We start from the raw sequence: 125,638 nt of genomic DNA, 5'->3' as shown, positions 1-125,638 counted from the left end.
GCTCTGTGGGATCTCGCCAGCCCCCTGAGCCTTACAGCACGTTCAGAAGCCCCGTGTTGATGTGGGCGTTTCCTTCTTCACCGGCGTGTTTTCTGGGACCTGCCACTTTACTCCTGTGTCCCCAGCTTCTAGGAAGAGGTCTGAAACATCAGCTGCTCTCAAGAAGTAGATATTGAAAAGGGAATGACTGCTTGAGCTTTACCTTCCACTCTCTAAACGTGGGTTTCAGATTGAATAGGGGGATCAGATGAGGTTTACAAAGCCATTACCTTCTCTTCCAAGGTGAGGACCCGAGTGACTGTTAGCTGTCTGTACTGAATTAGGGAAGAAGAAATGCGCTGGCGGAAGCACAGTGACCAAAAGTTACTGGTATATTTGGGATATGGGGAGATCTTTAATGCATCTGGGGAAGAATGGAAGGCCAGGGCCATCCTGAAGTCACCTGTGATTTTCCCCCTAGAGATGAGTACAGTTAACATTTTGGTATATTTCTAACCAAGTGACATGACCAGGTTGGTTTGGGTTCTTAGAAAGTAACCTGGGAGCTGGATGGAGGAGGGAACAGAAAGGGGACCCGGCAGTGGCAGAGAAGGATGCTGGAGGTTTACTGCAGGGAAAAGATGGTGGGGGAGTGACACAGGAGGGAGGAACCAGGTTCCATTGCTCAGGACACCTGAGTGGACTTCAGTGGGGTGGGTCCACAGGGCAGATGGTATTGGGGCTGTGACCTTGTTCATTACTGTACTCCTGGAGCTTGCCTACACCTGACACAGCGGAGGGACTGAGGAAATACCTGTTGACTGAGTCTTCTATGTCACATTACACCACTTAGGACCCCATACTCCTTAGGTGACATGGTCCTGGTTGGAGGACCATCTCTTGCTCTGCCCTCAGCCCTGCTGGAGGCTCGCTGCTCCCTTAGCCCGTGATGCCTGGTGAAGACTCTGTCTTTGCTCAGGCTCGTTCCCATGGCTTCACTCATTCATTCCCCCACACCTGCTGCCTGCCAGGTGCTGCGCCGGAGGCTGGGGAAGAACTGCAAAGGACACAGACAGAGCCGCTGTTCTCTCAGGACTTACCTGAGATACCTGGAACTCCTCATCCAAAGCCACATCCAAGCTCCAACATCTCCTTTCTTTTTTGATTGACATATATACACTAATATGTATAAAATAGATAACTAATAAGAACGTGCTGTATAAAAAAATAAATAAAATACAAAAAAAATTTTTTTTGGCTGCGCTGTGTGGCATGCATGATCTTAGTTCCCTGACCAGGGATCAAACCCATGCCCCGTGCAGTGGAAGTGCAGAGTCTTAACCACTCTTTTTTTTTTTTTTTTTTTTTTTTTAAACCAAAATACAGAATCATTTCTTAATAGTATTTCTTTTTTTTTTTTTTTTTTTTTTTTTCACACACACACACACTGTATTTTATTTTTACAAGAGATAAATCGACTGACACCAAGCATTGTACATGGATGACCACAACAAAAGCAACAATGATTGCAATTACCAAACATGAAACACACTCATACTATGTCATAGTATTGACATTCAGTCCAGTAATCCTCCACTGTAACAGCTCCTTTACTTTGCAGTGAAAATTGATTTGTATATTCTTTGCCTCTGAGTCCTTGTGGAATTTTTTTTTTTTTTTTAAATTCAGACAGAAAGTCACAAAAATTATACTCATCCTCATCAGTTCACTCAGTCCCATGTAATTAATTTTTTTTTTCATCTTGATCTTTTGTTAGCACTTTTATGAGTTCATCAGTTTTTCATTAGAGTTCTGAAAATGCTTATTCATTCAGTTCAGCAGTACAGTCCGTTACCAGAAACCTGTACTTGTCAGAGTCTTTTCCATGTATTTCTTGAAGATGAAACCCTTTTATAGGAACATATTTGCAAAATCATCAGAGTACACCCAGAACTGTCTGTAAATGACAAAAGACTTAAAAATGACCACGGTTAAAGATTTGATGACAGTTCATAATAATGCAGTTGACAAGAAAATTAGTTATTTCTGAGATATACATTTTAAAGTAATAAATAGGATTATTACTTATAACATTATACCAGAACATATAAGATTTTTAGAAATTTCATGTAATGTCTGAAACATTTATATTAACATATTTCCATACATATTTCCATACAAGTACAAATATAAGATTTTTAGAAATTTCATGTAATGTCTGAAACATTTATATTAACATATTTCCATACATATTTCCATACAAATACAAATATGATTTTTAGAAATTTCATGTAATGTCTGAAACATTTATATTAACATATTTCCATACATATTTCCATACAAATACAAATATAAGATTTTTAGAAATTTCATGTAATGTCTGAAACATTTATATTAACATGTTTCCATACAAATAACCCAATGAAAGTTTAGTATTAGTTGTTTTGTTTGTTTTTTTATACTGCAGGCTCTTATTAGGCATCAGTTTTATACACATCAGTGTATACATGTCAATCCCAATCGCCCAATTCAGCACACCACCATCCCCACCCCACCGCAGTTTTCCCCCCTTGGTGTCCATATGTCCATTCTCTACATCTGTGTCTCAACTTCTGCCCTGCAAACTGGCTCATCTGTACCATTTTTCTAGGTTCCGCATACATGCATTAATATACGATATTTGTTTTTCTCTTTCTGACTTACTTCACTCTGTATGACAGTCTCTAGATCCATCCACGTCTCAACAAATGACTCAATTTCGTTCCTTTTTATGGCTGAGTAATATTCCATTGTATATATGTACCACAACTTCTTTATCCATTCGTCTGTTGATGGGCATTTAGGTTGCTTCCATGACCTGGCTATTGTAAATAGTGCTGCAATGAACATTCGGGTGCATGTGTCTTTTTGAATTACGGTTTTCTCTGGGTATATGCCCAGTAGTGGGATTGCTGGGTCATATGGTAATTCTATTTTTAGTTTTTTAAGGAACCTCCATATTGTTCTCCATAGTGGCTGTATCAATTTACATTCCCACCAACAGTGCAAGAGGGTTCCCTTTTCACCACACCCTCTCCAGCATTTGTTGTTTGTAGATTTTCTGATGATGCCCATTCTAACAGGAGTGAGGTGATACCTCATTGTAGTTTTGATTTGCATTTCTCTAATAATTAGTGATGTTGAGCATCTTTTCATGTGCTTCGTGGCCGTCTGTATGTCTTCTTTGGAGAAATGTCTATTTAGGTCTTCTGCCCATTTTTGGATTGGGGTGTTTGTTTCTTTGATATTGAGCTGAATGAGCTGTTTATATATTTTGGAGATTAATCCTTTGTCCGTTGATTCATTTGCAAATATTTTCTCCCATTCTGAGGGTTGTCTTTTCGTCTTGTTTATGGTTTCCTTTGCTGTGCAAAAGCTTTGAAGTTTCATTAGGTCCCACTTGTTTATTTTTGTTTTTATTTCCATTACTCTAGGAGGTGGATCAAAAAAGATCTTGCTGTGATTTATGTCAAAGAGTGTTCTTCCTATGTTTTCCTCTAAGAGTTTTATAGTGTCCAGTCTTATATTTAGGTCTCTAATCCATTTTGAGTTTATTTTTGTGTATGGTGTTAGGGAGTATTCTAATTTCATTCTTTTACATGTAGCTGTCCAGTTTTCCCAGCACCACTTATTGAAGAGACTGTCTTTTCTCCATTGTATATCTTTGCCTCCTTTGTCATAGATTAGTTGACCATAGGTGCGTGGGTTAATCTCTGGGCTTTCTATCTTGTTCCATTGATCTATGTTTCTGTTTTTGTGCCAGTACCATATTGTCTTGATTACTGTAGCTTTGTAGTATAGTCTGAAGTCAGGGAGTCTGATTCCTCCAGCTCCATTTTTTTGCCTCAAGACTGCTTTGCCTATTCGGGGTCTTTTGTGTCTCCATACAAATTTTAAGATGATTTGTTCTAGCTCCGTAAAAAATGCCATTGGTAATTTGATAGGGATTGCATTGAATCTGTAGATTGCTTTGGGTAGTATACTCATTTTCACAATGTTGATTCTTCCAATCCAAGAACATGGTATATCTCTCCATCTGTTGGTATCATCTTTAATTTCTTTCATCAGTGTCTTATAGTTTTCTGCATACAGGTCTTTTGTCTCCCTAGGTAGGTTTATTCCTAGGTATTTTATTCTTTTTGTTGCAATGGTAAATGGGAGTGTTTCCATAATTTCTCTTTCAGATTTTTCATCATTAGTGTATAGGAATGCAAGAGATTTCTGTGCATTAATTTTGTATCCTGCAACTTTACCATATTCATTAATTAGCTCTAGCAGTTTTCTGGTGGCAGTTTTAGGATTCTCTATGTATAGTATCATGTCATCCGCAAACAGTGACAGTTTTACTTCTTCTTTTCCAATTTGTATTCCTTTTATTTCTTTTTCTTCTCTGATTGCCGTGGCTAGGACTTCCAAAACTATGTTGAATAATAGTGGTGAGAGTGGACATCCTTGTCTCGTTCCTGATCTTAGAGGAAATGCTTTCAGTTTTTCACCATTGAGAATGATGTTTGCTGTGGGTTTGTCATATATGGCCTTTATTATGTTGAGGTAGGTTCCCTCTATGCCCACTTTCTGGAGAGTTTTTATCAGAAATGGGTGTTGAATTTTGTCAAAAGCTTTTTCTGCATCTATTGAGATGATCATATGGTTTTTATTCTTCAATTTGTTAATATGGTGTATCACATTGATTGATTTGCGTATATTGAAGAATCCTTGCATCCCTGGGATAAATCCCACTTGATCGTGGTGTATGATCCTTTTAATGTGTTGTTGGATTCTGTTTGCTAGTATTTTGTTGAGGATTTTTGCATCTATATTCATCAGTGATATTGGTCTGTAATTTTCTTTTTTTGTAGTGTCTTTGTCTGGTTTTGGTATCAGGGTGATGGTGGCCTCATAGAATGAGTTTGGGAGTGTTCCTTCCTCTGCAATTTTTTGGAAGAGTTTGAGAAGGATGGGTGTTAGCTCTTCTCTAAATGTTTGATAGAATTCACCTGTGAAGCCATCTGGTCCTGGACTTTTGTTTGTTGGAAGATTTTTAATCACAGTTTCAATTTCATTACTTGTGATTGGTCTGTTCATATTTTCTATTTCTTCCTGGTTCAGTCTTGGAAGGTTATACCTTTCTAAGAATTTGTCCATTTCTTCCAGGTTGTCCATTTTATTGGCATAAAGTTGCTTGTAGTAGTCTCTTAGGATGCTTTGTATTTCTGCAGTGTCTGTTGTAACTTCTCCTTTTTCATTTCTGATTTTATTGATTTGAGTCCTCTCCCTCTTTTTCTTGATGAGTCTGGCTAATGGTTTATCAATTTTGTTTATCTTCTCAAAGAACCAACTTTTAGTTTTATTGATCTTTGCTATTGTTTTCTTTGTTTCTATTTCATTTATTTCTGCTCTGATCTTTATGATTTCTTTCCTTCTGCTAACTTTGGGTTTTGTTTGTTCTTCTTTCTCTAGTTTCTTTAAGTGTAAGGTTAGATTGTTTACTTGAGCTTTTTCTTGTTTCTTTAGGTAGGCTTGTATAGCTATAAACTTCCCTCTTAGAACTGCTTTTGCTGCATCCCATAGGTTTTGGGTCGTCGTGTTTTCATTGTCATTTGTCTCTAGGTATTTTTTGATTTCCTCTTTGATTTCTTCAGTGATCTCTTGGTTATTTAGTAACGTATTGTTTAGCCTCCATGTGTTTGTCCTTTTTACGTTTTTTTCCCTGTAATTCATTTCTAATCTCATAGCGTTGTGGTCAGAAAAGATGCTTGATATGATTTCAATTTTCTTAAATTTACTGAGGCTTGATTTGTGACCCAAGATGTGATCTATCTTGGAGAATGTTCCGTGCGCACTTGAGAAGAACGTGTAATCTGCTGTTTTTGGATGGAATGTCCGATATATATCAATTAAATCTATCTGGTCTATTGTGTCATTTAAAGCTTCTGTTTCCTTATTTATTTTCATTTTGGATGATCTGTCCATTGGTGTAAGTGAGGTGTTAAAGTCCCCCACTATTATTGTGTTACTGTCGATTTCCTCTTTTATAGCTGTTAGCAGTTGCCTTATGTATTGAGGTGCTCCTATGTTGGGTGCATATATATTTATAATTGTTATATCTTCTTCTTGGATTGATCCCTGGATCATTATGTAGTGTCCTTCCTTGTCTCTTGTAACATTCTTTAATTTAAAGTCTATTTTATCTGATATGAGTATAGCTACTCCAGCTTTCTTTTGATTTCCATTTGCATGGAATATCTTTTTCCATCCCATCACTTTCAGTCTGTATGTGTCCCTAGGTCTAAAGTGGGTCTCTTGTAGACAGCATATATATGGGTCTTGTTTTTGTATCCATTCAGCCAGTCTATGTCTTTTGGTTGGGGCATTTAATCCATTCACGTTTAAGGTAATTATCGATATGTATGTTCCTATGACCATTTTCTTAATTGTTTTGTGTTTGTTTTTGTAGGTCCTTTTCTTCTCTTGTGTTTCCCACTTAGAGAAGTTCCTTTAGCATTTGTTGTAGAGCTGGTTTGGTGGTGCTGAATTCTCTTAGCTTTTGCTTGTCTGTAAAGCTTTTGATTTCTCCATCAAATCTAAATGAGATCCTTGCCGGGTAGAGTAATCTTGGTTGTAGGTTCTTCCCTTTCATCACTTTAAGTATATCATGCCACTCCCTTCTGGCTTGCAGAGTTTCTGCTGAGAAATCAGCTGTTAACCTTATGGGAGTTCCCTTGTATGTTATTTGTCGTTTTTCCCTTGCTGCTTTCAATAACTTTTCTTTGTCTTTAATTTTTGCCACTTTGATTACTATGTGTCTCGGCGTGTTTCTCCTTGGGTTTATCCTGTATGGGACTCTCTGCGCTTCCTGGACTTGGGTGGCTATTTCCTTTCCCATGTTAGGGAAGTTTTCGACTATAATCTCTTCAAATATTTTCTCTGGTCCTTTCTCTCTCTCTTCTCCTTCTGGGACCCCTATAATGCGAATGTTGTTGCGTTTAATGTTATCCCAGAGGTCTCTTAGGCTGTCTTCATTTCTTTTCATTCTTTTTTCTTTAGTCTGTTCCGCAGCAGTGAATTCCATCATTCTGTCTTCCAGGTCACTTATCCGTTCTTCTGCCTCAGTTATTCTGCTATTGATTCCTTCTAGTGTAGTTTTCATTTCAGTTATTGTATTGGTCATCTCTGTTTGTTTGTTCTTTAATTCTTCTAGGTCTTTGTTAATCATTTCTTGCATCTTCTCAATCTTTGCCTCCATTCTTATTCCAAGGTCCTGGATCATCTTCACTATCATTATTCTGAATTCTTTTTCTGGAAGGTTGCCTATCTCCACTTCATTTAGTTGTTTTTCTGGGGTTTTTTCTTGTTCCTTCATCTGGTACATAGCCCTCTGCCTTTTCATCTTCTCTATCTTTCTGTAACTCTTAACCACTCTTAACCCATCTCCATTCTGGAGGAAGTCTTCCCAACTCTCCAAGGCTGCTCCTTACTTTCCTCACTGGTCTTCCTCAGAACATCAAGCGACTCTTTCTTCTAGCACTTGAATTCTTCTGTGCTGATCTGATGATGTGAGGAGGGCAGGAACTGACCTTGTCTTGCTCATCTTTCCGCCCTCACTGGGGACTGAATGTGCCCCTGCTTCAATCATAATGAGAGCGTCTGGCTGAATGTGGGGACTGAGTCCAGGTCCCAGCCCCCTCCTCACCATCCCAGTTGGGTTTTGTACAGAGACAGGGGACTGACTGCCTCAGGGACTGACTGGAGGTATTTCTGAATAGTTCGGTCCCTACACAGTGTTCTCAGACACTAGGGTGAATTCTGTCTCCCATCTCTCCCCCATCAACCACCCACATCTGGGGAAGGCCAACCTTTTGGGAATCATCAGAACCAACGTTGCTGGCCCTCAGGTGGTCCCATGATGTCATGACCTCCTGAACCACCATCCGCATGCTTCCTCCTTCTTTGGTGATGTGCTCTACAACTGTCTGCTTCTCCCTTTGGAATCAGTTCTTGCCTTTAAATGGAAATATGATACCTGCATTGTCAGGGTGGGGGCAGTCCATGTAAAGATGTATCTCAGGGCTTGACACACAGGCAATCATTAAGTGGTCCTCCAGCTCCTCTCCCCAAAGGCCTGGGTCTGGAATGAATGGGGCAGCAGCTCCTGCTGGGGCGTGGGGAGGTGGGCAAGGACATTAGGCAGCTTTGTGGCTGTCATCTGTTCTTGGGGTGCCCTTTGAGGGCTGCAGAAACCTGCAAGACCCCATCCATCAGGCTGAGCCATGGGCTTACCAAGGAGCTGTGGCTTTCTATTTGCTCTGGACTCTCAGCCTCTCCTGCGTGGTAGTCCACGAACTTGCTTCTACCTAGAAGACTGTATTGTGCCACCAGCACTACCTAGCCCCTCCCATGTGGCCCTTTTCTTATTCCAGGTGATTAGACTACCCACAAGGGGTTACTTCAGAGAAGCCGCATCAGAAGTCTGATGTCGCGGGCAAGAGAATCAATATATTCATCTCCAAGCCTGGTACTGAGGCTCTTCACAAAGATACAGATGCCCTTCAGGAAGGGTCCATGAATACGTGAAGGCAGCCTCGGTGGGGGGCACCACACAGGGGACCCCACGTGGACTTTCCACTCCCGACACAGTGTTCCTTTTGTTTGGGGCCTCATTAGGCAAGCCTGTGAGCCGGCTGGGGGAAGCAGTTAACGGGCATCTCTGGAGGAGTCATCCAGGCTGGAGGGTGACTCAGAGCTGCTCTGGTAGGGCCCTCTGAAGGACAGTCACACGGGCCGTGAGCTGACTCAGTCAGGTCCATTGAGAAAGCCTTCCATGTGGATCAAACATCATTCACTCGTGTTCCAGCCTTGCTCTTCCAATTAACAGAGGATGGAAAAACCTCCCTTGGATTACAGCTGGAGAAAGGCTAGGGAGAATCACAGCCACTCACAAGGATGGCTTGAAAGGCAGTGGACAGAACATGGAGCCAAAATCATGCCCAGAGGGGAGCTGGCTGAGGTCAGGGTCTCCACCACGCCTGGGAGGTTAGTGGTTTGTCTCCAGTGGCCTGCAGGCCTTTGTCTCTTTCCTCTCTCAGCATCTCAAAGCAGAAAATTGGACTGATCCTTCACCCAACCCAATCTTGTCATTCTAAATGCCTCTTCTCTCCCAGGATACCACCACTTCATGTCTCTTGGAGTTAAAACTTTGGAATCATGTTGGATTTTTAAATTTATCTTATCCTTCATCTCTGATTGATTCTATCCCTATCCCCCTTCCACATCTTTGCTGACTCCATGATGGTCTGTACCTGGTTCACCTTGCCACACCTGTGGGTGACTTGCAGTAAATCATCTTCTGAACTTGAGGTCTCCAGGGTGGGGTGCATGAGACAATACACTGGGGTGCAGGAGAAACATACTAGAACTTCCATTAATATGTATTTTAAACTAAAAATAAGAATGTTATAGATCAAATGTTGATGTATGATCTATAGCCTCACTTTAAGTGGTCACAGGTCATGTCATAATGATACACAAGGTATTCCTGCTAATGGCATTCTCTCTCATTAGACCATTTTCAGAATATTTTGATGTATTTTCATGAACAAGAAATGGATTTATGGGTTACATAATCTAGTTTTAACTAAAACTCAAAGAGTAGATAAATGGCTTCAAAGGATTTAAAAGATTCTCAAGAAAATATTTCCCCCAAATCACAGACAAACAAGAGAATGAGAGACCTATTTCTAACTCAGGAGGAACTCTTCATTGGTCTCAATATCAGGTTATTAGATATGATGAGAACAATGAATAATCATCCCAAACAATTTGAAACACAAATTTACATTTCCTATTATTAATGATTAACCTCATATTTAGTGGATATTGTGCCCTGATATAACAGATGAAAATAGATTATGAACATAATTTACACATAAATAAATATATAAAATTTGGGGTGTATTTTAAAATATTTGGTGATTGAGTTCATGATAAAAAAAAGTCTGGTTTCTAGATCAATAATTCTTAAATTTCGGGGGATTGTGAACTCCTTTGAAAATCTGATAAAGGCTGGATTCCTCTCACCCACCAAAAAAAAAAAGAAGGAAGAAAGTAAAGGACACCTAAACAGGAAATTGAGTACAATTTTAAAGGGTGATACTTTGAAGTCCATCCATGGGCCATCAGAGCTCCCATTCTGTGCTGTCCCTATTTGAGCCTTCCTAACTACCAAAGCCAGAATAACCTTCCGAAGTACACTTCCATCACGTTGCACACTCCAAACTTCAGAATGGCTCCATCGTAGCCTTTGCAGTAATTCTGGAGATTCCCAATAGGTGTCAAATGTGTTACTGGTAATTCATGACTAGTGATAGTTAAAATGCTGAATTTTCTGAAATTATTGGCGGTAAGTGTTATTACCATAATAATTTTACATCCACTGAGTGCTACCGAGTGGCAAGAATTTTGCACAGTTGAGGTGCTTTGGCAGGAGGATGTCACATTCAGGATAATTACATGCCATGCTGGTCTCCAGGGAGAAAAGCTGAGAGTGGCTGTCCTCTTGCACACAGAACCAGCTCCTTAGCCAACACCTTCAGGCAGCTCTCTGCAGCACTCTTGGGATAGCGTTCCTGAGCCCCAAACCCAGGATTGTCTTTTCATCCCCCAAGAGAGCCTTATTCAGGGTCATGGGTCCACGGGTGTTTAGAAAATGTTCGTGGCTTGACTGAATAAAGAGCCCTTTCACATGGTGCTATATAAAATAGGACGTGAAGACCAAGTTTCTTTTTATTTGTGCAAGAGAAATGCTACAAATACTCACTGACTGGCAGTGATACCAATTTTCTCCTCACATGGGATTTATTAACTATTAATTCAATTGGTTTTAAAAATAAGGACTTTTCACTTCTAGTGATGGAAAGGAAGCTTACCTCAAACTAATCCTCCTGTCAATAATAATTATAAACCTCAAACAAAATATAAAGGTACCCACTGAAGAGTAATCAAAGCAGATAGAGACTGGAGTGGCTACAACCTTTGAATTAAGGGAAGTAAAAGGTGACATCCGCTTCCCCAGAGGATATTCTCCAGTCCTCAAGGTGCACTGGGAATAGAATTCAAGAGTTATTGGATTGGGAATAGATGTTAGGGTCTGAGACTACAAGTACAGCTGGCAATTTAGTGAGGAAATCCCAGAAAAAGGGATGCAGTGAGGGTTAAGCCTCAAGATCTGCATACTAACTTATGTAGAAGCCATGGCTGAGTCCTGAACAATGCGTGTGTGGAGTGAAACTCCAGGAAATTCACATGGAAGCTGGAAGCCTGGAAGAACTAAGCAGAGATTTCAGCAGCTGTCCCATGCTAGGAAGACAAAGTTAGGAATTCAAGTCCTATCAAGTTAGAGGGCTTGGCAAACACCTTGAGCCTTTCATGGAAACCACAGAGGGACCATGCCTTACTAGTAAGATGACATTAGAGGACTAAGGGCTATGACAGGAAAATCAAAATACACATGCTGTAGCAAAGCCTAGAACCAAGTCTCTACAAGATCAAGGTGCTATGAAGGGTTGAGGTAACTTCCCTCCCTGATAGAACCAAATTCAGCACTCTTCAAAAGAAGGCAATAGAATCCAGAGTCTCTGAAATGTAATGCCCTCTATGTCCAGTATACAATGAAGAATTACTAGACAAAAGAAGAATCGAGAAAATGAGGCTCACAGTCAAGAAAAAAATAATCAGTTGGAAAAGATTCACAGATGACCTCGATGTGGAAATTAGCAGAGGAGTACTATAAAATAACTATGAGAAAGATGGATATAATGGAAGAAGACATAGGGAATTTAAGGAAAGATTTGGGGACTCTAAAAATGAACCAAATGGAAATTGTAGAACTGAAAAATACAATGCTTTCCAATTTAAAAAATCTTTGAATAGTATTAGCAATAGATTGGATAATGTAGAAGAAAGGATCAGTGAACCTGAGGAATGGTCAGTAAAATTACCCAAACTGAAGGACAGAGAGAAAAAGACATTAAAAAAAACAGGTTACAGGGATTCAGGCTACCACAGTGGTCACTTGATTTCAACAAGGCACCAAGAAAATTCAGCAAAGAAAGGAAAATCTTTTTTTGGTAAGTGGAGCCAAAACCGCTGGATATCTATAGAGAAAATAAAGTTTGACCCTTAACTATCACCTCACACAATAATTAAATCATGAAATATTTTCGACCTAAACTTAAAAGCTAAAGCTGTAAAATTTCTAGAAGAAAAATCTAGGAGAATGTTTTTGAAAACTTGGGGTAGGCAAAGATTTCCTGGACAGTTTTTAAACAGCACTAATCATCAAATCCAAAATTGATAAATTGGATTTTGTCACAATTAAAAATTTCTGCTTATATAAAAACTTCAGTAAGAAAATGAAAACACAAGCCACAGACTGGGAGAAAATATCCTCAGTATGTAAATGTGACAAAGCACTTCTATCCAGAATGTAGAAAGACTTCCTACAAATCAATAGGAAAAGGATAAAGAAGTCATTTAAATAACAGGCAAGAGCTTTGAATACTTAAACAGACACTTTATATAAGAAGATATACAGAGAGTGTGGAGAAAAGGGAACCCTCTTACACTGTTCGTGGGAATGTAAATTTGTGCAGCCACTGTGGAGAGCAGTATGGAGGCTCCTTTAAAAAATTAAAAATAGAGTTACCATATGATCCAGCAATCCCACTCCTGGGCATATATTCCAGAAAAGATGAAAACTCTAATTTGAAAAGATACATGCACCCCTGTGTTCATAGCAGCACTATTTACAATAGCCAAGACATGGAAGCAACCTAAATGTCTATCGACAGATGAATGGATAAAGAAGATGTGGTATATATATACCATGGAATATTACTCAGCCATAAAAAGGAATGAAATAATACCATTTGCAGCAACTTGGATGGATCTAGAGATTATCATACTAAGTGAAGTAAGTCAGAGAAATACAAATACCATACGATACCACTTATATGTGGAATCTTAAAAAATGATACAAATGAACTTATTTATGACACAGAAACAGACTCACAAACATAGAAAACAAATTTATGGTTACTGAAAGGGAAAGGGAAGTAGAGGGATAAATTAGGAGTTTGGGATTAATAGATACACACTACTATATATAAAATAAATAAACAACAAGCACCTACTGTATGGTACAGGGAACTATATTCAATATCTTGTAATAACCTATAATGGAAAAGAATTGGAAAAAGAATATATATATGTATATGTATAACTGAATTACTTTGCTGTACACCTGAAACTAACACAACACTGTAAATTATTGTTTGTTTAAAAAAAAAAAGAGAAGATATACAAATGACCAAAAAGTACAGGAAAAGTGTTGAACATGCTTATCATGCAAAATGAAACCACAGTGAGATACCACTTCACATCCGCTGGAATGTCTACCATTGGAAAGACTGACAAGACCACATGTGGGTGAGAATGTCAAGCAACTGGGACTCTCACTCGTTGCCGGTGGGAGTATGAAATTGTATCGCTGCTCTGGAATGCTGTTTGGAAGTTTCTTAGAAACATAACTTACCCTGTAACCCGGTCATTCAAGTCATTGGTATTTACCCAAGAGACATGAAAACATGTCCACAAAAAGACATGCACAAGAATGCTCATAATAGCCCAAAGCTGAAAACAACCCAATGTCCATCAACAGGTGAACAGATAAGCAAATTATAGTTATAGATGTACTACTACTCAGCAATATAAACTAACAAACCCCTAATACAGGCAACAATGTGGATGAAGTTCCAAAACATGATGTTGAGTGAAAGAAGCGAGACACAAAAAAGTGTATATTGAATGGTTCTCTTTATATGAAATTCTGGAACAGGCAACACTGAGCTATGGTGATAGAAATTAGAATAGCGGTTGCCTTTGCAGGGTGAGTGGATTGACTACAAAGGAGCACAAGGAAACTTTTTGGGGTGATGGAAATATTCTATATCTTCAGTGAGGTGTTTGCTGCATAGAGAGACGAACTGTCCAGTTTTATCTGGAGATAAGGGGCTTCCTGAGACGTGGGACTTTCAGATTTCAAACAGGGATAGTCCCAGGAAAACTGGAACCAGTTGGTCACCTTACATATGTGCATGTAAGCATTTGTCACAACTCGTAGAATTTTTGCATGCATGTCCAAGAGCATGCACACTTAAAATTTGTGCATCTTATTATGTGTTGATTATACAATTTAAAAAAAAGAGTATTTAAAGAAATGATGATGGGAAAACAACCAAACCAATGAAAACATAAGCAGGCAACAGAAGAGAGCATTTGTCCTTTAGGCATCGTATTAAACTCATGGTTTTAATGTAATGACTTTTGGAAAGACCATAACCTAACACATCGCTGACTACCCGTCACTGACTACACATCACTTCCTCCAGGATGTGGAGATGCTGGATAAAAAGAGATGCTGTGAAGGGATATTTGGTGTCAGCCTATTTGACACCTGTCTCCTGGGAGGGTTTAGGAGGTTGGGGTGGTTCCATCTATTTCTCCCCTATTACTTGTTGTGGGGTCTCAGATACCCACTGGCGTGCTGTTTTCCTGCAGAAGGACCACAGGTAACATCAGGACATGGAAACAAAAAGGTGATTTTCTCACAGGCCAGTTCGGCTCACTGTGGCAGCTGTGAAAGGAATCGTGAAGCTCACTCCTTTTTTTCCTCTCCTGCCCATTCATCCCATTTCCCGTGGTCCTTTCTCCCTGTGAGCTTTTCTGTTCTCGTGGTCACTGAGCATCTATAACCTGGAGGGCAGAGCCATGGAATCCCAGGCTGTGTTTGATCTGCCCTGTTTTCTGTTTGGTACCGCACAGGTGATCATAGTCGTGGGCTGGTACCTGTGCAGTGTTTGACAGCTTGTATACATCTGTACCTCTGGTGAGGCCTTTGTTTTCTCCTGCTTTGCAGGCAAGCCTAATTATTTTTTAACTGAAGTATAGTTGATTTACAATATTATATTAGTTTCAGGTGTACAACATAGTGATTCAATATTTTTATAGATTGTACTCCATTTAAAGTTATTATAACGAATTGGCTACATGCTCCATGCTGTACAATATATCCTTGTAGCTTATTTATTGGGGAGGCATCTTGAGTAGGAAGTCACCGAGTTTCTCCACTACGTACATGGACCAGTTAGTGACTGTAGCTTTTCCCCTTGAGGAATCGCTGTATTTACGAGCAAAACAGCATCCTTTATCAACTACTCAACTCCAGTCCTCCAAAGCGGAAATTGAGCACAGATGTTTCAGATCTTTTTCATTATTATAGGAAGATGTTCGCCATATTTTTGGCAGTAGCTTTTAAGAGTACACTGTATGCTGGCTTTGCCAATTTTTAAATAGGACAAACATTTCACCAAGTTTTGGTTATACTGAATAGTGCTCTGAAGACTTTATTGTGAGGAATTCACTGGAAATTTCTCTATATGAAGATAACGCCGAACAATTGAAAACACTCCGGAGGGTCCCGAGCTTTACCTCGTTTTACTCTCCGCCATAACAGCGCTCAAGGGTTCTGGGCCAAGATGAAGCTCTCTGTGCCGGCACCCGGGCTATTTTAGGAACATAAGAGAAAAATAGTTTACCACTTACTCATTTGCAGTCTGCGCTCAAGTTAAGTTCTTTATATCTTTCTAACCCAGACAGAGAACAGTTCATAAAATTTGCTACAAGCAGTTTGTAAAATTTAGCTTTGCCTCAAGCAGAGCAAAGGTTATATGGTTTTCTTCTTAGGAAATTTTTTTCTTTTTTTCTCACAGTAAAATCTAATCACAATGCAAGTTAGCCTCTCTGGGATGATTAAATGAAATCACAACCCTGCAAAGTGCCTGGCAGAGTCCCGCAGGCTGGAAATGTACATCAGGGCACCTACTGTGTGCAGTAGAGAGAGGCCGGAGAAAGAGGGGGATGAGCAAGACCCCCATTCCTGTCTCCATTTGTCTCAAGGAGGCAAAAGGAGGGATAAAGTCGCTTTGCTCCAACGGAGCACCTCGCTGGGAAAATCAGGAAGGAGCACTTGCTTTGTGGATGGATAGGATTTATTCCCACAGGAAGAAGCTGTATCCAGGGGAAGCCCAGGCAGGGAGGCTGTGAGCTGCATCCTTGCTTTTACACGGGCCTCGCGGGCCATGGTTTCACTGCCTGAAGGGGAAAATTTTGTGTGAAACCTCGAAGGATAGCAGGATGCACTATCCCCAAATACGCCTTTTTGGCTTGAGGCTTGTTCTGAGCTGATTATTTTGAGAAACAGCAGACAGAGGGAAAGCTCAGCAAACAGAGTAGAAGTTGCCCTTTTGTAAGTGAAATCTACACGCGTAAAGGGTACCTCCACGTACAAGGGGGTCTCCCTCCCTGTACCAGGAATAGAGGGTGACTCTGAATCACAGGAAACTCTCATCCACGGCAAAGGCACCGCTTAGAGCTGCATAACCACCTCACCTGTTTACCTGCTCACCTCCCGTATGAACCTCCCACCTTTCCTCTTTTGTCATTAGCTGAAGATGGTATTTGAGCCGGTGGCTGAGGCCCCCTGAAGAGTTACTCATTTTTTCCCTGGGGATCTCCCACGTATACATGAGGTAAACGTGTTAATAAACTTCTATTTGTTTTTCTCTTGTTACTGTTTTACTTTAGGGCTCTCAGCCAAGAACTCAGAAGGGTGAAGGGAAAATTGTTTTTTCTGCCCTGCGACCATCTCTGTCTCTCTCCAGGGACCCCCGCCTTGTTACTCTGAGAAGGGGACTCGGGATCCTTGCTCAGCACCAGACCTTAGCTGTTGACCAAAGCCGCTGGCTGCCCTGATGGGACAGAGAGGAGAAGCCAGCTCCCCAGAAGGAAGGCGTCTGGCCATGGGGAGGAGGGGCAGGGCCAGAGGAGGCAGGGACAGGGCTGAGGGTTGGGTCGGGGCCAATCGCTGAAGGAGGGAAGGTCTCCAGAACAGGGCCAGATAAGGGGACAAAGACGTGGCCGTGCGAAGCCGAGAGGACAAAGAAGAGACCAGCAGGGCCACGTGTCCACAGATCTGCTTGTGTGAGCATGAGTGTGTGTGTGTGTGAGTGTGTAAGGTACATCATTAACTTCCCACTTCCCAGTCTTGAGCAAGAACTTGCTTTTGTCTTTCTGGGTAGACTGGGGGGGAAACCATCCATTCAAATTATTTCAAATTATCAAAATGTATTCCATATTCAAATTATTTCATTTCCTAAAAGAAATGGGGCATTCATTCATTCATTTATTCATTCATTCACATGGCCCTTTAATTCTGTGCTTGGCCTTGCTTCAGGTGGGAAGCCTGACTTTTGTGTTTTCGTGGTTTTCATTTACCCACCATTCACTCCATCACTCACCAATTGGATAAGTATTTATTGAATGTCCCCTGGGAACAAGGCAAGCGGGAACCCTCCATCCTTTGGTGGAGCCCAGGGTGAGGCAGAGCCTTTTCCGGTGTCCTTGAGAGACCCCCTTTCTCACTCTCGGTCACAGCGTTTCCTGTGGTTATCAGGGTTTCCACAGCTACCATTCCTGGTGGAAAGAACTGTCTGCTGTGGGGTCTCACCGCAGCCTCTGCTCTCCGTCCTGCCTCCTGGGAAGGTGTCGTCCACACTCTGCCATGTTCTGGGGAGACTAACCATGTCCTCAGGCCGCAGTATTTAGGGAGAAGAATCCTTCACAGCAAACCTGGAGAGGAAGAAAGAGAAACGCAGTCGGATCAGACATCTGCCTTCCCCTGCCTGACTTTCCGTGTTGGCATCTGTTCCAATGTATCTGCTGCACTTTTCTTGGGGGGGGCGGGGTGGGGTGGTGGGGGGGTGGGCACTGCGTGCTTTTGATGATTCTGATTACCTTTTATACTCTTGGGGGCCTTACCCATCTATTCTTTTTTTTAAAATCTTTATTAGAGTATAATTGCTTTACAATGTTGTGTTAGTTTCTGCTGTATAACAAAGTGAATCAGCTATATGTGTACATATATCCCCATATCCCCTCCCTCTTGCGTCTCCCTCCCACCCTCCCTATCCCACCCTCTAGGTGCTCATAAAGCACCGAACTGATCTCCCTGTGCTATGCGGCTGCTTCCCACTAGCTCTCTGTTTTACATTTGGTAGTGTCTATATGCCCATGCCACTCTCTCACTTCGTCCCAGCTTCCCCTTCCCCCTCCCCGTGTCCTCAAGGACCTAGGGGCAGGACAGGAATACCCGTCTATTCTTATTGCAACATTTATTGTACTGCTGACATGAATAATTTACTTTTGATATTGTTGTTGAACTTTGTGAAGTTTTCTTTGGCCTCCTCAGTACACAGGAAGCTCCCTGAGGGTATTTCTAGGTGGCCCTGTAGGTTTCTGACACAGTTCTGGGGACTCGGGAAGGTTTTTGATAAGCACTGAATGAAAGATAAGTTTTGAGATCTACTGTGGAAGAGAAGAGATGTGTCCACTCCACGCCGCGTTGGTCGGACTGCTCTCGGGAGTTTGGTCTAGTTCAGGAAGTAAACTTGAGTGGCACACAGGCAAAGCGTCCAGAGGGCAACTGGGAGAACGTAGTGATGGGAGGCAGCTGAGCAGAGTGGACTGTCCGGGGTGAGCGGGCCGAGGAGCAGGGATGGGTGCAACGCAGTGGAAGGAAGGACCTCTTCAGCATCAGGCCCCAAGCGAGGACAGGGACGCCTTGGCCAGCACGGAGAGCCTCCGAAGGACGCCTCTCCCCGCGCCGAGGAGGGGCTGGTATCAGACTGGGCGAGTTTTCCCCCACGTGTGTTTCCTGGACCACTAATTCCAGGGCATGGTAATAGGTGCTCCATGAAAAATGTGTTTGGGCTCCAGTAAATGTGGGAAATGCTGATTTAAACAAAGTTGAACAGGTTGCAATACAGGGGCTTCTTCTCGGGGTCTTCTGTGTACAGATGGGCATTGAGTCTCCGAGAAGGGATTGCAAGGAATAGTCATTCCAAACCCACCTGGCCTTGGGCCCTTGCCCTGGAGACACATCACAGGTCTAGAATTCACAGAGCCCACTTTGAGGATAACAGAGTACACTCTGACAAGACCAAGGCCAAGGGCTCTTCCAGTTGCGAGTTTGCAACAGAGAGGTTCGTCCACTGAGCTGGGTGCCTCACTGGAGCTTTCTGTGGCTGTCTCCATCCATTCGGGCTGTAAGAGAACACCACAGACCGGGCGACTTATAAACAACCGCCATTTATTTCTCACTGTCCTGGAGGCTGGGAAGTCCAAGATCATGGTGCTGGTGGGTTTAGTGGCTGGTGGGGTCTGCTTCCTGGTTCAAAGACCGTCATCTTCTCACTGTGTCCTCACAGCGTGGAGGGGATGGGAGCTCTCTCTGGGGTCTCTTTTATAAGGACACGAATCCTCTACCCTCATGACCTAATCCCTTCCCAAAGGCCCCACCGCCCAATACCATCACCCTGGGGATTAGGTCTCAGCACATGAATTTTTCACAGGTACAGATACTTAGTCCATAGCAGTGGCTTTCTGAACAGGCTCGGGCATCTTTCCTCTCTGGAATCAGGATGCATTTTAGGTACCCCTGCCCTGAGGAGTTGAAACACTACGGGACCAGATGTGTTGTTGTGCTCTGGAGCTTGTAGGCCATGTGTGGCAGTTTAACGGTAATTATTAATGTGACAGCCATCACTCTGCAGCGGACCCGTCCTCCTCGTGAGGTCCCCTTCTGCTCAGAGCTTCCTCCTTCCACCATGTTTGTTCACGGTCCCCCACACTCACCCACCTCCTCCAGCTTCCTCAACCGTTGATGGGCTCTGGGTGACCATGTGGGACTTTGGGAAGAGGAGGGGGAGGGACTGACGGTCAGGCAGGGCTGGTCCCTTGTCAAGTCCAGAACCGCGGGCTGCTGCGAGTGCAGACAAGAGATGGGGGACGCAGAGAGGACCCCCTGGGGGTGACACCTCTTCACTTACTGGTTCCAGGCCTGGCTGCCCTCCGCTTCCATGAACAACCTCAGTAGATATCTAATAAAATCCCTTTTACTCCAGCAAGCTTGAATTGGTTTGGTAACTTGCAACCAAAAAAACTGTTTTCAAAATCCCCTTTCGGGACTTCCCTGGTGGCACAGTGGTTAAGAATCCGCCTGCCAATGCAGGGGACACGGCTTCGAGCCCTGGTCTGGGAAGATCCCACATGCTGTGGAGCAGCTAAGCCCGTGAGCCACAACTACTGAGCCTGCGCTCTAGAGCCTGCGAGCCGCAACTACTGAGCCTGTGTGCCACAACTACTGAAGCCCGCACGCCTAGAGCCCGTGCTCTACAACAAGAGAAGCCACCGCAATGAGAAACCCGCGCACTGCAACGAAGAGTAGCCCCCGCTCGCCACAACTAGAGAAAGCCCGCGCGCAGCAACAAAGACCCAACGCAGACAAAAATAATAAATAAATAAAATAAAATAAATTTATTAAAAAAAAAGAAATATAAAAAAAAATCCCATTTTGAGTGCATTTTTTAGGCTCTGTGCTGGGTCTTATCCATACCTGATATTTCAGTACTCACAACTTCCTGTGGCTAAGGCCTAACTTTATTCTTTTTTTTTTTTTAAAGAATAAGCACTTTAATTAATTAATTTATTTATTTATGGTTGCAGCGCACGGCATGTGGGATCTTAGTTCCCCGACCAGGGTTTGAAATCTTGCCCCCTGCATTGGAAGCAAGGTCACACACCAGCAAAGGTCAGAGCAGTCTCCAACCCCAGTCTGTCAGACACCAAGGCCATGCCCTGAGCCTCTCTCTGTGCTTGCCGAGCTGTACTTTTCTCTCCGCAGTGGGGAGGGCCAGGTGGAGGCCAGGTAGGCCCTAGACTGGCCTCTACCGGGGGTGGTTGCAGCTTCAGGGGTGAGAGGTGAGAGCCCCACTGCTCCGAGGGTTCCCCTGTCCGCAGAGCGGGTGGAGGGAGCTGGGCGGCCGTGAGGAGCCCAGCCTCTGTTGGAGGCTGGGGAGGTGATCTCCAGGTGAGGACTCCTGCCTGGCGCCTGGTGCCTGCCGCCCTGTCACCCACGGGGCTTTGCGGCACCAGCTCAGCCTCTACCCCCGCCTGCCACCCCACGTTCAGCCAGCAGGGCAGGGACTCTGTGTTGCCAATTCTTCAGCTGTTAAGAGTGACGAAGATGTCAGTGGCAGGGAATGCTGGCCACACAGCAGATCTCATGGGAGCAGGACTGAAGTGATTCAGGGCTCTCTGCAGTTCCAGGAACCAAATTATAATCTGCCACCTCTCTGGAGTGCCACGCTGTCACAACTCCACTGCCCTCTTCCTTCTCTCCGACTGCCTTCTTGGTTTCTGCTGTTGTGGCCAAATGCTTAACCAGAGACTAAACTGTCTTAGTCACTTGGAGCTAACAAGTGACACAGTGAGTGTGCATTCGTGTTACCAGCATTACCTCTGCTGGGTAAACTTTGCGCACAGCCTCTGTCACCTGGGGCCCAGGTGGGGGTGTAACGGGGGGCTAGCATCACGGAGTGTGACCTGTGCAGACACGCAGGGCTGTGCTCCGGAAGACTCCAGGATTGGCCTGAGGTTCTGTGTTGGGCTATTAACCTCCCAAAGGGCACGGGTTGGGCTAAGCTCTGTACTGGTGTCCTGGGGCTGATGTAACAAACCTCCACAGACTGGAGGGCTTAAAACAACAGAAATTTGTGGTCTCACAGTCCTGGAGGCTTGGAAGTCAAGGTGTGGGTAGGGTTGGTTCCTTCTGGAAGCTCTGAGGACAATCTGTTCCATGCCACTCTCCTGGCTTCCGGTGGTTACTGGCAATCCTTGATGTTCCTTGGACACGAATTTGGGGGACACTCTTCAACGCGGTGCAGTCGTCTGGAGTCCAAAGGCCTCCTCTTGATTCAGGAACCCCCAAAGGACCAGGCCTGGGGCAAATGCCCGAGTTGCTTTTCACAGAGACAGACCTACACAAAAGCATGTTGGTTGACCTTCTCATGAGTATTTATGACGTCCAAGGTGGTATGAGTTGAATTGTGTCCCTTGAGAATTGATATGTTGAAGTCCTAAGCCCCAGCGCCTCAAAATGTGACCTTATTTGGAGAGAGGGTCTTTACAGAGGTCATCAGGTTGCAGTGAGTTCGTTAGGGTGGGCCATGGGCCCATATGACAGGTTTCCTTATCAAAGGAGAAGCTTGGACACAGACACACAATCACGGGGAGAAGGTCTCCTGAGGATGGAGCCAGAGATGGAGGTGATGCTTCTATAACACAAGCCAAAGAATGGCGAAGGTTGCAGCATGCCCCCCGAGGCAGGGGAGAGGCCTGAAACAGCTTCCTTCTCTCAGCCTCAGAGGGAACCGACCGGCCGACACAATGGTTGGGTGGGCAAAGTGCTATTTCTCCACTGTTTATGGGAGATGCGTTTTCCCGATGTTTGGATCTTCCTTTACTCCTTCCTGGCTGCCTCTGGACATGACCAAGAGCATCCTGGCTGAGTCCCCCTTGCCTCGCCCGCTCGCTTGCCCCGGCTGAGAACGTGGGCACAGCAGCCTGTGGCCTCTGCTGTTGGTCTCGCCACCCAAGGCTCCTCAGGAGTGGAACGTGGCCCCTCCAATGAGCCTCTGAGCTTGGGAGGGTCAGGGGTGGGTGGGTGCTGGAGAAGGTCTGTTCCTGAGCCTCTTCCTCAGGGAGGTCAGCCAGGGAATCTCAGTAAGAGCCGAGGAACCACCGGAAAAGGAAAGGAAACCCAACAGCCTGGGGCTCAGACAGCCCTTAGATATACGGAGCTCACGTCTCACACGTGTATCTAAATCAGGCTGAATCCCTGCCCCTCCTCCACCTCGCTACACTGTCAGCTTTGCGTTTTCCCAAGGCTGCCTCGTGTGCATCACAGCCGGCTGGGCAGGAGTGTGAGTAATTTTACTGTCAGCAGGAAGTGTAGCTAAAATCAGCCGATGAGCTAAAGAACTGAATCATTTCCTCGATTCTGCCCTCCGGGTCCTAGGTGCTTTCTGCGTGTGGGGAAGCAGCTGAGTCAAAGGCTGTATTACTGTCCAGCCCATAGGTACATATTCCCAGTTTACCCTCCAGAAAAACGTACGTTCTCAGTGGCAGTTTCTGGAAGTGTCTCGACTCTCCTTCAGTGAAGGAGTCTGTGTATGGAACCAGTCCCCCAACTGATAAATAGGTGTTGAACCTACGTAAGTCCCAGCACCCCATGGCCCAATCACAGCTTGGTAAACAAATACAATCCAACAACTAAAGGTAATTAAAAAAGTGATTCCAGGGGGAATTCCAGTTCTAGTAACCGTGCAGGAGCTTGTACTGGACTAATCTCCCCACAGAGGACAATGATAAACTCTGGATAAAATGTAAAACACTGTTTCAGGACACTGGAGAGTGATGTGAGAAGCAAAAACTGGAGGGGATTTGACCCTTGAAAGAAGGGAACTGATCTGGATGAGATCCATGTGCATGGGATGTTCCTCAGAGGCGGGGCCCTTCCTGGTCTGCTCAGGGAGGGGCAGCTAGAACTTACAGGTCTGAGAAGTTGGAGGATGGAGTTTGGCTGCCTGAGTGGCTGGAAAATGAGAGGTGAAATCTTGGTTTACTGAGAGTTTTTGTCCTGAATGGGAGTTGGATTTTGTAAATGCTTTTTCTGCATCTACTGATATGATCATGTGATTTTTCTTTTTTAGCGTCTTGATGTGATGGATTGCATTAACTGATTCTTGAATGTTGGACCAGCCTTGCACACCTGGGATAAATCCCACTTGGTCGTGGTGTATAATTCTTTTTATCATTGTTGGATTTGATTTGAGAATATTTTGTTGAGGATTTTTGCATCTATGTTCAGAAGAGATATTGGTCTGTAGTTTTCTTGTAATATCTTTGGTTTTGGTATTAGGATAATGCTGGCCTCATAGGATGAATTAGGAAGTACTTCCTCTGATTCTATCCTCTGAAAGAGATTGTAGAGAATTGGTATAATTTCTTCCTTAAATGCTTGGTAGAATTTACAAGTGAACGCATCTGGGCCTGGAGCTTTCTGTTTTGCAAGATTATTAATTATTGATTCAACTTCTTTATAATAACTATAGGCCTATTTAGATTGTTTATTTCTTCTTGTGTGAGTTTTGGCACACTGGGTCTTTCAAGGACTTGGTCCATTTCATCTATGTTACCAAATTTGTGGGCATAGAGTTGTTCATAGCACTCTTTTATTATCCTTAAATATCCATGGGATCTGAGTGATGTCCCCTCTTTCATTTCCAATATTAGTGACTTATTTATTCTTCCCATTTTTCTCAGCCTGGCTAGAGGCTTTTGGTTTCTTTGACTTTTTTCTATTGATTTCTTATTTTCAATTTCATTGATTTCTGCTCTCATTCTTATTATTTCTTCTGCTAACTTTGTATTCAATTTGCTCTTCTTTTTCTAGTCTCTAAGGTGGAAACTTAGATTATCGATTTTCGATCTTCTTTTCTAATATATGCATTCAATGCTATAAATTTCCCTCTAAGCACTGCTTTCGCTGCGCCCCACAATTTTGATAAGCTGTGTTTTCATTTTCATCTTGTTAAATATCTTTTGAAATTTCTCTTGTGATTTCTTCTTTGACTCATGTGTTATTTAGCAGTGTGTTGTTTAATCTCTATGAATTTGGAGGTTTTCCAGTTATTGATTTCTATTTTAATTCCACTGTGGTCTGAGAGCAGACACTGTATGAATTCTATTATTTTAAATTTGTTAAGGTGTGTTTTATGACCCAGAACGTGGTCTATCTCAGTGAACATTCCATGTGAGCTTGAGAAACATGTGTATTCTGCTGTTGTTGGATGCAGAGGTGAAATCTTAAAAAGAAGGGAGGGCCCAAATATTGCATATTAATGCTCCTCAAATCCTTAACTGACCCCTCAAGAGCTCATACACAGGTGAGGCTTCAAGAAACCCAGAGGAAAGCAATGCCTGTAAGGTTTAAAGAGCTGAGCAGAGATTTCAGCTGCTGCCCCCTTGCTGCACGGGAGAGTGAGTTTGGAGTTTAAGTTCTGCAGAGTAGAGGGGCCTGGTGGACCCCTCAGACTTTCCACTGAAACCCCAGAAGGGCCTCAGCTTAGGAACGAAGACTATGTGCCAGGAATAAGATTCATCCTAGGATTAAAGGCAAACCAAGCTCCCCAACAAGGTGTAAAGCAAAGTTTCCACAAGTTCAAGATGATCCACAGTAATTTAACTGGCTTCTAGAATCAGCTCAACACTTTTCAAAGGAAAAGAATCCAGAATCTCAGCAACACATCATTCACAATATCTGATACACTATAACAATTCCCAGACATATGCAGAATCAGGAAAATGTGACCCACGGTCAAGAAAAACACAAAACAACCAATCAGTAGGAAAAGACCCACAAACTAACCAGATGTTGGAATTAGTAGATAAGGAGTCTAAAATACTATGGTGAACACTGTAAAGAATCTGTAGGGAAGGAGGCATATAGCGAGCGAAGAAGTGGCGAATTTCAGGAGAGATTTAGAGATTCTAGAAAAGAACCAAATGGAAACCATACAACTGAAAAATACAATCTAATGTACTTAAAAAACCAGTAAAGAAGATAGAATAGAATACTAATAGTACTTGATTAAGTCAAAAGGAGAAGGACAGAGGAACAAAGAACAGAAGGGAACAAACAGAAAACAAACAGCAAGATGGCAGACTTAAGCAGAACCCTGTCAATAATTATATTAAAGGTAGACAGACCAGACGCTAAATTGGAAGGCAGGCAGGATCACAAAGTTAATACTCAACTCTGTATACTGTTTATAAGAGATGTCCATTAAGCATGAAGACAGGCTGAAAATCAAAGTATGGAAAAGATATATTGGCTCACTTTGCCCTGCAGGGGTGGGGGGGGTCCCTACCCCTTTCCTTCCTTGCCAGTCCCATGCCTCACTATCCACTCTCCCAAGTCAGCCCCGTAAGGCCTGGAGTCAGGGTGGCCTGGAAACATGCTCCATGGCAGGCAGGGTGACGGGAGGAAGCAGAGACAGAATCCCCTCTACGGGAGGGGTCCCCAAGCCCCGGGCCGCGGGCCAGTACTGGTCCACGGCCTTGGGAACCAGCCGCACAGCAGGTGGGCGGCGGGCGAGCGAGCGAAGCTTCACCTGCATTTACAGCCGCTCCCCATCCCTCCGCACCACTCCCCACCGCTCCCCATTGCTCCCCAGCGCTCCCCATCGCTCCCCATTGCTCCCCAGCGCTCCCCACTGCTCCCCAGCGCTCCCCACTGCTCCCCATTGCTCCCCATCACTCCCCATTGCTCCCCATCGCTCCCCATTGCTCCCCATCGCTCCCCATTGCTCCCCAGCGCTCCCCATCGCTCCCCATTGCTCCCCATCACTCCCCATTGCTCCCCATCACTCCCCAGCGCTCCCCATTGCTCCCCATTGCTCCCCATCGCTCCCCATTGCTCCCCATTGCTCCCCACTGCTCCCCATTGCTCCCCATTGCTCCCCAGCGCTCCCCACTGCTCCCTACCACTCCCCACTGCTCCCCATTGCTCCCCATCACTCCCCATTGCTCCCCATTGCTCCCCACCAATCCCCACTGCTCCCCATTGCTCCCCATTGCTCCCCAGCGCTCCCCACTGCTCCCTACCACTCCCCACTGCTCCCCATTGCTCCCCATCACTCCCCATTGCTCCCCATTGCTCCCCACCAATCCCCACTGCTCCCCATTGCTCCCCATCACTCCCCATTGCTCCCCATTGCTCCCCAGCGCTCCCCAGCGCTCCCCATTGCTCCCCATCACTCCCCATTGCTCCCCATTGCTCCCCAGCGCTCCCCACTGCTCCTTACCACTCCCCAGCGCTCCCCATTGCTCCCCATTGCTCCCCATTGCTCCCCAGCGCTCCCCACTGCTCCTTACCACTCCCCAGCGCTCCCCATTGCTCCCCATTGCTCCCCATTGCTCCCCATTGCTCCCCAGCGCTCCCCACTGCTCCCTACCACTCCCCAGCGCTCCCCATTGCTCCCCATTGCTCCCCAGCGCTCCCCATTGCTCCCCAGCGCTCCCCACTGCTCCCTACCACTCCCCACTGCTCCCCATTGCTCCCCATCACTCCCCATTGCTCCCCATTGCTCCCCATTGCTCCCCAGCGCTCCCCAGCGCTCCCCATTGCTCCCCATCACTCCCCATTGCTCCCCATTGCTCCCCAGCGCTCCCCACTGCTCCTTACCACTCCCCAGCGCTCCCCATTGCTCCCCATTGCTCCCCATTGCTCCCCAGCGCTCCCCACTGCTCCTTACCACTCCCCAGCGCTCCCCATTGCTCCCCATTGCTCCCCATTGCTCCCCATTGCTCCCCAGCGCTCCCCACTGCTCCCTACCACTCCCCAGCGCTCCCCATTGCTCCCCATTGCTCCCCAGCGCTCCCCATTGCTCCCCAGCGCTCCCCACTGCTCCCTACCACTCCCCACTGCTCCCCATTGCTCCCCATCACTCCCCATTGCTCCCCATTGCTCCCCACCAATCCCCACTGCTCCCCATTGCTCCCCATCACTCCCCATTGCTCCCCATTGCTCCCCAGCGCTCCCCAGCGCTCCCCATTGCTCCCCATCACTCCCCATTGCTCCCCATTGCTCCCCAGCGCTCCCCACTGCTCCTTACCACTCCCCAGCGCTCCCCACTGCTCCCCATTGCTCCCCATTGCTCCCCAGCGCTCCCCACTGCTCCCTACCACTCCCCAGCGCTCCCCATTGCTCCCCATTGCTCCCCAGCGCTCCCCATTGCTCCCCAGCGCTCCCCACTGCTCCCTACCACTCCCCACTGCTCCCCATTGCTCCCCATCACTCCCCATTGCTCCCCATTGCTCCCCAGCAATCCCCACTGCTCCCCATTGCTCCCCATCACTCCCCATTGCTCCCCAGCGCTCCCCAGTGCTCCCCATTGCTCCCCAGCGCTCCCCATTGCTCCCCACCACTCCCCACTGCTCCCCATTGCTCCCCATCACTCCCCATTGCTCCCCATTGCTCCCCAGCGCTCCCCACTGCTCCCTACCACTCCCCAGCGCTCCCCATTGCTCTCCATTGCTCCCCATTGCTCGCATTACCACCTGAACCATCCCCCGCACACCCCCGCCATCCATGGAAAAATTGTCTTCCATGAAACCAGTCCCTGGTGCCAAAAAGTTTGGGGACCGCTGCTCTAAGGTATACGGTGGGAAAGATGGGATGGGAAATGTGTTCACACTAATAAATGTTCCCCCCATTGGCGGCTGCACTCAAAACATTTATTTACAAGTGGTGTACTTGGAAGTTAAAACATAACGTCCCCCTGAGACAAGAAATGAGGCCTAGGTTCTTAAGCCCCAGGCTATGGTGTACAGGTAGATTGTTACATGTTTTATCAAGCATATTCAGGAAATGGTAACTCATTGAACTGAATGAGGTGGGGTTAGGGGCAGTGTCAGCTTCAGGATGTCGATCTCTGATCTGGGAGCAGACTGAGTTCTTCATGTATCAAGTCTTTCTGCGTCTCCAACCACTCTGCCCACCGGCCGCTGCCTCCTGGCCTGGGTGCACACACTGGTGGCGTGGTTTGCTTTGGGGGGGGCAGACCCAGCCCCAAGGGCTGCAGGGAAGTGGGCTTAGGTCTACTAGGGAATTCTGCCATCTCAGAATCTAGAAGTCAGGGGCACGGGTTTTAAGCAGTCATGTCCCTTGGTTCCATGAACTCCTCTCCCATGAGGGAGGCACGGCTGGAAGAAGGCCAGCAGAGGGCCCTCTGGGGAGTGGCCCACAGGCTGGGGTTGCTGTGAGGATGAGGGTGAAATCAGAGGCTCCGAGTTAAGGACTTAGCACAGCGCTTGGTGCATAGTCTGTGCTCAATGAAGAGTACCTACGTTGGTTTGCTATGTTTCTAGTCTTTATGGAATCGGACGAGGCCTCTCCACCCTCACCCCGGCTACCCACCCCAGACTGCACTCGCTGGCCGTCTCCCCTAGCGCCCCCTAGTGCGCGGTTCCAGGGCTCGCGCTGTGCTCACTCTACCTCTGGGGCTGGGAAAGCCCTTCCTTCTCTGGGCCAGTGCATAAGTTTCTCATCCGTCTGTCCATCTGTGTGTCAGTATTTCCCCCTGGAAATACCCATCTCTCTTCCCTCCGGCCAAGCGCGGTGTCTCCTCTGCCTGCGCCCTCCGCCCCTTCTGGACCGTGTCTGAACCAGGGCAGCCCCCTTGCTCGGTGTGGTCCTTGTCCCATCCCTGCAGCCCTGGGCACCCCGGGGCAGGACTTTGCTTCGTTTGCTCTCCTCCCCTCTGCTCTGCCCAACCTGGCTGGCAGCCATGCACCGAACTGATTGTTGAGCTGAGGAATTTCACTTGGTGTTCAGAAACCCCTGCTGGAATTTTCCATTGAGATAAGCGAGGGTGAAGGTTTCGGGGCAAGGCTGGAGGTCATTCCTGCTTATCTCAAAGGCCTTAGGAGATAAGAACATTCTGGAAGATCTGCACCTCAGATATCTGTCGCACTATGAGATTGATCCTTAACTTCAGCCCAGCAAGGAAGTCTCAAGGAGGCAGGGGAGGCTCCTCTTCCCCCCAAATCCCTAGAGTGGGTCACTGGGCACATCTACTGGAAAGCTGTGTTGAGCATCTGAGCCATGGGGGGTCCTTTCACAAGGAGGTCTGGGCGGGCAGCTGGCAGTGTTGGTTACAAGCCCTGATAACAGCTTCAGAAATCTCAGAAATGTTTATGCAGCAGTGGGTCAGGCGTTCACCAAGTGACCCCAGGAGGACAAACGGGTGGGAAGTTACAAAAGGCTGATGTTTGAACCGTCTCAGGATTTCAAATCCTAGAATCTAGAATCCACCGTGGGTATTTGAGCAGGGCTGGGACGTGAGTCAGCAGGGCTGTTGCTGGGCTCTCCAGCCACTGGGTGCTCAGGCCAGATAGTCCCCAGGGGCCCCTTCAGCGCCAAAATTCTGTAATTTTGCATTTCTTTTGAAGAGGGAATATGCCCATGAGTGTACGTGTCTGAATCTGTGGCCTGATTCATTGGTGCAGTGGAAATTCTTCCTGTTAATGTCAATACAGGAAAGTTGACAAATGCCAAGAGAGAAGGTTAAAAGTTGGTACGGCCATATAAAAATAATATTAATTATGGTCACGTAAGCAAATTGCTTATGTACTGTCTTTGATTAGTTTCCACCATAAGCAGTGGTAATTCTGGGGTGCAGGTCTCAGTGGGGTTAGAAGGTCTGTGTTCTAAGTCTCCATCCTCCCCACCAGGGACTTTATTTGTCCCCGAGCCTGACTCACACAACCTCACGGGAAAGCCTCCTCTGATTTAAGCATGAGTGCCCCCGGCTTTGCTCTCTGTGCCGTGAGACCAAATCACAGAGGCCAGAGGTGAAGGGAACCCCCTCACCTTAGAGGTGAGGAAACAGGTGTCGAGAGGGGAGTGACTTGTCAAGGTCTCTGCAGGAGGAACCCACAGATTTCAGGGAAAAGACCCACCCAAATGACAGCTGTGCAGGGTGACCCTTAGACCACAGAGGCAATCAGCCCCCAGGCCCTCCTGAGTATCTGAGTTCTGGCCTCTCATGGTGCCCCTGGGCCTTTCGAGGTGAGAAGAGGTCGGCTGTTTGGGACTGGCCTGAGTCCAGGCCTCGGGGGTGGTTCTCGCCACCTGCCAGTGGTGTGCTTTCCCTCTGTGTGACCTGGTGGGGGGAGGGGTGCCCTCCCTCTGTGTGCTCTGGCTCGGGTCCCGAGGCAGGCAGGATTCTAGATGGCTCCCGAGATTCCTACCCCAGGTGTCCACACGCTGGATAATCCCCTCCCTTTGAGGGTGCCCAGGGCCTGGATACAATGATGCCACCCTTGAGATTAGGTCATAGTACATGCCAAAGGGGAAGAGGTCTGTGCAGATGTAACTAAGGTCCCTCATCAGCTGACTCTGAGTTAAGGAAAGGGAGATTGTGCCCGGTGGGCCTGACCTAATCAGGTGAGGCCTGTGATGGTGGGTCTGGAAGTCAGAGGGAGATCCTGATGGCCTCGAGGAAGCAAGCTGCCGTGTGGGAGAGGGCCTGGGGGCTTGTCGCTTTTATGGGGGCCTGTAAGAGCTGAGAGTGCCCTCTGACTGGCAGCCAGTAGCAAAACGGGACTTCAGTCCTACAACAGCAAAGGACTGGGTTCCACCAAGATGACATGAACTTGCAATGGACCTCAGGCTCCAGAAAGGATGCAGCCCTGCCGACACCTTGACCGTAGCCTGTGAGACCCTGAGCACAGGACCCATTAGGCTGTGCCCAGATTCCTGACCCACGGGAGCTGTGAGATAATAAGCGTGTGTTGTAGGCTACCGTGTTGGTGGTTGCTTGTTACAGGCTGACAGACAAGTACGCGGGCCCCGAGCCCCTATCCACCCAGAGGCAGTCGGAGGGCTGTGTTGGCTCTGCTCCAGGCTGTGGTGGGAGCATCATGAACTTGGGGCTCTTTCCTCTGCGCCCAGGAGTGACACGTCCTCCCCTGGGGCAGTCACTGAGGGTTCTGGGGCCACAGGTCACAGAATTCTTAATGCAGTTTTATTTCATAGCGATTAACCAGAACTTCTCTGCGAGGGCTCTTCCGCTGGAAAATTGAGGGAGGGGTTCTCAACTTGAGTCCAGTCCAGGGACCTTGGTCTCCCACGGTCACAGGAAGGATTTGGGTGAAATGCCCGTTCTCTCAGGTGCCTTCTTTCTACTCCTGCTCCTCTGCGAGATGGACGCTGGGGACCTAGGTGGGCAGCGTCGGGAGGGGGAGGGGACAGAGAAGACTGGCACGAGTGGCTCTTCTAGGGGTTTCCAGCTGCCTCCCTGGCGTATCTGGGCTCCCCAGACCTCTCCAGGATCTTTGCAAGCCCCTGCCCTCGAGGGTGGGCAGGAAAGGCGTGTGCGCAGCTGTGAGCAGGGGGCCTCTGCGTCCCCGTTCCTCCCCCATCTCCTCCTCTGTCCGCCAGTTGGGACCCTGCCTAACATGATCCATGGCGGCTGGAGAGTCACATGGGAGCTTTTTAAAGGACCCCAAAAATCTCTTCTTTGGACAGGGGCTGGCTTTCAAACCTACTGTCTGACTGCGGGCGCAAAACTCCCATTTGTGGTGTTAGACGCTGGTTATTAACTATTTTGTCTCTTGCATTCCTGCCACAAAACTGATCTTTACAAGTCCCTCCCATTTTGTGCCCCTATCAACCTGCAGGAAGGCGGATGCTTCACGATAACTGGGGAGACGCCCATCCCCTTTAGAGAAAAGCACCTTCACCTGCATCAGAGCTGGACCCTCTGTCACACGGGTTCTCTGGGCGGAGCAGCGGGCCAGCACCCAGACCTTTGGTTCCCGGTCTGCGGGTCGGGGATGAGGACATCATTCAAAAGGGGAGAGAGGTTCTGAGTCTCCAAAATGACAGGACAATTATGCAGTGGCACCCGGGGAGGTGGTTGCACCCCGGACAAAATGATTGTGTGGGGGAAGAACCCCTGTCCCCAGGCTGGTGTGGGTGCAGCCCAGAGAGGCTGGCCCTGGAGGGATGGTGTCCCCACTGGAACCTACACAGGTGTCCCCTCCAACAGAAGACCCCAGGACCCCGCAGGGCGCGGGGGAACCACGGAGCTGACAGAGCGTGTCTCACTGAAATTAAGGTGAGTTATGAGAACATAAAGAAAGTCAGGTTTCTGCACACTGTGTCTGCAGACAGATTCGTGGCCGGCAAATTTCTACCTTTCTCAGCATCTGGCTCCCCCTACCCCAGTGCTCGGAGACTCTGAAAATCTTATCTCAAAGAGGCTACTCCATCATTGCTGAGGCGGGAAATTCCGCAACTAGAGTCGTGTGAAGAATTTGGGAGGACCAGGAAAAAGTCCCCTGCCCAGACCCTCCCACCTCCTGGGAGATGCAGTCAGGTTGCTGGGAGAAGGCATCAGGGAAATATAGCCCTCCAGAGACATCCAGGCAGGATGGGGTCGTCTGACCCCGGGACCAGCACACCCTGCCTTGCCCCTGGTTCCAGGCTCAGGGCCCCCCCAGAGCTGGCGCCCAGCTGTTTGTGGCAGGAATGAATTCATTTGACCCAAATACTTCCTTCTCTTCTGGGCTACTAGTTTCAAGCGCAACAAAGAGCCCCACAGCTCGAGGGAGGAGCAGAGGGAAATAATAAATCAGCATTGAAATGCGACTGGTAACAAAACTGAGAAACTCAGGTGGAGCTGGGTGAGCGGATGGGAGCGTGACTTCCGGCACGTGCCCAGGTGCACCCGCAGCAGCGCCTGCATTAATGTCCAGCCTTCCACCGCCCCAGGTGACCACCTGACCAGGGCGGACCTTGCCCTGAGAGCCTCTCCGGAGGAGAGGGGGCTGGGCATCGCCTTGGCCCGAGGCTGCTGCCTCTCACCTGTTTTCTGTGAGCCTCTGCCTGGCCCCGGGGCCACGGCCACGCCCCAGCCCGCCTGTTGAGGGAACAAAACTTTCCCCTGGCCAGAAGTGGGGAGAAAAGGGACACATGTAGGGGCCCTGTGGGACCCGGTGATGACAGGGTATCAGGCTCACTGGAAGTGACCAGGCCTGGGGAAGAGGTGAGTCGTTGTTTAAACTTCTGCGTGCTTTGTCGAGTGTGTGTGTGTGTGTGTGTGTGTGTGTATCTGTGTGTGAATATCGATGTGTGTCTGTATCTGTGTGTCTGTGTGTATTTGTGTCTGTGTGCATGTATGTGGGTGGGAGTGTATCCGTGGGTGTCATGCGTGCATGCACCTTTGTGTCTGACGTGTGTCTGTGCATGAGCCCCCATGCACAGAAGGGCGAAGTGAGCCAGGCGTGAGCTCTCCTGAGTGCCAGCGGTGTCCCTGCTCGTCCCCGAGGGCTTGCTACGTTGCTAGGTCAGGGTCCTGGAAGGAGATTCCTATTTAAAGGGTGGCTTCTGGGAAAATCCAGTTAAAGGCTTGAAAGTAATGAATAGGAGCCCTTACAGGAATCCATTTCAAACGGATCACTATGCCCAAGTGCTACCGGCTGACCTCAGAGTAAACAACTGCTCCGTAATCCCTGCGTTCCTTACACGCCTGGGCAGGGAGAGCTGGAGGAGGACGTGCTCGCTGGCGACGGACTCTCGGCAGATCAGACGCATCCCTGGAGCGACCCTCCCCCAGGAAGGCTGGTTTGGACTTGCAGTCTCTCCTTTTTCCCTTGGCGCAAGGAGATGAGCTTGTCAGAAATGAAAAGCCCAAAACCGAAACGCTCCGGAGGGCGTCCCTGTTGGCCCCGATCACGAACGTGGCATTCTTGAGAACGTCTCTGCGTTTAGAGACACTTCAGTATCCCTATCTTCCTGAAATTCCAGGGGCAGTCAGGAGTCACATTTTTCAATTGGAGCCCTCTCTGAACAGAGGACTTCAACCTCTAATCAACGTGTAATCACACGAAAACTCATACGTGAAAATGCTTACTGCAGTCTTACTTATTACAGAGAAAAAACAATTAAAGCCAAGTAAAAATCCAGTAACAGAGAAATAGTTCAGGAAATTGGAATCATTGTAGGGGTATTATGTGGTCATTAAACACACATAGGTCGAATGCATCTACAACATACGCAGTAATGTGGAAAACCGCCCTTGATATGTCTTACTTTTTTTTTTTTTAATGTAGGATGCATAATTTTATGTTAAAATGATGGTTTGTTTGTTTTTAAGATTCTTATTAAAAAAACTAGAAGAAAGTAGGCAAAATACCATCCCTCGTTGTATTAAGGGTGTGGGATTACGGGTAATTTCATTTTTTTTCATATTGACAATTATGTGTTTATATTTATTGAAAAGTAATGTTTTTAGATAAAGAGATGTGTCACCTGTATGTGGTATCATAGTAATGGCATGTTTACTCATACTCCACCGATTTTGGTTAATTCAGACATGTTTGGGGCTAAAGATTTTCTTGACTTAAGGAGAGTTTTATTAATTAGTGCACATAAATAGCAAGGAAAACTTGAAGGGGTATCTTTAAATACTTGAGAATTGCTGTTAGGTGTGTTAGAACTTTCTCTTTATGTAAAATTACAGCACAAATCAGTGGAATATCTGCTTCTAAGCAGGTGCTTTAAGTACTTTAGCAAGAAACAAGGTATTAGCCTGGGGTGGCACAGAAACCTGGTGAATTCCATTCTTAAAAGCGTTCCTTTTTTCCAGCTTTATTGAGACAATTGACATATATATAACATTGGATAAATTTAAGGTATGTTACGTGTTGACTGGGTACATTCACATATTGCAAAAACACCTCCACCCCATCACACAATTACCATTTCTTTTTGTGGTGAGAACACTTACGGTCTACTCTCTTAACACTTTTCGAGTGTATAATACCGCATTAGCTCTAATCATCACACTGTACATGAGATCCCAGAACTTGTGAGTCTTACAACTGAAGTTTGCACCCTTTTACCAATATCACCCCATTTCCCACACACACCCCAGCCTCTGGTCACCACCACTCTACTCTCTGTTTCTCCACATTAGGCCAAAAAAAAAAAAAAAGTGGTTTGTAAGTGAGGGCTTGCTACTGAGCTGACCGTCTTTTGGACAATGAGGTCGGGCCAGCAGCTCCCCGGCAGACTCATTGCACCAGCGGTTCTTGATGTGGGTGGAGTGCAGGTCCTGCTGCCTCTGTAAGTGACTGAAATGATGCTCGTGCCTGGTGAATCCAGTGTGGACGTGAAGGCAGCCTGTTCTGGCTTCAAAAAAAAATTTTTTTCTAATTTGTTTTATTGAAGTATAGTTGATTTACAATGTTGTGTGAATTTCTGCTGCACAGCAAAGTGATTCAATTATACATATATATACATTCTTTTTCATACTCTTTTCCATGATGGTTTATCCCGGGATAGTGAATTTAATTCCCTGTGCTATACAGTAGGACCCTGTTGTTTATCCATCCAATATATAATAGTTTGCATCTGCTAATCCCAAACTCCCAATCCATCTCTCCCCCGCCCCCCTTCCTCCTCCTTGAGCCTGCTCTGGCTTGGACTCCTGCATCTTTCTCTTAGAAAAGCTGCTGGGCCTCTCTGTAAGGTGGGGTAACGCCAGGACCCCCGGAGGCTTCTTGCTCAGCTTCAGGAGAAACCCGTGTGCAGCCGAGCCGGGCAGGGGCCCTGAGCACGGTCGCCCTGCGCCTCAGTGGAGATGGCGGGTCCATTAGCCTTGGTCCCCTCCTCCCCCGCAGTGTTGTAGGGCAAGGGCTCCCTGCCCAACAGGCACAGAAGCCAACACTATGGCACTGGCTTTTGAGAAAAGACAGAGCTTTAATTCGAGGTCGACCGGCAAGGCTCTCAAACGTGTCTCTGCAATCCAGGTTTGGGGCAAAATTTAAGGGCTTCAGGGAATTTTAAACTTGGAAGCCAACTGGCTAGTCTTGAATCAGTCACTATAAGCTACGCGCGCTCCTGGAAGCCAGATTTTCCTTATTAAAGGACCTGTCCTTCGTAAAGGGCTCTGGTGGCAACATTTCTATTCTCTGAGTTCCCCAGTCTGGATCTTCTTGGTTTGGGGGTCATCCTGGAGACGTGGGTGCCCGCCTTGCACATGCGCAGTGCTGTCTCTTTACAGCAACTCCGGCTTTGATTAGTCAACCCACCTCTTTAAGGAGGCAAAACCACTTTAAGTTGGTCAAGGTTTTACGTGCTGTTACAGCAGCCTCATCTGAATACCTTGCTTGAATCTGAATGCAGGGTTGCCTTTAAACCTGTAACTTTCTGCTTTTCTTGGTCACTCGGGCTGAGCTGCCTGGAGGAAGCTGGTCTCAGCACCTGCTGGATGCCCTTCCTCTGGTCTTTCTTTCTGCAGAGATCCCAGCCCACTTTTTGACAAACTCCCTGGGGTTGGACTGGCCGTGCAAACTATGCGGTGGAAACAGCATGTCTGTCTAATTATGACTTGCTAAGCCATCCCCACGGATATGCACAAGACATTTATTGAGCACCTACTGTAATCTCAGTGAATACTATCTTTGCTTTCGTGAGCAGTTATGGCCCGGCGAGAGAGAGAACCAAGAAAGAAATAATTCTATGAATTAAGGTAGAGTTGGAAACAGATCATTTCCATCAAGGAGAGGAACAGGGAGCTGTAGGCCCCACGATGGCAGAGACTTTTCCCTCTTTTATGAACTGCTATTTATGGGGACTGGACACATGATCGGGGGTGAGGGGGTGGGGTAAGGGTGGCAGCTGTGAGACCAGACAGGAGGCTGTGGCGGGAGAGGGATTTGCATCAAGGTGAACAGAGAGAAGAGAGCAGATGTAGCAGCTTCACCATAAGGCAAATTCCCCAGATGATTAGGCAGTGGGGTTGACAGATAAGCAGCTCTAGCAACCTCTGAACTTTGAGCCAACATCTTTCTGTTATCTTTCCTGGGGCTTCAATCCTCATTCCGGACTCTGATTTGCCCTTTGGCCTGCAGAGCTGAATCATAGGCTGTCATTTTATCCCTGGAGGGCCAGCCACTTTGGGGGGCGCCCCCATTTGTTCCTGGTGTTTATTTTATTTTGCCTTTGAGTTTAATTTCTACCAGTGGATCAGAAATCTGTAGAAGGACTGCTTTGAATTCTTGCATGGGTGGTGGGTTCTGGAGAGAGGACTGGCCCCTGCAGAACTCCATTCCCCAACGCCCGGGGCAGCTGTGGGTCTGCGGGATGCAGAGGAAGTTGCAGGGTGCCCTGGCGGGATGTCATCCGTTGACACAATTCAGCACCATCCCCGATGGTGAAACTTGAGAGCATCCCATTGAAGATGGGGTTCCAGACATGCTTTCCAATAACCATTCAGCTCTGCTGTGTCCCTTTCCCCAGGGAGTGGATGGGCCTGTGAACCCTTCTCTGCCAGACCCTGTAACTCCAGTCACTTTCTGTTTAGAAAGTCTTGTTGGTATTTAGGACTCAGTCCTGTTTGTTTTGAAACTTTGATCCCAAACTCGATTCTTCTCCTTTTGTCCGCACAGGGCAGACCAGACCAGTCTGTGGCTGTGGCTGCCTGTTGGGGACAGCGAGGGAACAGGGTCTGCTTCCTACTGCTCTCTCTTTCCTCCCTCCCTCTTCAAAACTCCTTCCCTTCCTCCATTCCCACCCACTGCAATGAGGTGGGAGAGGCTCTGCTCACTGGACGGGCTGGCTCTGAGGTGGGTTTGGGTATTTTTCAGGGGAAGCTTTTCTCTAGATGCAATCCAGGTAATAGACGAAGACAAAATGATAACAGTAGAATGCCAGCAGTTTGCAGCCCCCTAATGAAACAGTGGGCATAGGGACAGTTTTCAATGGCTGCTAGCATCACAAAGAGACCACCGGACATTATTTGCCTCCTGAGGAAATGCACACCACACTCACGACAGTATTCGTGCCGAAAGATAGCCTATATCCAATCAGGTTTCTGCTCTGAGCCACTAAGCTACAGAAAATCAGGGTTCAAGGGAACACATTCAGTGACAACAAAGGGATGCAATCAGCAAAATCCAGACTGGAAACTACAGGGCAATCTGATTTCTTCAACAAATAAATCACAGAGAAAAAGCGGATGCATGTACGTATACTGAGATCTGCAGGAGAATTAATAGGATGTCTAGGAATTCCCTCAAACTAATCTTCGGAGGGAGGGGGGTTTGGAGATGTGGGTGAAACAAGATTGGCTACAGCTGATTCTTGTGGAGGTGGATGATGGAGGCCTGAGGTCCACCAGAACGACCTCCATCCTCTCTGTTCTGGTACATGCCTGAAATTTTCTACAATGAAAACACATGCAGGGTTTGCCCAAATTAATTTTGATCACAGAGCCGTTTTTCTCCAGGGCGTATCACTGTGGGTTCTGAGGTTTCAGTACAGTGGGAAGGACTAAAATGTTTTGAGATCCTTGAAACACCAGGTGTTTTTGTAAATAGATTTTCTTGAAACACCAATTTTAATCCATGAACCACAACTGAGAGAGTGCTGTACCTTTTAGGTATTTCAGAACCTTTTTGGAATAAGTCGTAGGTTTTTCAAAAGTGAGAGGTGATGGAAAGAGGAAGATGAGCCAGTATGATGATTAGCACACAATCACTACTTCGCAGGGTACGAAGCCGTTCATATGCATTGGCCCCTGCCGGGCACCGTGGACACGCTTTCCGAGCACCTCACAACACTTTCACCCTGTCTGGGGGTGAAAACCCCTACTTCCCACCTAAAATAGGGAAACCCAGTGTGTGCTTTGTGCCAGTCCTCTCGGGAGGCAGCCGTCATGGTGGAAGAGACACCTCACTGGGAACGAAAGCTTCGGTATGAAATTTGGACTCTGCTATGGATAAGTCTTCCGTTTCTCTGTGTCCATTCATTCATTCATTCAGTCACTCATCCATTCATTCACTCACTCCTGCATTCACTCACTCACAGCAGGCGTATATTATAGCTATTGTTCACCCCACTTTCCAGAAGGGGAGATGGGGTGCAGAGTGGCAAGCCAGGTGCCTCTGACTCGGAGCTCCGTTCCATTCGAGGCTGTCTGTATTCAGCCAGGGCAGCAGCGTCCCGGGGGTGCACTTGATGAGATTATTTGGCATCAGACATTCCGCCTCCTCCCATCATTGTCTCTCCGCAGGGCATGGCGCAGGTGGATGGGGCCCCCCGGCCCGGGGCTGCCCTGGGCCAGCCCTGCATCTTCAAGCTGGTTCTCCTGGGCAGTGGTTCTGTGGGCAAGTCCAGCTTGGCTCTCCAGTATGTGAAGAATGACTTCAAGAGCATCCTGCCGACCGTGGGATGTAAGTGACGGGACAGGGCACCCTTCCTTCGTCTCCTGGTGGGGAAGCCAGGGCTGTTGACCCACATGTGGGGCACCTGGGGACGAGGCCGCCTGGGAATTTCCCAGGCTCTCCTGGAGCCTCAGGCAGCGCCTGGCACGTGCAGGGAGGGCATGAGGTCCACCCCAGGCAGGCATGCACACGGAATCCAGAACTCAGACAGGTTTCAGCTCAGCTGGAGTCTGCGGGGGCCGGGGAGGGGGCGGGTAGTGTATCAGGGACAGAGTTTCTGGCCCCAAAGGGTTGGGTGTGTGAGGGCTTCTGCTGGTGGAGGGCGGAGCCCAGAAGAAGAACCTGCCCCCAGGCTCTGCCACTCAGCCCCCTAGAGAAGCCGGCCTCTCCCCCTGGCTGGTTGCCCTCCTGCTAACGCGGCTCCCTTTCTGCCTGGACTCGGCTTACCCAACTGGCGGATGGGGTGGGTGCTGTGGGAAGGGGCGGCAGGGAGGGAAGCCCCTCTCACGGCACTGCTTAAAGAGGATAGCAAGTCATGGCTTTCAGAGGGGAGGGACTTCGGGGCATCTGTGGACAACTGGTCTCCTTCACATCCTGTCTGGGGGTGAAAAGCCCCACTTCCCACCTAAAATAGGGAAACCCAGTGTGTGCTTTGTGCCAGTCCTCTTGGGAGGCAGGCATTCATTCATTCATTCACTCATCCATTCATTCACTCATCCATTCACTCACTCACTCATCCATTCATTCACTCATCCATTCATTCACTCACTCAGCAAGTATCTGTTGGGTGTGACCTCTGTCCCAGGCCCACATTAGGTGTGGAGGATTCTCTAAGATGCCAAACAGACACACCAACATAGAAACAGAGCACAAAATTCAGCAAATGGTATTAACTACTTGGGGGCCCTCAATCTTCTCAGGAGGGTGGTTCCTGAGTCCCTGAAGAATATGGGGCCCGAAGGGATCTGCCAGGGCCAGGCCCCCAGAAATAGTGGTGAGAAGGGCAGAAGCAGAGTGAAGGGCTGGCCCCAGGACGGGAACACGGGGAGAGCTGGTAAAGACCGTGGATTCAGGCCAGCTGAGGGGCACGCAGGGCCATCTCTTCTCCATCAGCAGGAAAGTTGACACCGCTCACCCGTGATATCAGACTGGGCTTTAAAAATATATAACAAAGTGCCAAGTCTGGCTTCAAGGTCGGTTTCGTTGAGAGCAGAGACCACAGAAAGGGGCCAGGCTGAGCTGGGATATCGAGGGCTGTGTGCCTGGGTGTGAACCTGGATTCCAATTCGGGGGAGGGAGACAGCAGGGGCCAGACCGGGCGGCTTGTCGGGTTGGATCTCACTCTAAGACCGAGGTCTGAGGCCACGGCTCACAGGGCACTGCTTGTTTTTGCAAATAAGGTTCTATGGGGACACAGCCCCGCTCGCGCCTGCGTATCCTCTGTGGCTGCTTTCCCTCTGGAAGGGCGGCTTTGAGTTGATTGCTGGCGATGGTGACAGTACATCCCTCGAAGCCTAAAATGTTTATTACAGGGAACTTGCCCGCAAAAGTTTAGGACCCCTGCTCGAGAGCCAGTATCCAGAGAGGCAGTGGGCGGCCACGGGGTGGGCTCCAGCGGGCATGGAGTGGCCCTGGGGGCTCACTGTGAGCCGAGAACTTAGCTCAGTGGGCCCAGGGAGGCCTGCAACTCTGACCTACCTTGCGGGGCAGAAGAGGCCCCGTAAACACAGAGCCAGGCCGAGCCTGCGGGCGGTGCTGGCGTTCTGTATTTCCAGGGAGGAAAAGGGGAGCGCAGACAAGTTCGCTCACTCTCGCAAGTGAGAAACCCGCAGATCCAGCACGCTGCAGCTCGTGGACGGTGGGTGGGGTGCCCTGTCTCCCCGATTCCAGCCACCTCCACCACTTCCTTTAGTTCCAGCAAGTCGGGGACCAAGCTGTCACCCTCCCCAGGCTGTCCAAGTCACCCCGCTCTCTTCAGGGGTCCTACGAGGGTCAGGAGGGTGCACAGAGCCCGGGCTCGGGTCAGGGTGGGGGGCCTTTGCTTGGGTGGCAGGCCGGCGTGCGCCCTCTCCACTCCTGGTCCTCTGCCTGGCCCCGGCCGTCCTCCTCCTGCCCGTGCCCCTCCCCCAGGCCCAGGCTCATCCCCCCAGGACCCCGCCTCTGCCCTGGGGCTGGTACCCTGAGCCTTGGCTTCCACTCCGGCTTCCTGGGCTGCGGGTGGGAGGGTGTGTCTCAGTGGTGTGGCCCGCAGCCCTCTAGGTGAGTTTAGCGGTCCTTTATTCAATCAGCCACCAGCCTATTTATTGAGCACCTACTAGGTGCCAGCCACTGAGCTGGGTGTAACGGACGTAGAAATGAGTACGCCCTCCTTTGCTTTGAGGAACTAAATCCCCTGTGGGGATGATGGTCTCTGCCACGTACATCTCTGGGCCTACTTCACATGCCTTGTACACCTTGTGACATTCTTACGAACTTTGCAGGTGGATATTGTAAGGATTATTATGTTATTATAGAAATAAATAAATAATATTATTTATTATAATATGATATTTAGTCATGTATTATATTCTATGTGATTTTATTAATTATTATGCTATGATAATTATTATATTATTATAAAAGCAGACATCCCCCCTTTTTTTGTTTTTTTTTGTTTTGGCCACGCCGCGCAGCATGTGGGTTCTTAGTTCCCTGACCAGGGATCGAACCTGCGCCCCCTGCTTTGGAAGTGCAGAGTCTTAACCACTGGACTGCCAGGGAAGTTCCCTCAATTTTCAGAGGAGGCAATGGACCGCGAATATCCCTTTAATCTAAGGGAGACAGTCTGTGTTGTACAGAAACCTTTTGAAGGCAGACATGCCCATTGCTTTCTTGCTACGGCTTGGCTTTATGGGGGATAAGAAGAGGAGCAGAGCCATAGGGAGAGGATGTGGGCCCTCACCTCCTCCCCGGGGGCAGCTGGGGGAACAAGGTGGTGGTGCCTTGCCCAGGGCTTGGCCTGCAGGAAACCTTTGGTAAATATGAGCTGAACTTACAAACGAGGGGACAGGGGATGGCCGAGGGCAAGGGCTTAGGCTCTCAGCACCATGCTTTCATCTGTAAAATGGGATGTACAGTCCTCTCTATGGGGGGGAGGGCTTCGTGAAAGGTCGACCAAGGATGTCAAGTCACGGATCACCACGTTATGACTTAAGGTTGGGATGCTGAAAACTCGGCCTCTGTGCACAGGTGCCGAATTGAATCTCAGAGACAGAGTTTTGGGTGAAGCAGAAAAGAATAGCTTTATTGCTTTGCCAGGCAGAGGGGGAGACAGCAGGCTCCTGCCCTCGAAAACTGTGGGTCCCAACCCGGGAGGATTTAGTGAGGAGTTTTATAACAATGGTTCAAGGCCAGGGTTGCTGGTAAGGATCAGGGTGTGTGCAGGGCCTGCACTCTTTTTATCTGGCCTCAGGTGGTCTCTTGATGAGGTTATCAAACCGTGATCTTCTCTGGAATGATGTATGCTGACATCTATTTGTTGGGGGTTTTAGTTCTGTAAGGAGCTCAAAGATATTGTTATGTGTATCCCTTTTTAAAAAAAATTAATTTATTTTATTTTATTTATTTTTGGCTGCATTGGACCTTCGTTGCCGCACACGGGCTTTCTCTAGTTGCGGCGAGCGGGGCCTACTCTTCGTTGTGGTGTGTGTGCTTCTCATTGTGGTGGCTCTCTTGTTGCGGAGCATGGGCTCTAGGCCCATGGGCTTCAGTAGTTGTGGCACGCGGGCTCAGTAGTTGTAGCTCGCGGGCTCTAGAGCACAGGCTCAGTAGCTGTGGCACATGGGCTTAGTTGCTCCGCGGCATGTGGGATCTTCCCGGACCAGGGCTCGAACCCGTGTCCCCTGCATTGGCAGGTGGAGTCTTAAGCACTGTGCCACCAGGGAAATCCTTATGTGTATCCCTTGAGGCGGAACCAGGACCCTGCCCCAAGGCTACACTATTGTTTCTTGGCTGCTCCTGCCTTGTCTCTGCATGCCCTCCCTTCCTTGATTAGCATCGGTTCCAATCTGCCCTCTGGAACTCAGGGAAGGTCATGGAGGCTGGAGTCTTGTCCCTACAAACAAGAAGCGGGGGGCATGGAAAGGCGTCCGTGCCCAGGAGCCCCACAGGGTCGTGCTCGGTTTCAGTTGTCACCCTTTCCTGCTGCCCCCTTTCCTCAGACGCCCACCCTCACACTCCCGAGGGCAGGGGTGGGACCAGGGCCTGGCATGTCTTTGGTGGTGCTGCCTTCAGGGCAGGCCAGCTGCAAGATACTCCAGCCCTGGAGAAGAGCGGGGGTCCCTGGGCCCCTCCAGAGGGTCTGGATCTGTCGGGGTGTGTGTGGGGGGTGGCCCCGCAGTGGAGGGTTACACAAGCACTGGACACAGCTCTGCAGAACAGCGCCTGGGCCGAGACAGGGTTCCAGCCGCCCTGCGGCAAGACCTGTCCATCCAGAGGAAGCCGGAGCCGTAACTGTGACAGGCGGTGGCAGACTCTTGTACCCAAAGCAGAGCCAGAGTAGAATTGAGCATTGCCTCCCGAGGGCGTGGCCTGCTGGGAAGAGACCAGAACCCCCTGAACTCCTGGCCGCCCCAGCACCACAAAGCCCGCCAGGCCCACCTGAGAGAGGGGCTGGCAGGGGAGGTGGGCAGCTCCCAAAAGCGTTTATGGTGGCTGGGGGCTTGGAGCACCAAGAGGTTCCGAAGATCCCACTGAGCTCCCGCAGACCCCTCATTCTGGAATCCTGAAGGGCAGCAGCAGGGGAAATTCTGGCCCATTTCCCGGCGCTACACGTTTTAGTGACATCTTTGGAGGGGTGGTGACATCTAGTGCTTGTGTTCGGATTTGCTGGCAGAAGCCAGTTTGGACCAGCTGGGCCTTGCCTGGGGCAGGGAAGGTGCAAAAGGTACTGGATTTCGCCCCACCTCCCTTCCCTGCGGAATGAAACATTGCTGGAGCCCAGGTGACCCTGAGAAGTCACCCATGTCGTGTTCCCTTCCACCAGGAAGCAGCTCGTGACTTTTACAGAAAAGAGAACGCTGCAGAGAGGGCTTCAGTGAGCAGGGTCGGCTGTTTATTTAAACTAAAAGGTCAAAAAGCAAAACCTTTCCTTGTGTTAACATTTAGTTGAGACACCTTTTAATTGGGGGCAACAAAATGCAAGTTGAAGAGCAACCCCCAGTGAATTCTCTTGTCATTCGTTGCCCACTGGGGGTCCATTCAGCTCAACAAGTGGAAGGCACGCCCGCTTCCAGAGGCTGGGGAGGGGGCCGGAAGCGTCCCCAAGTGTCCCCACCACTGGGGCTCCTGTGTTGAGGTCTGTGCTGGGGCCAGAGGAGGCTGGAGCGCTGCTTTGTGTCACCATATAAAGCAGTGCCAGGTGGCCCCGGTTCAGAGTAACGTCTGGTAAAAATGTGTCGGTGTGTCATCTCCACCAGCGTATTCTAGAAACGTGGACAATTCCGGGTCTGGGCCCGATCCTGCCCCCCATGCCCCAGCTTGTTGCCAACATCATTTCAGGAAAAATCTCCCAGTCTGTTTGAATATCTCAGAAGTTAATTTTTTAATCACTTTTTGGATTTAGCTGTGAACAGGTAGAAAATATGGTCAGTGGGTTTCTGAACAAGGAAGGTAATACATGTGGGCTCTTTTGTGGGTTGGAGCCAGGAGTTCACGGGGCAGGGGGTGGAAGTTTGCTTCGGATACCAGCCCAGGGGCCCACCTGGGGGGTCTGTGTCTCTCTCCAGGGGAGACGAGGTGCTGCGGTCTGTGAATATCCAACAGCAACTCATGCCACGTCATTGCTCGGTGTGAAAACCCTGCGCTCCTTGGAAATCGGTTGGGATTTTACATTGATTTAAACTCAACCACCAGCCATCGTTTTCAGAGTAGAAAAGGAAAATATCAGAAGCTAAGATTGTTAAGCAAAGGAGGCAAACCTGAATTTTACGCCCACCTGTAACCTGGCAGCGATGACTTTTAGGATGAAACCAAAATCGCGCGCAGAAGTGTGATTTGACCTGATAGCAAACAGACCAAGGGTGTGGATAAAAGGCTGCTGTTCCCAGACAATGAGCCGGGAGAGTGGAGAGGGAGGGGAGGAAGGGGCGTCAGGTGCCACACCCTGCACCTCCTCTCTTTTCTCCTGGGTTTGACAACCGCCCTGGGAAGAGGGCACTGTTGACTCTTGGTAAAGGAGGAAGCTGGGATCTCTAAGGTTGAAGCAAGTCGACAGAGTTTGTTGCAGCTGATAGACTTCCCTCCAAGGCCCAGGTGTGGCCCTCACCCTCATGACCCCATCAGTCTTAATGGAGCTTCTGTCCTGCTCAGTGCTGACAGTAGCCCTGTATGAGCTGGGAGCTGTCAGTCCTACTGATGGGCTTTGTTTGACCTGGTGTCGTGTTCTGCTGGGCTGTCGTAACAAACACCACAGACTGGGTGCCTTAAATAACAGAGGTTTATTCTCACAGTTCTGGGGGCTGGAAGTCCAAAAGCGAGGTGTTGGCAAAGCAGGTTTCATCCTGAGCCCTCTTTTCTTGGCTTATGGGTAGCTGCCATCTAGGTAACTGGCTGTGTGCTTACATGACCTCTTCTTTGTGTTTGCATGGAAGGGAGGGGAGAGAGAGAGAGAGAGAAGACAGACAGACAGAGACAGAGAGACAGAGAGAGGAGACAGAGGGAAGAAGACAGAGGGAGAGACAGCGAGAGAGAGAGGGAGTGCGTTCTTACAGAGGCACTAATCCCATCCTGAGGGCCCCACCCTCACGACCTCATGTAACCCTAATCGCCTCCCAAAGTCTCCATCTCCAAATACTATCATGCTGAGGGTTAGGGCTTCTATATGTGAATTTTGGGAGGATACAGTCATTCAGTCCATAACACCTAGGAAGTGTATCTGACTTCAAGTTTGCGGACGAGCAGAAAAATGCAGGATGTGCAGGCAGAGGGTGGATCGGCAGTTTCCACTTAGGAGTCGCCCCAAACTAGATTCTCATGAGAGAGAATCATGATCTTACCCTTTCTATGCTAAATGTCTCAGCCCAGACTTGTCTCTTATTCTCTGTCTGTAGCAGATTGAATTGTGTCCCCCAAAAGATTCGTGCTCCTCCTAATCCCCAGTGCCTGTGAATGTGGCTTTATTTGGAAAAAGAGTGTTGGCAGATGTAACTAGTTAAGGATATTCCTGGATTTCAGGTGAGCCCTGAATCCCATGACCAGTGTCTCTGTAACAGGAGAACACAAAGATGCAGAGGGGGTGGCCATGTGAAGACAGAGGCAGAGATGGGAGAGATGCATCTACAAGCCAGGGACCACCGACAATTGCCGGTCCCCACCAGGAGCCGGGAGGGGGCGTGAAACAGATTCCCTCTCAGAACTTCTGGAAGGAACCAACACTGGAGACACCTTGATTTTGGACCTCTGGCCCCCAAAACTGAAAGAATAAATGTCTGCTATTTTTAGCCACCCATTTTGTGGTTATTTGTTATGACAACCCCAGGACACTAACACACTGGCCTTGGAGTGAAAAATTTAACTTCAAGCATGTGGCTACATTTACCAGAATCTCCCAACAAGCTTCCAACCCAGCCCGGGTCTGGGCAGGGCAGAAGCTTTGCCTGGAGTCCCACCCCTGGCCCCTCCCAGTCCCTGGTCTAGTTCTGTATATGACATACCCCATACGTTATGGGGGCAGAACATCTTTTTTTTTTTTTAATTTATTTTATTAAAGTATAGTTGATTTCTGCTGTACAGCAAATGACTCAGGTATACATATGTATATTCTTTTTCATTCTCTTCCATTATGGTTCATCACAGGATATTGAATATAGTTCCCTGTGCTATACAGTAGGACCTTGTTATTTATCCATCCTGTATATACTAGTTTGCATCCATCCCTCCCTCACCTCCTCTCCCCCTTGGCAACCACAAGTCTGTTCTCTATGTCTGTGAGTCTGTTTCTGTTTTGTAAATAGTTCATTTGTGTCATGTTTTAGATTCCACATGTAAGTGATATCATATGGTATTTGTCTCTCTCTGTCTGACTCACTTCATTTAGTATGATCATCTGTAGGTCCATCCATGTTGCTGCAAATGACATTATTTCATTCTTTTTATGACTGAGTAATATTCCATTGTATATATGTACCACCTCTTTATCCATTCATCTGTCGATGAACATTAGGTGGTTTCCATGTCTTGGCTATTGTGAATAGTGCTGCTGTGAACATTGGGGTGCATGTATCTTTTTGAATTATAGTTTTGTTCGGATATATGCCTAGGAGTGGGATTGCTGGATCATATGGCAACTCTTATTAGTTCTTTGAGGAACCTTCATACTGTTTTCCATAGTGGCTGCACCAATTTACATTCTGGGGACAGAACATCCTGGTGTTACTAAATAACTATCTTAAAGTCACAACACTTTGGAAAGCTATGCTAAGGGGAAAACAGTCTTCAGATGAAAGGTGGATTGCCCAGTATGTCGAGTGAACGGCTTGGGGATAGATCTTTCGCTGTGTGTACTTATCAAGCAGGGATAAGAAGGCATGAAAGTCCTTGCCCTCCAGGGGCTCACTGTCCTCAGGGGTGACAGGTGAGAACACAGAAGTCTACCTGTGCAGTGGGTGAGTGATGAGCACAGGGGGCTGCTATAGACCACTCCCGGGGAAGGGGGCCCCAGCACTGCCCCAAGCGCTCCCACTCGAAGACCCGCTGGACATGTAGGGAGGTGGGGAAGAGGAAGGATTCCAAGCAGAGAGGTCCGTGGAGAAGGGAGGTCAGCAGGGAGAGGTGTGCATCAGGCCGGGAGGTTAGCAGGAGGCCAGGAAGGATACGGGGGAGGAGCTGGTGTGACGTCAGCATGCCAGCTGCCTCGCTGGACACCCTCGGGGCCATATCGGACCCCTGGTTGTCAGAGACCCTTCCATGCCACACATCGTCCAGAGGATTTGAATAGGACCCTGAGAGTCTATCTATCTTCCCACCCAAAGCCTCTGTGGAATCTGCAAAGGTCTGCAGCAAATTCCTTGCAACTCTTTGCTTTTTCTGGAAACTGCCATCTTCTAGAAGAGGTGTTTGCTGAGCCTTCCCCACTGAGGGTGACAGGAAGCACAGGGCTGGCTGTCTCTGGCTGGTTTGCTGAGCCCAGGGCTCACGCTGGTCCAGGCTGAGCCGTGGATAAAGACCTCGTCCTCCATGTAAAGCTCCTTCTGGGCTTCTGTTTCAGGTGCATTCTTCACAAAGGTGGTGGATTTGGGGGCTGCGTCTCTGAAGTTTGAGATCTGGGACACGGCTGGCCAGGAGAAGTACCACAGCGTCTGCCACCTCTACTTCAGGGGTGCCAACGCTGCGCTTTTGGTGTATGACGTCACCAGGAAGGTGAGGCTCACCTGGGTGTGTCCCCGCCCTCCCAGGCACATGGACGCAACCTTCTGGAGGCATTATGTGACTGACCTGTGCTGGTGCTTTATGTTAAAATCGTGAGCACCAGTGGAGAATCCTTCAGTGAAAGTCAGTCACCTCCTCCAGGAAGCCCTCCCTGACAACACTTTCTGCTGCACAGTTAGGTTTGCGCCCCTCCGTGGTCCTCTTGGAGTACCTAGAACAGAGCACCCCCATCCATCACTCACGATTCCTTGGGTGCCCACTGAGCTGGTGAGGGGGGTGTTATGAAAACAGGATACGGCCCCTGGATGCATATCCACTCTACAGAATATCATCGGGCCAAACAGAAGTGAGCAGATGCTTAGTGCACCAGCAGGGAAGGGTGGGGTTCTGTGGGAGTTGACAGGAGGGGCACCATACTTCCTGCAGGAAGGCTCTAGCTGAGACGTTGGGAGAAGCAGGATTAGCCCTGTTGGGCAGGGCCGGGCAGGGAGGTGGCGGTGGGCATGTGAGCGGCGGGGGGGAGGGGAGCTCTGGTCAGAGGGCAGCGCTGGTGGAATTAAGGAGGTTGAGTGCCGTGCCTGGAGCCCCGGCAGTGCTGAGAGCAGGCCTACTGGGTCAGCATGGCTGCTGGGGTGAGGGGCTGCGTGGGACCCAGGGCAGAGGCCCCGTTCCCGGGTCTGTGGGGCGCTGCAGTTAGGATCAGGGTTTGGGGTGACAGCCACTTCCCCACAAAGTGGTCCTTGAGGGCATCCTGGGGCGGAGGCCTCTAGAGCTCCAGGTCTGACTTGGAACCTCCTGCAGCCCCCAGCCTCCTGCTGGCCGGGTGGGGACAGAGCTGCCTTCGGCCGAGACCACCCGAGGCGAGAGAAAGACCAGCCACCCCTGCTCAAGGGGCACAACAGCCCTTGGGGCCCGACATAAGGCCAGTTGGAACATGTGCCATTTTATGTTAAAATCGTGACAACCAGTAGATTCCTTCAGTGAAAGTTGGTCACCTCCTCCAGGAAGCCCTCCCTGACAGCCCCTCTTCCTGCTGCACGGTTGGGTTTGTGCCCCTCCGTGGTCTTCCCTGAGTACCCAGAACAGAGCACCCCCATCCATCACTCATGATTCCTTGGGTGGGTCACTTGGATCCTGTGTTTTACGCAGGGTAGCCACCGACACTTGCCTTGTCTTTCCTGGGACAGCTGAGGAAGACCACCGGGTTTGCCTGACAGTCCTGTTTTCCTTTCTCAGGATTCCTTCTGCAAGGCACAGCAGTGGCTGAAGGACCTGGAGGAGGAGTTCCACCCGGGAGAAGTCGTGGTGGTGCTGGTCGGCAACAAGACGGACCTCCACCAGGAGCGGCAGGTGACCTTTGAGGTGGGCCTGGAGACTGTCATTATGTCCCTGGTGCGGGAGTGGGGAGGGACCCCAAACACACACGCCCACCTACCCACACACTCATACACACACACACCCCACATGCGCACACACACACATACCACTTTAGTTTCCCTCCTGGGCAAAGGTTTCTGGTCTCTCCTGGGAAGGTCAGACCCAGAGACGGTTTCTCCTGGCAGCGGGGAGAGCTGTCAGCACCACCGCAGCCTCCCGAGGGCTGGCAGGGGCGGGCGCAGTGCAGGGAACGGTTTCCTTGAGGAAACCACGACCCTTCCCACCCTCTCTCCTTCTGTGAGTGATGCGGGTTTCAGATCTTCCTCTTTGTGTTCAATAAACTATTCAAGAAGGGGCAAATCCAAATGTTTTGCTAGGAAATGAGCAAGGGACAGAGAACCCGAAAGCTGCAGTTCTTCTGTAAAATGACCAACAGCAGAATAAATACTCTAGGCAGATGCTTGTAAAGTGATGAGAGCCTGGAGCAAGGGGTTCGTGTGTGTGTGTGCGTGTGTGTGTGTACAGGACGTGTGTGTACAGTGGTGTCTGTGTGTGTGTATGTGGGGGTGGGTTTTAGGAGAGGCTCTGGGAGGAGGGGCAGGTGAGGGGAGAGCAGGAGGGGGAGGGCGCTGGGCTACAGCACACGGGAGGAAGGGGAGGGAGTCTGGGGGCAGGGGGCGGCCAGAGGAAGCTGTGCTGAGCAGGCGCTGGGACTCAGAGGCAGAGACCCCAGCGCTGGTGTTGGGACTGGGGGCTTTATTCCGGGGCAGCCTTGAGTCCCTGGGGTGGGGACCTGATGGGTGATTTAGGAAAAGCGTGTGGAGCCCAGGTCAGGCCGAGTTGGGAGACGGGGCTTGGGTGGGGAGACCCACTGGAGGCCGGGGGCCCCGCTCAGGGGCGGGAGGGGCCTCCTCTCCGCTCTCCCAGGACCCCTGCCTGCGGGAGGGGGACCCCGTGGCTTAGACTGCACAGAAGCGGCCACCCTGGGGCCTGGGCTGTAGACCCTGGGCCCCCAGACCCCACCCTGGCTTCTTGCTCCCTCTGAGCTCCCACTGAGCTGGGCCTTGGGGGCGGGTCGGGGGGCAGGGGGCAGACCCCGGAGCTGCAGGTGCCTCGGCTGGGGCAGAGGCCAAGCTGACCTGTGGCCAGTGCAGCTTTTACATTGATTTTGGGGCTTTTCATCTTAAAATAATTTCAGAATTACAAAAATTGTTGCAAAAATAGTACAAAAAGTTCCTGTCTGCCCTTCTCCCAGCTTTCCCGAATGTTAACATCTTACATAAGCACAGAACAACCAGCAAATCAGGAAACGAACGTTCAAACTACCTTACAGATCTTGTTCAGATTTTATCATTTTTCCCACTAATGCCCTTCTCTTGGTGCGGGGAAATCTGCTCCTGGATTTGGCCATCGAGAGCCCTCCCCTCCACTGGCCCTGTCGCCCCGCCCTGTTATTCTCTGAGCTCTTCCTTCCTTTCTGGCTCACCAAGTTGTTCCAGGTTCATCTTGCCCTTTCTCGGCCCCAGCCCTGGAATCAATCATTTCCCCAAACAGCCCTGGTTCCTAGTGTCGGGGAATGAATTTAAGAGTCAAGATCTGTGCACTGGATGTGCTCATTCCACGGGGGGTGAGGTAACCATGGCTCCCATCCTGGGGGAACTCCAGGACAAACTGGCAGACGGAGGGCTGGGGACCTGCAATTTAGGGGCCAGAGGCTCACTGGACCCGAGGACAAACCCCTAAAATGACCCCATCTGGAACCCCCAAGCTAGTGGGGCAAAGGGGGATATTTGAGTTTCATTCATGTGACCCAGATATGAGCTACTTGAAGTCACCGAGTCTTCAGCTGTACCAGGTCACCTTGTCCTTTAAAATACAAGTAATAATGTCCCCATCTCTCTGTGTCTGGGAAAGGGCTGAGAAGCTCGTTGGGGGTGGGGGGAGTAGACACCGCTGGGTGCCATGCTGTGGGCACGGCCAGCCCAACCCCCAGGGGCCGGCTCAGCGTCAGGCACTGAGCACTGCACCTCCTGGGAGGGTCCAGAGGCGAGGGGCCTGCACGCGGAGGCCCCCAGGTCCTCCTTTACCACGGCCTTCCCATGAACGCTTCTCCGCTTCTCGGCCACACGAGCAGCCCTGGTATTTCCCAGACACCCTTGCTCCGTACACCCTTCACTCCACGTAGGCCGGACCCCTGTGGGACGGTGGTGGGGGACCCAGAGAAGGGCCGGGCTCCCACCAGGCTGTCCCCACTCCCCTTCCACGTTTCCTCTGTTCTCACTTGGTTTCAGAGCCCACCGGTGCCAGAGAGCCGTGGTAGGGGCGGGAACCTCGCCAAGGAAAGCATCCTTGGACCCCGCTGGGGGTGCTGGGCTCCCCTGCCAGCTGTCGCCCTCCCTCCCTGCCCTGCCCTGCTCCCTGGTCTGGGCCCCCTTCTCTAGGAGCCCCAGAAACAGAACTTGAGGAATGACGTTCTCTGCTGGTGCAACTGTTTCTCGGTGTTTCTTGGGTCTTCCTGTTAGAAGGCATGTAAGTGTTCTCAGGAAACTTCTGATGATTGATGTGGGCTTTCCGTGGCCATTTCCGTCAGGAAGGGAGGGAGTTTGCAGAGAGCAAGGGGTTGCTGTTCATGGAAACCTCGGCCAAACTGAACCACCAGGTGACTGAAGTCTTCAGTGCTGTCGGTGAGTGACCAGCCTCCGACCCCAGAGCAGGGGGTGGGGAGACCATCACTGGGTCTTCAACAGGTCTTCTTCTCTGGCATCCTGGGGCCCAGCAGAACGTCCCCAGGGCCTGGAAAGTGGGCAGGAGTCAAGGGCCCGTGTTTCCTGGTTCCTGGAAAACATCAGGGAGGGTGGGACCCTGGGGGATGCCACGTGTGCAAGGCGAGTGCCGGGCTGCGGGACTTTCCTCCCAACCAGGCCACGTCCTTCTCCTTCTGTCGTCCACAGCCCGAGAGCTTTTGCAGAGAGAAGAGAAGGAGGAGGGCCAGAGGCAGCAGGGAGATGCACGGCTGGCTCTGAATGAGACGCCCCCGGGGCGGGGCAGATGCTGCGCCCGCTAGAAGGGGCCACTCCAGGAAAGGCCGTGGGGAGGATGCCCCCAGCCCACAACCCACTGGTCCCCAGGGTGAGCCGCCGCCAGCTCCATGTCGATTGTGGCACTTATCCTGATTCACTGTCGATGCTGGCTTGCTCCTGGGTCCTAGAGGCTCTGGAAGAGGGCATCCCTTAGAATAACCACCTCCCAAGCTGGTGCGAATCATTCAGGGGAGGGTCCCGTGTCCAAGGCTCCCAGAGGGTGTCAGCTCCACCTCCCAGACATCAGATACCGACTGAATCCCGGATGTCCTGGGGGTGGGCGCGCGTGACCCTGCCCTTAGCTGCCTGGCCACCAGACACTGGAGAATGAAATGGTCAGAGGGGAAATAAAGATCGGAAAATCACCCAGCACGCACTTTGTGTTGGGCAGGGGGCTGCCCGGGGGCTTGGGGCCACACTGCTCCTGGGAGGTGGGAGAGGAGACAGCAGGCCCAGCTGGAGGGGGCAGTGCCAGGGAGAGATGGCGTGACCATCATGGGGCTCGGTCCATCGTCACTGGATCTCTGTGAGGTTCCCCCGAAGGACGGTGCCTGACAGAGGGCAGCTGGGGATGGGGGTGGGGGAGTCAGGCCCCCTACTCTCTGCTCCTCGCTGTGAATACGAAGTGGTTCTTGTACAACGCGCGCGAGGACTCAGACTTCGAGCCCAGGTGCAACTTGTACCGCGTATGAGTTTTTCTCCGAAAAGTAAACCGATTTCTATCATGTGGTCTTTTTTATTTTTCCAAATGTTTTTTAATTGTGGTAAAAGTCACATAATATAAAACATACTATTTTAACCACACTTAGCTGTACAGTTCGGTGGCACTAAGTACGTTCACATTGTTGTGCAGTTCTCACCAACATCCATCTCCTGAAGTTTTCACTTTCTTAAACGGAAACTCTGTCCCCATTAAACCCTGACTCCCCATTCCCCTCCCCACCTCCCCACCCCCGACCCTGGAATCTATCAATGTACTTTCTGACTCTATGAATTTGGCTATTCTAGGTACCTCGTGTAAGTGGAATCAAACAGTATTTGTCTGCACCTACTGTATATTGGAATGCATTTTTAGGGTTAACTTTATATCACGTGGTCCTCGGTGAGATTGTAAGCTGGGGGTCTGTTCCCGCACATCCCCCAGGAGGGCTCACGGTGAGTAAATACTGAGGGGCCCCAGGCGGCGGGCTGTGGCTGAGGCGGGCCCAGGACATCTTTCTGGTGCTGACACATCATGAGCTCACGTCGCTCCTGCCTTTAGAGAGGCCCGATGGCCCTTCTGTATGAAATTTTAAATAAGACGACATTGTCATCCCCCTGAGAAAGGTGGCTTCACTATATCAGCTGTAAGGATCAACAGAGGGACGAATGTGAAGCATCCTTCCCCGTTGACGCTGAGCTCCTGGACGTCCCAAAAGCACTCACACGGTTTCTTTCCTGGACAATCTCCAGGTGAAACCTGACAGCTTGGTGCTGTGTGCCCTGCAGTTTCTGACTGCAGTGAAGTTTCGTATGCGACTCTTCCCTCGCAGGTGACGTACGTGAGGTGTGAGCCCCTCTGTGTAAGGCTGTGTCCCCGTGCTCTCTGTTCCCCCGCTCTGGGGTAGCAGGGCTGGGACCCCTTCTGCAAAGGGCGGGACCCACTTCGGAGGCGGCGGGAGGCTGAGGTGGCCCCTGGCCACTAGATGGCGCGCCAGCATCGCCGAAGGCAAACCCCACCGCCCCTGGTCTTCGCGTCCTGAGGGCTGCTTTGCTGACAGTAGGGCTTTCAGAGGAGTATCTGACCCATCCACGATGAAATAGGAAGTGGGGAAATAATGATATTTGTAGGATGCCCACATTTCTGATTGTTTTTTTCCCGTCTTGCCAGGCTAGTGACACTGTGCTAGAATTTATTATCAAAAGGTATTCTTTGACTCATTGCCACCTGGCATCCTTTCACGCTTCCCCCCCCTTCCCCCAAGATGGGATGGGGTGCGTTGTGATCCTGGAGCTGGGTTCCCCATTGCCGGATGTGATAGCCCCTTTTCCTCCCCTTCTCCCCCACGGGGCAGGTGGGGCTCAGCCCTGCGAGGGAATCACCTGGGAGCCTCTGCAGGCCGCATCCCTGTGCCCACCGGAAGCTCTGGTTAAATCCGTCTGCAGTGCGGCTTGAGCCCTGGGAGTTTTGAGCCCTCCTGGTGACCTAATATTCAGATAAGGGGGAGCTCTGCCATGAGGGCGGGGGTTCTGTCTGTCCTTCCTCTCGTGGGGCTCCCGGTGCCCGGTTCGATGTCTGGTACATGCCAGGCACTCAACAAATATGTGTCCCAGAGAGGATAGGAGCCGATATTCCCAGTGATGTAAACAAAAGGCAGGTTCTCCTACAAACAACCTCCACCCCAGCCACCGCAGACGTTTATGGAAGCCTCTCTCTGTGTCAGGGCTTCTCCCACCTGATCTCAGCCCGTCCTGGACCGTGAGGTGGTGGTAGGGGGCGTGGGCGTGGATCCTGGGGGGCGATGAGCCCGAGGGGTTGCAGGTGCTCAGGGGAGGCTGGTGGGTGAGCTCACCGTCCTGCCCGCATCCAGGGAAGCTGCTCCAGCCCTTCTCATGAGCCGGGGTGTGCGTGCGTGCGTGCGTGCGTGTGTGTGCGCGCACGTGTACGCGTGTGTGTGCATGCGCGTGCGCGTGTGTGCGTGTGCGTGCTCGTGATGGAGGCAGGAAGCACAGAGAGGACGAGAGGCAGCATTGGGCGCAGCCCTGATGTCCTGCCTGTAGCCGTGACCCTTCCCATCCCCCTCTGCTTCTAACGCCTCCTCCAGCTTCCCTGGACAAGCCCCCTGTGCCCAGAGGGCTGACTCAGGAATCCATTCTTTTTCTTTTTCTTTTTTTTTTGAAAAATTAATTAATTATTTTTGTTTTTATTTTTGCCTGCGTTGGGTCTTCGTTGCTGCGCGCGGGCTTTCTCTGGTTGCGGTGAGCAGGGGCTACTCTTTGTTGCGGTGCGCGGGCTTATTGCGGTGGCCTCTCTTGTTGCGGAGCACAGGTTCTAGGTGCGTGGGCTTCAGTAGTTGTGGCACGCGGGCTCAGAAGTTATGGCTCGCGGGCTCTAGAGCGCAGGCTCAGTAGCTGTGGCTCACGGGCTTAGTTGCTCTGCGGCATGTGGGATCTTCCCGGACCAGGGCTCGAACCCGCGTCCCCTGCATTGACAGGCGGATTCTTAACCGCTGTGCCACCAGGGAAGCCCCATTCTTTTTCTTTTTCTTTTTCTTTTTCTTTTTCTTTTTTTTTAATCTATTTATTTAATTTACTTATTTTTGGCTGCACTGGGTCTTCCCCACTGCGCAAGGGCTTTCTCCAGCTGTGGCAAGTGGGGGCTACTCTTTGCTGCGGTTCACGGGCTCTTCATTGTAGTGGCTTCTCTTGTTGCGGAGCACCGGCCCTACGCGCGCGGACTTCAGTAGTTGTGGCACATGATCTCAGTAGTTGTGGTGCACGGGCCTAGCTGTTCCGCGGCATGCGGGATCCCCCCAGACCAGGGCTCAAACCCGTGTCCGCTGCACTGGCAGGCGGACTCCCAACCACTGCACCACCAGGGAAACCCCCCATTCTTTTTCTTTTAAAATGTATTCCCTTTTTGAAGGTCTCACTGGCCAAACTTAGGACAATTTGAGCATCAAGAATGATTTGTAAGTTGCTGAACAAAAAGAAAAAAAAAAGGAGGAAAGGAGAAAAAAGGAGAAATATCTCCTTTAGAAGAATCCCGCTCATACATGTGGAAGGAATTAGAGAATCACCGTTGTACAACCCATGATGTAACAGTTGATCCCAGCCAAGGTATTCCGTGAGGTGTACATCACTGGCTGTGAGCTCTTTGGGAAACAGGCTAGTGCCGTGGGTCCCCAGGGCCTCTGCGGATCGCATAGTGAGCAGATGGGGAACCCGAGAGATTTTTACAGTTGAGAGATCCTCTCCGTAAGGGCCAGACTAGGCACCTGTCAGAGCGGGGCCCAGAGCCCACCATCAGGTACGATGCTGTAGGACAGACACAGAGCATTCATGCCCTCAGTGGTAACCGAGTCCAGTTCTGCCCCTAGACCCGCTGCTCAGGTTACAGGAAATACAGTGGGGGGGGGGGGGGCGGGGGGGACAGAAGAACAGGGTAACAGCACTTGGGGGAGGAGTCGACAGGTCACACGTGTGGCTCCGTTCTACAAGGTAACACATCAGGGCCCTTGTGAAAGTCAATGTCGTGACAAAGTGAGATGATCCGGGAGTGACGAGAAATAACTAAGGGTGACCTTGAAATTAGACTGGAGCCTGGCTTCCAAAAAAAAAAGAAAAGACAACTAAGATTTTCGTGCCTTATCTGGGGATTTTTGAGTATGGACTAAAAACTCAATGATGTTAGGGAATTATTACAAAATGTTTTAGGCCTGGTGATAATTTTGTGGTTATGTAGGAGATTGTCCTTAGTTTGAGGAGAAAGATGCTGAGATATCTAGGGGAAATACGATGTCTACCGCTTACTTCCAAGAGGTAGAGAGAGAGAAGGGGAGGCGGCGGGGAGAGAAAGTAAATACAGTGATAATTGTAGAATTGAAGTGCGAGGTATTAGATGTCATCATAATATTTTTGCGATTTCTTGTAAGTTTGAAAACTTTCATAATAAGAATTTGTAGAAAACGTAACATCTTCCATCTCTCTACTTTTCTGGGCTCAGAAGATGTATTCGTTTCCTGGGGCTGCCCTGACAGGGTATCACATGCTGGGTGGCTGGAATCCGGAGCCCTTCATCACACTGATGTTTCCATGTCTATGTCATGTGGGGCTGTGAACTCTTTTGTTTAAAGTGTACGACTGAGTGGCGTTTAGCACATTCACCACCTCGGCCCAGTTCCCAGACACTTTCATTCCCCACAAGGAAACCCTGTACCCATGGAGTAGACCTCAGCTCCTGGCAACCACCAAACTACTTCCGTCTCTATGGATTTGCCTCTTCTGGACCTTTCATATAAATGGAATCATCCACCGTGGGACCTTTTGTGTCTGGCTTCTTTCACTTTGCGTCATGTCAAGGTTCATCCATGTGGTAGCATTTGAAAGAACTCCTTCCTTTTCATGGCTGAATAATAATCCATTGTGTGGATGGACCACGTTCTGTTACCCATTCATCTATCGATGGGTATTGGGTTGTTTCTACCTTTTTGGCTGTTGTGAATTGTGCTGCTATGAACATTCCTGTACAAGTATTTATTTGAACACCGGTTCTCAGCTCTCTGGGGTATGTACCCACGGGTGGGAGGGGCCGTGTGCTAACTACAGGTTTAACTTTTGAAGAACCGCCAAACTGCTTTCCTGGGCTCTCCACGCTGCCAGGCCTGGCCCAGCACCTGCCTGCCCTGGCCCAGCACCTGCCTGCCCTGGAAGCAGACCTGGCCGCTCTCCTGTTCCCTCCGTGCGCATCCACCCTGGGGAGGTGCCGAGGCGGCAGGAGCTCTCCCCTGGGAGGCGACTGGCCTCTGCCCTCCCTCTGGCCTCCCTGTGGCTGGGAAGAGGGGCAGCCCTGGTGCAGCTCTGTTTGGGTGGTCTGGGCCAGCTCAGCCTCCTCCAGCTGGCCAGTGAGTGTGACCCGCCTTCCTTGATTTGGAGCAGGGATGGCTGGTGTCTGGGGTCCTGCGGGCTTGCTGTGAGTCCCGAGCCCTCCTGAGTGTGGATGGACTGAAGGAGTCCCGCGGTCTGGGCAGGCTCCTGGGACCCTGCAGGCAGAGGCCTGACGGGCCCTGAGCTCTGGGTTCAGAAGCAACTGGTTAAACCTGCCCTGCCCCCCACCCCAGCGCTGGACTAGGGGGTGCGCCTTGGAGAAGGGGGTTTACGCTCACAGAGCATCCACACTTGCTGCTGCACCAACTTGAGCTCAGGAGTGAGGGGGGCGGTTACTAGCCCCAGGTTCAGGCGCGGGAACCGGGGCTCCGAGAAGTTAGCGGCGGGGCTCAGTCGCCCGGTTAGTGGCTGTGTGTTTCCCGATGCCAAAGCGAGTTCGCTCTGAGACAGGACACAGGGACGTCCCCATGCGATTTGAAAGGGACGCAAGGTGGGGTTGAAATACTTGAACCTAGAGTACTGGATACAAGCCACCCGTGCTTCTTTTTCTCCCCCGAGTACCAACAGGGAGGCGAGAAGGCCTGGGGCAGAGAGAGGGCAGGGCAGGCCGGGGGCTGGGCTGCCCTCCTCTGTGGCCTCCTGCGAGGTGGCCTCGTGCAGTGCACAGCCTGAGCAGCCATTCAGGGCGGCTTGGGGGAGGGTGGTAGGAGCTGCAGCGACCAAGGACATCCCAGCCTCCCTACTCCATGCTGGGCGCCCTTGGGCAAGTCCTAGAGCCTCTGGGCTCTAAGGGTCCTCTAGGCTAACGTCCCACGAGGGAAAGCACCTCCCACTTTGTCCCCACACAGACACTTGTAAACAAGGCCAGCTGCTTTTATTGGGACTGAAGGGGAAGTAGCCTGTGGAGGAGGGGGCGGGGGGCTGGGGGCAGGCTCCTGGGGTCGCTCCTGGAGGAGCTGAGCTGTCAGCCACCCTGGGAGGGCTCAGCGCCTCCTGCCAGGGGGAAGCAGGCGGGCGGGCGCTGGAGGCCAGGCTTTGGTCCATCCCCCAGGGCTGCTCTCCTCCGGCCAAAGCGGCCCACGGGCCGGATTCCGCGGCCCGTGTACCAGGCAGGATTGATGTCGGGGGCTGGAAAGAGAGAGAACAGCGTGTGAATGCACGTGCCCTGATTTGTGCAACCGCGGAGGCAGGGCCCAGTGCACGCGCTCAGCTCAGTGCTGCCCCGTCGCCAGGCCATGCTGGGACCCGCCCGCGCAGGAGGGGCGCCCAGAGGGCCTGGCCAGGCCGTTTCGGGGGCTGCGGTGGCTTCGGGAGATGGGAACTCAAACTCACACCAGGACGAGCTCCCCCTTCCCCTCCTGTCCCCACAAGCCCCTTCTCATGGGCAAAGTGGCCTCGGCCCCAGGCCGCCCTGGTGGTGAGGAGTGAACCCCTCCCCCGAACGTCGGGCAGGGGCCCTTGGGAGCAGGTGTCAGGGACACTGTGGGGAGAGGTCTGCTGAGCAGGAGGCCGAGCCCCCAGCCCCGGGGCACTTAGCAAGGACGGTGCCCCAGCTCAGGAGGCGGCCAGGCCCCAACCGTGACCCCGGGGCGGAGGGGTGGGAGGGCAGGCCAGGGGGCCGGGCACTCACCGCGGAGCTCCATGGAGCGCTGGTGGGCCAGGCCCAGCAGCAGCAGGCACAGGAACCAGGCCCGCGGCGCCTTCATCCCTCTGGCTCCTTGAGAGGCCGCTCGAGCTGGGATGCCACACGGGAGGGCGCAGCCTGGGGCAGGGGTGAAGGTGAGAGCGCGTGAGGGCGCGTGCGCACAAAGCTGGGACCCTCAGATAACGCGAGCGCCGTGCATGTCAGAGTGGACGTGCCCGTGTGCGTGAGCGTGTGTGTCTGTGAGTGCACGCGTGCACGGGTGTGCACCTGTGCACGACAGGGTGTGTGTGCGTTTTCACGCCCCTGTGTGCGTGAGGGGGTGTGCGTGGGGTTACACGCGTGTGCAGGCAGCTGTGCTCTGCGGTGCGTTTCTCTGCTCTGCTGGGATGGCAGTGAGCATAGAGGTAGCAGGCGACCTGGCTCTCTGCACAGTCCCTTGCTCCCCGGGGGACCCCACCCTCTCCTCCGTACAGTGAGCACTAAATGAGGTGACCACGTGTGTGGTGGCCTCTGCCATGCTCAGTCATGTTTGCAAGGACCCTCTGTCATCAGAAGGAGGCCGGGAGGAACATGAGCTGTGGATGTAGAGAGCGGGGCTCTCCTGGAGCTGCCCCCATCCGTCTGCCTGTCTGTGTCAGGGAACCAGGAGTGCGGGAGGGCTCCGCACCACTGTGGGTGTGCACACCTGGCCTCGGCAGGGAGGGCAGAGGTGAGCGGGTTGGTGGGGAGCTGCCCGGAGGAGCCAGGGTTGCTGTAGAGGTGGACGGGGTGCGGCCCAACCTCAGACATGCCCAGGGAGGGGAGCCGGGGGAAGGCTGAGCCCGGACCACACTCGGGCTGGGACCCTGGTGCAGGGCTCTTTCCCTCCCTCGGCCCGGTTCCATCCTGCCCCGTGCCGGCTGGAGAACGTCAGCCGCCAGCCGGGCACTGTAGAAGTGCCATCATCTTCCATCCTTCCCAAGAGTACTCACCTCCCCCACCCCACGACCCCAGATCCCAGCTGCTGAGTCTCCAAGATCAACCTGCAGCCGGTGGGACCTGTCCTCATGCAGCAGGACACCCCCAGTACCGGTGCTGGGGGAGAGGGTGCTGTGGGCAACAGAGACACCCAGAAAACTCACTTCTCACCCTGCCGGGGCTGAGGCCCTGAACAGCATCCTTCCCGCAGACCTGGCAACTCCTTCCGCAGGTGCCCCCAGCTCATAGGGCTGGCTCCTCCCACCCCACCCCCCCTTGGCACTTCAGGAACCCGCAGAAGACGCCAGAGAGGCTGCCTGTTTCAGGGAGGAACCCTCTGCCGACCTTGGCTTTCCAGCCCCTGGAAAGTGCTCTCCATCCAAGAGATTTAAGATGCCCACCCCTTTCCTTTCCAGGGACGTGTTGGGGTGTCTCACACTCAGTGGCAGGGGGACTCCAACTTAGAGGAAATGAAGGGGCCATCATCAAAGCAGAGTAATAAAGGGCGCTCCCTGGCGATCCAACGGTTGGACTCGGCGCTTTCACTGCTGGGGCCCGGGTTCAATCCCTGGTCGGGGAACTAAGATCCCCGCAGCCAGAAAAAAAAAAAAAAAAAGCAGAGTAATAAAGAGATGCACCCAGAGACACTGGGGTGTTTGCTCCTCCCCCCGGGCTGGGACCCTCGCTGGGTGGAGGGCATCTTAGGAGAACCCTGGCAGCACCTGATACCAGGGGAAGGACCTGCCTCCTGAGAGCTGGAGGTTGGCTGTTGCCGGGCCGGCGGGATTCCTGGTCTGCTTTCCCAGCAGAGTTGCCTGGACGGCTTCACCTTCTGTCCCCGCCACGACAGCCTTGTGCACCGGGGCCCCGGCGGGCCGGCGTGGCCCTCAGATGCACAAGCGGTGCTGTGGCTGCCACGTCCGCCCCCGCCACTGCTGGTCCTGGCTGCCAGGACTGACCCCTGCCCGGATGCGGAGGGAAGGCTGACAGAGGAGGGTGGAGTGTCAGGGACCCCCACCCTCTCCAGCCCCCTGGAAGCTACTCACCGAGGTGCCCACGAGGCTGGCAAGTGCTGTGACCGGGAACAGTGACCCAGGTGGCAGCCAGCCTCACCCCTTTTATAGCCCCGGGAGGAAGCAGTCGACCCGACACCCACCCGCCCCTCCCCGCCCGCCTCCCTCACTGGGTGGCATCAGGAGAGAGTTGTTTTCTTTTTTCTTTTCTTTCTTCTATTTTTTTTTTTTTAACTCTCATCAGCAATGTGATGTGTCCCTTCCTGGGTTATATAATTTCATTTGGGCTGAGTGGTTTAAAAACACATTAGCCTTCCTCCTTCATGCTTTGGGCAATTGCAGTCAGGTGCCCCGAACCTGGGTGCCCGCAGCCGCGTGATGGCTGACACAGAGGGGACCCTGCGGCTGTCTCCCTCCTCCTTTAAGTCCCAGTTTCCAATGCAAAGGTGAAGGGACAAGTCACCCGAGGCCATCACAACTGAATGATATCCTCGTAATCCTTCCCAGGCACCTACGTGGCTTTTCATAGCTGCGTTCATTACATGCAAACCACTTTCGTCCTGTTCCGATCACTGAAAAATTATTTTTTCTAGGCTTTTCCAGAATTGTCATCATTACCGTTTAAAATAAACAAGTTTATTATTATTATAAAACAAATACATGTATTTCCATTGTAAAATAAATAATAAACAAGCTTATTTTTATTATAAAAGCTATTTATGTACATTTGGAAAGAATTTAGCACATACAGAAAGCTAGGAAAAAAACCATCCATCCTATCAGGGAATCCAGCCATTTATCACATGCGATATGTTTCCTTCTCGTGGGCTTTTCACATACTTTCTGGGTGGATTCATCAGACTCGTGCATTTTGAATCTCATTCTTTTCATTTAACAAGCATGTCCTCAAGTAGTTAGAAAAGCTGAATACTTACGCTATTCTAAATAACTGAACACCGTTCTCCATTTCACTTGGCCCTCAGAACTGAACTCATTCCTGTACTGAATAATCATAGATGACAGCAAAGGTCATTTAAGCGCCTTTGAGCATCGTCTCAAGGAGCCTGTCCTGGGGAGGGCACCTCCCAGGTAGCTCTCCTTGGACGTGCGCAGGGGCCACGCGGCCCTCCCTGAGCCTCCGTCAGACTTCGAGGAAAGTTCCAGAGCAGTACCTGGACCCCAGAGGGTCAGTCACGGGCGCTTCTCCTTCCTGCCATGGCTGCCCATTCCTGGTGATGGAGGTTATATGGGTGGTGGGTTCCCAGAAAGTCTGGAGCCGGGGGGCGCTGGTGAGGGGGAGTGTATAAGGAGCGTGGCGGGTGGCTTCTGCCCCGGGCTGCAGGCTGAGGCCACTGGGATGGATTCTGTCAGAATGCCCAGGGGAGCTCAGGGTCCGCGGTGGTCAGAGTGGCTCTTGTGAAGAGTGGTGATGGTGGAGAAGCACTGACGTGAGGTGTGGTCCTGTCTCGAGGTGGGTCCTCTCCCTGCAGATGTGTGCACAGCACCTGGGCCTCAGGGGCAGCGGACACTGTGAGACCGCAGCAGCTGGAGGCAGCTTCCTGGGCACCGTCGTGGGAGCCTGCGTGTGTGTGTGTGTGCGTGTGCGCACGTGTGCGTGCATGTGTGCATGAGCGTGTATGCATGTGTGGGAGTGTGCACGCTTGTGAGAGTGCACGCGCAGGAGTGTGTGGTGTGTGTGTGTACGTGTGTGGTGTGTGAGTGTGTATGTGTGCATGAGTGTGTGTGTGTGGGGTAGTGAATCCTTCTCTTTCAGCCAAGCAGCTTTGTCTCAGTGCGGGTTGGTGCTGATAAAAGAAATGTTCACATATTGAGGTCTGGGGGAGTCGTTCTGGCTTATATGTGCGTTAACTTGAATTGTACATTAACTAGAACATCCTGTGTGTTAACTAGAACATCCTGTCTGTGGCCCATCAAACGTACATTGTACGTCTGCTTTAATCATGAAAGAAAAGGGCGCACTGACCAGAAGTAAAGAATGTCCACATTAAAAAGAAAGATGAAATGCCTCCCTTCCTGGGACGCCGAGGCCGGTGCTGCTTTGATGATAAGCCTCCCTTCCCAGGGCCAAGGCCGTGCTGGCTCGCTGTGTACCTGCTGGTCTGTTTTTTTTAAAACTTTGAAAGAATGTATCCCTGACTTGTTTAATGTGAATGTTTCTTGTTCCGACAAGATACACAGCTGTTCTGAAAACGATGCTCCTCCAGAGCGGCTCCTCGGAGTTACCTGGGAGGCTGGCTTCCGGGCTGCAGCCCTCAGCTTGGCTCAGCTAAAGCTCTTTCCTATTCCTAGTATGGACTGCCGATTGGTTACTTTGGTCGACAGCGTGGCATTGCTCCAGCCCCTGCCCCCACTGCTCTCTGCTCCGCCTTGCTGACAGAGGGGAAGGATGTGCCCCGTGGTCTCTGGTGGCAGCCATAAGAGGACCCAGAACTACGGAGGGGGCACTTTGAGAACTGGAGGTGCTGGGACGGCAGCAGGGGGAGCAAATGCCAGTGAGATCCTCTGCTGCTCTCGCCAGGAGCCCCCGAGCCCCGGGGGGCACCTGCAAGACGTTATTCGCCAGAACACCAGGAGCCACTGTCTGCTGCTCCCTGGTCTGCATCTCTAGCTAGAAATTATTTATAACAGGTGTGGGTGAACCGTTCTCCACACAGGGAGACCTCAGATCTTTGGGGAGAGTGACAGTCTGGCTCCTGGGACCCCACGTGGGGTGGCTGTGAGGCGTACGCGGATGGATCCAGTGACCCGCTCCCCGCTGGTCCAGCGGAGGGCTTCTCAGCAGGCTCGGTCCACCCCTGACGGGCCAGCACCCGGGACACACAGCACCCTGCTCACTCTCGTGTCTGGAACCGTGAGCTGTGGCCGCTGCTGGGCTGCAGTCAGAATCTGGGCTGGAGAGGCAGGGGCGGGGGTGGAGAGGCACCTCCTGCAATGTGCGATGAACGGCTCATGGCCAAGAGGGACGCTCCGAGAGGGCACAAGGGCATGGCTGTCCTGAGCCGCCCTGGCCCCTGCCCTTCCCTCCATCCCGAGAGGATGCTCCAGGTGCGCCAGGCTGCTGTGAGCGGATGGCACTCCTGCAGCGGAAGAGCCGCGTGGAGGAGACCCCCGTGTCCTCAGCATAGTCAGGAGAACCCCAGTCTTTGGGGTGGAAGTCACAGTTTTGAGATCTTTGAGCTTACACACTCACATGGTAGATTACCGGGTACACAGAGGGCACGCAGTAAGTAGCGTGAGGATGGATGGTTTTTGTTTTGGCTTTTGGACCTAATGGTGCCCTGGAGGGGGTTGAATAGAATCTCAGATGCGACATTATTTGGAAATAGGGTCTTTGCAGATGTAATTTGTTAAGACGAGATCATTCTGGTGTAAAGCGGGCCCTAAATCCAATCACTGGTGTCGTGATGAGAAGAGGACAGACAAGCAGAGACACACAAGGGAAGAGGCGATGTGGATTCTGAGGCAGAGATGGGAGGGATGCAGCCACAAGCCCAGGCGCAAAGTCAAGGGCTGCCAGAAGCACCTGAAGCTGGGGGAGAAGCATGGGGCCGTTTTCCCTGGCAGCCTCCAGAAGGAACCAAGCCTGCCGACACCTTGATTTTGGACTTGCTCTCTTGACCTGTGAGACAATGAATTTTTGTTGTTCTAAGGCACCTTGCTTGTGGTCCTTTGTTGTGGCAGCCATGGGAAAATATGCAGTGCTCCATAAATGTGTCTGAGTGACTGATGACATGTTTCTTTCTGGCCCTTGTTCCTAGAAGAAACTAGAGTCTTTGTGGCTTTGGCCTGTGTGTTTCTGAAACACGGGATTCCTCTGGATCCCTGGAAAGACACTGTCCTATCTGAGGTCTAGCTGCAGAAGAGCCCTGGTGAGTGGAGTATTCAGTTATTGGCAAAGCTGTTTCTGATGTAGATGGCTTCTGAAAATCCAAATTCTTGAGAAAGTGTTAAAGCACTCATCTATAAATGAGAAAGCTGTTTTTGAAGTCTGAGTCATGTGGAAAGTGAGGTCCCTGAGGCCTGAGTGAGACGAAGTTATATTGAGAGGTGGGTGGGCAGCAGTGGGGGGTCCCTTCCTTCTCCAAGAGGCAGTGGCTCCGGGGACCTAACCCTGCATTTGGGATCTGCAGCAGTGCCTTGCTCATGGCTCCCAGTCAACTGGTTTCCAAGCTTCAAATGCGATGATGATGTGAGAAACATTATGTATGTAGGAGCTGTGTATTAATCAGGGTTCTGCAGAGAAACAGAACCAATAAGGGGTGTGTGTGTGTGTGTGTGCGTGTGTGTGTTTTCAAGGAGAAAGAGAAAGGGAGAGAGAGGGATTTTATGCAATAGCCTCATGTGACTTTGGGCCTGGCAAGTCTGAAATCCTCAGGGCAGCCGGCAGCCTGGAGACTAGGGAAGAGTTGATTTTGCCACTCGAGTCCCAACGTACTCTGCAGAATTCCCTCTTCCCTGGGAACCTCAATCTTTTTCCTCTTAAGGGCTTCAACTGATTAGATGAGGCCCACCCACATTATGGCGGGTCCTCTGTTAATCTCGCCTGAAAATCACCTTCACAGCAACATCTAGACTGGTGTTTGACTAAACATCTGGACCCCACAGCCAGGCCAAGATGACGCATAAAATTAACCATCACAGACTGCTATGTTTGTGGTGATGTAGCAAAGTACTACTTTCTTCAGTGTGACTATTTCCTTGGGATTCTGAGCCCAGGTGCCACTGAGCTGCAAGTGCAGAAGGACTTGAGGGGTTGGCTTGTTTATTTACCCAAAAGGCTGCCTCTGGGCAGACTTTGCTGTAGATGTTTTCAGAGGAATCTGGCAGCATAAGATTCCTCAGGCTGGCCCTTTCCCAAGAAGCCATAGCTGTCAGGTAACTTCTGGAATGGACTTCACCTACTTACCTGTAAATTAACTTGCAGGAGTCTTAGCTAAAAGTTAATATGTGAATGGATGTCCGGAGGAATGAACAAGGTTGCTGGTTGAGAGAGGATTCCGACTTTTTCTTTTCTTACCTTATTTTTTTAGCTTATCTATCTCTTCTGTTTTCTTCCCAATAAAGCACAAAGACATCTCATAGGTAATAAAAATCCTCTATAAAAATAACTTTGGAGATACGGGCATTGTGAGTATGCTGAAAGATTACTTGGCTCCAGCCAGCAAGCTGAACGCAGAATGCCTGGGTGCCGGAGGCCAAGCACTACGGGTGATTAGGCCCCCAGCAAAGCAGCTTCTGCCTCATGGTGCTGCTGACAAGTGAAAAGTCCTTGGAGCTTTCTGAAATGGAGGTTTGGTATAAAATTGTGGAATTGCAGCTCTTTAACTCACGGTTGGCTTGAAGTTGATGAGACCAGGGAGGTGACCTGTGAAATCACACTCTTCCCTAACGGCTTGCAGGAGACTGGGCGTCCTTTGGCGACCTGGGTGCTGGATGCTAGGTTATCAGAGCAGAACGATTTGTGCCGCCCACTCACAGCCCCCCTTTAACTGTGAAACGTCTTTGGTAGATTCCTGCATTCAACTCCTCGTAATGCTTTTTCTCTTTTCCACATTAAGGAGACTGCCAGAGAAGAAGACTCTGGAGAAGTATTTTCAATACTGTTTAAACAGTGTCTCTCATGTCCACCCGGGGTCACAGTGAAGCCACTGGCTTCTCTCGCTCCCTGGCTGGAAGCAGGGGTATGGCTCTCTGTGCACCAGGGCCACTGGTCCCTGACCTGTGTTCCGCTTCCAGGAGAGATGTCTCTGGAATGGCCATCCGGTAGAAAAAGGAACTCTGGAGAATTCTCTCAAACAGTGGAATTTATAAAGACTATTGGGAATTAGATGAAAAATCCCTCTTATTAGATGCCCTGGGAGCCAGAAACACAGCTCCCAGTGTGGCTTCCGTGTCTCCTGGAAATACAGGGCAGCCTGACACCCAGCAAAGCACTTCGGAGTTGAACCTTGTTTTTTTTTTTAACTGCAGTATAATTGATTTACAATATTGTGTTAATTTTAGGGGTACAGTAAAGTGATTCAGATATATATATATATATACACACACACGCATATATATATCTTTTCCATTATAGGTTATTACAAAATATTGAATATAGTTCCCTCTGCTATGCAGTAGGTCCTTGTTGTTGATCTATTTTATATATAGTAGTGTGTATCTGTTAATCACATACTCCTAATTTATCCCTCGCTCCCTTTCCCCTTTGGTAACCAGAACTTTGTTTTCTATGTCTGTGAGTTTGTTTCTGTTTTGTAAATAAGTTCATTTGTATCATTTTTTCTAGATTCTACATGGTATTTGTCTTTCTCTGTCTGGCTTACTTCACTTAGTATGATAATCTCTAGGTCCATCCATGTTGCTGAGAATGACATTATTTCATTCTTTTTATGACTAATATTCCACTATATATATATATATATATATATATATATATATATATATATATACCACATCTTCTTTATCTATTCAACTGTCAGTGGACATTTAGGCTGATTCCATGTCTTGGCTATTGTAAATAGTGCTGCTGTGAACACAGGGGTGCATGTATCTTTTTGAATTAGAGTTTTCATCTTGTCTGGATATATGCCCAGGAGTGGGATTGCTGGATCATATGGTAACTCTATTTTTAGTCTTTTAAGAAACCTCCCAACTGTTCCCCATAGTGGTTGTACCAGTTTACATTCCCATCAACAGTGCAGGAGGGTTCCCTTTTCTCCACACCCTCTCCAGCATTTATTGTTTGTAGGTTTTTTGATGATGGCCATTCTGACCAGTGTGCAGTGATACCTCATTGCAGTTTTGATTTGCATTTCTCTAATAATTAGTGATGTTTAGCATCTTTTCATGTGCCTGTTGGCCACCTGTATGTCTTCTTTGGAGAAATGTCTATTTAAGTCTTCTGCCGATTTTTGGATTGGGCTGTGAGCCTTGGCTTTGAGTGAGAGATTGGATAGCAAGTCAGGAAGCGTCCTACTCAGAGAGGGCAGGAGACTCTTGGCCATGTCAGCTCCTGGGGACACGGGCTTGGCTCTGTCCCTGTGCCTGTCTGACTCCAAAGGAAGCCCCCTCCCTCATCTCGGGGATGAGCCCTGGGGCTCTGTCTGGACCGAGCCCACAGCGTCACCCACGGCAAAGCCAGCAGAAAGTGGGCAGCTTGGGAGCCCTTTGAAATGACAGCCTCCCTCGCTGTGCCTGGTGAACTCCGGTCCTGCTCCGCCTCAGACTGCCCACGTGCCGTCACTGTGTCACTGTCACTGTCCTCACGTCTGCCATCTCTTAGAAGACAGGGGTGGAGCCAGGCCCACCGCCTATCCTCAGGTCTGCATCCGTGCTGCACAGCAGGAGCTCTAGGGACCCCCATCCACGTGGGCCCTGGCCAGAGACCCCTCGGTCCCCAGAGAAGCTGGCACCAGCAGGGGTCCAAGGTGCGCCCAGAACCTTCCACTTGACCTTTCCCCTGCACCTTTCAATCCTTGGTCCTTTGCATATGAATGTTTACATACGTCATTTAAATTCTTTTTATATTATCTTAGTTTTTCATTTATTTTTTCAATAGCATCCATGAACAAACACCACCCCTGGTCTGCTCTCACCCCAAACCCTGTAGCTTTTACACAGGGGCCAAAAAGACACAACCACCAACCCCGAGAGAGCCTGGATTGGGGATGAAGAGCTGGGGTGGTAAGTGTCCTCTCAAGAGTCTGCCGGGGCTGGGGGGGTGACGCTGTTGTGAGGAGGGTCCCTGAGGACTGAGGGAGAGCACGCCAGCCACGTGATGATGTCCTGGGGAAGGCACGGGGGGTGGGGGGGAATCTGCAATTTATTGGACACCCTCATATGGCAGAAAAAACATCCCCATTGGTGTTCTTGAAGTCCTGAGTCTGAATCTGCCTTTGCGCTACTAGCTTGGGCAAGTCTTACAACCTTTGTGGAATTTCTATTTTTTCATTCAGAAGACAAGCTGATGACACCCACCTTGCAGGGCTGTTGTGTGGATTAGAGATCGTGACCCTTTTAGTGGCTTGGGGTCTGAATATGTCACGTCTCTAGTTTTTCTGATTAGTCTTTTATGTGCTCACCAGTCCTGGTCATCAGGATCCTTCCCACATCCCAGAAAAAAACAAGAGCCCTGGGGCTCCCTCAGCCTCAAAAGGTCAGGCCTGCTTCCGAAGGCCAGGTGGGAGGGGTGCCCGGCTGTGGCTGCTGCCACCAATGTCCCCGCTGGAAACCTGCAGTCTGGTGGCAGCGTGTCCCTTGCTGAGGTGGTGCCCGGGCCGCTGTGGATGCCACAGGTGCAGGACTGCCTTGACCTTGGGCTCGCATTACTGCTCAGTGAGGTCACGGGCCTGGCTCTTGATCCTGAAGCATTTCCACTGCGTCTGGGTGCTGGGACCCGGGTGTGCAGTCATGGGCACTCACTGCCCGGGCACAGACCGCCTCCCCGCCTCCTTCCCTAAACTGGCACTACTGGAGGCTGCCTTGCACAGACTGGGTCCTCTGGCCTTGAGTGCGGTGGTGAGCACCCCTCCCGCCACTGGGAGAGGGAAGGAAAGAACTCGAGGGAAATTTCCACGAAGATGGGGCTGGGGGACAAGGTGAGGCAGGCAATGCCACTGGGACAGAACAGGGGAGAGCGGGTGTCCGTGCCCCCCAGCTCTCAGGGGTGAGGCGTGAGTGTGGCCAGGCCACGGGCAGAGTGCCACGGTCTCTGAGGAGGCTGAGCCCCGAGGGGCAGGGACCCATCCTGTTTGCTCCATACTCTCTTTTTGGGGCTCTGGAAGGGGGTTCCACTGACTGGTTTCTGTAAACAAAAGATTTCCTAATGTGACAACAGTGGGTTGAATGGTGGCTCCCGAAACTAACATCACCATCCCAACTCCCGGAACCTGAGAACGTGACCTTATTTGGAACAGGGGCTTTGCTCAGGTAACTGGGGTAAAAATCTCGAGAGGCGGGGATTGTCCTGGAGAATCCAGCTGGGCCCTAAATCCAATGACCAGTGTCCTTGTGAGAGAAAGGCAGAGGGAGGAGACGACACAGAGAAGACAGACAGACGAGGAGACGACACAGGGAAGAAGAACATCTGGAGGTGGAGGTGGAGGTTGGAGGGATGCGGCCACAAGCCTCAGACCCCTGGAGCCCCCAGAACCTGGAAGAGGCAAAGGACAGTTTCTCCTAGAGCTTCTGGAAGGAGTGCGGCCCTGCACACACCTTGATTTTGGACTTCTGGCCTCTGTGAGAGAACACATTTCTGCTGTTCTAAGCAGCCCAGGTTGTAGTAATCTGTTCAAGCAGCCACAGGGCCCATCGAGGTCAGGCCGTGGGCGGTGCCTGATTCCAAGACACAGCGTACTCGGTTTTTGCCAAGATGGTGAGTTAATGTGAGGTGCTGGCTCCTTTCACCAAACAAAATCTGCAAAAACGATTGAGTAAGAGAACAAACAATCCCAGGCTTTGAGAAGGGCCCTCAGGGAGGCCGAGAGCCGCTTGGGATGGAAGGTTTGGGGCAGTGGTGGCAGCAGCCGGGGTGGAGGGAGATTGGGGTGAAGATAAAGGAGACAAACATCGTCTGGTCCTTCCACGCTGCTCGGCACTGCCTGGGGACGATCCTTGCCAACCCTGCGAGCCCAAGGTCAAGGCGGTCCTGCACCTGTGGGGTCCGCAGCCTGGACCAGGGGTCACCACAGATTTTCCATAAAGAGCCAGACAGGAAATATTTGGGTTTGTAGCACAAAAGCAACCACAGACACAAGGAAACATATGGACCTGGCCAGATTTGCTGACCTGGCCTGGGCCACTGGAGTGGGCAGCCTTGGGAGGGAGCAAGGGCAGAGGAGCTTTGGAGAAAAGAGAAGTGCTGCCCTGTCTGGACATCGTCGCCCCAAACCCACAGGACTGTGGACCCCAGGCTGGGGAGCTGTCTCCTCTCAAGGTTCCCAGGGGCTCAAAGGAGAAGGCAAAGGGGGCCGGCAGTGGGGTTCACGGTGACCATCCTGATGCCCTGGGCTGCCCAGGCATGGCTGACAGAGTAGCCAGTACTCCCAGGGGACACGAGTCCTCAAGTCACAACGATGGTCTCAAGAGAGCAGTAACACACTGGACCACTCGTAACACTGGAAACAAAAGCACAGCATCCATCCAACACCACAGGGTTGTAAGATAAGCACGACGAGGGTACTGAGGTGACAGGGGGTGTGAGGCATGTGAGGCCAGATCTGACATCCTGGAAATAACCGAGTGGACATCTTTGGCATAAAAATATACCCCAAATAAGGGACACAGCCGCTGATGGAACGGAAGGGTTGGGGCATACGCAGAAGTCAGAGTGGCCAGCTTTTCCCGACAGAATGTGAGGTTAAAGAGAGGGTAAAGCCTTGGCTGGAGCCCCTGGCAGGACGGAGTTGACCTGAGTGGATGCAGCAGGGTTTGGGGGTAAGATCGGAGTTCTGTAGGATGGGCTGACTTTGAGATGCCAGAGGAAGAGGCAGCCGGTCTGTGGTGGGGACCTCGGGGCGTCTGGGCTGCAATCCAGCCACAGGTGCCTAAAGCCGTGGGACCTGATGGGGATGGAGAGGAGATTCGACATCAAGGGGCCGAGAGGGGCTGAGGAACCTGCACAGGAGCTGGGAGAATTCACATCCCCGGCACCCCGGCCGCTGCCCGCAAGATGAGTGCAGGTCCCTGGGCCATGCACACCGTCCCGGGCCTCTGCAGTGCTGCCGAGAGAATGAAAGAGTGAGTGTAGCCCTGACCCTAATCGGAGACCCCAGCGAGAGGCCTTCTGAAGGAGGGACCAATGTGCTTCCAGGTTGGAAGCTCTCTGAACTCAAGTCAGCAATGGAGCTAAGTGGCCACTAAGGTTCCGGGGCACAAGGCCTCACGTGCCTGTCACATCACACGCAGGGCAGTGCCGCAGGCCAGCGAGGACTGCTGCTTCCTCGACGCTAGGAACTCACACTGACTTCAGTTGACTCTGTGAATAAGGAGGGGTGTACGGAAACAAGGATTGATCCTCTTTTGCTTACTGGAATCTTTTAATCGTTTTCAGCTTTGAATTAGGAGCTGACTATTTCAAGCAGCTTTCATTCTGAGAAGGAGTTTCAGAGCCATCTTTTCTGCAAATCCCAGCACAACCCTCATCATTCAGATCAACTCAGGTGCTGATTCCGAAAAGCGCACTGGAGCTGCCATGGGCCAGCCCGGCGACGACATGGTCTCTGCGGTGACTGTGACGCCACAGGCTCAGTGCCAACGCGAAGGGAGCTCGTGATGCAGAACCTGTAAACCACGGGTGGGGCTGTGTCCACAGTCAGGTGGGAAGACAGTCTTAGTATCAAAGGCTCTTTCAGTTACCACTGAACACAAACACCAAGCCCCTTGAGAGAGCAAAGTTAAAGCTGACCCCAAGTCACTGTGGAAAGTACCAGAGGATCACAGGGGAGGCTGCCTCACACTCAGGGCTCTGTTCCCTCCTCTGCAAAATGCGCTGTTCTGAGGATTCAATAAACCGGTCCCTCTGAAGCACACAGCCATGCTCAGGGAGGGGAGACAGGGTTACTGTGCTCAAGGCAGCTGTGGAGGGGGTCCCAGTGGGCTCCCCTTCAAGCTGGATGAGCCACACAGACACCCAGACATGTCCCTGAGTGCCAGACTGTCCGAGGTGCAGCAGGACTTGGAGCTCCTCTGTGGACCGATGGCAAGTGGCCTCCTGGATTCCAGCGCAGTGAATGGCAGTGCCAGGCTGGGCCCTGCCCGTCCAGACTGCACCAGTGCCTCCCAGCAGGTGGTCTGCACCTGCACCCGGGCTTTGAGCAAATGCTCACTTGCTCCCGCTTGCATGCTCTGTCCTCGACCATGGTGTCCTTTCTCTGCTTCACAGGCTGGGAACTTGCAGACTAGGTGTGTTTGTGTGAGGAGATGCGGGGTCTATCCCTCCCTCTTATTCAGATGGACGTGAGCTCAGTGACTTGTCCTGACGTCCAGTAGCACCCACACACCTGCCCTGGCTCCGACAGACACAGTCAGGAGTATACAGATGGCTGGTGCTGTCACTGAGTCACCCCTTTTCCATTCCGGTCATAAAAGCAGCATAAGAAAGCCAGCAGTGAAAGGGGTAAAAGATCACTGAACAAGCGCTTCTTTTTTTTAAAATTTTATTTAATTAATTAATTAATTAATTAATCCATTTTTGGCTGTGTTGGGTCTTCGTTTCTGTGCTAGGGCTTTCTCTAGTTGTGGCAAGCGGGGGCCACTCTTCATCACGGTGCGCGGGCCTCTCACTATCGTGGCCTCTCTTGTTGCGGAGCACAGGCTCCAGACGCGCAGGCTCAGTAGTTGTGGCTCACGGGCCTAGTCGCTCCGCGGCATGTGGGATCTTCCCAGACCAGGGCTCGAACCCGTGTCCCCTGCATTGGCAGGCAGATTCTCAACCACTGCGCCACCAGGGAAGCCCCCAAGAGCTTCTTTGTGTCCTTCAAAAAGCTTAAGCCACATTGCCCTAAAGGAAAGACGTATCAGCTTAGATGTTTCTCACGGATCAGAGCAGGTGGGCAGGGGCGGCCTTGGAGGTCATCAAAGAACGTGGGTGAAGAGCTGACGGTCTGAGAACCGCTGTCAGCTCACGGATGGGGTTTCTTCTCGTTCCGCCACTGGACTGCGTGCGTTGGAAGACGCGGGGCAGGTGGAGGGACACGAAGGCCGAGGTAGAGGGAAGGAAGGCCCGGCACCACTCTGCTGCTCTGTCCCGTTCAGACGAACCTCTCCTTTAAGGCCTGGTGGGTCATCACGGGTTTCTGTGCACACACACGGACACGTCGGCGTGCACACAGATACACGGGCGAGAGCACGTGCACACTCATGCAGGCATGGGCACAGAAATACACGGGCGAGCGCAGAGGAACACATAAACACACAGGTGTGCACACAGGTAGACATGCACTTAGTTGTATGACTGTGTGTACATAAAAACACACACGGGCACGTACACAGGCACACACACATGGGAGAGCACAAAGATGCACACAGCTGCACACATGGGCTTGCTGGTCAGAAGGCATCCGTCAACCCCCTGCCGGGTTTTTTTACTCAATCTCTCTCTGCCTCTGTTTCCCCAGCTATGGGTCAATGACACCAGCCCTCATCAAATGGGCTGTAAAGACGGAAAGTATGTGACAATCTAAAGCTCTGAAACACGGAGGGTGCGTTCTAATTTGAAAGCATGTAGACTTTCAAGCCCCCGCTGGCAATTTCTTATCGCCCGCCATCAGCCCCTGGGGATGGCCACGCTCTGGCCACGGTCCAGGCGGCCTCTTCCGGGCTCAGGTGGGGCCTGGCAGGGAGCCTCTGCCCTCTGTCCTTTCCTGTCGTCTGGGGTGGCCTAACGCTGGCTGTACCGGACACGTGTGCCCCATCTCCCCGTCTGCCGACACACGGCTCGCACACAATCATCAGCAATGAGTACTGTGAGATACTCTGAAATCCCGTTTAAAGATGGAGTTTGTGGAAAGAACAGAGCGGTCGCTCCGTCCTCCTGGACAGCGAAGCCGTCGACGCAGACTCTCGTGACCGCTGTGAAGTCAGAACGACTGCTGGGTGGTCGCAGCCAGCGAGTGAGATGTGAGTGCGGACAGCTGTGGGGATGGGGGCGTCTGGACCCTGATGTTGGCCACTGAGACCTCATGCCCACCCCTGGGACGTGGGCATGACTCTGGGGTCCCTAGAGGTCAGCTGTCTCTCGCCGTTGCAGCACTGTGTTTGCGAAGTGCCGTGGGCGCTCCAGGAAGTTGACACCCCCATCAGCAAAGCTGGTGCTTTCACCAGGCTCTCGTGCGGCTGGAAACACCAAGGACCGTGGTGCCAGAGAAGGGTCTGCGAGGTGCACTTCTGTAGGCATCAAGGCCATGACCCCGCTGGTCCAGCCTGATGTTCCCTGGGCTCTGGGAGGAACCTCAAGCTCTTTCTGCAGAGAGCCCTCTCCCACGGAAGTCGGGGGACAGCCTTGACCCCGGCACCTGCACGGCTGGTTCAGCTGAATGACCTTTACGGCGCTGGGCGGGCAGGTGGGGCTGCGTGGGGAGTCCTCATTGCCTCATGCGCTGTCCCCGTCCCCAAACCCAGAGCCCCCCAGGGCCAGGCGACCCCATCTCTGGTACACTGTGTACCTTTAAGAAATGTTTTCAATTTTCCTTTAGATCTTTCCTTGATTTTACTATTCCTGTTAGTGTACCCCAATTCTTTACTTTGAAAACTTAAGATCAACATGTTAATCTGACAGAATTTTAAAGCCGCCTCAGTGAAAAGAGAAAACTTACCGCAAAGCTGTGGTTGGCGGTTCCCTTCCTGCCGTTGGGGTTTCTCTGTGTCAGGGATCCGCGGGACACGGATTTCCGATCGAAGGAGTCATCATCTTTGTCTTTGAGGAAAACAGGAGGGGGGCTGCTTATTAATCACAAACTTACCCCAAACAAGTGTCTTTGCTTCCTAAGAAATTTTAAAAGGAGCATAAAAACAAATGTGCCATCCAGGACGAAGCTGATGTCCTCGTCACCACCAAGACATCAAGGCAGGCTAATTACGCCCTGTGCTCTGTGTAAGAAGGTGAGGTGCTGTGCACCATTATCAGGACGATTTACATCGCAGGATAAGGAAACCACCGCTGCCACCACCATCAACACCCTTAGGTGCTTCAGGCAGCAAATTCCAGGTATCCAGACACCACGTCACTGCAACGGCCCCTGAGGGTGGCCAGAGGGCACTGCAGTGTCCTTCGGGCATCAGTGGCATGACATGCCTGGTCCCATGGGTTATGTAGAAATATGGGGCCCCACTTGGCCATTTTCACGCCCCTGAGCTCACCTCCCAGGCCTGGGGGACGAGGGAAGCAGGTGACTCTTACCTTGACTTTTGGGGTAATTACCGAGCTTTCCCCTCACAAGATAGGGTGCAGCCACAACCTGGAAGAAAGAAGCCGTCTCTGGGCGTCAGTACCTTGTTGTAATTGTTAGGAACACCGGGAGCTAGGTTTGGATTTCTCATCATTCCTGCAGATTCGGATTAATCAGGGCAACTGTCGTCTGTTCCTGGGCAATATCTGAACTTTTAACAATATTAAAATGCACGCCATCAATAAATTAAGCAACAAATGCCGGAATATAAAAGAGCTGCTTAGCTTTCGGAGAACTGCAACTTTGGGTGGGTACAGTGGAAAAAGCACAAATTTCAGCCCCACAGAGAGGTTCCAATCCTGTCGCTACCCCTTACCACCGTGACAGGGACGATGTACGTACTCTCTCTGAACTGTCTCCTCATCTGGAAACTGGGCCAGCAGCCCCTTTACAGGATATTGGAAGATTGACTGTACCCAATACATTCTCAGCGCCCCATGGCTGCCGGGCCCCCCACCTTTCTTTCCCTCTCCCTTTCCTGTTGCTCACTGCTCTACTCTGGGCTAATTCATTCTCTGTTTTGCCTCTTCAGCGGGGAAGCGAGAGCAAAACGGCCTGACTCCCTGAAGTCCTGCCAGTGCCTGGCCCCCTGGGATTCAGCCTGGCTGGTTTTGCGGGCTGTACCAGGAGGCTGGCGGCAGACGCCTTCAGGCTGGGCTTCCCGGGACAGGTCAGGGAGGACCACAGCCCCGAGAAGAGGGTCGGGGTGGAGCCGGGAGGCCTGCCTGAGACCGTCTGTCGCTGGTCTGTGTGGTCTCAATCCAGTATGTCTACCTCCCCGACCCTCAGGCTCCTCATCGGTGCAACAGGGGGGATATCCACACCTGCTTACCAGGTTTTTTGAACATCAAATGGAAGGATGGAAAAAAAATACCGTTTTTAACTATGAAGAGCTACCCACTGCTGTTGTCATGAGAAGCACAAATGACTAGATGCTCGTTATAGCTCACAAGGGGCGCATCAGGCAGCAGGCAGGACCTGGAGCAGACGCCCTGCTCTGTGGGCCCCTGGGACGGGCACCGCCACCTGCACCCCAGTCACACCCCCGAAACCCAGGAGCTCCTGCTCCCTCCCAGGCCGCCCCTCCCCCGGGCCCTGCAGCCCTTAACGGCGTCACCGTCTTCCTGATCAGCAGGCTGTGGGGCGTCCCACCCATACCCCACATCCACCCTTGTGCCGTTTCATGCACACCGGCTCCCGTGCTTTGCTCCCACGGCCAGGACCTGCGGCTCCCAGCGGAGGCCTGTCCCCAGGCCCTGGAGCCTGCTGTGCCTGTGAACGTTCGTCACCCAGGACAGGGGGGCGTGGGGGGCAGTACATGCCCAGCACCTGGCCCCTGTGATGTGCACCGTCTCCAGGGCTCTGTGTTACTCTCAGCCCGTGACCCTGCCTGGGGTCTGCCCGCCTCCTTCCCCTCTGCCCTCTGTCCCACCCTCCCACTCTCCTGCTGGGCTGTCCTGGATTTTCCCTGACAAACACCCTATGGGGAGGCCAGCCTGTGAGACTTGCCGGGTTCTTAAAGTCCCAACGTTTCAGCTCCACCACCCCCGGACTTGTCACGTTTCTGGAAAAGTCGGGCCAACCGTTTACCCGCTTCCAGCCTCTCGGGCTTGGACGGAGTAACACATACCTTGACCTCACCCGAAGGGTCTGCATTCGGATCCTTAGGACTCTGGCCAAACTTCCCAACAAGCCGGGGAAGAAATACCTGGAGAACAAGGAAGGGGCCTGTGCCTTATGACTGCTCGTTTGACCTCCTGCCACAGGGCGGGCGAGCAGGACCCAGGGATGGTGTTCTCTTTAGTACTCGGTCTGCAAGGCCGGGATGGCACGTCAGCACCCACAGAGCACACACCGCTCCAGGGCTCTGCGCCCAGGGCTGCTGGGTTTAGCGAATTAAAGTACAGAACGCCCAGTTGGCTTTAAACAATGATTAAATTTTTTTGGTATAAGTATGTCCCAGATATTGCACGGGGTATACTTATACCAGAAGATGACTTGTTGTGAATCTGAAATTCAGATTTGACGGGGCACCCGGCAGCCGCACCTGGGGCTCCCCTAAGAGCACTTATCATCCTTGTGCCACATTTCCTCACACTGTGATTCGTCTGGAGGTTCCCGACTTGAATCGGGGAGAAGGATGTTGGTCTCACGTCTCTGTCGTGGGCAGGTCCCCATCCTGCTACTCTGTCACACCCGCCTTGAAACAGCGCTTTTATTAAGCCCGCCAACACGAGGTGTTGTTCAGCTTGCTTCCTTTGGACTTTGAAGTGTGTGTGTGTGTGTGTGTGTGCGCGCATGTGTGTGTGTGGACCATGTGGCTGTGTTTCCAATTCTCATGCAGGAGCTGAGGGTCCCCCCCACATGGCACTATTTTCCGTTAGAAATGACACTAGCAAATGAAAAGGAATCCCAGCACAGCCCAGGTCACTGATATCAGGAACGGGAGGCTGGCAGATTAAGGAGGAGGGCGGCGGCTGCCCCGGGGGACTCTCGCTGCCAGGCCCCGGGCTGCCCCGTGCTCCTGGCCAGGGCTCCAGGCACGACCCCCAGGGCCCTGCGGCCCCTCCACTCACCGGGAGGTTGGATTTCCTCCGGGGCTTTGCCGAGGTCCTCACGGTGAGCCCTGCAGCCTGCAAGGCTGCAATCCTGGACTCGATATCTGAAACCTGGGGGAACCACAGACAGACAGACAGACAGATGTCACTTGGATGTCCTTTCTCAACGTCACAGGACAGGAGGAGCAGCTGCCCCCGATTCACCGATTTCATCATGCTTCCCCTAAGATGGGTGACCCGCCCAGGGCCACTTCCTGGGCGCCCCATTTTCAGCCGTCTTCCATGGCTGTCGGGAGGGTCACCCCCAGGCGGGGGAGGGGCCCCATACATTTTCTGGGGGCTCATCCACGAGGGACGGAGGGAGGGGTAGTGACCGGGGGAGAGCTGAAGGCAGAAGCTTCTGGGGACGGGAACCGGGCCCCCTTCAGGTCCGTCCAGATCCCTCCGACGGCCCCAAACCCTTCCCATGGTCCTCGGGGCTCTCTGGAATCCGCCCTCCTCTCAGACACGCCCCTTCTCGCTCCCTCGGCTCCAGCGCAGGGCTCCGCTGCTGATGCCTGAACAGGCCAAGGGTGACACCGCCTCGGGGCCTTCGCCCGGGTTGCCTTCTTGTATTTGTATTACCCCTTCCTGACCACCCCTCGGGGCCGCCCCATCTGAATGCTCCCTGGGGCTACCCTCTCCTCAGTCTCGTTGACTTGTTCTCTGTCCCCTCCCACTAAAAACATAAGCTCCACGAACGCAGGGGCTTGGTCTGAGGTGCTCATAGCTGCATCTTTTGTGTCTACACAGTGCCTGCCATACTTGGGATCCCGACTGAGAACTGTTTGCTCCACAAGAAGGAAGAAATGAACGCAACGTTCTCAGGCTCACTTGCGCCCCCTAAGGTGCACGGCCTGGGGACGCGCCCCTTCTTCCTCGGGGACGGAAGGGCACTTGCTGAAGAGAACAGAAGCTGGAATGAATGGACACTGGGTGCTGGGTCCCCCGCACTCGGATGGGCAGACCTCCTCTCCTCTGGGGTCACCAGGGGGAGGGCAGAGCAGAGCCCAATCACCTTGACTGTCTCTGGGAGACCCTGGCTCTGTCCTTTGACCTTTGCACACCACTAACACAGCTCCTACCCTAACTCAAGCCCAGGACCCAAGTTTACAGGACGACCCTCGGTCAGGGTCTGGTCCCTGGGGCTGTCCTAAAATCTAAGCCTGTTTCTGGAGAAGCCCTCCTCACGGGGCAGGGAGGGGTAAGTGTCAGCATCTTCCTTCCGTGGCTGAAAACGCCGCCTGTCTCTTGCCAACCTAAAAGGGAAAAAGCGCAGGGGTGGGGCGCAGGGGGTGGCGTGGAGGGGGATTCCCACGGCAAGCCCCAGGAGCCTGTCCCGGAGCCGACAACGTGGGCTCCTGCGTGTGAGCCCTGCGGGGGGCTGGCCGCCCTCGCCAGGCCTCCGGGGCCCCCACTCCCTATTTGGGGGAGACACCTGCTCCGGGGCCGCCGGGGCTACCTCGCTCTCTGCCCGCTGCACCTCAGAGGCCGTGGCGGCCACTCTGTCCTCCAGCTGCGACAGCTCCTTGTCTGTGGTCCTGCTGGGCTGCACGGGGTCCTGGGGGGCCCGGGGCCCCTTCTCCCGGCTGGGCGTTTGGCCTGCAGCCGTGCACACCTAGGAGAGGGAAGCGCCGCACGTGACCACCAGCAGGGGAGGCCGCAGGGCTCCCACCGACACACGCCCCGCCCTGAAGGTGCTCCTTTCGCTACGCCAGGAGCTGCCGGGCCAGCGGGGCAGACCGCGGTGGGGCGCCGTGCGCAGCTGGGGCCTGGCCGCTGGCTTAGGCACAAACTGCGGACCCCTGGCCCCGCCTCCGAGTGTGCTGTGCCGAGGTCGCTCAGGCAGCCTCACCTCCTGGGCGGCCCCGGGGAGGTGCTCGACGGGGGTGCTGCCGCCCGGCTCCGCCCCGTCACCCTCGCCCTCCTCCTCGGATGAGGCCCGCTGGTCACTGACGTGGCTGATCAAGTCCTCCAGTCTTCTCCTTAGGGCCACCTCTTCCACGTCGGCGTCTGTGGGCTTGCTGCCAGCGGGACACTGAAATGGACGAGCGGCTGCGTCTCAGTGGGTCGGTCACGTGGAAGCACTGAGAGGAGAAGTAGGGCTCCAGAGAGCACCCCGCCCCCAGCACCCCCGGGGCCTTGGCTGGAGCTGCGGCCTCACCTACTCCCCGCACGAGCTCGGCCGAGGGGCCCGTGCTGCTCGTCTGCCAGAACCAGGCTCCGAAGGGTGGGATGTCCCTGGCGATCCTAACAGCGCCCAGGCCGTCTGAGACGCACCATGTCTGGACTTCTCTCTGTTCCCAAACTGGGTCCCCAAGCCATTTCCTAGGGTTTAAGCATCCTTACGGCGCCAAACCAAGACCTCAACCCGGACTGTCTGCATCTGCCAGTTGAGGCTACGGGGTGCTGACAAGTCTGTTCTCTGGGTTTTCCTTGGTCCCCCTGTGGTAAGACTGAAGTACACGACGGCCGTGTGGCCTCAGCGTCGCCCGAGGGCTCAGGGGTGGGTCCTGAGCTTGCATAAGCGCAACGGCATTCATGCCCACTGTCCCTGGTATGTCTTCGTGTACCAGGCTCTGTGTCCACGGTCTCTCCCACGAGCCTCCTGTCGGCTTTGCAAAGGGATCATACTCCCAGACACTGGTCCGGAGCCGACTGAGAAGTGTCCACAGTGTATCTGTGACTCTTGGAAAACTGCAAAGTTGTGTGACCCTCACAGTGATGCCTTCTACGACACGGTGAGCAGCACCCTTTACCACGCATCGCTTCCTGAATCTAGAGCCAGGGAAGTCTGTCACCCCGCATGAACTTGGATGAGTTTCATACAACCCAGAATATCTATTTGTCGGCCTTGGCTGGTGAGAAACTCAGAGCTAAACGGTGCTCATTTCTGGAAATCTCTCCTCCAGAGTCTAGCTAGGCCTCTGTTTCTGGAAACTATTTTTCAGGGTTGTATTTTTTGGTCATGATTTTCTAAGTCTCTACGAGCGGGTGGGAGTCCCTCACTGATTCCAGCTCTTACGCTAAGTCCACAGGTGGGGAAAGGGTGCTCAGAGCCCCTCCTTTGCCCGGCCTCACTCAGTACGCATCAGGTCAGGGCCTGGACCGCAGTCAGCTCCGGCCGCCACCCCTTCCTGCACTCCGGCCAGTGGTTCACTGAGCAGCTTTTTGTTTCGTCTGCCTGTGGACACGAGCTTTATGTGAAGGGATTTAGCGTGTTGGTTTTCAGAAGTGACCAGAGTCATGTAAAAAAACCAGAAAAATGGCCAAATTATCCCAACTGCCCTTTACAGCCCAAATAACTTGAGAGTGGGTAATGAGATTTAAAAGTTAAGGGCAGGGACTTCCCTGGTAGCAAAGTGGTTAAGAATCCACCTGCCAATGCAGGGGACACGGGTTCGATCCCTGGTCCAGGAAGATCCCACATATCGTAGAGCCACTATGCCCGTGTGCCACAACTACTGAGCCTGCGCTCTGGAGCCCACGAGCCACAACTACTGAGCCCGTGCGCCACAGCTACTGAAGCCCGCGCACCTAGAGCCCGTGCTCCGCAACAAGAGAAGCCACCGCGATGAGAAGCCCGCGCACGGCAGCGAAGAGGAGCCCCCGCTCGCCACAACTAGAGAAAGCCCGCGCAGCAACGAAGACCCAACACAGCCAAAAAAAAAAAAAAGTTCAGGGCAGTTCCATCCTGTAGAGCTTGCTCAGGCCAAAAACCCTGGTGTCATCTGACCCCTCTCTTTCTCTCGCCCTGAATCCATCCCCGCTGGCTCTGCCTTCAACAGGTACCCAGGGTCCACCTCCCATCACCTCTGCTGCCCTGCCTGGTTCACCCGCCACCTTGTCCTGCCTGGACAGTCCACCAGCCTCTTAACTGGCCTCCCGTTTCCACAGCCTGTTCTCAGTTTGTCAGGCAGAGGGCTCCCTGGGGGTCGGGGGGGGGGACGTGAGCAGGGAGGCCGGTCGCTCATTCACTCACTGGCTGTCTCTCCTTTAGCCCACAAAGCAGACGTCAGAGTGTGAGGTGAGGGTCCCCCCAGGACCGCCTTCCGGGACTCTTAGACCCCCCTCCCTGTCCCTTCCTTCGGGGAGTGAGTCACCCGCTGACGCTGCTGATGGGAGGGGGCCTTCTGCAACACGATGTTACACCCGCAGTGCCCGTCGGGCCGGCTTCCGGCCCCCTCGGCCCCGGGTGCTCCTGGCAAGCAGAGGGCAGTGCTGGTCATCACTTAATTTTCTCTGTGAATGGAACCAAGCGGCCTCGCAGACGAGTGCCGAGGGCTGGAGTGAGCCGACAGGGAAGCGGCATGTTTACTGGGATGCTTTTCTACAGGGTCCCAATTTCCTGAAGACGCTCAAAAATCAAATCTCCTCAGAGGCCACAATGGGTGAAGAGAACCCCTGTGATGATCGGAGGGTAGATTCTGTTGGGTCTGATGGGAATAAATCTTTCTCTCAGAGTAAATGGGGTTGAGAAACTTCAGAATCCCCTTGAGAAATGGGAACCTGATGCCACTCCAGGCAGGAGCTGATGAGGGTGTGGGATGGAGATTTATGAACTGCTGTTAGAAGGTGGTGGTGTTTCTACTTGGTAAATAAAAAACCCACACATACAGACACACACACACACGCATGCGTGTCCAACACACATATATGCATACAAACACATATACACGTGATGGCAGCTGGCCAGCACGACAGGATACAGCTGGGGTGACCAAGGTGTCTAAGTTTGAACCCCGAAAGCCCTATGTCCTGGGAACGCTTTGGTCCCTGGCGAAGAGGGGCGCCGGTTGCCCTGGTGATGCTGGTGGGGGAGAGGGAGGCCCAGAGGGGGATCTGGGTCAGCCTCCAGGACGGGGGGGAGGCAGCCCGGGGGCTGGGCGGCTGGGGGTGAGTCCTGGGGTCCTGCGGGCCACCGGGCCTGCGTGGGGGACACCTGCCACAGGCTCAGGTGAGAGGGCCTGTCCTGAAAGCATCCTGAGGGGCAGAGGGCCTCTCCCAGGCTGCGCGGGGGCGCTTCAGAGTGTGTTCCCAGCCGGCCACGGGCTCTGGAGTTCCTCTCCTGAGGGCCTGGGCCTGTTTCCTCAGCTAAAACCCGGGGACTGAAACTCTGTCTCTGGGTCAGCCTGGCCCTGCCGGCCCACAGAGGGTGTCAGACGAGGGCACCTCCTGTGGGCGAAGGTGGCTGTGGCCCTGGGGGTGCGTGGCTCCCACTGCCCACCCCAGCTGCCGGCGGAGCTGATCTCCAGGGCCCTCGGGCGCTGCAGGGAGGGGGCCGGGTGCTGGACCGGGGCCGTGGCTCAGGCAGACTCGGGGCAGGGCCTGGGCCTGAGCACTGCCGCCCCTACTCCCACAGCTACCCGGCTGGCTGTCTGTCCCTCAGACGCACATGTGCACATACACTCGCATTAGACCAAGGGTTCTGTTCCATTCACCCCCCAGAAGGTGGCCCCAGTGCGCTGGTACGCCCTCACACACAGGGTGGGAGGAGACCCCTGCCCGCTCTGACGGCCTGGACCCCCGGATACTGCAGGACCAAGTGAGGTCCCCGGGTCTTCGCTGCTCTGACTTCCTAGCCCCTCTCTTGTTACATCCGCACCAAAGGCTGCACATCTGCACCCCTCTGAGTTCTCCTGCACCTTTGGCTGGGCCCACAGATGCCCAGGCTCCAAGCACGGCAGACGGCAGGGGCCTGGACGGGGCAGACGCCCGCCCCCACCCTCAGCTGTACGGTGGAAACCCGCTCAGCTCTCTGAGCCCCAGGCAGGAGCTCCCAGTCGAGAGTCTTCCTTGCAAAGCCCGTGTTGGTGCCTCAACCTCCCTTAACAAAGGGGCTTCAGTGGGTCAGCAGGCGGTCCCCGGCTGACATGTACTTGTTCCGCTCAGAGATCTGCAGCAGAGGGAGGGATTCAGTGGCCGGAGGGCAGAGCCACTCCGGCCAGCAGGACGCTGGCACCTACCACCTCAGGAGCACCAAATTCCCAAGCAGTGGAAGGAAAGGTCAGGCCACCATTCGTGATGTGCCCTGGGAAGGTAACTGTGAGGCCCATTTTCTGACAACCAGGGTCCTGGAACACCAAGCAAAAGCTGGGAGCGGTACCAGAAGCGGGGGCGGGGGGCGTTGGGGGGATGAATAAAGCAGGACAGGTGACACGTTCAGCGTCACGGCCGTGGCGCAGCCATCGTCACTGCTGAGCCTGAGCCGCACAGGAAGGTGTGAGTTGATTATGCCAGGCTGCTCAAAGTCAAGAGCGCCGGGTCACTGTGGGCCAGGAGGCCTGCCAGGTAATGACCTAAAAGTACGACTGGCTCATCCCTTGAGTCACCAGCTCTTGAGTCACCGGAGTCTATTAACTCCCAGGCCGGAAAATGAGAAAATCAATTCTACTGTTTTCTTCCAAGCCCAGCAGATGCATCTCGCCTGCCATTATCTCATCTGTGGTCCACCTTGTCTTAAAAGAGAGAGATGGCTCCAGCAGGCGGGCAGGATGCTTCTGCATTGTTCCGCAGGTAATTAGTTTCATCTTCACAGCACCGAGGGCTTTGAGTGGGCAAATCTGCCCGGAGAAGAACACAAGCTGAGAAACTTCAACACGAGGGTTTTGGCGGGAGTGGCCCCAGCCCTCGCCTCGAGTGGCTGCTGGTAATCGAGACCAGCTGTGGGCACACTCATGGCACCTGAGAGGCAGCGATCAATACCTGGGGGGGGGGGATGCTCCGCAGGTAGCCGTGTGTCCCTGGGGAGCGTGGTGGGCATGAACCCGTGGCCGGAGAATAAGAGCCGACCCAACCAGGGTCCGGCACCGGCACAGTGAAGTATCACCTCCAGAGAGAAAGAGAAAGAAAAGCATCCCACGATGAGAACTCGGAAAGTTCTCGTCCTGACGGAGGAGGGGCAGGAGCTGGGGGCAGCACGGAGCCATGGAGAGACCACAGCCCTCGGAACGGGAGGTGAGCTGCAGGCGGGTGGTTTTCTCTGAGCAAGATCCTGTCCACATGCCGCCAGGACAGCCTGGACACATCCTGGTTTTCCATCTGGGATCAAGAGCCGCTGGCCCCCTGCAGACACCCCCAGGGAACACCTGTCTCTCAGGTGCTCAGGAGCCCAAAGCTGCTCGTGCCCCTCCCTTCTGCCAAAAGCGGGAGCCGCTCTGTCCCGTGTGAGCTCCGTCCAGGTAAATTACACGCTATCTGGACACACGGACGGCAACTTGGAATGAACTTCTGGTGTTTTCAACTCGTTTGCAGCAAAACACAGATTTACAATTTAGGAATGCAGTACAGACAGAGGAGGAAAATGAGCTACTGTAATTTGGCACTGGTGAGGCTTTCGTGGGGAAACCGAGTCAGTGTCTTTAGCCTGAGCTCTTGGGGCACCGGGGGCTCAATACCCACCACTCGGGCCAGGGTGCGTGCCAGGGCTCCGTTTCCTGCATCTCCTTGATCTCAGCCCCTTGGAAGCATCCGTCCTTGGTACCACATGCTGTGCTATCTTTGGCCTCTCTCAGCATGAGTGATTATTTATAGAAAGTCTTTGTTGAATATCCCTCACCCAGAAAGTCCTGACCACGAGTACGGGTGCAAAGACAGGCAACAGGTCAGGGGAGGACCATTCAGACTGACCCCAACAGAACATTACTCTCGAGAACTCTCGAATCCCCACGGCACATCTGCGAGTCCTGTAAGCGGCTGCCCTGGGTCTTCCCCGAGGCACAGGGACGCTACTGCCCTCTGGAGGCCACTCTTTACACTGCCTGATTCCCTTTTCATAAAGACACAGGCGAAGTCAGTCGAAGTAAATAAAGTCAAGAGAAAGAAATGAAGAAGAAGAATTCCAGAGACAAGATACAAGCATGAAACAGAGAATAATTTTCAAGGAGGCATAAAGCATGGCTGGTGTCAGTGGGACTAAATACCAGGATATGTGTTTTACTGAACGTCACTAAAGCTGCTAAATTAAAAACTTGCTGAAAATAGACAATTTAATCCTAGTCTTTATCCCATTGTCTTCTGGCCTGGACACTGGGAACTTCTCTGCCAGTTGTGGTTCTGCCACCCAGGGCGGTCTCTGCCCTGGGGAGGTCTCTGTCCTGGCCGCACTGGCCCTCCACCATCGTCCCCCAGCCTTCCCAGGGGCCAAGCCAGTCACTCCCTGGTCTGAATCAGAGGACACTTCCTTGCATCAGCATCTCCCCTGCTGTTCCATAAAAGAAGAGTGAGCCCCCTGGGTCGAATGGCAGAGAGAGGGCTCCTCACTGCAGGCCTCCTTAGGGCCTTTCAGGCCCTGCTGTGCTCAGGGCAAAGGGTCAGTGGCTTCTCTCAGAGATGGAGGTCAGAGCAGGAGGAACGTCCAGCCCCGGGGTCGGGGGATGCTTCTAGGTGATATTATAGGAAAGAGAGCCAGCTGGGCCTGAGGGCACTGACTCTGCAGAGGGAGATGCAGAGTTTAAAAACTCCATGTTTCTGCCCCGTTGACATTTTAGATCAATTTTAGAACAACAAACCCCCCCACCCCCCGAAACAAATAACAACACACCTGACACTGATTCACCAGAAAGCCATGCAAAGAAAGGCACCTTCTACAAGTCAGGTGCTCCTCTTTGCAGATCATTTCCAGAGCACAGCTGTGAAGGGACTGAGGCTGGAAGGGCCCCTAACCTGTTCGAGATCAGCTTAGACTGAGGAGAGGCCCCCCACCGTCCAAGCCCGGGAAGGGTGAGCCCCGGGCAGATCAGAGGCGGAAGGGGGTGTGGACGGAAGCAGAGGGCTCAGCAGAGGCCCGGCCCGCTGGCAGCCCTACTTGTTATCCCCAAGGCCCTGGAGAGCAGTCTGTAGCCCGTGGCTGCAGAGCTGGACCACACCCCTCGTCCCACGGCTTCTGACATTGCATATCTCTGTTGAGCAGGCTTGTGCAATTTTACAGTTTTGAAGTACTTTTAATTTCTCAGAAATGAATTGATGTTAAGGTAAAAAGGCTCCACCCAAAGAAGGAACTAGAATGCGTTCTTTCCGGCCACCTTACCTGGTTCTCAGACAAGGTCTGGCCTCTCCGTCTGGGATGGTGAGATGCCACCCTCTGAGCCCAGATGCTTTCTTCATCCGAGGTGTCCACGTCGGCCAGATAGTGGGATGGGAGCTGCTCATTCCCGAGGACCTTTGTTCCTTTGGAGGAAGAGTGGGTTTGGATTATTTGGAGTGAAAAGCTGAAAGCCAATGGGCATTTTCTCCAAGGAAGAGAAATGAGACATCGAAGAAAACGGAGACATGATTCTATTCCATTGATATTATGGGGCTGAGATCCCTAAACCAAAATAAGAATGGAACAGAGTCCATGGTCCCACACAAGGAATTTCAGGAGCAGAAGCCCCTACCCTGGCCAGCACTCACCGGGGGGCTCCAAGGTATGAAAGCCAGGTGGGCAAAGCAAATGTAATATAATTACATCACATGGCATTCCATGCGCCTGGGGTGTGGCAGACATACGTCCCGGGAAGTTTCCACGAGTGGAGGTGACTTTGGGAAGTCTTTCCACATTGGTCACTGGGGACAGCTTTTCCTGCCAGACTAGTGATTCGCAGACTCTCACGGGCACGGGTCACCTATGGTGTGGCCTGAGATGCTTATTCCTGGGCTGTGTTGGTGGAAGAGCCCCATGTTCTCACCAGAAAGTACCCCCAGAGCCCCAGGGTGGCCTGGAGGGCACCACATCCAGCCGTGCCGGGACGGGGAGGGCTTGACCCTCCTGTGGGGCGACCCACAGGAGCCAGCGTCGCAGGAATCAGCCGCACAAGCTTGATGTGCAGCCGGCCACGTGGCTCTGCCAGCACCCTGAACGACCTGGGGGCAAGGCCCTGAGCTCCAGGTGAGACTCTGGCCCTGTGCACACTGTGGTTTCAGCCTGGGAGACGTGTGCTAACGACCTGGCGATGCCGTGTTGGATGCCTGGCCCCCGTGAGCTCATAAATGTGCGTTGTTCTAAGCTGGTAGGTTTGTGATAAGTCGTTAGGTGGCAAGGGCTAACGGATACAACCATCCCATTTAGAGCCCACAACAGTGCGCTGAGTTAGGCACTAACCCTATTTTACAACGAGGAAGCCGAGGCACGGCGGTTCAGAGGTCTGATCAAGTACACACAACACTCCTTTAAATTGCAGACCTTGTAGCTTGTCTGATGCACTATTAAGAGACGACACCGCCAATCAATCTCCAACGCACTCTTTTCTACCACACTCGCTGTAAGACGCTCCCAATTTGAGATGAGGTGACAAATGTGTCTTAGAATCAATGAAATCGGGTGGTGAGTTGGTCAAAAGAGCTGGGCTTGAAACGCAGAGCTGCCTGTCTCCCAGGCGCATTTCCCAGCTCGATACTGTCTGTCTCAGCTTCTCCCTCTCCCCGCTGCGACCCCATCCACGTGCTGGGGTTGATTAGGGATCCTGGGAGGAAATGCGCGTGTCCAAGTCTTCATCCTATGACTTGGTCGATGTAGATTCATTTATTCATTGTTTATGGGGAAGTAAAACTGCCCTCCCACTGCCCCCAGACGCCTCCAGGATCCTAATGGGCGTGTGAATCATGAGATTACAGTCCCTATAATATAATGAAAAGGGAAAACGGAAAGCAGGCCCATTTCCTGGCAGATGGCATCTTAACCACCTTTCCCGGCAGCTGGCCCCATGCTGCAGCCACGTGGGAGCACGTCGGTGGGGAGCAGCCCGTGCTGCTTCTGTGGTCTCATTTGCTCTTTCATCACTAGGGTACCTGAACCCCTGGACCCCAGTGCACACTCCCCCAGGGCACAGGAACAGACAGTGATTCGGGATTTCATTATGAAGCTGACTGTCTGACAACAATATTAAACTGAGGATTTAAACTAGGGTCTAAGCACTTACGGACCTCCCGAGTCACAGCTGGGAGGGAGGTGGCCGAGACGGAACCCACATCACACGTCCCAGGTTTGGAGCTGTCCTGCCCTGTGGTTAAGGTGGCCGGTCCGGGTGACCAGCGATCCTATCATTTCAGGGACACCTGCCCATCCCTACCCCACTCCTGCTCGATGTCCCCCCGTCAGAGGTGGCAATGAGATGTGTGGCCAGGGCAGGCGTCAATGCTGGTACTTCTGGGTGTTACCAGGGAAGCACCCAGCCCAGGGGAGCAGGGGTTGACGGCGTGTGCCAGGACTGCACGTGCTGGACAATCACAATGAAGGAACGGGCTACGCACTGAAAATCAGTCAGGGGGCTGGCACAGATCGGGGTGGTGGGGCAGGCTGCCAGCGACCCTCTCCTCCATGCAGAGCCCACGTGCAAGACGGTGGCCAAGGGCACCTACCAGGTGTCGCAGTGGTCCCCGGGGCCGTCGTGCAAGACTTTCCCGGCAGGCAGAGCTCAGCGAGGGCGTCTGGTCCGGCAGGCGAGAGGCTGGCCATCTGCCCTTCTGGACAGGAGTGGCACCCAGAGGCCCTGGCATCAGCCTCGTCCAGGACCACGGGCTCCTGGGAGGTGGTCTCCTCTGTGCAGGGCTCATCTGTGAGGGCCTGAGCACACGGGGCCTGTTGGCAGGTTTTACTGGGAAAGGGCAGCTCCTTGGAATGTGGGTCTTTCCAGTCCAAGTCCTGAGGGTTTCCAGGCATCATCTGACCGACCGAACACCAGACACCCATCCTCTCTGCCCCTTGCAACTCAATTCCCTTTCATTTCAAAGGGCTCCGGACTTGCCGCTAGAGCAGGACCCGTGGCCCAAAGACCTTTTGGGTGCTGGCTCCCAGCTCCCCGCCCTGTTGTGTCCCCGCCCGCAGGAGTCTGCAGATCAGCCCTGGAAGACCGAGCCTGGCCCCAGCTTTGGGCTGGCGCCATTTGAGCCCGGGCACTGAGACGTCAGGGCTCCAGCTGAGGGGCTCCTCGCTCTGGGGCTCGTGCCCCGGCTGCCTGTGCTGCGTGTGACGGTCCTGTGCGTGCCGGGCTCAGTCTCTAGTCCCTTTGGGAAGGGATCCTGTGAGGCCGAGAGGACCACCCCTCGTCCAGGTGAGGCGCGGGGACGGAGCCTCATGCAGGTTCCCCAGACCAAGGGCACGCAGCTAAGGAGCAGAGTGACTACACGGCCGGTTCTCCTGGGCGGCCCCCGTGGATGCCGCGTGTCCTGGTGTGATTATTAACAGCAGCCTATCCCGCCTACAAGACTACCCTAGTCTGGGCAATGACGTAGAGGACCCCGCTAATCAGACGCAGTGGGTGCGGGCACACGTCGGGCCCTGGCTGATCCTCTGCCCTCGCTCTTGAGTCTCGGGGGTGCTGCCTTCATTCGGGGACAAGCACCCACCCCGGACGCCCCAGGGCCCTGACTCATTTGCCCCACACCACACTTCTCCGAGCAGCCGACCCCGTCTCTCCAGGGACCGGAGGGTGTGACGTTTCTATGCCCCCCACCCCAGCTGTCCCCCTGCCTGTCATGCCCCCATGGCCATCAGACTGTTTCCCAGAATGCTGTCCCCCCACCTGGGGCCTGAAAACCTGTCGCCCAGGTTATCCTGGGATGGCTGCGGGCAGAAAAGAGAGCCCACTGACCTGCAGGTTGTCCGCGGCCCCTGAGACCAAGGACAGGCTTGGGGGGGGCCCGCAGGACGGAGTGGAGTCGTCAGAGTCTGCCTCGAAGTCCAGGCCGTGAACGGGGAGGACGCGCTTCTTCTGAGCAGGAAGGGATGCGGGAAAGAGGAGGAGAGGGAGGGCCAGACTGACTGAGGGCCACACGCCCTCACCTCGGGCAGCGGGGAGGGCATCTCCAAGGGCACAGCCACCTCCTGGGGCGGCACCGGGGGGCTGCCCAGAGCACCACCCCCCCACCCATCACAGGCTCTGCATCCCCAGCGCCTCTTAGAAGAGAGGAAGGAATCACCCGCTCAGCCCCCGACGGGCACACGGCTGCTCAGAGGTGCCGAGGACGCAGCCCCAGGAGTGCCGCCCTGGGGGGCAGGCAGGCTTCTCTGGGCTGACGGGTGCTTCTCACCCCTCACCCCTTAGCGAATGAGGGGTGCCCAGCGCCGGGAAGCAGAGGGGGGAGGGAGCTCCAGAGAGCTCCATCATCTTTAGATGCAAGAGCAGAGTTTATTCCAAATCCTTCCCTCATAATGGTTTCCATCCTTTAAACGTATCGTGTAGGGAATATTCAACACTGGATAGTATTCACTGAGCTTAGTAAACGGGACATATACAATTTTCTCATAAACAGATGCCTACGGTCCCCAGGGAGCAGCCGCGCAGACCAGCCGGCGAGGTTCTCAGAGACCCTGTCACTCTCCAAGGGTCTCCATCCAACATCACCGCCCGCCCCGCCCCGCCCCACCCCTCCCCTCCCTCCTGCTCCCCTTCTGTTGACCTGCCCAGAAACCCTGGGGATTACCTTGCTTGTCTTTATCACCAAAAATAAGTGAAAAAGTAAGTGAAAGCAGAAGCAGACACCAATAAAAAACAAGGCTCATGGCTGGCTATAAACAAAAGCAAGGAAGTTCACAGAGGAAAGCCGGAAGGGGTCTGCTTCCCTGAAAGGTGCAAAGGCTGCTTCCGGGGGACACCGGCGCCCTCACGACCACGTGCCCTGAGGACGCTGGCCGGACGTCCAGGCGGGCCTCTCTGCAGGCCCCGCTCCCCTGCAGCTTGCGCTGGGGTTTGCTATGGTGAGACCTGTGCCGAGAGAGTGCACTGCTGCTTGGTGCAAAGTGATCTCAGGGGCTGCGGGCCGTGGTGAAGGCAGGCGGGTCTTGGCGCCCCTGCCCCGCGGAGTGATGGAGAGCCTGAGACTTTCAGGAAGTCAGAACCCGAGCCTCCAGCATCAGGGAGGGCGGGGCTGGGGGAAGACTTACTTTGCTTCCAGCGGGCTGGGCCTGGGCCACTGTGTCCTGTTCTCTGTCTTCATCCATCTTCTCACTGTCTCCACTTCTCCCCCCGGGGCCTGGCTCAGGCCCACCTGCAACAGACGCCTGCCTGACTCCACCAGGAGAAGACCATCCGTCCATCCATCCACTCACCCCTCCACCCACCCACCCCTCCATCTGCTGTGAAGCAACCAGGCAAGGCCCTCTACAGGCCTCCCAAAGACCTATCTGAGCATCAGTTAGAGCTGGTCTGAATCAGCAGAAAACGAATACTCTGCATCAGTTTCACCAATGGTCACCTTCACTGACTGCTTCCTAAGCAGTCTGAAGACACCGCAGTGTGTGGGTGAAGTAGGCCTGGAGCTAAGTCACCTTTCCCCAAACTAACCTCTTCACTTTCAGTCTCATTTCACCTGCTTCTCAGCCCCGGGCCTCCCTCCCCTCCCTTCTCTGCCCCTCAGGACGCCTTCTCCACCTGAGCCCCCGGGCCTGTCCCCCGACCCCCAGCACAGCCTCACTCTTCCCTCTTTTCCCCCAGTCACGCTGGCCTGGCCGGTGTCTGTTCCCCCAGGTCACGACGAAAGAGTGATGAAGTGCGTTCTGGGGTTTTAGTCTGGAGGCCCCATGGATCACCCACCTTCCTCAGGGGCCAGGGGCACCCCGGCATCCTTGTGAGCACAAAGGACTTACTGTTGACGTCAGGTGAGCTCTGCACTCGGTCAGGTAAACCTATAACCGAAGAAAAGCTCTCAGCAAAGACCCCGACGGCCCCCACCAGCTACACCCATGCGTTAGGCCCTGCCTGGACCAGCTTTCGAAACATTAACTTGAATCATTTCTTCTTCTTTTTTACGTTTGACTACTTATTTTTAAAGGTACAACTTTCCTGATTTTGTGCTCTTTCTGTGTGCCCTTTCTTGGTGTGCTGCATTCACAGGTGCCAGCAGGGAGAATGCAGCCCCTGGACCATCACCCCACCTGAGACCCGCCTCACCGGGTCCGGAGCAGTGGCTGGAATCAGAATTTTTGTTGCCCCCCAGTGCCAGCTCCTGGCCCTCGGTGGTGACAGTTCTGAAACTGGCCGCTTCTGGGTGGCCCTGGCTCCCAGTTCTGGACCCTGGCCAGGCGTCAGAATCCCCGTGACCTTTTACCTAACGCAGATTCCTGAGCCCACCCCAGTCCCTAGAAATCAGAACCTCCCGGGGCCAGGACCAGGTCCTCAGGGCTGTGACGTGGCCTGTGGTTTCCCACCGTGAACGGGGCCTTCGGCGTTGAGATTCTGACGCTTCGCGGTGTGGCTTTTCCCGGGCTACCTGTGGTTCCCACACCTGAGCCCTGCGGCGACGGTGAAACCACACTCCTGCTGCAGGAAGATCCCTCAGCTGGCTCCGGGCCGGCCGAGCAGGCATGGGGCCGTGGGTGCATGCGGCTGTGGGATTTACTGATGGGCTCCAACTGAGACAGAAATATCGGCCACGAAGCAGCAGCCTGGCGAGGAGGTGGGGAAAACTCCCGAAGAATAGGCTGACGGTGCCCCCCGCCCCAGCGTGTCACCAGGACACTCCTAGTGACGCCAGTTGTCGCAGCACGGTTATCAGGAGAGCCACTTTTACTCTTAAAAATGTCCTGGTTTCAGTGATTTATCATATGCCCCCTGCACCCCTGGCCCCCTCCCCCTGTGGTCTGTTGCTCCAGGTGCCAAAAGCCATCACAGGTGAGGATGCCTTTCGGTGGTCTGTCCTAAATTCAACAGTGTGCTAAGGTCGCTCAGAAACACCTGTGCCAGGCCCAGTGAGTGTGCAAATGCCCTGAGGGTGGCCATGCCTACCTCCTGCATCTGCCTGTCAACGTGGGGCTTTAAGGGGCACAAGACACAAGTAAGGCGCCTCTCCAGAAGGCCTGGGGGAGACGCCCAGGCCGGGGCACGGTGAGGACACCCCCAATCCCAGAAGCACCGCCTCTGCTCGGGACGTGCAGGAGCTCCAGACCCCAGGGCATTCTCCTCGGTGCCCCAGATGGAGACGGTCAAGACACCGAGCCCCCAGATACCGGCCTGACAGGCCGTCACAGACCGAAGGCCTGGCCAGGTGTTGGCAGAGCCTGGGACTCAGGTGACAGGGGCAAGGCAAGAGCTTCCCGAAAACACCGCTCAGTTCTCTCCATTCAAGTTCAGGAGGCACTTCTAAGCTCAGGCAGTCTCACATCCTTCCCCTGATATATCCCTCTCCCCAAATGGCTTCAAGGTGGGCAACACAGGTGAGCACACGTTTAGTGTAAGAACACCGTCTGGACCTCAAGTTCTTCATGGAATAAATACTTGGATTCAAAATACTAAAAGAAACGATTGAGCTACAACCCATCTCTTTCAGTCTCGATGATCGTCAGACTCAACGGGGAACGTCTGCTGAAAAGACAGACTCTAGGCCCCATACTGGACGCCCAGGGAGAAGGCTCACTCCTTACCTGCTCCCTGCAGCCGCCCGCAGAGGGACCGGACTACCTGGGCACCCCCGAAGCGCTTGAAGCGGGCTCTCACGTGCCCGTAGTACCACTCCAGGGAGCCCCTCTTCACCTGCCTGCAGAGACACAGAGCTCAGGCCCGGGCGGCACCCACCCCCGCGTCCCCGGAAGGGGCAGGCCGGACCCCCCGCCAGCAGGGCCACTCGATCTCCAGGTCCCGGCTCACCTGGCCAGGTGGCAGGGGTCGCAGAGCCAGCCCTGCTCCTCCGGGGTGTGGCCGCAGCCTTTGCAGGTGAAGAGGCCGCAGTCCAGGCATTGCCTCTTGGGCGTCTCGAGGAGCCGGTAGGGCAGCAGGCAGCGGGCGCAGTGGGTGTTGCTCAGGTGGGCCGTGTCCGGAAGCAGCTCCCTCTTGGAGTTTTCCTGCTTAATCTTGCCTTTCAAACCCCTGAATCGGAAACAAGAAAATATTGGATGCCTTGTTTTTGCAACAGGCTTTAAATTCAAGGGCACGCACACACACACACACACACACACACACACACACAGACGACTCTCAGATGCAGAAAACAGTGACCCGAAGTCAGGTCGCACCATGACTTTCTTTCATTGCCAAAGGGCTGCGAACCACACAGGTTCAGAATCACAGGAGGGAACAGGCCCACCACTGCCCGCACCACCTCACGTAACTCTGTATAATGGGAAGAGGATGCACAGACGTCCTGGACCCCAGGTTGGTTCCCCAGCTCTGACCCTGAACCCGGAGCTTTTCTGATGCAGAGCCCAGAGCTTGGAGACTGTATAGCTGGATGAGTGTGGACCCGTGGCCACCAGCACCCAGTGTCCAAGCTCCGTCGGACCAGATGGGGTTGGCGGCTCTGGGAAACCAGCGGGGATGGGGGCCCGGTGAGGTCCTGGGGGTGCAGCTTGGTTGGGCCACACAGTTATCTAGAGCCAATCTGTGGCCCAGTTTAATTGTTTAGCAGGAGGTTGGAGAAGAGAGAAAAATCCAGGAGGTTCCTGGGCTGGTCAGAGCAGCAGCAGGAAGAGTCTCAGAGGCTGGAGCAGACGTCTCATGTAGATGGTGGGCCAGGCCGACGCTCTCCTCCGTGAGGCCCAGGCCAGCCACGCCTGCTCGGCCACCCTGGCCTGAGTTAATGGTCCTGAGCTGAGGATGACACCAGGTAAGTGGAGGTCAGGTCGGCGCCTGACAGTAAGAGCTGAGAAGTTGAACCCACACAGGTTAAGAGAGCCATAAAGGTTCAGGATCACAGCGGTCCCACTGCTGCCCGAACAACCCCCCTAAAAAGGCCACGCAGAGCCCTGAGGGCAAAGTCAGATCGTACTTCCTCCTCGGGCAGGTTTGGGTCTCTTCCAGCAGGGGAGCAGGTGGGGCTGACTCCCCAGGTTGTCCCTACGGAGCGAAAGGCTGAAATGGCTTGGCTTGGAGAGCGTCCAGAGCAGGAGTGATCCAGCACCCAAGTCTCAGGAAACCAGCTCCCACCCTCAGGTCTTCAGTAGCAGCTTCCAGGTGAACTCGCCAAATGGAAGATGTGCCCCCGGATAATAAACACAACGCTTTTGTTCTGGTCTGCAGAGAACGTCTGCCAAACGTAATATTTTTAGTTTCAGATGAGATCAAATTAATCCATTCTTAGTGACAAAAACGAGCCAGACACTAGGTGCCATTGTCTCCCGAGAACTCTGTAGAGAGCGTGGTTTCTGACGGGGATGCCCCAGAGCCGGGTGCAGGCTGAAGACAGGGCAGCGACTCTAAGGAGCTTTGGGTGCCTCCTTCTGATTCCATGAGGCACAGACTACACTGCACCGATTTCCCCTACCAAATATGCCCTAAAATACTCATGAAGACAGAGACAAAAATAAGACTCTTGTCTCAGCTTCAAAAGCCAAGGAAAAAAAGCCCAGTGGTGGCAGGAACCTAGGAAGAATACTGTCATCCACTGACTACAGGCTAGATAAAGCTGCATTGACAAGGTAGAGCAAGTGTCTTCCTAAAACAGCAGAGCACCTGGGGCCAGGTGGAAAGGGCCTAGTGTCCTCCACGTCCACTCTTGATGTATCTGCTTCAGCCAGAAAACCTAAAGGCCACCCCTTGGCTGGGCAGGGCCTTGTCCAGCTTCTCTCCCGGCATGGGTCCCCCATTCTCCATCCAGGTAGAGCCGGACCCCCGGGAAGAAAGACGAGGACGTGTAGAGGTACACTGCATCCCAGGATGTGAAGTCCTCTTAAATAAGAGCCCGTGAGAGTCCTGGGGTGGTGGCTGGAAACTTTCAGGTGTTGAATTTGGGGGAACAGATAATGATCCTCTGCTTCAGATTCCTTTTTTGTGAATATATTTATTTGTAATATATATTATTTTTCAAAAATTTTAATTTTAAATTTAATTTTAATTTTTAAAAATTAAAACAATTTTATTGGAGTATTGTTGATGTACAATGTTGTGTTAGTTTCTGCTGTACAGCACAGTGAATCTGTTATACATATACATATATCCACTCTTTATTAGATTCTTCTACCATATAGGTCATTATAGAGTACTGAGTAGAGTTCCCTGTACTATACAGTAGGTCCTTATTAGTTATCGATTTTATATGTAGTAGTGTGTATATGTCAATCACAATCTCCCAATTTATCCCCCCTACCTCCCCCCGGTAACCATAAGTTTGTTTTCTACATCTGTGACTCTGCTTCAGATTCTTTAAAACATAACTTCTCTTCTTCACAGCTGGAAAACAGGAGGGAGGGAAGAGGGGACCCCGCATTGGTCCAGCAGAGTAACACCAGATGCCTGCCAACCAGAGGGCACATCAACGGACCTGAAGGATCGTGAGGGGCCAAAGCCATCCATATACCCTGCTTATCGCAATCACAGGGTCGACCAGATGTCCCTGCACTACAGGCAGGGACAAGCCCAACATGCAGCTACAAGTTAAGGTCACCTTCAGGAATAAAAGATGCCCTGAATGTGATTTACTACACAGTAGTAGTAAACAGAGGAAGACTTGAAACTAGTCTGCTTGGTGTGCTGAGTCGGCACAAGAGAGAGGAGCAGGAGGTAAGAAGAAGCCAGGCTGAGCTGGGAAGACCACAGGCTATGTTCACCGAGGTGGAGAAGACTGGGCTAAAGTGAAGATGCAAAGGAACTGAGGTTGCCAATGGGGAGGGAAACGGGCAGAACATCAAGTCCAGGGATTCAGAACAGCGGTTCTCAAGGTGCGGTCCAGGGACCTACAGGGGTACCTGAGACCCTTTGACAGGGTCCACAAGGTCAAAACTCTTCTCATAATAACACTAAGGTGATATTTGTCTGTTTTGCTCTTTGACCCCTGCACCGATGGTGCAAAAGCTATGGTGGGTGAAAGTTCTGGGGCCCTAGCACAGATCAAGCCAGAGGTACAGAGTGTACCGGCAGTCAATCTGCTCTCTGCCAGAAAAGAAAAGAAAGGAAACCATGTCTTGATGAAGTGCGTCTTTGGCTAAAAGTGTGTCAAGTGACAGTATTTGTTGCCACTGACAAAACTCAAGCTTTCAAGCTCAAAGACTTTTGGAAAACTTTTATGTCTCTGCTGACTTGAGCCTCTCAGTGAGTTTTCATCACTGAGAAGTTTCTGATAAGATCAGCAGTGATGGTAATGAATGTGATTTTTTGGGTTCTGTATAATGAAACATGTCGACGTTTGGAAAGTCTGCATAGGTGTCACAAAATCACGCGTGGATAGAAGATTGACCCCAAGTGCAAGATGGACCAATGGATTTTAATGTAACAGGAAAGGTAAAGTTCATTGACATGGTTTCAGATTCCACACTGTAACTTCCTTTAAGAAACTACTGTAACTTCCTTTAAGAAACTACCAGTCATAGGGTTTTCGTGTATTATCAAAACAATGTCCATAATTATATGAAAAAGCTACTAAAACACTCCTGCTTTTTCCTACTACATATCTGTGTGAGGCTAGATTTTCTTCCAACACCTCAGACAAAACAACATATTACAACACATTGAACGCGGAAGAAATACCAGAATTCAGCTATCTCCGATTATGCCAGACATTAAAGGGATTTTCAAAAAATACAGAACAATGCCATTGTCCTCACTCATGTTTTTATTTTGGAAAAAAAGTTATTTTTCATAAAAATTTTATTATGTTGTAAGGGGTTTATTGTTGTTTTAAATAAATGAATGACTATTTTTAAAACACCCAGTTTTAATTTTTGATGGGATAAATATTGACAGCTATAACCCAGCTAAACAAAAGCTCCTTGGGGTTCTCAGTAATTTAAGAATATAAAGGGTCCCTCAGACCAAAATGTTTGAGAACTGCTGATTTGGAAGTCACACATTTACTCTCCTAGAATGCAAAGAAAAGGGCTGAGGAGACAGAAATGTGGAGAAAAGAGGACAGCCAAGGCAGAGAAGGGCAAACACCTGACGGGTAATAAGGCACACCTTGGAGATATTGTGGGTTCAGTTCCAGACCACCGCAACAAAATGAATATTGCAATAAAGGAAGTCGCAAGAATTTCTTGCTTTCCCAGGGCAAATAAAAGTTATGTTTACACTATACTGAAGTCTATCAGGTGTGCAATAGCATTATGTTTGAAAAAATAATGCACATACCTTAATTAAAATATTTTCTTGTTAAAAATTGCTAACCTTCTTCTGAGTCATGTTCTTTTTGTGGGAGGAGGGTCTTGCCTCTGTGTCGGTGGCTGCTGACTGATCAGGGTGGTGGGTGCTGAATGCTAGGGCGGCTGTGGCGATTTCCTAAAATAAGACAACAATGAAGTTCGCTGCATGGACTCTTCGTTTCATGAATAATTTCTCTGTAGCATGCAACGCTATTTGATAGCAATTTACCCACAGTAGAACTTCTTTCAAAATTGGAGTCAATTCTCTCAAATTCTGTTGCTGTGTTACCAACTCGGTTCATGGAATATTCTAAATCCTTTGTCATCATTTCAACAATCTTCACACCATCTTCACCAGAAGTAGATCCATCTCAAGAAACCACTTTCTTTGCTCATCCATGAGAAGCAACTCCTCATCTGTTCAAGTTGTATCATGAGATTGCAGCAATTCAGTCACATCTGGAGCCCCACTTCTAATTCTAGTTTTCTCACTGTGTCCGCCCCATCTGCAGTTACTTCTTCCACTGGAGTCTTGAACCCCTCAAAGTCATCCGTGAGAGTTGGAATCAACTTCTTACAAACTCCTGTGAATGTTGATACTTGGACCTCTTCCCATGAATCATGGATGCTCTTCATGGCATCTAGAATGACAAATCCTTTCCAAGATGTTTTCAATTTACTTTTCCCAGATTCATCAGAGGAATCACTGTCTCTGGCAGCTGTGGCCTCATGAAAGGCATTTCTTAAAGAATAAGACTTAGAAGTCAAAATTACTCCTCAATCCATGGGCTGCAGAATGGATGTGTCTTAGCAGGCACGAAAACAATATTAATCTCATTGTCCATCTCCATCAGAGCTCTTGGGTGACCAGGTACGTTGTCAATGAGCAGTATTATTTTGAAAGGAATCTTTTTCTGAGCAGTAGGTCTCATCAGTGGGCTTAAAATATTCAGTAAACCGTATTGTAAACAGATGTGCTGGCATCCAGGCTTTGTTGTTCCATTTATAGAGCACAGGAAGAGGAGATTTAACATAGTTCTTCAGGGTCCTGGGGTTTTCAAAATGGTAAATGAGCCCTGGCTTCAACTTAAAGTCACCAGCTGCATTAGCCCCTAACAAGAGAGTCAGCCTGACTTTTGAAGCTTTGAAGCCAGGTATTGACTTCTCCTCTCAAGCTATGGAAGTCCTAGATGGCACCCAAAATCAAGGTGTTGGTGGGACTGGGATTCTTCCTGGAGGCTCAGGGGGAAGGTCTGTGCCCTTGCTTTCCCAGCTTCTAGAGGGCAACTGTATTCACTGGCTCACGGCCCCTTCCTCCGTCTCAGAGCCAGCAATGGCGGGTTGAGTCCTTCTCACCATGAATCACTCTTACGTTGCCCTGTGTCCCCCCTCCTTCCATCTGTCAGGCCCCTTGTGGCCCACCTGGATAACCCAGGATTGTCTCCCTGCGTCCAGGCCCTGACTGGCATCCTTCCATCTATCAGGCCCCTTGTGGCCACACTGGCCCACCTGGATTACCCAGGATTGTCTCCCCGTGCTGAGGCCCTGATTGGCACCCTTAATTGCATCTGCAATCTTAATTCCCCTTTGCCAGGTAGCCCAGTATACTCACAGATTCGGGGGATTAGGACATGGGCATCTTTGGGGGCTCATTATTCTGCCATGGTTCTGAGGGGAAAATGTGTGAGCAGAGATCTCACTCCCAGCTGAGAGATTCCCAAATATAAAATCCACCCCACCCCACCCCGCCATGCCATTCCGGAGGAAACAACGTGAAGATGTGCTCCAGAGCACTGAACATCGAATCTCAAGTATGACCCTTAAGAATGAGGGTGAAAGGACCAATGAGTCACAGAATTGAGACAAAAGTATTAAAAGTACATCAACCAAACTAAAGTGTCAGAGAGAATTGCTGAAAGAGGACAAACATAATGTAATAAGAACTGAAGAGCAATTACATGATGTAAGGTCTTGATTATATAAGTATCAGGAATTATAATGAGGGAAACAGACACTTGCTAAAGTTCTTTGAGGTCTTCTGAAGAGAATGAGCAAATGATGATAAAAGGGATAAAGAAGAAATACGTGGTGATGTGTGAACGACAGCCCGCTGAGAGGGAGGCTCACAGGAATCTCATAAGTGATCTCAGACCAAAGTTAATCTCCAGGCTGCGCTGGCAGCTGACTTCCTGTTTCAGCCCCTGTCTTTTCAACCCTGGAGTTGCCTGTCTGTGGTGCCAGGTGGCCCAACAAAGGGTGACCTCAAATTCCTTATTATTATTTATTTTTAAAGCAAGTCATGGTTTGCAAGCCATGTGTCACACCAGGAGCTCTTTCATGGGTAATCTCAGGCATTCAGGTCTGTTTGCAAAGATTGCAAATCCACATCACCACCTGTTTGCCTTTCTGGGGAAGGTCTGCAGCCCTAATATTTGACTTGTGGGCTGTGCCCTTGAAAACAGGGTGTTCTATTTAGGTAAACTTGGGTCCTCACCCAGCGACATGAGTCACCCATGCATTCTCATTTACCCCTTTCCTATGTAAACTTTCGGATTTTTGTGTTTTTCTAATTTGGAAAACTTCTTTATCCTTCTGATCTTAAGACACTCTTTAGAGATCAAAGATATGAATCACTGCCATTTCTGTTAAAACTGTTTCTTCTAATTTTTAAAAAATTAAACATTTTCCTTTTAAATTCAGATGTACGTATTTAGTCAATACTTATCAGTATTTTGTGTTGTGAGGTCTACCTGTGTTGTCATATGTAGGCTTTTCCACTCCAAGATTATGTACATATTTACTTATATTCTCTTCCAATAATTTTCAGTTTCCTGTTCTACATTTTTAATATATCAGTTATAAAGCTAACTGAGGTCAAACTCCCTCCCCCAGCCCTGCGCTCATGGTCAACTATTCCAACACTTAGCTTTAACTAATTCTTCCCTTTCTTACTGATATGAAATGTTACCATCGTACTAGATATTGTTATACATACTTGGTTGCATTTTAGGGACTTTCATGTTGTTTCATTGATTATCTACATCTGTGAAAGGGGTAGCTGCCAGAACAGACCAGTGCAACATGAGGCAGATGTAAGGATGTGCAGCCCTTGAGTGTGGGCTGTCTTTTCAATTAAAGGGAGCAAGATGTGCCAGAGTTTAGCAGGGTGTCAGGGACAAAGGAAAGGCTTTCTGTGTTTATTTGTTTGTTTGTTCTTGCTTTTGTTTTTTTGTTCCAATATGGCGATTGATCCTACTGACATTCCAAGTAGGAGCTAGAGGACAGAGAGGGAGTAACCGAGGCAGCTCCATGCTCCAGGAGCTGGGAGCAGACAGGAAAGGGCCAGAGCACAAGTAAGGGCCAGGAGAGGGAACACAGGGTGGGCATGAACACAGGTGAGGATGGGGGGAGGATGGGGGTAGGTTACACCTGGTAGCCTTGAGCTTTCTGTGAGGAACTGGGTGAGCTCACTGTGACAGTGACCAGGGTCTGGAGGAGAGTGAACACTTGAGGAATTGCCTAAGAATTTTTGTGCATCTTTGGGTTTTGGATTCTCCAGAGTGTAGCACTGTGTTGATGGGAAGCCAGGAATAACATCACACCATGTACAGTGAACACCCTACTCCCGAGTCCCTGGTCACACATGCCGACTTCAGGGAGAGATTTATATCTGCCTGGGGCTAAATCAAAGGCCAGACAGCCTCCCCCTTCCTTCTCCTCGAATTCCCGAAATAGCCTGTGAGAAAAGCCGTTTGGAAGCTCCACAAGGCACCTGCCACTCAGCAGCTAGACCCCCAGGGAAATCCTCCTGGTCATTTCAGAGGGTAGCTGTCCCCACGGTCTGCCCACAGCCCCAGTCCCTGCAACAAGCGTGTTCTGTTTGAAATGTCCCGTTAGGAGGCTCATGGGGAAGATGCACCAAGATGCTCCAGCCTTTGCCCTTCACCACCGGATGGCCTCCATCTTCCCCATGGGGCTGTGAGAAGTCCTCTGCACAGGGCAGGAGGTCAGGCCTGGCCGAGGGGTCAGAGGCTTTCGTGTCATGGAGATGGTCTACTGGGCATGTGGGCATTAGTGCTGGGGACCTGGGCCAGCTCACTGGTCACACACTTTGACAGCAGAAGCCAAAGAGGTGCTGGTCCTACCCCACAGGAGAAGGTGCCGGAGCCCTCACCCAGGCCCCATCCCAGCATCCTTTACAGGGTGATGCTCCCACATGGGGAGAAAAACTGAGCAGCCATCCATCAAACATACATTTCTGTTAACTTTGTAAACACTAAAGGAAACGTATTCCTTTTTTTGTTTGATTGTTTCCTAATTGGTAAATTTGGTGAATTGGCTGTTTAGCAAATCGCCTCTCCGGTAAATGTGCTGCTGGTGAATTGACCTTGAGCCCACACACTATGTCCACTTGACGTGTATTCAGGACAGGAAAGTTCTTTCCAAGTAATGCATGTGTCTGTTTCTTGGTTTCACGGTTTCCCCCCTATTAAGTTTGTTCTGTCAACGACCTCGGTAGGTGTTTTGAGCTGGGCCATCCATTTGGCATCTTTCAGAGTGTGTCAAAGACATCAAAAACTCATCTGATTTCTATACATCTGAAACTAACACAACCTTGTAAATCAACTATATCTCAATAAAAATTAAAAAGCAAACAAAAAAACTCATCTGAACAACCCCTGAGCAGCTCAGTTTGTTAAGGTCACCCACTTAGTGGTCACCTGAGGGCCAGTTTCTCCATTCAGCCTATTGTTGATTCATAGATTAGAGAATCAGGAACTGGGAGAAAATATGAGGACCCCAAGGAATCGTGGAGAAACCCAGACGTGCGACAGAGAATGGGATATTGTGGTTTCAGGAAATGGACGATTAATGTTGAAACTGGTGAAATGCACAGATTAACACTGAGAGGAGATTGGGAAGAAGGAGGTTTATTATTTTTAAACTGTCTTCAGTTTCATTCTAGACTGCTGGTATTTTAGCCAACTTGCTCTGCAGAACCAATCTCAGTGTCCAGAACCCAACTGTCTTTATTCGGAGCTTGGTTCCGCCACGCCCTTCCTAAGTCTCAGCACCCACCCGAGCAGAACTTGAACCCACACCCCGCGTGTCCTGGCCTCAGAACCACATGCCTGGGCCCTGCTCCCAGGGGTCACGGGGACCCTGGGGATAAGGCTTGTCACAGGCAGAGGTGGCTTCACCTCTCGTTGCACAGTTAACCAATACCACAGTGAGCAAGAGAGAAAAACATCAAAAAATAAACCCCACAAAATACCCTTCACTAAGCCCCCGCTGTTTCCACGACTCTTCCCCAGTGTGTCACCAGGGGCCTGTGTCTGCACAAGAAGCACCAATCATGGGAAGGCGACTGGGGCTCCAGCATCCTTGCCTTGACTCTGCTGTGGATTCTCTGAACCACCACCTCTCCGTGCTAGAGCATTTCCAGGGACCACGTCCTGCGCTATTATATTTAGTAAGCTCACCATCTAATCGCACACGGATGGCCAAGAAGACACAGGTGAGCGGCCGATCTGAAGGCCGCGTGAGCAAAAGGGCTCAGGCACTTCCGAACAAGGACATGACCCTGACCATAACCAACTGGCCGGGGACCTGACCTCACCCACAGGCCCCCCGGAAGTGGAGGCAACACACCTCGGATCCTTAGGAGACTTCCTTTCCCAGCAGTAAGTGGAGCTCACCTGGGCGTGTCTCCCTTTTACAGGGTGAAATGACTAGAGGAACATGGAAAATAAAGAGGAAGGGTGTCAGGAGGGCATCCCCCGTAGACAAGAAAGATCGGAATTTCGGCACAACCACCTGGGCTCTGCCTGGACGGAGGGAGGGGCTGAGCCACTCAAGGGTCTCCCTGGAGGGCTGGGTTCCCCTCCGCTCTGATTGATCTGCGATTCTATACACGTATCGAATGGGAGGGTCTAAGCTGTCATTGAAAATAAAAGTACACCAACTATACTTCAATAAAATAAGTAAATAAAATAAAATAAAAAAATAAAAGTGACAACAGCTGGGCTGCTTGGAGAGGCTGTGATCCCCAGAGCAAAGGCCAGGCGGGCTCTGTCGCTGAGAGCGTGTGGCCCTGGGCCCCGGGTGCAGCCTCGAGGCCACAGCTGAAGCAGAGGGAGGGGACGAGGGGCAGGGCGGGCCCGATCGGCGCGTGGACGCTGGCCAAGGTCAGCTCTGGGCCCCAGTCCTGGGGTCGCGGGGGGCTGAGTCAGGGCCCTAGACACCAGTGGGGAGAAAGCGCCTTCATAATGAAAACCCGGGGTGGGGGGGGACCTGCAGCCCACGGCAGAGCGGAGGGTGGAGGGTTCCACAGAGAGGCAGCAGGAAGCCCCGCGGCGCTGATCCAGACGCCTCCCCGCCATCGAGAGGCACTGGGCTCCGCTGAACTTGCTTCTCTTGACAGTCTGTCGGTTTGTGTGGCTCTGCTCTGTGTCGGGACCCAGAGGCTCCCACTGCTGCTCCTTCTGTCTCCGCTGGGGTCTGTCCTTCTCTCTGTGTCCCCCCTCCAGGGTGGTCTCCTCCAGGCCCATGGCTTTAAATACTGGGGGCAGCTAAGTAATGATCCCTCTACCCCAAAAACGTTATGTGTCCTGGTTCTTAGAACCTGGGACTGTGTCACCTTACAGGGCAAGAGGGACTCTGCAAGTGTGATTAAGTTAAGGGCTGTGAGATGGTGATGGGATTAGCTGGGTGGGCCCAGCATGATCGCGAGATCCTTCTAAGTAAAGGAGGGCAGGAGAGTCAGAGAGATGTGACGACAGAAGCAGAGGTCAGAAAGACAGAGACTGGAAGACGTCAGGCTGACGGCCTCGAAGAGGCGGGGGGGGGGGGGGCAGGAGCCAAGGAGCGTGGGTGCCTCGAGACGCTGGAAGAGGCAAGGGAACCTCCAGAAGGCAGGCAGCCGCGCCCACACCTCGACTTCTGGACTCCAGAGTCACGAGGGATTTGCGTGCTTTAAGCCACTAAGTCTGGAGGGACTGTAGCAGCCACAGCACCTGTAGGTGCATGCGTCCTCAGTCCTGCCTCTGCTGGGTTCCAGCCCCGTGTGTGGGGGGCTCCCCTGTCCACTTCGCGTCTAACAGGCAACCCAGTGCCAACGGGTCTGACCCGTGTCCTGGTCTCCTCCACACCTGCTCCACCCTCGCCTTCCCCAGGTGAGGTGACCACACCTCCATGCCCCAGTTCCTCAGGCCATGGCTCTGGAGTGACCCTGACCTTGACGCCTCCCATACTCCACACCCCACATGCAACCCGTGGGCAAACGTGCAGGTGCCCCCTTCAGAGCTCATCTGACCGCTTCTCCGTAGCCCACCGCCTGCAGAGCGGAAGCCGGGCCTTGTTACTCCCCTGCCCGAAGGCCTGCAGCCACGCGGGGAAAGGCCCAAGTCCTGCCCGGGTCCTCAGCCCCCCGACGGCCTGCTTCCCACCACGGCTCTGACCTCCTCTCAGTGCTCCGCCACCAGGAGCCTTGCAGGCATTTCCTTGGCTACCTCCCCCCCTTGAGTCTTTATACAATGTCTCCTTCGCAATAGGCCTACCAACTCACAAACGTCACCAAGACAACAGGGAGCCCAGGGGACAGCTAAGCCTTGGAGGTCTGGTGGAGGAATATGCAAAGGCAGGGGGGGAGTAAGCAACGCCCGGTGGGTTTTAGCTCAGCCCACAGGGAGAGACGTGCAAAACGGCGCTGGGGCCTCCATGCTGAGGATGAGGTGCCCCCAACACTGCTGGAAAGAGGCAGAAGTCAGCCTTTGTCCTAAATGCCCTTGCTCCCAGCTTCTGGGTGTTTCAGGCCAGCATCAAGACTTTCCCTATTCATCACCTTTAGCTCTTTTGTTCGTGCAATGCCGTGCCCTAAGCGTCGCCCGGCTTAGGAGAGAATGTCACCCTGGGGTTGGATCAAGTTGAAATAAAACTATTCAGGGAATATCTGACTCTCAGGAGGAAAGTCAGATCTCCTTGTTTTAATTAGGAAGAAACTTAATTAAAGTTTCTTAAGGCCAGAAAGCAGAATGTTTCCCAGCGCCCGGCTTCCGGCCAGGGTCCTGTACCCGAGCTCCCGCTGTCTGGCCACTCAGAGGGCCGCGAGGTGACAGTCCCCCCGGAGGCCGCCAGGGGCCCAGCCACACACACTCACTCTAGTCTCTCCTCTTCTTTCCTTCGCAGGTCAAAGTCCCGTTGAACCACTTCCCAGACGTGCTTGGCCTCTTCATCCGTGAGCGTGGAAAGATCCAGTTTTTTCCCCATCTCTGCTTCTCGTCAGGGTCACACCTGGAATAACACAGGACCACAGTGTTCAGCCCAGGAAGCCCACATGCAGATGCCGGCCAATTCACAAAGAAGAGGCAACACAGAAAGTGCTGACTGATTTCCCAGCAGCTGGAACCTGGGTTAGATGGTTTTAGAAAACAGGCAAATGGGTGTCTGGAAATGTGTGCAGTCGAAATAAATGAACTCGTGTGTACAATCCCCATACCCCAGGAGTCAGACTTCAGATGACGTTATGCCCTTTTCGAGGACACGGAAGACCCCAATCAACGCCAAGAGGACAAAGGAAGGAGAATTCAAATGTCAAAAACCAAGAGGAGGAGAGCTTTACCACCTTGCTCGCTACGCAGTGTGCTCTGAGGACCAGCAGCACCTCCCAGAGCCCGTGAGACACGCAGACTCCCAGGCCCTGCCCAGCCCTCCCGACTCAGAATCTGCATCCTAGCAAGATCTTCTGATGACACCTCCACCTGTCTCTCCCTCCCCCATCACGCCTGTCCCTTGAGTATTTCTTCACACCTCCTAACAGCTGGTGACATCACATATCGCGATGACGGCGACTTCTCCCTGGCACATGGGGGTGCTTTTCTGTGCTCCCACTTCTCTGGTCTTCATCAGGCCATACAGGGGCCCCTTGGCCAGAGACTGTGGCCACTTCACCCCATCCAGCTCTGCTCTGGGGGAAGATTCTGTTTGGGTGACAGGTTCCCTGTGGGCAACCGAGAGTTCAAGAACCTCTGTGTGGCTTCAGCGAGTCTTCACTGAAGACCGAAATATGCTTTTTAGGAACATCAGAGAAGGGACCCAATCTGTCTGCTCTCACTGGGAAACCTTAACACCCATCGAAAGACCCAATTTTGCTTCTGAATTCTGGGGAACATCTCCCTTTCACCAGTGCTGACCAGCCGAAAGTACTCTCTGCAGAAATGTGAACACAACTTGCTCCGTGTTAGAAAACTGCTTTGCTCTACAAGAGGTTAATTATGAAAAGTGACATTTTCTGAGCAACACTCGATACCAGCTAAAATGGAAATGTCCACAGAGATCCCACGGCTGTCAACTAAACTGCTTCCTGGATTGTGCCTTAAAATCGGTGACAAATAATTTCTTAAATTTTTTGCACCGACCCCTCAGTATTTCCATCCTCAAGCACTGTGCTGTGAACGATGCATTAAGAGGATGCCCTGATGTGCCAGAATCATTCAAACTATTTTCATTACAGTTGACTTTAGATTTTGGACACGAAAACACTAAACCAAGACTGATGCCTGATGCTCCTCTAGAGCACACAGTTTGTTTTTAAAAAAACTGGAACAAAAAGTCATTTGATGGATGACTGGGGTTTACTCATTTTTGTTTTTCACCATTGTTGAAAAAAATTCTATCATAAGAAGCCCATTCATTGACATTCTCTTTCCAGAGCAGATGAAAGCCGTGACCATCAGCTGAGTAGCTGGCATTCTCTCTCCTCTCCTCAAGGAAAAGTCACAATTCCAGGCCTTATTTCAAGAAACTAAAATTGTGAGGTGTGAGGGAGAAAAGCAGAACAAAAGGAAATGAGTATATCTTTCTTGTCACGCAAGCTTAACCGTCTTAGAGCATGTCAGTGACTGATAAGGGATGGATGGAAAGGTCACTAGGAGTCAGAACTGCCACCTGGAGGCTTCACACCCACAGGATCCCCCCCACCCCAGCCCCCTCTCAAGCCTGTCTCTTTTGTTTGATGCGTCTTTCTAATAAGGATGGTACTTGGTTTCCCAGCTCAGATAGCAAAGGCCATCGAGGCCTGGGATTGGGCGCGCACTGGACCAGGGAGGGTCTGGGCACCTCTGGCGAGGCGGGGGCCTGCCGGGGTCGGGTGGGGAAGAGGCCCAGCCTGGCTGCCTGCTGCCTGGAGTGACGCCGGGCAGCAACCTACTGAGATGTGCACAGGGGAGACCAGCATGCAGAGGGAAGCAGACGGCCTCCCACGCTTCAAGGGGACCATGGCACCATGGCTTAGCGCCATTTCGGAGGTTCCAGGGATGACCCTGAGTTGTTGAGGAAAGTGATATGTGTTCATGATGCTCTGTTTAATGAAGCCAGGAACGATGCAAAACAGACTTCGAAAAACAAGCATCCCACATAGCTAAACCAAGAGCAGACTGTTGGTACTTCATGGATTAGACATTATCTGAAAAATTGTACTCTGGTGCCTATTTTTATTTATTTATTTAACGTCTTTATTGGAGTATAATTGCTTTACAATGGGGTGTTAGTTTCTGCTGTATAACAAAGTGAATCAGCTATACTTATACACATATCCCCATATCTCCTCCCTCTTGTGTCTCCCTCCCACCCTCCCTATCCCACCCCTCTAGGTGGTCACAAAGCACTGAGCTGATCTCCCCGTGCTATGCAGCTGCTTCCCACTAGCTATCTATTTTACATTTGGTAGTGTATATATGTCCATGCCACTCTCTCGCTTCGTCCCAGCTTACCCTTCCCCTTCCCCGTGTCCTCAAGTCCATTCTCTACATCTGCGTCTTTATTCCTGTCCTGCCCCTAGGTTCTTCAGAACCTTTCTTTTTTTTTTTAGACTCCATATATATGTGTTAGCATATGGTATTTGTTTTTCTCTTTCTGACTCACTTCACTCTGTATGACAGACTCTAGGTCCATCCACCTCACTACAAATAACTCAATTTCGTTCCTTTTTATGGCTGAGTAATATTCCATTGTATATATGTGTCGCATCTTCTTTATCCATTCATCTGTCGATGGACACTTAGGTTGCTTCCATGTCCTGGCTATTGTAAATAGAGCTGCAATGAACATTGTGGTACATGACTCTTTTTGAATTATGGTTTTCTCAGGGTATATGTGGTGCCTAGTTTTAGCTCTGGCCCAACTTCTGGGTGAGCAGGAGGTGCAGGGAGAGGAGGGGAGGGAGAGTGATTCCAAATTTCAGACACATCCCATACGTAGGATGCTGTGCCATGCAGTAGGGACGCGATGCTTCCGAGGGAAGCATGTTCTCAGGACAGCCAGGGGTCGGGAGCCCGGCTCCCGACATGGGTCCATGACACGGGTGGTCCACGACATGGGTCTTTATCTACTGTGACCAAATCTTGCCATGTAGTGAATTAATGATGTGCAGAAGCTTAAAGCTATTTAGTTATTTATTTAAAGAGTTTTTGATGTGGACCATTTTTAAAGTCCTTATTGAATTTGTTAAAACATTGCTTCTGTTCTATGTTTTGTTTTTTTGGCCCCGAGGAATGTGGGATCTTAGCTCCCCAACCAGGGATTGAACCTGCACCCCCTGCATTGGAAGGTGAAGTCTTAACCACTGGACTGCCAGGGAAGTCCCAGTTTTTTATTATTTTTATTAATTTATTTTTTTCATTGTTGTTGTTGGTGGTGGTGGTGATGATGGGTGGTGGGGTGATGGTTTAAAGCTTCTAAAAAACTATCTTCAGGAAATAATCTGAAGTCGAATGGAGAATATGTTTGATTTCAGTATTCAAAATGCATAAACCAAAAGTCACTGGCAATCGAGGCGTGTGCTGCTAGCACCCCTTCTGGCTAGCGTCAGGCTGATGGGGGAACTCGGGGTATGGTGGAAGGGCAGCCCCTCTGCCAGGTACGGCCACGCTGAGGGATCCACGTGGATTCATGGAGGGGACAGCCTTTCAGCCACAGTCCTCACTCCCCACTTTGCTTGCTCACCAAGACCCTGATCTCCACCCGGTATCCCTCCAACCGTAACAGTCAAGGGGGAACGTGGCAGCAGAGGACATGCTGGACCCACGGAGGGTGCCGGGCTCTGACCCGCCCTAGCCTGGGGGAGCCCCCCAGGGCGTGCGCGCTGCGGAGGGCAGCCCCCACCAGGCTCCACCTGCTCCTGGTTCCGCTGCGGTGTCGATAACGCCTAGTCATGAGCTTCCTGAACAAAACACTTTCAACGTGCGCCTGGTCCACAGCTCAGACCTAACCACATTTGTAATCTTTGAGACTGTTAGCCCTCCCCCATCGCTTAAACACTATAACGGAGAAGAGAGAGCGCGACACGGAGGTTAATGAGTTGGAAAGAGACCGTAGAATAGGTTTTACCAGGTGGATACCCTGAACCCAGACCACCGCATTTCAATGGTGGGTCATCTTTATCTGTTAAAGATTTGAGTTCATATTTTGGCCACATTAAAGGGAGATCTGGGCGGGGATCCCTCCTACACAAAACTTGGGCTGGCGGCCCCCTGAGCCTGGGAGCGATGGCAATTATGACTAGTCACCAACGCCTGAGCAGATAAACTTTGCAGCAAGTCCAAGTTCCTCTTCAATGCCCAACAAACAATGGCAGGAATGCTCTCTGACTCAGAATCAGGTGGGCAACCCTTGCTGATAAAGATGCGGGCACATTCCTGAGGGAAGGCCCAGGTGCCAGCTGTGGGGCCTCTGTGTTAACCCTTTGCGGCTGCTTCCCAAAGCTGGCCTGTGTGGTCACTTCTGCAGGCAGGGCCTGCTGCCCACTGGCAGCAACCAAACCCCCAACCCTCATCAGCTGCAAAATGAGCACCTTCCCCCCACCCCCTGCAGGTGCTCTGAAATCACTCCAGCAGCAATGGCCCTGCAGCTTGCCTCCCGCCTGCCTGTTCTCTCTGTTCTCCCAGCTCCCTGGGAAGCTGCTGGAAACCTTGTTTACGCACGGACATAGTTCTGCACTTGCAGCTAAAGCCTCAGCTCTAGTCTCCACAGCAAGGACGGGCCCCAAGGTGGCGCTGAGGGACGAGGATGCGGCTGAGCTTCAGGAGTTGGGTTCCTATCCCAGTTCAGGCACCAACCAGCCCTGCGACTTGGGACAAGTCCCCTTCCTCTCTGGGTCTCAGTTTTTCCATCTGTACCACGACCTCTATGTCTCTCTCCAACCCTGGGTGATGCCAGGATGTCAGGATTAAAGGGAGAGGTGACAAGGTGGGTAGAGGGGAGTGGGCTCTTCCTCCAGAGATTGCTTCTGAAAAGGACGAGACAGCCCTAGAAGGCTGACCCAATGGCATGAACTGGGGGCAGCCATGAGAAATCACCACACTGTCATCCGAGGGCACCAAAGTCTCCCTTCTGTGTAGCCTACAGGGCTCTGGATCCTCTTCACCACCCCCAAGCTTTCCACTCAGCTGGCTTTAATTTTTCAGTCACTAATGCCTTAATCAATAAGACCCACTGACTGCTAGTCTATGTGCCTGGAATTGTCTTCAGCGAATCCTGCGGGGCACCTACCACTGCACCCAGATTTTGGATGTGGTGAAGCACAGGGACCTATGATTGGTGCTTGGATCTAAGGCGTGAGGCCCTGGAGATTCAGGCATGGGGCTCTTGCCCAAGAGAGCCATGTGTTACTGAGGTCAGCGGAGTGGCTGAGAATCCAGTGGAGGGCTGGACGTCGGGGGACAGAGGTGAACGGGCTGAACCCAGGTGCCAATGTCACTGCTCCGCTGCCATGGTCTGCTAGCCCTGGCCTTCTCCTTGGGGCTTCATGGCCAAGCGCAGGGCCACCTTTGCACCTGGTGGGCTAGTGGGGGCCTCACCTCCCCCCTTTATCATTCCAACCTCTCAGAAAGAAATGTGTAACTAAAATTTTAAAAAACAAACATAATGCAAAGACCCCAACCCAACTGAAAATGAAATGGGGTTTTCAACATTTGGTTAAGGTGAGTAGGACACAGCCTGGGAAACTGCAGGGGATATGTAAAGAGGTCTGGCTCAGGCAGGGACCTGGGGCCAGCGCCCACTGTGTGACTCTCTCCGCCTACAGACCCTTCCCCCATCCCGATCACAAGGTGGTGGGCCGTCGAGGGGCGTGTCGGCGAACAAAACATAATTCCAATAAAAGTGGGGCTTTCAGAGGCCCCAAAGTCCAGGACGCCTCCTCCCATGCCACGACACCACCCGGGCTCTCTCTCTACGAGCAGGAGGGGGTCTCTCCCCAAACAGCCTCAGGCCCCAGGGCGACCAGCCGGAGTGAGTCTCCTCCGAGGCCGGCAGCCTCAGCCCCGTCTGCATGTAGATCCGCAACAGGGCTTTTTTGCTCCCTGAGGATCCAGACCAGCCTGACCAAGCCATCCGGGGGAAGCCTGGGTTTGGGGTTCGGTGGGTTGGACGCGTCCTCCTCATCAGCCAGGACCGAGGCCTGCGGGCCGCTGGGGGCGTTTTCACACCGGCGGGGCTGCACCCAGCCCCGCGGACCCGCCCTGCACCTGGGGCCTCCGGGATATCCCGGGCGCCCCCGGACCCCGCCGTTCCCCCTTCTCCCCGCACTCACCGACTCCTTTCCGGGGCGTGTCGGCCTGGCCCGGACCCCGGGGTTGCTCTCTGCGGTCCTGCTAGGGAGAGCAAGGCGACGGGCCGGGCGTCGGGTCGCGGCGCGTTGAGGCCAGGAGGGCAGATACGGGCCAGGCAGGGCGCAGGGCGCGCAGCGGAGGGAGGGGCGAGGTCCCGGAGGCGCCCGCCGGGTCACGAGGACCGTGCCCCGCCCCGCCCCGCCCAGCTCCGGGAGCGCCGGGCACCTCGGGGTGCCGGCGGAGCGCGGGGCGGACACCCGGGGCGCCCGCGCGGGAGGCGCCAGTGCCGGGCAGAGCCCACCGCTCCTCGCCCCCAGCCTACTTCGGGGAGGAAGGCAGGGAGGGGCGGGCTGAGCCCACACCTGGCGAGTCGGGAGACTGCGCGGTGATGCGGCCGCCGCCGTCCTGCCCTCGGCGCGAAGGGAGCCGCTGGCCTTTCTCGCCCTCGGAGCGCGCGGTACCTCGTTTAATTCCCATCCCAACTCTGCGCGATTGACTCCGGTTTTACAGATGGGGAAACTGAGGCCCAGGAAAGCGCCTTCCCCAAAGCCACAGACTAACTCGTGGGAACGCCTTACTGGTAAGTGGGACTCTGGACCCCGTGTTTCCTGCGGCAGACGCGCGCCCCTCCACGTTTCCCCCCCTGCCTGGACGCGGCTGGACCCGGAAGCTCAAACGCCAGTAGCCCCGCCACGGGGAGGGCACCGAGACCTTGCGAGCCAAAAAAGTCCCGCAAGTCACAGCCGCGGCGCGCGGCGGGGTCAGCATCCGCGCACAGACGGGGCGGGTGCGCGTGCGAGGTTGCCGTGCGTAACGCCCTCCGAGCTCCCGCGCCGCCGCCTCACTTTCCGCGCCCGGACTCGTGCTCAGGGCCGCCTCAGACCCGGAGCGTGCGAAGCACCGCCACCAGCTCCAGCCACCGTGCGGTGCCCGCTTGTCCTTCCCAAACCCCCTGGACATTAAAGGGCGTCACCCATCTTCCCTTTCCCTTCCGGAGTTGGGCGCATCAAAGCACTCCCCCCTCCTCCCTCTCACTTATTATTGATAAAAAAAGATCAAACAAAACTACATTGTTTCCCCCAGGAACTACTTGCGAAACTTTCCATATCTGCGAAATGGGGATAGGAATATAAATAAATACATAAATGATCAGTGCTGTTAGGTGAACAAATACTGATATCTCCGTTTTACAGAGGAGGAAACTAAACCTTATAGGATCATTGTGATGTCACATTGGATAATTTATAAGGCACTTTCAAAAGCCACACAATTCAGCTCGGGTTAGAGCTCTGGTTGTCTGCTGTGCCCGCAGAAGCGCTGTAAGTGCATGTGGGTATTTCTGTCCTCTGGTGCTCTGGCCAAGCACCATCAACTGTGTGTGCGAACCCGGGAAGTAAGGTGACACACTTAACCCAGAGTTTCCAGAAACCCTGTGAGCCGGTTCTTATGTTTTTCATTTCCTTACCATATACTTTACTGTTGCTTATAAAATTAACAGATCCCTTAAAAGTCGGTATCAGGACCATTTTTTTTAAAATGTGTGTTTTATCTTTCATTTTTTAAAAAATTGAAGTATAGTTGATTTACAATGTTGTGTTAGTTTCAGGTGTACAGCAAAGTAATTCAGGTATGCATATACATATATCTAGTCTTTTTCAGATTCTTTTCCATTATGGATTATTACAAGATATTGAATATAGTTCCCTGTGCTATACAGTAAGTCCTTGTTGTTTATCTATTTTATGTATAGTAGTGTGTATCTGTTAATCCCAAAGTCCTAATTTACCCCCCCCCTTCCCCTTTGGTAACCATAGTTTGTTTTCTAAGTCTGTGAGTCTATTTTTGTTTTGTAAATAACTTCATTTGTACTATTTTTTAGATCCCACATATAAGTGATATCATGTGATATTTGTCTTTCTCTGACTGACTTCGCTTAGTATGATAATTTCTAGGTCCATCTTTGTTGCTGCAAATGGCACTATTTCATTCTTTTTTATGGCTGAGAAGTATTCCATTGTATATTTGCACCACATCTTCTGTCAGTGGACGTTTAGGTTGCTTCCATGTCTTCTTGGCTATTGTAAATAGTGCTGCCATGAACATTGGGGTGCCTGTATCTTTTCAAATGAGAGTTTTCATCTTTTTTGGATATATGCCCAGGAGTGGGATTGCTGGATCATCTGGTAACTCTATTTTTACTTTTTAGAGTAACTTCCATACTCTTGTCCATAGTTTTTAAATGTTTTTTATACTTTCATGCTTATGTATTTAAATTAGTGGGTTTTAAGTAATGTGTAAAACTGATACATGGTGATGTGTGATAAAGATATATGGTAAAGAATATGAACAGTATGAAATGAAAAGTCAAACTCAATCTTATTCCTTCACCCAAGCCCACTTCCCAAAAACCATCATTAGCAGTGGTGCCTTGCGTATTCTGCCCGAATGATTGTGTATGGTTAAGCATGTGGACTCTGGAACCAGCTGCAGGAGTTGGACCCCAGCTGAGCGCATCCTCATTGGGCTGTTACTTAACTTCCCCCAGGCTCAATTCTCTCTTCTACACGGTGGGGATAGCAACAGGATCTACACAGTAGGGTCGTTCTGAATCAGTATACACAAAGCACTCGGATGAGACCTGCCATGAGGTGAGTGCTAGGTAGATATTAACCCCTGTTAGTATAGACCTGGTTCATTCTTTTTAATGGTTGCAGAGGAGCCACTGCATGAGTTTAGCATCCTTATTTTACTGCTCTCCTATTGATGGACAGTTAACTTCGGATTTTTTGCTATTTAAAAATATTTCTGCCGTAAACATCTTGCGTATAATGTGTAATATCACTGGCATATACATATTTATGATGGTACATGAATGTAATTGTACCTACATATGTATCATTGTTCATACATGCGAATACAAATATATCTGTACAATAAAATCCTAACATTGAATTGCCAAGTCAAAGGATGTATGCAATTTTTAAGAGAAAATTCTAGAATTGAAAAAGTTTATTGAAACAATCTCAAAAGTGACATAAATTTGGAAGTATGATACAAAGAAGTCCTCCTTCCAATTTGTAAGTTGCTGACATGATGTTTTAGTATGTATTTTACAAACAAGGACAAACTTCTACAAAACTTCAATCCAACCATCAAAATCGGTAAATGATATGCTGTTATGTATAATCATGAGAACCCTTTCCAATTTTGCCAGTTGTCTCAATAATTATCCTTTATTGTGAAGGATCCAGTTCAGAATATCTTGATTTCTTAATTTAGCTATTTACGGGGAGAAGGGAGGGGACGGAGAACGGAGGAGGGGAAAGGTAAACAGTGGGGCTTGGTGGCTGCTGGCCAGGATCTTGGGCTCGGTTGTTTCTCCTCCTCCTGGTATTCTTGGCTTGCCTGGGCCTTACCTTTGGAGCCCTGGCCCCTTCCTAGCTTCTCAGGGCTCCCAGTGTGCCCCTTGGTGCTACCCTCTGGCTCCCTTTTTTGCCCCTGCCCCTGTATCTGCCCGTCCTCGTTCACTTGCTTCAGGCTGGCTTTCTTTTTTAAGACTATGTGGTCCAATCCTGTCTCTTACAGATGAGAAAACTGATGCTCAGAGAGGGGGTGGCATACACCCAAGGTCACACAGTGAGTTAGAGATGGCTCACCTCTCCAGCAGCAAGCCTCTCCAGAAGCCATCACGGACCCTCAAGAAGTCGGCTTGGTGGGTGGACACCAGAGGGCAGTAGAGGGCCCCTCCCCACTTCCTCATCTTAAAAGTGGCTGTCAGGAGACCCTGCCTTCTCTGAGATTTAGGGGCGGACACAGCAAGGAAGGCAGGATGGCTGTCTCGGCTATGCCATCAGGAAGCTCACCATGGAAGATGGGCCTCAGGGGAGCGCCCTTTAATTTCACTGTTTGGAAGTCCTGCATCTTCAGGGGTAGCTGGACAGGCAAGTCCTGTTCAGGGCTGGGCTGGGACTGCCCTCATCTCTGCTGGTAGAGAGGAGACCCCAAGGGGGAGGAGGCCCCTGGTCCACCAGGGAGCATCCTGCAGTGTCTGGAAGTGCCAGCTTCCCCCGCGGATCAGTGCTGAAAGGCCTGCGGTCCCCTATCCACCGCCCCTCTTGGGTCCTTGATAGAGCTCACCAGCAGGCAGCAGTTAAATCCCTCCTGCCTTCTCCCCTGTCTAAATCCTCTGGGCTGGTTTGCCATTGGGCTAACCAGGGCGTCTGGATTTTTGAGATAAACGCCCAGGAAGTTGAACACACGTAAAGTACCACCCCCAATCCCAGCCATGTTCAGTAAACTATATTTTACAAGAAAACACATTTAAATGGTACAAATGAACTTATTTACAAAACAGAAATAGAGTCACAGATGTAGAAAACAAACTTATGGTTACCAGGGGGGAAAGAAGGGTGGGGGAGGGATAAATTGGGAGATTGGGATTGACATATACACACTACGATATATGAAATAGATAACTAATAAGGACCTACCGCATAGCACAGGGAACTCTAGTCAATACTCTGTAATGACCTATATGGGAAAAGAATCTAAAAAAGAGTGGATATGTGTATATGTAGAACTGATTCACTTTGCTGTACAGCAGAAACTAACACAACGTTGTACATCAATGAGACTCCAGTAAAAATTTAAAAAAAAAGAAAATGCATTTACATCAAACACCGAATGATTTTCTTTCTTTTATACATCTGAAAAACTGAGAAAAATCCCATTTTGGGACGCGTTCTCCTGGCTTTGTGGCTGTTCTCCTGGGCGGGGAATCCTAGGGCCTTTGAGGAGGTGTCACGTGACCCTGCTGCCCGCCCGCTCTTCAGCGCACAGGGCCCCGCGACTGCAGTGGAGCACATACAGTGACCCCTGAGCTGTGTGTCTCGGGGGGCGGGGGGGTTCGGGGGTCAGAACCACGCCCAGGAAAGCGCCTGTCTGCTCGTCTCCCAGCCTCCGCCTGCCTTCCCTCTCGTTTTCCGAGAGCTCCAGCCCTTTTCAGAATGATGTCCCTGCCCCACTCACTTGCACAAGTCCTACTCCTGTCGGGTGTCGGCTCAACTGTCCTCCCCTCAGAAAAGCATTTCCTGCCTGTCCAGCCCTCCCCACTATCAGACTCCCCCGTTATTCCCGTCACGTTCTTACACAACCATTCTCATGGTTTACCCACCACGTGTGTGAGGTGCTCTGGTAACGTCTTTGCTCCCCTGCTCTAAGGTCCGGCAGCCCCAGGACTGGCATGTTCACTTTGATGTCCCTGCTGCCACGCTTGGCCCATGGTTGGTCTCTGATGACTACTTGTTGAATAAATATTGTTCAGTAATCATAGTTAAGTATTCTGATGATGCCCTTGATTTTAACTTTGACTGATGGGCATCTTCCAAACAGAGCTCTGTGCCCACCACCCAGGTGAACTAAGCTCAGGGCACCTTCCGGGGAGAAGTGTCGGTTGAGAAGAGGGCTGGTGGAAAGGTGGGATGCAGGGTTGGGAGAGGGAAGCCTGCTTTCTTCTGGGGCCATCGTTCCCCTCTTCCTCTCACCCTTCATCAGCCCTTACTGTGTTTTGAGACAGCAGCCCCCAGCTCATCTCAGCCTCTTCCCCTATCTTGGGTTGGTCTGAGCTCATCCTTGCTTTTTCTCCCCAGGAAGGATGTGTCAGAGGGCAAAAACAGTCCCCTTCTACTCAGAGCTGAACAGAATTCATTTGCCTGTTGTTTCTATCCCATGTTCAATAGATCAGAAATGTAGGGTTTGCAAACTCACTTTGGCAAGTTGCTTTCCCCCCATCTGAACACATGAGGAATTAGATTTTGATGAGTGCTTAGAAGGAGCCCTAATTAGGCAGAGAGGCCAGCCAAGAAGAGGGAAAAATCTGAAGAATGAAGCCCTTGACTCTAAAGCCATCAGACCACTCAGGCTTTCAGGGTTTTGGAAGCTTCAGATGATGTGAGACATGAGCCAGTGAGCACTTGTCTTTCCCTAAAGTAGCTTAATTAGGAGCTTTCACTATGAAGGGTTCAGGAATTGAGCAGAAATGGTTCATACTGAAGGGAAAGAACTTAGGCAATAAAGTTTTATGCTCTATTCTCAGAAGACCCTCTTCTGGAAATCTCAGTTGTGTTTATGAAGGGAAGGAGCATGAAGGGAACTGGTCCTCACTGAAGACCTACTGGGTGCCTGTGAGCATTGTCTGGTTGCCTGACTTATATAATATCAATTGTATTGTGTGCCTGAGCTGTACAGTATTAGTTGAGTTGGGTGCCTGACCTGTACAGTATCAATTGTGTTGGGTGCTTGACCTGTACAGTATCATTTGAGTTGGGTGCCTGACCTGTACAGTATCAATTGTGTTGGGTGCCTGAGCTGTACAGTATCATTTGAGTTGGGTGCCTGACCTGTACAGTATCAATTGTGTTGGGTGCCTGACCTGTACAGTATCAATTGTGTTGGGTGCCTGAGCTGTACAGTATCATTTGAGTTGGGTGCCTGACCTACACAGTATCAGTTGAGTTGGGTGCCTAACCTATACAGTATCAATTGTGTTGGGTGCCTGACCTACACAGTATCAGTTGAGTTAGGTGCCTGACCTATGCAGTATCAGTTGAATTGGGTGCCTGACTTATACAGTTATCAATTGGGTTGTGCAGGTCAGGAAGCTAAGACACTAGCCAAAGGTCACTCAGTTCGAGAGGTGAAATCAGATTCAAATCCCGGTCTGAGAGTCTCAAAGCCTAGACTTTCACCTTGCCCTGTGGCTCTCACCACAGCAAGAGTGACCAGCTCAGCTGATGTTGGCATAACCAGAGGTAGGAAAGCTGTGAAGAGCAGACCTAGAAACTGAAACCCAGAGCCCTTCTGGTGGTTACTTGCTGGGGCACATGAGGGGAAGTGGCTGGGTTAGCCCCTGAGAGCATCCTGCCCTCCATCATGGGGTGGTCACCTCCACCTCTGGGTTCCCAAATCATGGTTGCTAAATCAGGCATTACAGTGACAATTCTTTCCACCCCTCCTTCACTTCCGTAGTTCACAGAATGACCTGATTTCAGTTTTAACAGTGTAAGTTGCACTTCACATTAAACTCTCATACAAAAGTTCTGGAACATTTGCAGTGTTGCTGATGACCTTCCCCACCGTGAAATCTGTCACAAGATCTCTCACTTGATCTGCTGCCACCCTCGCCCTCTCTGTCTGATGCCAGTACAGGCTCAGGAGTCAGTGCCAACTGGAAACCAGCCCAGAACCAGGAGTGGGATTCCAACAGTACCTCACCCACTGCTTCCCCACCCCGTGGCCAGATCCCAAAGCCCATGGCCAACCAAGAAATGTACGCCACCCCATCCTTAGCCCACGGATCCTCCCCTCACCCTTCCCGTAACCCCATATTCACCCCCATTTTCGCGTTAAGGGTCCTGTTTCCCACACCCTCGCCACCACCTGAACCCCACACCCAGTTACAGTTTCCAGCTTCCTGACCCCAGGAATCCAAACGGGCTTGCTTGTTTCCTGGAGCACAAGCTATGCCTTCAATTCGGGGTGGAAACTGTATGTCAAACTGTGCTTTCGTGCCTTCACTTTTTCTCCTCCACCCGTCCACAGTTCACCTTCCAAACTGGCTGAAGTTCTACCAGCTCAGGAGGCCAAGCTAGGTCACTGGTTTTGCAATTAGCTTTGTAAGTGTGTAAGGTTCTGGAGATACCAGATTAGAATTTTCATTTTTAAAGACCAGGTGAGGGAGGGGTGTCCCAGGGTGTGTGATCAGCTAGTTCACAATTCTCTGATCAGTTGATGGTGAGGTAACAGGGTGGTGTCACAGGGGTTAACATTATCAATCCTTAGGCGCCAGTAGGTCTGGAGGCTACCTGCTCATGGTCATCTAGTAGTTAATTTCTTCCATTTGGTGGGGGTTTTAGCATCTGTAAAACAACTCCGGAAAAGTGCATCAGATACTATTACCTAGGTACCTCAGAGAGACGCTACAGCAGAGGGTATGGGGGTGGGGAGTGGTCTGTCCTGGGAAGACAACATAGGGTCCTGCTCGGTTATAGAGCCATGTGTCTCCTTGCCGTCCACCCAGTGGCATAAGGAGACCTAGGCCAGTCGTTCCAGGTTCACCCAGTGAGGGCAGGTGGCCCAGGGCAGTGCCTTCTGGCCCCAGAGATGACACCAGCAGGGACTGAGAAGAGCCCCAGCAGCACGGGAAGAACGAAGCAGCCCCACATGACATGGCGAGGGCTCAGGACACAAAACTATTGGCAAGCAGTCAATCTCTGAACTCCTTGTTATGGGGAAATGAAGCCCATGAATGTAGACCAGAACCTACACCTCAACGAAACAGGTGACTGTTGCTAAAATAGAAGATTTTATTAGGGTTGAGTTTCCTACCATAATAGCCAAAATATCTAGGGTGTAATACAAAATCACTGTTGCTACCAAGAACCAGGAAGACCACTGGCTGAGAAAAGACAGTGAACCGAGGCCAGTACTTAGATGAATCAGATGTCGGACTTACCTGACAGGGATTTTACTTCATTTTTTAAGAGATTTTTATTTATTTATTTGGCTGTGCCGTGCGGCATGTGGGATCTTAGTTCCCCGACCAGGGGTTGAACCTGCAGTGGAAGTGTGGAGTCTTAACCACTGGACCGTAAGGGAAGTCCCCCTGACAAGGATTTTTAAAGCAGCTGTCATATATCAATGTCAATGCTTCAAAATCAATGTCGGAAAGGCCTCAATTGGGCTTCCCTGGTGGTGCAGTGGTTGAGAATCTGCCTGCCAATGCAGGGGACGCGGGTTCGAGCCCTGGTCTGGGAAGATCCCACATGCCGCGGAGCAACTGGGCCCATGAGCCACAACTACTGAGCCTGCGCGTCTGGAGCCTGTGCTCCGCAACAAGAGAGGCCGCGAGAGTGAGAGGCCCGCGCACCGCGATGAAGAGTGGCCCCCGCTTGCCCCCACTAGAGAAAGCCCTCGCACAGAAACGGAGACCCAACACAGCCAAAAATAAATAAATAAATAAATTAAAACAAAAAAAAAGGCCTCAATAATCAATTAGAAGTCGTGGATTTATAAAATATTATTACTTAGAATTAGGAGACCAGGATGTCACCCACTCGCTGTGTGATCTTGGGGAAGATTTTCAACCTTACTGAGCCTTGATTTCTCTGTCTGCAAGGTGGAAATAATATGTTTGACCTGGCAGGTGAGATGAACCTACAACAGCATGCTGGCAACACTGTTGGTGCCCACTCGACAACCACGTTCCTTCTGTGCTCGCAGCACCCTGCTCCCATGGGGAGAAGAGATGCCCCTAGCTGACAGTGCACAGCTCTCCAGCCTCCCTTGCAGCCGGGATGGACCACAGGACACACTTCTGGACGATGGAGGTATGGGGGTAGAGGTTCCTGGAGAGAGCGTGCCTTCCAGAACAAAGCGGGAAAGCCTCACTCAGGGAAAGCCCTGTGTGTCTTATCCTTTCCCATTCTTTCTGCCTGGAACTTGGATGTGAGGTCTGGAGCTGCAGCAGGTATCTGGCAACCAGGAGGAGGCAGGCAAGGGTAGAAAGCCTACCTGCTAAGGCTCCTGGGGTGGA

The 125,638-nt window shown here is 51.7% G+C and overlaps 3 protein-coding genes across 11 annotated transcripts; 1 reads left to right on the top strand and 2 right to left on the bottom strand.

The window, feature by feature from the left end:
* The first annotated feature begins 33,305 nt into the window (after positions 1–33,305).
* Positions 33,306–54,421, top strand: RAB17 (RAB17, member RAS oncogene family). 3 transcript variants are annotated; one of them, XM_059929012.1, is made up of 6 exons: positions 33,317–33,650; positions 39,684–39,843; positions 49,079–49,230; positions 50,476–50,589; positions 53,207–53,300; positions 53,568–54,421. In XM_059929012.1, exons 2-6 carry the CDS (start codon positions 39,687–39,689, stop codon positions 53,678–53,680), a joined length of 630 nt encoding a protein of 209 aa, XP_059784995.1. In that variant the 5' UTR covers positions 33,317–33,650; positions 39,684–39,686; the 3' UTR covers positions 53,681–54,421. The 3 variants fall into 3 exon arrangements, with proteins under 3 accessions (XP_059784996.1, XP_059784995.1, XP_059784994.1); XM_059929011.1 differs by having other exon boundaries at positions 33,321–33,650; positions 50,476–50,601; XM_059929013.1 differs by lacking the exons at positions 53,207–53,300; positions 53,568–54,421 and adding an exon at positions 52,908–53,190 and having other exon boundaries at positions 33,306–33,650; positions 50,476–50,601.
* Positions 54,422–60,246: 5,825 nt separating this feature from the next.
* Positions 60,247–60,988, bottom strand: PRLH (prolactin releasing hormone). Its single transcript, XM_059927510.1, has 2 exons — positions 60,913–60,988; positions 60,247–60,410 (listed from the first exon to the last, which is right to left on the bottom strand). Exons 1-2 carry the CDS (start codon positions 60,986–60,988, stop codon positions 60,247–60,249), a joined length of 240 nt encoding a protein of 79 aa, XP_059783493.1.
* Positions 60,989–75,104: 14,116 nt separating this feature from the next.
* On the bottom strand, positions 75,105–116,685 carry MLPH (melanophilin). Of its 7 annotated transcripts, XM_059929004.1 has the most exons (17): positions 116,625–116,685; positions 116,028–116,085; positions 109,599–109,732; positions 97,020–97,238; positions 96,797–96,909; positions 95,024–95,062; positions 94,322–94,425; positions 93,030–93,149; positions 91,798–92,080; positions 89,489–89,628; positions 82,316–82,498; positions 81,923–82,078; positions 80,440–80,532; positions 79,494–79,571; positions 77,815–77,872; positions 77,231–77,331; positions 75,105–75,712 (listed from the first exon to the last, which is right to left on the bottom strand). In XM_059929004.1, the coding sequence occupies exons 3-17, from the start codon at positions 109,706–109,708 to the stop codon at positions 75,668–75,670; spliced, it is 1,842 nt and encodes a 613-aa protein (XP_059784987.1). In that variant the 5' UTR covers positions 109,709–109,732; positions 116,028–116,085; positions 116,625–116,685; the 3' UTR covers positions 75,105–75,667. The 7 variants fall into 7 exon arrangements, with proteins under 7 accessions (XP_059784987.1, XP_059784989.1, XP_059784986.1 ...); XM_059929006.1 differs by lacking the exon at positions 116,625–116,685 and having other exon boundaries at positions 81,899–82,078; positions 91,798–92,017; positions 93,030–93,146; positions 116,028–116,389; XM_059929003.1 differs by lacking the exon at positions 116,625–116,685 and having other exon boundaries at positions 116,028–116,388.
* Between the last annotated feature and the right edge of the window lie 8,953 nt (positions 116,686–125,638).

The sequence above is a fragment of the Balaenoptera ricei genome, chromosome 7 (genome assembly GCF_028023285.1).
Source record: "Balaenoptera ricei isolate mBalRic1 chromosome 7, mBalRic1.hap2, whole genome shotgun sequence".
In the NCBI taxonomy this organism is placed as follows: domain Eukaryota; kingdom Metazoa; phylum Chordata; class Mammalia; order Artiodactyla; family Balaenopteridae; genus Balaenoptera; species Balaenoptera ricei.
This window is presented reverse-complemented; position numbering and strand designations above follow the sequence as displayed.

Bases quoted from the DNA above. Each gene is read 5' to 3' on its own strand.
- RAB17 (XM_059929011.1), top strand. From the start codon at position 39,687: ATGGCGCAGGTGGATGGGGCCCCCCGGCCCGGGGCTGCCCTGGGCCAG. The intron at 39,844-49,078 runs GTAAGTGACGGG...CTTCTGTTTCAG, and splicing joins CATCCTGCCGACCGTGGGAT to GTGCATTCTTCACAAAGGTG. The intron at 49,231-50,475 runs GTGAGGCTCACC...TTCCTTTCTCAG, and splicing joins TGTATGACGTCACCAGGAAG to GATTCCTTCTGCAAGGCACA.
- PRLH (XM_059927510.1), bottom strand. From the start codon at position 60,988: ATGAAGGCGCCGCGGGCCTGGTTCCTGTGCCTGCTGCTGCTGGGCCTG. The intron at 60,411-60,912 runs GTGAGTGCCCGG...CTCTCTTTCCAG, and splicing joins GCGCTCCATGGAGCTCCGCG to CCCCCGACATCAATCCTGCC.
- MLPH (XM_059929004.1), bottom strand. From the start codon at position 109,708: ATGGGGAAAAAACTGGATCTTTCCACGCTCACGGATGAAGAGGCCAAG. The intron at 94,426-95,023 runs GTAAGTCCTTTG...CGTCTGTTGCAG, and splicing joins GAGCTCACCTGACGTCAACA to GTGGGCCTGAGCCAGGCCCC. The intron at 79,572-80,439 runs GTGAGTGGAGGG...CTTGTTCTCCAG, and splicing joins GGAGGAAATCCAACCTCCCG to GTATTTCTTCCCCGGCTTGT.